This window comes from Physella acuta, unplaced genomic scaffold, assembly GCF_028476545.2.
Source record: "Physella acuta isolate Inbredline_101_S28 unplaced genomic scaffold, ASM2847654v3 ptg000654l, whole genome shotgun sequence".
NCBI classification, from domain to species: Eukaryota; Metazoa; Mollusca; class Gastropoda; family Physidae; genus Physella; species Physella acuta.
The window spans coordinates 6085-150263 of record NW_026732173.1 but is presented as its reverse complement, the minus strand read 5'-3'; the positions used below and the strand labels follow the sequence as shown (position 1 = coordinate 150263).

General features: G+C 38.9%; 2 protein-coding genes and 1 non-coding gene across 3 annotated transcripts; 2 read left to right on the top strand and 1 right to left on the bottom strand.

Annotated features, from left to right (window-relative positions):
• Positions 1–23598: 23598 nt before the first annotated feature.
• Positions 23599–25090, bottom strand: LOC131948633 (cytoplasmic tRNA 2-thiolation protein 1-like). Its single transcript, XM_059310244.1, has 2 exons — positions 23957–25090; positions 23599–23873 (listed from the first exon to the last, which is right to left on the bottom strand). Exons 1-2 carry the CDS (start codon positions 25059–25061, stop codon positions 23599–23601), a joined length of 1380 nt encoding a protein of 459 aa, XP_059166227.1. The 5' UTR covers positions 25062–25090.
• A 14628-nt stretch (positions 25091–39718) lies between these two features.
• Positions 39719–119723, top strand: LOC131948643 (aryl hydrocarbon receptor nuclear translocator). Its single transcript, XM_059310257.1, has 11 exons — positions 39719–40107; positions 60629–60700; positions 68710–68894; positions 101354–101430; positions 103824–103913; positions 104627–104735; positions 105440–105525; positions 106930–107129; positions 110113–110219; positions 112686–112833; positions 116826–119723. Exons 3-11 carry the CDS (start codon positions 68720–68722, stop codon positions 119023–119025), a joined length of 3192 nt encoding a protein of 1063 aa, XP_059166240.1. The 5' UTR covers positions 39719–40107; positions 60629–60700; positions 68710–68719; the 3' UTR covers positions 119026–119723.
• A 7966-nt stretch (positions 119724–127689) lies between these two features.
• On the top strand, positions 127690–127763 carry Trnat-agu (transfer RNA threonine (anticodon AGU)). The gene has a single exon. It is a non-coding gene; the product is annotated as a tRNA-Thr (tRNA).
• Positions 127764–144179: the final 16416 nt, after the last annotated feature.

The window sequence follows — 144179 nt, the reverse complement described above, 5'->3', positions numbered from 1 at the left end:
TTGAGGGGGGAAGGGTGCAAATCGAAAATTTGAAAGTTTGTCCCCGGGAAGGGTCGCTACGCCTCTGGAGGGGGGGGGGGGGTGACGCCATTAAGTGCTGCACCGGGTGATACCCGACCTCGCTACGCCACTGGCATAGACCTATTCTTTGAGATTTCTGTTAATCCTAGTACTGGCCTTGTTGTTGACGGGATTTCTTGTTGTAAGTTGTCAGATGTGGTTTGCATGGACACACATTTCAGATGTTTCAAGTACTCAATGTGTAAATGTACTGAAGTGTTTCATGTAAGGGGGGGGGAGGGATTTAAGCTTTTTCTCCCACTATACGTAACTTTATGGGATGGAGTGGCCTAGCGGTAGAGAGCTGGGCTGCTAACCCGTAAGTCTCGAGTTCGAATCCGGGTTCAAGTCAGTAGACCGTCCCAGAGTCCACCGCACTCTGATGCGTACCTAACTCACGTTCTTCATATGCCGAAGTCACAGAAACAAGTGAACTTCACTTGCCCTATAAACCGTCATGTTTGAAAAGGGAACTTTACATACGTAAGTTAACTTGAAAATGCTTCTAACTCTAGATTTGTCTGACGCAAGCAAGCTGAACCATGAGCCAATCTATAACCGATAGCAGCAATCGATAGTATTGATCGATTTCGTTATCGGTCGAGTGTATTATAAATAGAATGGTTTTATATTGTGTGATTGCGGTGATAGAGATCAGGTTAAACAGAGTTAAGGTTAAACAGCGGGTTTAACGCCATGATATAGATCAGATAAAACAGTGGGTTTAACGCTGTGATAGAGATCAGGTTAAACAACAGGTTTAACGCGATGTGTACATGCAAGACAGAGAGATATGATTTTGTTATTTTTTTTTAAACGGTTACATTCAATATTAGGACTCTTGATAAACATTTTACATGTGTGTACATTGGGTTAAACCCAAATATTTGTGAATCAAGTTAAAAGCAATTCTTAAATCACGGTCGACGCGCTGTTGGTAAATAAAGTTAAAAGCAGTGTATTTTTTTTTTTTGAAAATGGCGTTAAAACAAAGCTAGAGATTGGGTAACCTCTCCACCCCCCCCCCCTCTCCCATAAAAAAACGTGTAGCAGTTCACACGGTCGACTGTTTAACCCCGGGTCTAATCTTTCAGGGCATTTTTGTCCGGGGCCCCTTGGACAAATTGACACAGGGACCGTAACGGCACCTCGGCCGGCAGGGACGGTGGAGAAATTCGCACCTAGTTCATGCCGGAACGAGCCGGTCGCCGGCTGCGGACCTCTTCATCCTCGCACGCGCGGGCGACAACCGATCCGGCGACACACCTGCACGACTCACAGCACACCTTGACGTGTGTTTACCTGGTGCTTTAACCGTTGGAAGTGTGGGGTATGTGGTGGTGGTGGTGGGGTGGGGGAGATTACAACTTAGTTTGTTTTTTGATAATCATCGAGAAACAAAGATTTGTATTTTGAAGTGATATTCTTGTTAAAGAGGTACCAGTGTGGTTTTTTCCCCTCTTTTAACGTTAGAGTAAGGGGGGGGGGGGGGGTGCAATGTTCCCTCTAAGGACCCAGAGTGTGTGTGCAAAAACTATGTTGTGTGCGCGGTGCTAAAAATGACTTGGGCAACTTTATATGTATGTTTAGGCTTGCAATTAAGCAGAGTAATGAAGGCATGCATTTTGATATAAATTAATAGTATAATGTGTAGGACTAGTGAAACGTATGCAATTAAAAGAAGATACGAATCCCATCAAAATAAAATAAAATACACAACAGAAACTTTCAGAGTTATACTTAGACAACATGTTATATGGTCGACTTACTATGTTAGTGTAATGCAATCATATGTTAATAATGTTAATACCATAACGGTAATACAAATACAACAGTTTAACATGTTAACGATTTTAAAAAGCTGACTTGAAAACAAAATTAGCTAACCTTTCAGGGGCATTTATTGCAATTTCTCGCGTCTAACCTTGCCTTGCTTCCACATCTTATATGCTTTGTTTAAATCCACATCCTCTCCAGCATTTAGATATAATTTAATTCGCATTAGATTCTCCAAATGTGTGACTTCAAGTCTATTTCGTACTTTAATGCTGTTCATAAGACTAAAACCTCGCTCGCAATCAGCGCTGAATGCTTGAAAAGTACAGCATATGTTAATTAACTTTGCCAATGAGCTAAATTGTTCATCGTTTAAAGTAACTCCTGCGATTTCAGTTAGTGAATTTACTGAACCTGATTTGAGTTTTTCACTGATCTGAAATTTGAAGTCATTGTATTGCGTGATAAATGACTCTTCATTTGTTGTTTGTAACAAGTCTTTGCACTTAACGCACAGTTGTTTGATCTCTTTGACGCCAAACTCAAATGCACAATTTTTTTAAACCAGTATGATCAAAAGCTGACCAAAACTGCAGTTCATCTCCTGGAAACCTTACATTTAAATGATCGCAGACCGATCGTATAAACTGCGTGATTTGTCTTGTGTCGATTTCTACGTTTTCATTCAAAATTTTCTTGGCTTTATCATTCCAATATACATCTTCACTCAGGTATTGTGCTTCTAATTTGCGTATTTTAGAAATGCAAAATTGATGTGCTTCAATAGATGATAAATTACTTCGCTGCAACAACATTGATAGATTAGCTAATTCAGTTAATACATCATTAACGGTATATAGAGCAACTTGATACAGGGGACCTCTTAATGATCTCAAAACATAACAACAAACAGGATCATTGCAGTCTTGGACTTGTTCTTTACGGTAAGCAGCTAAAACATCAAGATTTCTAACCAAAGCACTGACAGCAAAGTGACGTGACAACCAACGAACTTCATGAATTGGTCGAAAAGAAATTACATCCATATCATGCATCTTGGCCAATTCTTCAAGTGCGCCCTTTTTAACCGAAGATCGACTAAATAAAATGTAAACTGCGTAAGAGAACCTCAATATTTTTAAACAAATTAACATCTTTCCAAGCATCAGAAAGTGCCAAGTCTTATCGATGAGCAACACAGTGCTGTTCAACAAGATGGGGGACCTTAGCCTTCAATAAAGCAGCTAATCCCTTCCTACGGCCTAACATAACCGATGCCCCGTCTGATGTTATCACTACCATGCGGTTCATTTCAAGTTGATGTTCAGTGTAGTACTGTGTTATTGCTGCCTCCAGAGCTGAGGTATCACATGCGGTAAGCTGAATTATTCCACCAAAAACGGTTTTGTAGAATAAATAATTGACTGGACGAAATTTAAAATAAAAGATCAGCATTTTATGTACTGTTATGTCAGTACTTTCATCAACTATAAGCGTGTGGAACGATGCTACTCGAAGTTCTGCCAACGGTCTGGTATAGAAACATACTTCACCATGTGGTTATGAATCAGTTGTACCGACAGCATCGAGGCGTTCATCCTAATGGCGAGAAGAACATTATCCATTAGGATTCGAACTTGATCCTCGTTTGAACGCTGGCGCTCATTTTGTTCAATTCGTTCTTCTCGCTCAGTGTTAGTTTCAACCAGCAGACGTTTGAGACCAGTCCCATTTGAGCGGGTGTACAAAATCGCAACATTTTCTTCGTGAACACGAGACAAATGACGTTTACAGTAGTCAATCTTCCATGATTCCCAACGCTTTCCTGTGACAAATTCGTTGTCTTTGTTGGTTTTGTTACAAGTACTAGCAGCACAGTCCAATCACTGAAGTCCACTTCAGTCCAATCTCATCTAAATATTCATAGATGCTTCCTAATTCAACTGAAACATTCTTAGAATCTGGCGTATCGGTTGTTACTTTAACTTTGAGCCATTCCAGTTTAAACGAATCTCTCGCTTTTTTTTGCTGCATTGTTTTACCGCTTGTTACACACATTTTTCTTTTCAACATTTTCAAAAAGCACTGAGTAGTAAACTTTTATTCCTTATTTACTAAACCAGTCTTTGAATACTGAAACAGTTCGATCCAGGTGCACGTAATAATCCCAAGAATTGGATATACAGTATATAAATCCTTAAACCAAACAGAGTAAAACACATCCACCTTAAGTAACCTAGAATTTGCATCTGACTTGAATAAACCATCATAGTATCAAGGAGGTGGGTGGGGTTGGGAGATGGGGAGGGCAGTGACAATAGAAAATAAAACCTTGCATGGTCAGCTACTAGCCACAATCCCTTTTACGGTCAGTTTTGGGGTAAACCATTAAATCAGGCAGAGGGAGTGTCACCCAGACATCACATCGGTACCCGCCCCGCTCAGTTGAGAGTTAAGTCATTAACTAGACCTGTGGTATGACAACCGAGGTCACCCCCTCCCCCAGGGGTCACAAGCTTTAAGTATCAGTTTGGTCGAGGCCCCAAAACACAAAAACTGTTCGTTTAACAAAACAGGTACTAAAAATGTCGCTTAATTCAATTTTTTTTAGTGAATCAGGCTTGCCCGACGTTCTGATAATCTGTGCGCGGCATCAGAAAATGTCTGCGCGGCACATTTGAAAGTGCTGCGCGGCCGCGCAGCCGCGCAGCTTAGAGGGAACACTGGGGGGGTGTCTAACATTTTTATCATTCTATGGACTCTTTCGCTAGCTCAAAGACACACAACTCTTCATAGAATTTGTAAAAAGATTCAGGAAGTTCAGATAGTGAACATGTTTTTAAAAATCTTTTTTTTCACACTACCTGTCTCGTCAGTCATTCATGGCAATTTGCTAAAGAAATTTTACCGACTTCAATCCAAACAAAATTATTTCAAAAAGTGGGTTGCTTATAAACTTTATTAAGGGTATTTAGTTACAAATGAATGTTAATAGTACCAGGTTTAGGTAGGATTGGAGTAACAGTGTATGTATGTACGTATGTAAGAGCAGATTAGATTAGACTGTGCTCCGTGTATGCTAATAATTTGAAGGTCTATTTATTTTTAGAAATGGGCCTTAAAATCTTTAATTTTATGACTTTTTAAATTTTATTATTATAGAAAGCAAATTAGTTTTATTTTCTTATTTACGGTGCATTTAAAATCTTATTAATCAAAAGGTTTTTATAGTTATTTTGTTTCAATTTAAAATATATGTTAATGTATAGTGAGCCAAGCTTTTTTCATAGTTATACAATTAGTTATGTATTATTAGTGTTAGGAAATAGGGTTCATTTCTTTTATTTTATTGTATACATAAAAGGTTTATTTATATTTAGTTTTTAATTTTTTATAAAAAAAATCTTAAGCTCCCTAGAATTGTGTTAAAAACTCCATTAGATTCTAACCGTGGGTAAATGAATTCCAGTTTAGAATCTCTTCTACAGAGAAAAAAAATTCACAGATTAATAGTTTTAAAAGGAGAAGATTCTGATCACTAATCACATTAGAACATTTTTAAAATGTTAGCCGTAATTATAATTATAAAGCTACGTTTTGGGTTAGTTTTATAGGTTGGTTTTTAACTGAAGGAATTGTGTGTGTGAGTGAAGGAGGGGGGGGGCTGTCTTATGATTGTGAAGATGTGTGAAATGTGTGTAATTTGGGGACAGAACAGGAGTGGGGAAAAGCAGTTGAACTGTATTGCTGCTATAGGCACTGGCGTAGCGAGGTCGGGTGTCACCCGGTGCGGCACTTAATGGTGTCACCCCCCAGTCGAATGAATCACTTAATGGAATTATCATTTTTCTCTATATATCTTGCTATTTTTTGCCTTGGTGTCACCCCCCCCCTAAATGGTGTCACCCGGTGCGTTCCGCACCCCCCCCCCCCCCCGCTACGCCTCTGGCTATAGGTATTAAATATTTTTAAATGTTTTAAAACATATTTTTAAAAAAAATATGGAGCTATTCGAGAAATAATGCGGAGTAAAAATAAATCCGATAAACACCATCAAAATATCTATATTTTCGCGAACAAGCGCACTATAAAAAAAATACGCACTAATCATGGAGTCCACGAAACGGTAGTGAACATAGCCGAGCCGTCGCGTCAATCACAGCTATATCAACAAACAAACAAACAAACAGCAGCCGACAAGAAAAAACAATGACGGCGGCCGGTGAAATTATCGTCTCGATACACAGCCATTGTTTACCTATTGTTTAGTTTTTTTAACCCTTTAATGTCGTTCACTCCTCAACTACACCCCCCTCCCCTGCTCTTAACCCTTCTCCCGTTTACACCTTATTATTTTATTTTTTTGTTCTATTAAAACAACGCTTGGTAACAGGAACGGACATCGCGTACACAGTGCGTACACACACACAGCGACCCCTAACGACAACACAAACACGGTGTGTACACCTTGGATGAGGGGGGGGGGGTGACGTGTCAACCAATCAGCGACCAGGGGTTCTGAGTCCCGACATGCACTCAAAGTCACGAACGCTAATTTGTAAACAAAAAAAAAGAAAAACATATTGGGTCAGATATTTTTTTTCTCGTTTCAACCAAAAATAAATAAATCTGGTCAGTTTTTTTTAAAGCTTTTAAAACCGAAATAAAGTTTGTTAGCAAAAATCTTCCCATCCCATTTTTCTTTAAAAAAAAATATTTTAAACTGTTTTTCTAGTTTCAACGTACGTTTAGACAGCTTAAATAAAAATAAACAATACACTGGCCCTAAATTTAACCAAAAATCTGACTCTAGTTCTCACTCTAACTCTACTGCTATCCCTAACACAACGGGTGTGCACGCATGCACACACACACATACACGCACATACACACACACAAATACACACACACACACAAACACACATACACATACACACACAAACACACAAACACACACACACCCACACACACACACACACACACACACACACACATATATATATATATATATATATATATATATATATATATATATATATATATATATATATATATATATATAATAAAACCACTACGAACCACTACGAACAGTATTGATTAGCACGCGTTAGAACCAAGACCAAAATATTATATTTGGCCAGATTATTTTCAACGTTCCAACCAAAAATAACCTGGCATGTTATTTCCTTAAGGACAGAGTTCCTGGTTTGCTGAGGAAGCCACAGATGTTGTTGTTTGGTGATCAACCTCAGCTCTTGTACTGTTTTCATGGTCCCTGGTGGCATAGGCTCAAGCCTTGGTACGGCTTCCATAGCCCCAGAGTACAAGTATCCAAGTCGATACTACACGTTGCTTGTTATTGATTCGTATCCGAAATCTTGAGATTGATTTTATGTAATCGTGGTCGGGTTGGTAAAGATCATGGTTGCTAAACCGAAAAGACCCGAGTTCAAACACCCGGGCGACAGCAACCCATCTAGAAGAGATATCTCAAAATCAAACAACTGCTGCCTTGTAGTTTGTTCTTGGTTGGACAAAGGCTATGAAAGCAAATTAAAAATAAACCGGGAGTGATCTCCCCTAAACTTTCTCGAATATTCTTATATAAAACAACAGGGGATGGTAACTGGGGATATAGTTATGATTTTTAATCCATTTTAAATACTTAAACTTTTAAAAATAGAATAGAATCTCATAAAAAAAAAACATTGCGCACCAAGCAAACGCCGAATAAAAACGCGTATAATAGTGCGCAATATTATTAGTACTTTAAAAATTTACATTAGTTTTTTGAGAAATCGGAAGTAGCGTAAATTACTACTTCCAGTCAACGGAAATTACTCAAAATTTAACAGAAGGTAGAGAATTAGATCTTTTACTTACATGTGAAATTTCATTTATCTATCTGAAATAGTACTCAAGTTATAGGCTTTTGAAAAATTCAAAGTAGGAAAAGTACCACTTCCGGTTATCGGAAATCGCTCAAAAGTTGATACGGATCTACGATTTTGATAAAATACTTATATATGAAATTTCATCAACCTAGCTGTAACGGTACTCAAGTTATCGTGTTTACACACGGACAGACAGACAGACAGACAGACACACACACACACAGACATACGGACAAGATTGCAAAATTATGTTTTTCCGTATCAGTGAGGTGTAAAACGTCGAGATTTGTAAAAATCTCGATTTTTTTTTTTTGCACGATTACAATACTTTCTCTATACTACGTATATACGAGAAAGTAAAAAAAAGAAATCGGAGTAAACAGCCTCTATGGCGCAATACCAGTTGAAACGAAGAAGAAAACAAAATTGGTAATGGACGTCAAAGACATCAATTTCAAATTTTTTAACTTACAAAAATATACTAATGAGATAATTAATTAAAACTTTAGCCGCCAGAAAAAAAATGTTTTCTAGTCTACGAGATATCCGTTCTAGACATTCAGAAATTTCCCTTACCTACTTAAACTGCTGCTCTGATTCGCTTTTTCTTTTCTCCACCTCTAAGTGGGGCAGATGGTCAATTACATCATCCTTCAAAACATTTTTTTCATTACCCCCCCCCCCCCCTTACCCCTTACACCATTTCTCCACCAACTATATCCAGTACTATCCCAGCCTTTTTCAATCTCTCTGCGTCGGGTGTTTTTTTTTTTGTTCTCCCTCTATTTCTTGATCTCTGTGGATTTCCATGCAATGTCTTGTCCTGTAGTAGATGCCGATTGTATTGATTTAGTTCGTGACTGATGTATTGCCCAGTGATCTTAAATTAGTCGAGTTTGTGGCCAAAATATCTGTCTTGTCGCCCTGAACTTGTCTGGTAAGTGGGCAACATATCCAGTTTACTGGCCAGAAATAGAGAGTGTATACATTTTGTTGTCTATTGTGCTCTGATATTCGATGATTCCATACAAGCTCAATATATATATATATATATATATATATATATATATATATATATATATATATATATATATATATATATATATATATATATATATATATATATATATATATATATCTGCGCTTCTGGATTAGGATCTAAATTAGGATGTATAATTAATTACAAATATTACGATAACTCTATTGGCGCAAACATGAAACATAAATGAGCATAACGAGCGGACCTTACGAGGCGGTAAGCACGCGCGTGCAACGCCACAAAAATAACCACTGGAGTCGTGAGTAGATATGGAAAACAATGGGGGTGGGGGAAGGGTGAGGGTACGGCTCCCTGGCGCCAGGCTCGTTTCCCACAGGACGGCTATCACGTGACCGCCTTCCGGTGATAGACGGCCGGTTGTCGGGGGATCTTGCGGAAATTTACGGCAAATACCGGTGTCATCTTGCACTTGTCCGTGACCACGTATTCGCCAACTGCCCCCCGGGGGGACGGGACAATTGGGAGCAGCTCGTTACTGGGAGGGTGGGAGTTTGAGCTTGAGTTTGAGCTTGGATAATTGGGCGATGGTTATTCTACGAGCCGGGCGCGGACGTTTAGCGAAAAGTAATTTGGCGCGACAATTGTTTTTTCAGGTCACTTGTCGTCGACCCCCCCCCCTCCCATACACACACCTCCCCCCCCCCACCTTACTTACCGACCACCTATGATATCTACACCGCCTTCCAAACACTCTGAGGAGATGACGTCGTGGATAGCGTCGCGTCGTTGTTTATAAATAAAGCTGCCGTGTAAATAAGCTATCGCCGTGCTTGTAAAATTGTACAAGTGATGTTATACTTGTGGGCAATACACAACAACATACATCCGATAACACGCGCTACATGTAACCACCCCCACCCCCACCCCCACTCCTCCCCCAAACAACCACTCTACCAGACTCTAACACACATATCATAATTAGTATTTAATGTTAAAAAGATTATAAACTGTTGGAAATGGATTAATGGATACATTGATTAAAAAACCAATAATTTAAAAATATTTAATTTTCTTATTCCTCGCTTTTTTTTTCCAATTCCTAGTTGAGCATATGATATTTATAACATCCTTCGATGCTTTTCTCTCTGTTGTTCAATTTCTCTCCAACTTTTTCCCAATAATATTCAAGTCTTTTTTTCAATTTCTTTAATCCAAGTACTTTTTTTTTTTGATTTCCCTCATTTTTCTTGATCTTTGTGAATTCCATTTCATAACTTGTCTGGTAAAACTTGTTGCTTGTTTCCTCACAAATGGCCTGCCCCTCTCCATCTATTCTTCCAAATTCCCTGTCCCACTGCAATTCGCCCTGTACTTCCCAAACAGTTGTGTTAAATTTAATTTTCCTAGGCATCCAATTAATGATTTCTTCTTCACATAAGAATATTAGTTGTAAACAAGACATTGAAACGTTGAATAAAGTACCAGTGCGCACACAAACACATCTTGGTGAAGGCATTTTGTCCCAATTAAGCGACCGATCCTAATAAGCATGTTAAAAAAATCTTTGTCCGGATTTTTTTTCTTCACATCCTGGTCAACAAAAAACATCTGCTCCAAATAAACCATGACTGTCTTGAGGAATTGTTATCGACTGTATCATAAATAAAATTCACGGGCGTTAGAAAATAAAACAAATACGAATACCCCATCAAGAAACCAATGTGTAGGCCTATATCACCTAAATTACAGTAGGTGGTAATTAAAAATAATTGTTATAGTACTAATGTGTATATAACATATCGAAATACATCAAGTAAACGAGTACTTACGTTCGTATTGCCTTTATAAAACTTGATATAAAATGTATATTACATATATATATATATATATATATATATATATATATATATATATATATATATATATATATATATATATATATATATATATATATATATATATATATATATATCTGTGGAACTAAGAGCTCTGTGGCAGATAAAAAATGTGACCCATATCATTATATCCTAGTAGAAATAACCATAATAGATTTGACTGAGTTTTTATCAACGCAGTAGGTAGATAACATTTCTAATAAGAATTGCCTTGCTCTTAGCTACTTATGGCTTTGTAATAACACTGTCATGTGTAATGGTGACGTTTCACCTACATGGTTGGTTTCCATTGCAGTCATGCATGGCTGACCAAAATAAGTTAATCATACAAGACTGGTCAAATGGTGGGGGGGGGGGGGGAGGGGGAGGTGACAGTATCTCGCCATAACTTGTTCTGGTACGATGGACGGTGCCAAAAAAACGGTGCCGTTGTCACGGTCTGATAAACAGGAGAAGATCCCGAGAGGGTTTTTAACCACGTCCATGGTTGACTGCCTCGGCTGGTTCAATGGCGTGGAACATTGGCCTAATTGGTGCCTCAATAACAGTGAATCTTCTTCTTCTCTATTAAAAAAATCCACTAACTATTAAAAACGTCAAATAAAACCTTGCTAAAAGTTTTCAAAAAATAATATTGCCGGTGTATAAATATGAAACAATAGAATACTGTTTTAACAACAAAAAAAACCTCACGAATCCTAGATCTACATTTCAAAAAGCAAATGAAGTACAAAACAAAAGGCTAAGACATTTTTTATACATTTTCTAAACATTCCAATATATATATATATATATATATATATATATATATATATATATATATATATATATATATATATATGTATATATATATATATATATATATATATATATATATATATATATATATATATATATATATATATGGTGTATATATATATATACACCATATATATATACACCATATATATATATATATATATATATATATATATATATATATATATATACACCATATATATATACACCATATATATATATATATATATGATTCTCTTCTCGGAGACGTTAGAAAACAAGCTGTAAGCGCGCCTTGCAGTCCCCTCTCTTCCTCTCTAGGAAGTCTGGTGAGCTGTGGTTCACGCTAAATGTTTTCAATCGTAGAGCCGGGTTTATCGTCCTTAACGACTTACAGATAGTGTTTTAATGCAAATATTTTCAGTGACAGTAGTAGTACTGTCGTATTCACAAATTATGAATTACTGAAAAGTAGAAAATAAAACAACTAAAAAACGGCGTACGATAGGACGCGGGTCGGCTAGTAATATATATTTGCGCATAAAACTCTAGAGCCGCATCTTGAATACAAGCGAGCCGCAGGTTGTCGACCCCTAAAATTTACATATGTAGACCTTTGTTTTACATAAAACAAACTATTTAATGGCACGATAGCTTTGCTCGAAACAGATAGTATTCAACTTTTATGTGATTTATTGTTTGCGTTGTCTATTATATTTATTGTTAAAACATCAATACATATTTCTTTGATCTAATTGCAATAAACTAATTTTACCATTAGTCCTATATTTATAAAGATCTATAACATTAATTGCTTTACACTTTTTTTCAAAAGCTACAAGTTTTATAACACCACGACATAATTTTCAACAAGAGAGTAATATATTTAAAAAATCCTATTATTTCCCTTTGTTTGCTAGGGTGGTTTCCCTTTAATCAATCCATCGCCTTTCTCTTGTAAAACAAAACAAAAAAATCTGGCCGGCTCAGTTCTCCGATGGTCCTTTGGGATAGCGGTGATCGTGACAGTATGAATAGACAACTGGTGGCCAGAAGAAAAAAATTATTGAAACACAAGCTTTCGACAACATTATGTGTCGGGCCCACAATGGCGTTTTGTGTTAGTCATTGCAATCTTTTTTTAATAATAATAATAAAAAAAATTGAACAGACTGAAAATGAAAGAAAAATATACGTGTATAGTAAAACATAGTTAGGGTCTGTTCAAGTTAGATTTTTAAGGACGTGTAGCTTAAATAAAAATACAAGATCGTTTAATATTGGAAATGAGATTCATATATCTGTAAAGTTGTAAAATATAAATTAATGTTATTATCGATTTAGCAAAAATACACACACACACACACACACACACACATATACATATATGTGACACTAACTTATCTTTAAAAATCAAAGATAGATAGTATCCGTTGCTCTAACATTATACATTTTGTTTGGAAATCAAATCTGAACTGGTTATTTCACACCCCACCCCCTCGCCCGTGAACAAGCATGTGACATAAGTAGTGAGGAAACATACCAGACATTTTTATTTTATCTATACGTCTGTGCAAACTGAGCTGTATATGTGTGTGTCTCTATGAGTTTTTGGCATGTTTTAAAATAAAAAATAAAAAACTATTAAAGTGTTACGTATAAACAAATAACAACAATTCAAGTATCGCTGTTAAAAAATTGAGATTAAAAAACATTTATTTTGTCGAATAATATGAAACCTTTAAAGCTGCTAAATTTGTTCACAAAGTTTTTTCTACGTTTAGAAACTAAAACAATGAATGTAATTTAAATTTGAAAGAACAATTACCTTTTGCTTGGCGTCCTAAATTTCAATATAGTTATTTGCAATATTTTGCGTCCATTGTTTGTTTTTTAAAAAAGGTGTGTATCCATTTAAAATTCCATTTAAAATTCCTACATTTATTCCAAGTGTAAATCTTTGTCACATGATGCTGACCATTGGTCTAAGATCTATTTTTATCTCTCTGAACTAGAACACTTGCTGTGTGCCCATTCGTCCAGAAAGTTCCAGACCAATATATATGCATGGCATTCCATTTATTCCAAAAACAAAAGTAATATTATAATAATTCGGAACTAGAAATTCCAGAACATTAAACAGAAACCACCAATCTGGATCGAAAAGTTGGAAAGATTTAAGCAGTAGTTAGGGGGGACCCATGCGTTGAACAAGGAACAAATTATTCGACACACACGTACGTGAGGTCGTGCTTTTGCTTGACCAGTCGAGGCTCGTGGTCCTGTGTTATGGTAATGGTGTGTTTCGTTCGTGTGCCGGAGCACGTTCGTGTGTCGGAGCACGTTCGTGTGCTGGGACGTGTTCGTGTGCAGGGGCACGTTCGTGTGCTGGGGCACGTTTGTGTGTAAGATGTGTAATGTGAGTCAGTGTGTTGCGATTTGCAATGCGATGTTTGTGTGGGTTTTCTGAATATTTGTCACGTGATTATGTTTATTCATTCTTGATTTTATGTGAATATAATTGTTGATGATAAAATAAACCGGGAGTGATCTCCCCTAAGCTTTCTCGAATATTCTTATATAACACTACAGGGTATGGCAACTCGGGATATAGACAATATTTTAAACCATTTTTAATTGATTAAACTTTTTGAAATAGAATAGAATCTAGTAGAAAAAAGAATTGCACACTAAGTGAGCGCCAAAAAATGTGCATAATAGTGCGGGATATTATTAGTACTTTATAAATTCAAATGCGTTTTTTTTTTAGAAATCGGAAATAGCGTAAATTAGTACTTCCGGTCAACGTTAATTACTAAAATTTTTATAGAAGGCAGAGAATTACTTTTACTTATGTGAAATTTCATTTATCTATCTGAAAAAGTACTCAAGTTATAAGCTTTTGAAAAATTCAAAGTAGAAAACGTTCCACTTCAGGTTATCGGAAATCGCTGAAAACTTGGTACGGATCTACGATTTTGATAAAATACTTATATTTGAAATTTCATTAATCTAGCTGTAACGGTTCTCAGGTTATCGTGTTTACAGACACACATCCACACATCCACACATTCACACATCCACACATCCACACATCCACACATACACATCCACATACACACACACACACACACAAACGTGCTGTAGAACGTCGAGATATTTTTTTTTTTGCACGATTCCAAGACTTTCTCTATACTTCGTATATACGAGAAAGTAAAAATAATGCTCGATAATTTGACAATGAGATTCGGCGTTTGAAGAGAAAATATGCCTATCAGGGCTGTATGCAGTCAGTGACGTCTACTGACTTGAACCCGGGATTCGAACTCGAGACTTTCGGGTTAACAGTTATATGCTCTACCATCCGACCACGAAATCCCACTACAGCATGATAAACGACTAGATTATTGCTTGTTGAAAATCAAGACACAAAGCCTGGGCAGCAATGTTAGAAGAGCATTGTGTCTTTCAAAACATCTCTCTAAATACAACTCATGAACACAAGGGAGTGGAATTACGTATACAATTAAATGTAAACAAACATAAATACCTATGCAATATATACATATTTATACATAACCATATTCACCCACATGTATATCCTAAGCACGTCTATGTAAACACGCATTAACACATACACATAGACGCTTCCACATAAAGACATAAAGAGATTTATACAACAGACAACTGTGTATTAACACATACGTAGACACTATATACACATAATACATAAACACTTTATGCACACATATACATTTACACATATATAGATGTATGTCGTTCATATTCAAAACAGAGATTGGGCTTCTTTAGTGCTTGACTCAATCTTAGGTTTAAATACGACATTTGCTTTTACTGAAATCGTAGTGCCGGTGAAGTGTTTCCATGGCGCCAATATGTAGATAAATAATTGTGAGTTAACTTTATTTCCAGTGGTTCTTTCAGGTGGGGGGGGGGGGGGAGGGAGAACTTGATATTTTCAGGGGGTTGTACTAAATTTTCCTACAGGGTGGGGGGGGGGGGGGCGGGGACGGACTGGTAAAAGTATATCTTTTCTATTTAAATTCCATTTCAATCCGGTGTGGGGGGGGGGGGAGGAGGAGCGGTAGACTTTCTTCGGAAGGGGGGGGGGGTGGAAGAGGTGCCCGGAAGAAACTCTAATTCACGAATTGACCAAACATCAAACTTAAAGAAAGCTCTATACTCTCTTTCTCTTCCCCCCCCCCTCTCTCTCTCTCTCTCTCTCTCTCTCTCGACTCTCGTGAAAAATTAATTTGTGACTAGAATTTTGAGAATTGTTAAAAATATTGTTTTGGGTTGAGGTGGGGTTGGGAGGGCTCTTAAGTAGACAGGTGGTGTATAACTGTATATAGACGTATTGATTGATGAATCAATACATAGAATACAGCCTTAGGAAGTAGGACAAAACGAAACCCAACTCACAACTTAATAGACACGTTCTGACAAAGTGTACAACTACACGAACTACACCACTAGCTATAAACTCTTCACAATATGAAAAACGAAAAAAAGACAAGAAAAAATCCCAAATGTATGAATGAGCTGTGTAGTACTGACCCGGACGTGACGTGTTGAATAGACAGACGAAAATGTTCAGGTTATGAATGCTAGTTTCTGAACACACTGACCTACATTTGTGTGGTTTGTTTTAATTAGTGTTAATTTTTAATTAGTAATTTGCTGTTTCTTTATAATACATTTCTTCCATTTCTTCCATTTACATTTCGATCATTTTGTTTTAAAACATTGCTTTTGAAAAACTAGTAAAAAGAAAACATTTAAATATATATAATTATGTACTAATAGGGGTCGGCGTGGTCGAGTCGGTAAAGCTCATGGTTGCTAAACCGAAAAGTCTCGAGTTCGAACCCCGGGCAGATGAGGCTCGTTAGCTGGGGACAACTCCAAAATTAAACAACTGCTGCCTTGTAGTTTGTTCTTGGTTCGACAAAGGCTATGGAAGCAAATCCAAAAATAAAAGCAGGCTGAAATCGGAGTCAATGGCCTCAATGGCGCATAACCAGTTGACACGTAACGCTTAATTGTGTTGGAGGCGTGGTCGAGTCGGCAAAAAGCTCATGGTTGATAAATTTGAACAAAGTCTCGAGTTCAAACGCACTGGCAGATAATTCTCGGTCCCCTTCAACACTAATAATTAAGAACGAAGAAGAAGAAGATGTAGGCCTACTAACAAGTAGAAAATAAGTAGGCCTACACCTCTATTTTTAATAACTATAAGAAACTTGTGGATCGCTAATTACATTTTTACTAATTTAATAAAGGTATTCATTTGATAATATAGCTAACATAAAAATCTCGAATTCGAACCCCGGGCTTGAGACCGTAAGACGTCCCTGAGTCCACCCAGCTCTAAAGGGTACCTGACTTACGTTAGGTAAACTAAAGAGGCAGGGCATAGCACAGGCCATACTATCCCTTTATATCCCGAGGTCAAAGAAACAGGTGAACTCTACTTCATCTTCCTAAAGGGTTACTTTTACTATAGAGCAAGTGAAGTAGAGTTCACATACATTTTTGTTTTTCTTACATGACAGAGTAAGCGGGAGTGTGAGCGGAGAAGATATTTTAACCATGACTGTTGTGTGGATATAGAGGACACCCCACCTACCCCCCCCCCCCCCCCCCCCCCACCACCACACACACACATCACTGAAAAGGTTTTAAGATCAATGCAAAAACATATTAATATAGTGTCAGAATAATGAAGCTTCACCTCTCTCTATTTTCTTCATTTCTCCGGGATTGGGTAGCTTTTTCCTTGAAAACGTATGGCGTTATTTTTTATCCCTCTGTCAAAATTGTTTAGTATGTATGTATGTATGTATGTATGTATGTATGTATGTATGTATGTATATATATATATATATATATATATATATATATATATATATATATATATATATATATAAACTACAAACACCGTTGGTAAATAAACGTTTTTAAATTGGGTAGTAGATCTACGTTTCACCATATTTTACAGGACTAAACATTCTTTAAGTATCCCTCGCCCCAAATCTTAGCACTCTCTGGAACCTAATCTCAACGATCAGTCTTCGCGTTCAAGATGGCGTGACCTCAACTTCCGATCCGGCCACCAATCTCTTGGATACGTCACAGAAAACGTCGAGTTGCTAGGCAACCACACAAGAAACAACACTCTTTTTTTTTGCGGGTAGTTTGTTTCTCGTTGCGGAGATTATTTTTTTCTTCTAGTGAGATAACATGATGGTTTTTATTGCTTGTTCGTCTCGCTGGAGTTATTGCGGGGAGGGATTTATTTTTTTTTATTTTTGCGGAGGGGAAAGAAGTCGCACAAACTGGTCCTAATTTACAGTGGGTTTTAATGGGCGTGTAGAAAATAAAATGAAGATCACAGCGGATAAACCACAGTTGTCACATATGTCTACTTTTGAGAAAAAATGAGATTTTGTGTTTGCTGTTCCATTGTGGAAAGATTTTAAAATCTTCAATATTGAGGGGATCGATGTTGTTTTACGCTTTCATATTGTTAAAGTGATAGATATACACTAGTACTACATGAATAGGTGTTAACTTAAAAGTTTCAAAAAGTGGACATCGGTGGTTTATCCCGTGTGGTCTTCAAATGAATTTGAGGAAATTAAAAGATAATACAGACAGTGGTGTTGCTAGGTTGATTGTCACCCGGTGCGGTTCGCACCCCCCGCCCCCGCCTCGTGACGCATCTGATTACAAGCCTTCTTTTGTGACAGGGTTTTGTCACAAACCTAATGAATAGTCAAGTACGCTGACAGGCTTCAGGTTAACCGGAGCATAGAGGGTGTCTGGAGTCTAAGACTTTGGACATGCCGTTTTTATAACATCACTTATAGGATACGCGACCTTTCAGAAACCATGGTCTTTGAGATGCTGTGTTTAGGATATAATGCGTTCGAAAGGACACAGGGCGTTTAGCACAAAAGGTTTTTAATACACAAAATGCCTCTAGGATACATAATCTCTATGATACCGGTATTTAAAGCACACGATACTTGGGGCACCTGGTCTTTAGGGCAGTTGGTTCTCAGGACACATGGTTTATACGACACATGGCTTTAGAATTCGCGATCTTTGGGACACACGTTATTTATGTAAAAAGTTATTCAGGACCCATGGTCTTTAGTAAACATAGAATTTAGGACACATCATCTTTAGGACACATCATCTTTAGGACACATCATCTTTAGGACACATCATCTTTAGGACACACTATCTTTAGCACACATCATCTTTAGGACACACTATCTTTAGGACACACAATCTTTAGGACACACATTCTTTAGGACACACATTCTTTAGGACACAAGATATATTAGACACCTTGTCTGTGGGGCATCAACACCAGAGGAGTGGAGCCGGCCAAAGACCACATTTTGGACACATTTTGTACAACACAATGGCCTTTAAGACACACAGCTTCTCTAAGAAACACCCCCCCCCCCCTCACCTTATGTCCAGGTATTGTGTCGAAACCGTTCCCTTCTTTAAGGTAAAAACTTGCAGCCGATGCAAATGTCCGCCATTTTTAATGAGCCGAACCTTATTCGTCCCCTGAAGTGTGTCCAATCATCACGAAAACCCTAGCTCATTAATTATGCATGTTCGAGTCACGGCAGCCGGCTCTGATTGCGACCGTGAAGTCCAAGTCACGAGAAGATGCAAATAGAAAAAAAGTTGACGATAAAAAAGATCTACTGAAAGTTGAGGGTTTTTAAAATATATAAGTCTGTTTACTAGAAACAAAACAAATAATTATCATGATTGCTGGCTACTGGCTAGGATGTTGTTTTTGTTTTTTTTTCTTTACCTATGTAGCGTTGTGATAAGAAAGTACATGTATTTTACATTCAGCTCCGAACTACTATGTTCCTCATCATCATCCATCGCCAACCAAAGATTTCCAGATAAATTCTGTCCTGTGCCATTTTCTCAACCTGACTCCTGATGTAGTCCATGTTTGTAAACTACTGTCTTGGCAGACAATATATACGCATACGATCTTCACGCTAACAATACATACACATATAACACTACACCTTTGTGTGGATAAGGCATTATAAATATTTCCACGTTTAATACGATTATTTTAGTCCCAAAGCCTGCTTCATCATCATCATTATCCGTTACACCTGCTGGATTATGGGCCGTTAACCCAAGATCAGCCAGAGTTCTCTGTATTGAGCCATTTTTCTCAACCAGACTGCTTTGCATCCGTCCCGTTAAATCCGGATCGGACCCCAACCATAGATAACCAAAGTAAATCGCACTTTTAGACCTTGCGGTCACTATGGCAGATGAACTATACATCATCTGTGCTAGTGACCGTCTGGACCGAAAGCGTATACTTAATCTGTTTTATGTGTCTTCAGTCGTATGCACAGAGCAGATGAACTCTTCTTCACTTGCCCCAAAGACCGTAAGGTTCAAAAAGGGAACTTTACTTTTTTTTTTTTTTATACCAGTAGATCTGAGTTTGAAACCTTGCATTTTCAACACAGTTTGTACTTTATATGCTGTTTATTTTAACATAATTATTTGCAGAATTTACACGTTTTATCCGTGTTTTATGTTTAAAAAAATATAATGGGGGTAGTGACCAAACGGTTTTGCGTAATACGTCCCTGAGTCGACTCAGCCTTAATCAGTACCTGACTCAACTTGGGGAAAATAAAAAAAAAATCTAGATCTTAAAGATCTTTTTGCCATTTATAAAAAAATAGTCTATTGAATAAAAATTCCAAAGTAGACTAAAATAAAAATCCACAATAAAATTCAGATGTGCAGTGCGTAGAATCAGTTTTCGGTACATTGATCACAGGGAAAGAAGGCCCAACAGGGCGCCAAACTTCAATTAAACCGGGGGACCAAACGGCCGAAGACGATCGTGGAACTCTGGTAGATCGAGTTTCCGCGTCCACTTTCCTCTTGTGCTCAAATTTGTTTCCGTCAGGTCCGAGTTGGATGTCGTAATTTGCATACAGTCGGACGGCCCAAACACGGGGGGGACGTGATCGGGCCGCAGTCAGTCCAATTTTCGGCAAAACGACAAACTTGCTCTGAGCAAACGGGGCAATAACTCTATTTGTTAGTGAAAAAAAAGGGGGGAGAAAAAAAAATGTAAAAAGAGAAAATAAACACGAGAAACTAATAAACGGGGTTTTTGGGGTTGAGGGCGTTAGGGAATATGGTGAGGGAGGGGTGGGGGTGGGGGGGAATGTGCCAGGGCCGTCAACAAAGTCATGTCAGAAGATTTGTTTTTTGAGAGCTGGCGAAGACTTGGGGGTAAGCTGTGGTGAGAAGCTGCGACCCACGTTTCGCACGGCGGCGCGAGTGGGCTGACAGCCCGCTAAACGGTCTGTTTGACTCGGGGAAAGGTTATGAGGTGTGGTAAAACCTGAGGGGGAGGGGTGGGGGGGGGGGGGTAGGCCCCAGGACGGCATGATGGAGAGGGGGGGGTGTATTACATAAGGATGAAATGGATGTGTGAAATAAATTTGAATTAGATTTTAAAATATTTTAATTTTTTTTAGTGTTATTACTTTAGTTTTGAATTTGCCGATAAAATGGTATCCATAATTAGATTTGATTTAAGGAATTAAACTTTTACATGATCACTGTAGGCCTATACATTATAATGTGCGGGTTGGAGGGGAAATATGAAGAGGGGAGGGGGGGAGTTGGTCAAGATGAATTTGATGACTCATTAGTATATTTTATTATTACATTATTTACGCCTTGATCTTGGCAAAAATAAAAATAAATAAAGTAAATACAGTGATAATCATTAGGTTCACTTTATATTGCTTTGATATGGTTTTTTCTGCTACAGAACTCTTAGTTCCACACACACACACACACACACACACACACATATATATATATATATATATATATATATATATATATATATATATATATATATATATATATATATATATATATATATATATATATATATATATATGTGTGTGTGTGTGTGTATATATATATATATATATATATATATATATATATATATATATATATATATATATATATATATATATATATATATATAGTAGTTGGATTTCCTGCCTCCCACCCTACCCATCTCAGTCCGGTATTCAGCATCATCTCTAGATAAAGGTGGGGGGTGGGACAGGTGAGTCCTGGTACAGGTATGCCATTGTTTCAAGGAGCGGCGTGACCCGTTGACCTGGGAATCCCCACAGGTGGAGAAATCTATTTTTAGTTTCTACCGGTAATTGAACGTTGTCCTTTTTTTTTTAGCGCAATTTCCATACTGGGGGATTGCGATTATTAACTGTCATTTCTGGATGGATGGATGGATGTGTGTTCGCAGCTTTAAGTCGTATCTCCTCCTCAACGAAGCAATATCGAGGACTAGTTCCAAAGCAATTATGTTAAGCAAGTTACGAGGACGATAGTGGGCCAAAAAAATTCCGGAGTTCCTTCCTGGATTTCCCAGAAAAGTCCAAAAACCTCAAAAAAATGCAGTTTTTGGCCCATATCTCGGCAACCAGACCACTTAGCGACTTGAAACATTTACCAATCGATTTCTGCCACAATTTAGAACAATATTGCCGAAGAAAGTTTTCAAAAATATCTTTTCGTTCGGTCACAAAATTTTTTTAAAAATTACATAAACACCTACAAACCGATCGTTCTCCTAGCTTGAACGCACCCCAGCATTATACGTCTCAAACTTGATCACTATCTATTTTTAGATAACATAAGGAAATTGCGCTTAAATTGTCACTAGACTTTTTATTAACTTGTTTTAAAAATTAAAATAGGTTTTTTTTTATTATTTTTTTTACATAATTCTTATTTTAATTTTAGGCTAAGCAATGGCACCAAAAACCTATTGTCACAAGTTTATACTTGTCACTTGATCATCGGAGGTTGGGAGGTTATCTTTGTCTGATTGTCTGCTGACAATGTCTTTCTGCTGACCCCTCTGACAGGAGCCATCTTGTATGAACTGGTACAACATCTAGTCTTGCTGGATGAACTGGTACAACATCTGGTCTTGCTGGATGAACTGGTACAACATCTAGTCTTGCTGGATGAACTGGTACAACATCTGGTCTTGCTGGATGAACTGGTACAACATCTGGTCTTGCTGGATGAACTGGTACAACATCTGGTCTTGCTGGATGAACTGGTACAACATCTGGTCTTGCTGGATGAACTGGTACAACATCTGGTCTTGCTGGATGAACTGGTACAACATCTGGTCTTGCTGGATGAACTGGTACAACATCTGGTCTTGCTGGATGGACTGGTACAACATCTAGTCTTGCTGGATGAACTGGTACAACATCTGGTCTTGCTGGATGAACTGGTACAACATCTGATCTTGCTGGATGAACTGGTACAACATCTGGTCTTGCTGGATGAACTGGTACAACATCTGGTCTTGCTGGATGGACTGGTACAACATCTGGTCTTGCTGGATGGACTGGTACAACACCTCGTCTTGCTGGATGAACTGGTACAACATCTAGTCTTGCTGGATGAACTGGTACAACAGCTGGTCTTGCTGGATGAACTGGTACAACATCTGGTCTTGCTGGATGAACTGGTACAACATCTGGTCTTGCTGGATGAACTGGTACAACATCTGGTCTTGCTGGATGAACTGGTACAACATCTGGTCTTGCTGGATGAACTGGTACAACATCTGGTCTTGCTGGATGAACTGGTACAACATCTGGTCTTGCTGGATGAACTGGTACAACATCTGGTCTTGCTGGATGAACTGGTACAACATCTGGTCTTGCTGGATGAACTGGTACAACATCTGGTCTTGCTGGATGAACTGGTACAACATCTGGTCTTGCTGGATGAACTGGTACAACATCTGGTCTTGCTGGATGAACTGGTACAACATCTGGTCTTGCTGGATGGACTGGTACAACATCTAGTCTTGCTGGATGAACTGGTACAACATCTGGTCTTGCTGGATGAACTGGTACAACATCTGATCTTGCTGGATGAACTGGTACAACATCTGGTCTTGCTGGATGAACTGGTACAACATCTGGTCTTGCTGGATGGACTGGTACAACATCTGGTCTTGCTGGATGGACTGGTACAACACCTCGTCTTGCTGGATGAACTGGTACAACATCTAGTCTTGCTGGATGAACTGGTACAACAGCTGGTCTTGCTGGATGAACTGGTACAACATCTGGTCTTGCTGGATGAACTGGTACAACATCTGGTCTTGCTGGATGAACTGGTACAACATCTGGTCTTGCTGGATGAACTGGTACAACATCTGGTCTTGCTGGATGAACTGGTACAACATCTGGTCTTGCTGGATGAACTGGTACAACATCTGGTCTTGCTGGATGAACTGGTACAACATCTGGTCTTGCTGGATGAACTGGTACAACATCTGGTCTTGCTGGATGAACTGGTACAATATCTGGTCTTGCTGGATGAACTGGTACAACATCTGGTCTTGCTGGATGAACTGGTACAACATCTGGTCTTGCTGGATGAACTGGTACAACATCTGGTCTTGCTGGATGAACTGGTACAACAGCTGGTCTTGCTGGATGAACTGATAGTACAATCAGTGCCTGAATTTTGTAGAGATAAACTCTTTGCCTGCTGTTCTAGTTCCTCTTTCCAGTTCCTCCTTTCTTTATGTATTTTTCCTATACCAAGCCTGGGTCTTCCCTTGTTCATACCTTCCAACATAACACAGGCTTTACACACTTCATTACTGGAGATGAAGTTGCACCTCTTGCAAATGGTTTGAACTGGCATCCGCACTTCTTTTTTCACACACAGACTTTCTCCACTGTAAAAAATATCAATAATTAAACTTGGCCTAATTTTTTCAAGGTCTTTTATGTAAGCTCGTGCAAATCCCCTGTAGGCATTTGGTGAGTAGATACACTCTGTAGAGAAGTAGTCAAGCTTCTTGAAGTAAGCATACATTACAATTTCTTTTTCATAAGTATATTTAAAAGGCTTGCATAGATAACCATCAGCGCCGGTCGTAATGCCTGTACACCTCCGCAGCCTAGCTATGTCTCCACGCAAGACATTCATAATGACTGTTTCCGCTATGTCATCAGCATTGTGCCCTGTAACAATTTTCGTGGCCCCCAGCTTCATTGCCCCCCTGTCCAAAGCCTGTCTCCTGAATACCCCACAGAATGTACAGTTATTTTTTAGGCCAATTTGTTGAACTATTGCATCCATGGTCCACCCATAAAGTTCCTCATAGGAAACAATGGTCAATGGCAGATCATACTGCTGCTGGTTCCTCTTCACAGTCTCTAGAGAATCATCCCTGTATCCAGTGATGCCTTCATCCACAGAGAGCAGAATCAGATTCAGGCCATATTTGTGACGTTCATTCAAGATTTTCATGGTGTGTGCCAGTACTGTTGAGTCTTTCCCACCTGAGGCACCAATGGCCACTGTATCACCTGGAGAGAAGAGGTTTGCATGCTGGATGGTGTGGTGGATTTCCTCCTCAAAGGCCCAAAAGAAACATTCCCTGCACAGTGCATCAGCTGTTTTAGGTCTCTTCAATATAGCATTTTTATCACATCCAGCACACTTTCTAGGCATTTTTAATAGTTTTTCTTTTTCTAATTTGATTTGATTTATCAAATACAGATGTTTCATAAGCAAAGCAGCCCTATGGAGACTGCCATCTTTATAAAGCCTTAAAAATTAAAATAAATTTAACACATTGTCGAACTCAACCTTTGACAAAAAACTCCAGAGTTAATTACCGACAGTTCATGAAATAAGTAATTTTAAATAACCTTTCTTGTGTTAGTAATTCTATTTTTCAAATGTTTTTACCAACTCAGATATAAATTTTAATTATTCTTTGCATCGAATTAACTATTATTATTTTTTTTAGTAAAACATGCAGCGCAAATAGACTTTAAATATAGTTTGAAATTTATGATAGTTATTAAAAAAATAAAAAATAAATATTGTTTATCAATCTAGAGTTTTCTCCCTTTACTTGTACTATGTATACTGTAAATCAGCTGTATACAATTTGTTGTTGTAAAAACTTAACTTTAAAAATATATAAAATATTAATTTTTATATTTTTTTTTTCAAATTACTGCAATAGATTTCTTATTTAAATTACGTATAATTCCCTCTCTTATTTGACCTCTGCCCTAATAACTCGAGCAATTAGCATTGGCACTGTAAAAATATCAACACTAACAAGGTCGTTGACGTCACCAAACTTCCTGCCCGCGACTACCCATTGGGCAACGACGTCATCTTGGTTGTCTGTTCTGCGCTCAGCCACGCACAAAAGATGACGTCACTCTCTGTTTGCAATCACAACACAAGCGCCCCCCCCCCCTCACCCCCACCCTCTTTTACCCGATTCACATACATGTTTCTGCTAAGACCCGGTTCGTTAAAAAGGACTGGCCGTGTTGTCTATTTGCTCACCCGAACCTTGTGAATGCGCATTGTATTTTCAACCCAAACCTTATCAATGCGCATTGTATTTTTACTACAGGGCCCTTGCAAACAGTGCCGGCGACCGGTTTTTTTTTCTCCTTCCCTTCGTTCCCGGTTTCCGGTTTACCGTTTAGGTAGACATGTTGTTTGCCGGAAAATTCCGGTCTTACCTTAGCGTCCAAGTTTGCCCATCGGTCATTAGAGAGCCGTGAAGTGGGTAATTGACCGACGGAGCGGGGCTAATCGGATTAACGGTTGTAATTTGCGGTCCGGCTTTGTGGCCTAAGATTTCTTTTGATCGCAGTAAGGCAAGGGTAGAGGGAGCTCGCGTCGAGGGAGGTATGGAGATAAGGCTAGGGTAATGATAATTGTGAGATGAGACGAGACGAGGGGAGGGGGGGGGTTATAATCTATAAGCTATGGTGCTTGGGATAATTAGATAAATCAGGTAAAGATAGTTAATTAATTAAAGTTGCGGTGGTGAATCGGACCCTAACGGTGTCCATTTGATCAAAGTTTAAAAAAAACACACCACTTTACGGTACTTCTGGGGGTGGGGTACTAAAAACAGATTTTGCAACAAATACTTTTTTGCAACTGTGTTGACTTTAAAATACTCTGAATATTGTATTATTGTATTTGCTTAGAGCAAATTTAAGTTTTTCAAGCAAAATTTGGGGGAGGGGGTCAAAGTAAACAAGTTTTAGGTACGCAGAAGAATTGCGATTACTAAAAAAAAAATTGCTTTAACACCAGTGCAAAGTAACTTTGCAGATTCGCAGTAGTCATGATAATAGACAGTCTGTCAAAAGAAAATTTTGATAACTTATAATTTGAATTTTTAGTAAAAAATTATAATGTATACATTTCTATCAAATAATTTTCTTTGAAAACAATTCGATAACTTTAAGAAATAAAAAATGAATTATAACCTAACCCTTTCACTACTTTATAAAATACATATATTTGCAATACAAAATTAACATCTGAAGTATTTCACATTGACTAGAACCCGGATTCGAACTCGAGAGACTTTCGGGTTAGCAGTCAAGGCCACACCGTGTCATAAAAAAAAATTAAATAACTCGAACTTATGTTTTATAAATACTTTTAAAAACTTACTGCATGAAACGTTATATTAAACTACTTTTAAGATATTGATTAATACATTTCAGGCTCTCTCCTGTATTGTTTATTACCTTAATATTTATGGCCGCCATAACGAAAAGTCGCTACGCGCATGCTCCAATGTGTTATTGTTCTATTTAACACAAATGAAAATCTTGCCTTGCGGTCAGCATCATTATTGAATGGTGTTATTGGGACAAAAATGTCATTGCAACGACGTATCCAGGAAAGTAAAATAAACCAGTAAAGTATCGACTTATTAAAAATTCACAACACAACGAAGGGTAAGGGTGGAGTTCTAATTAAAATATCGAATATCAAATTTACAATAAACTTGTTAAAAGTTTCTATTTCATATTTCCCTGTTAATGATCACAAGGGGCGATCACCTATACTCGGTGTGTCAACAAGGGCTACCATCGGGTTTTTTTTTTTCTCTCTGGCTGGTATCCGTACACCCTTCTCCTATAGCTCTATCGCAGTAACCTTAACCCAAACTAGGCCTGTACTGGATGAAAGAAATACATTCTCCCCCCCCCCCCCTCACACACACACCACTACTGAAGAACCGTCTTCTTTTTAACAGCTATTCACCGAAGTTTTGAAAAAAAAAAATCTTTTACGTTAACCCTTCTTAGTTTACAGCAAAGTCAACAAGACTGGCTAGTGAGAATATAGAAAAGTTCTGAAAATTTAGAACCATTTTGATCGTCCGCTTTCCCTTCAATACAAGCGAGTCAAACAGTCCCTCGTTTCCCCCCCCCCCCCCCCCCCCCCTCTTACTCCCCTCCATCCCCCGTCTTTCTTTCTCGATCGTGTGTACCTTTCCTTGAACGTTGGTTGAGACGTTGGTTGTGTCGAATAGGGGGGTGTCGGATGTCGGGCGGGGACAACGGGGGACACACGGAACCCGAGAGTGGGTCTCGGAGAGATACGGGGGGGGGGGGGGGGGGAGGGGCGGGGGGAGCGGTGTCTGGGACTTAGGAGACGGTCACTAGAGATATGATGTTGGGGTGGGGTGGGGTATTTGAGTCAGGATGAGAATCAAGGATAGTGAGTCGAGAGTAGAATAATGTAAATTCAGGGTACGAGTGATGAAATGGCGTCAAGGAATAGTCGGTCGCCAGAGATATGATGTTGGGGTGTGTGTGGGGGGGTGGGGGGGGGGGAGACGGTGTCTGGGACTTAGGGGTCGGTCACTAGAGATATGATGTTGGGATGTGAGGGGGGGGGGGGGAATCATTGAGTCAGAGAGTGAATCATGAAAGTGAGTCGAGAGTAGAATAATCTACTGTCAGGGTACAAGTGATACGATGGCGTCAGGGAATAGTTCAGGGAGGAATTCAGGGAATTAAGTCAGGGAATAAGTGAGGGAATTACGATAAAGAGGCAAATCATGGGGCAGTTGAGGGTATTGTCTCAACAGTACATCAGGCATTTGAGTGAATTTTTGCAGGGAGCTAAACATGAGGCTATTGAGGGTATTGCGTCAAAGAGCAAAACTTGGGGCAATAGAGTGGAATTGTCTCCAGGAGCAGTACATGAGGCAATTGGGGGAGTCTCGTCCCGGAATGATTTAGGGAGCAATTCAGTTAAAGAGGCAACGATGAATGTACCCATTTAAGGATTTACGTCTGGTAGAGATTCAAGGAACCGCTAGACAGAGAATGGCTCAAACAATTGCTTACAGAAGGCGTGGGGAGGGGGGGGGGGGAGGAGGGAATTCTCGGAACGGGGCTGGGGTTGAAGGGTGAGTTTGGTAAACGAGTTGAGGAACTAGACCAGGGAACTAGATCAGGGAACTGAGTGAGGAACGGCTGTAAGGAATTCTTGTCAGGGAACTGAGTCAAATAACTGTCAGGCAACTAGATCATGGAACTTAGTCAGGGAACTGTGTCAGGGAACTTAGGGTACATGGACCAAATCTACTGAGCGATATACTGCTTTTATGACATGTAGGTGAAAGGTCAAGTTAATGCCGGGGTATGAATTTGTGGGTCAAGGTTTTTTCTTCATTGAATGAAGGTCACAAAACCAACCTATCCTCTAGTAGTATTCAATTTACGCATAAAGTTTTGCGTTCAAACTTGTGTACCTTGTAATCTACCTCTACATATTTATTCAAGTACTACAATCGAAGTTTTGTATCTTGTAATCAACATATACATATTTATTTAAATGTCGAATTCAGACTTACAAAGGTTAATTAGGGGTCCATTTTTTTTTTATATAACCACGAGGTAGATTATCGTAAAGTATGTGCACGTTCGATTAGTTTGGTTGCGTTAATCCAGTGTCTCGCCATCTTCACATCAAGAGCCGCCTGCGGCTCTTTGAGCCATCATTTACGTTTATTTCCATAAAGTGAACGACATCCTTACTAAGAAAAAAAAAAGAAATAATTTTAAAAAATATTTTAATGCGATGTACAAATGAAGTATAGTTAAACATACCATTCCAAAAATGCCCTTTAAATATTAAGAGATTGGTGGATTTATTTTTTAAAAAAGTGGTTCATTTTGTAACATGGTCGTTTTTTTTTGTTTTTTTTTGCCATAATCAAAAGCATTGGGTGTCTTTTTTTCTCGATCTCCGCCTTACCAAATATCAATGATCTCCCCCCCCCCCCCCCCCCAACTCCGGGTCTGTCATCGCCTAGGTGAGATAATAGAGATATCTCACATTCCGCGCCTCGTTATCTCACAACGGCCGGCTGTCCGGCCCAGGTACGGCTCATCAGCGCCGGCTCCCGTCGGTGTGTTGGCTCAACGGATTGAACGATAGCCACATCTCGACCGTACGAGTCAACGTCGGACCAACACAGGGCTACCCTCCTAATACAAACACCGGGCTACCCCCCTAATACAAACACCGGGCTACCCCTAATGCAAATAGCAGGCTACCCCTGATACAGGCTACTGGCTAGTCTTCGGATGTCCATCGTTGAACAAATATAAGCTCGATGGTCCTTGGAGCAAATACTAGTATTCGGCGTATGTTAAGGTGGCGAAGTCAACGATATATAGGAAAGGTGGGCTGGGCTGGGGGGGGGGGGGGGGTGAAAAATACATTGGGGGAGGGAGGGAAAAATATATGGGGGGGAAGAGAAGGAGGACGGAGGGGGGGGGCTTAGATTTACCTGGACATGCTGTTGTGTTTGTGTTTAAACAAAAAAAAAAATGAAGCGAGAAAAAAAAACCTTGTTAAAAGCAAACTAGTCAGAGACAGGGCTGGTGGGTCGTGGACTGCTGTAATGGGATTCTCAGACCAACCGTCTTGGGGTTCCCCATCCCCCCCTCCCCCCCACTTTTCGCACCATTTCTGGGAATACCGACTGACAATGTACTATGAAAAAAAAATTAACCGCGGAGAAGAAAATGTCCCTCACCCCCCCCCCCCTTCCTTTAAAGCCCTTACATATTTTCGCATCCTTTCAATAGACGGGTGGGGGGGGGGGGGTGAAAAGATAGATCAGTTTTAAAATAAGGACATTTTTCTATGAAATACCGAGTAGTCCATTATCATACTATTTGAAAGTAAATTGTTAAGTTCTCCTTTCATACTGACGATCCATTGAGCAGGTACACATCAGAAGTGGGTGGACTCAGGGACGTCTCATTAGATTCCGGACTTAAATCCGGGTAATAGTCGACCGCTCTACCACCTGACCATCCGACCACGCCGTCCGTGTAATTAATAAGTAGTTGATTAAAAAAAATATTCTGACAATGTGTCGAAAACGTCGGTTAAAGAGTTTTTTTAATTTTATTTTTTTATTCTTGAGAAAAAAAATCAAAGCTATTCGACCGCTGGATAATTACAGCCTGTTGGTCAGTTGATCACTACTGTTACGAAGGATAAGTGGGTTCAGTGGCGTAGCGAGGTCGGGTGTCACCCGGTGCGGCACTTAATGGTGTCACACCCCCCCCCCCCCCCCCAAGAGGCGTAGCGACCCTTCCCGGGGACAAACTTTCAAATTTTCGATTTGCACCCACCCCCTTCAAATTTTCGATTTGCACCCCCCCCCTCTCAAATTTTTGATTTGCACCCCCCCCCCTCAAATTTTCGATTTGCACCCCCATCAAGTTTTTCTCAATATTTTTTTTTTGCTATTTTTTTGCCTTGGTGTCACCCCCCCCCCCCCCCAAATGGTGTCACCCGGTGCGGTCCGCACCCCCCGCCCCCGCCCCCGCCCCCCCCCCCCCTCGCTACGCCTCTGATTGGGTTGGGGTGAGAGAGGAGAGGGTACATACATGACATCACAAACGCTTAGAGGAAGTAGACTAATGTGACAATAATTAACATAACAAGTTATGTGGAGCAGCTTACAATTACAGGCCAACTTTAAAAAATTTTTAAGTGATTAGAATGATTAAAATTTGTAAATGCAATGAACTAAAGAAGACTGGTTTGGTCTTTTGTGCATGCAGTTATTTTGGTAATCGGAGAGGGTGTCGAAATTTGGACAAATGACCTTTTCAAGCATTCGAACGCAACAGCTAAAAAACCCAAATCGAAAAGTTTAATTTGCGCAAGTCTTAAAAGTTACACAAACATGTGGTATCCTAACTACTCGCCCTCATTGTTTTAGACAACGCCTCAAAACGGGGAAAATCCGAACTATTTTAAAGTGTTTATAAAAGACACATACTCTTCTGGGAAAATCCCGATTTTTAGAAAAAAAATCTTAAACTGTCATCACTCATAATGTTGATGACACGTAAATACAGTTTCCTGAAGGACGAAGGGACATTACACGTTCATTAATTGAATTCATTATACATTTTCTGAAAGAAAATAGCTTAATGTAACTCAATTTCAAGTCTGCATAACATTTTATATTTTATATTCAATTTAAATAGGTGTACTCTGCTTCACCACTTTAATGGACCACCAAATATGTTACGTGTTCGTGTTACCTTCTTATAGAGAAAAAAAAACAACGACAGCCATACATATAAACATTAAATGTAAAGACTTTCAGAGTTTCTTCCAGGCATCTCTTCGTAGGGTCGTATACCCTCCACCCCTCACCCCCGAAAAAAAAATAGAATTTATATGTAAAATAGCCTATATACTTCGACCAGTGTCCACTCCCTTTCAATCTGCTAGTTTCAAGTGCCCCCCCCCCCCCCACCCTCCCTACCCCAACGGAGATGAGAAATATATCGTAAGGAAACAATGGTTACATTATTGATTAGAGTTGATTGAACTCACGAAATATCCTACGGTTTTGATCCCAAGAACCGAACTCAACACCTTCCGCTTAGTAGTCTTGAGCTATACAGCTCAGCCGCTCCGTCCCTTTAATTTTAAATGTAATGTTAGTTGATGAAAAACAATGTCGGAAGAAAACACTAGTTACTTTACTCATTGGAGTTGATTGAAATTACGGATTAATTTTAAATGTAATGTTAGTTGATTAAAAAAAAACAGTTATAGAGTAAAACAGGATTTCCTTCGGGAAACTCTAAAGCTAGAGGTAATAGAACTTAATACAGCACTGCATGTATGTTCATCCCGTGTGTTCTAACACTTCTCATAAACTCTTCCTACTTTATTACAAAGCTATGTTGCTATAAAGTCACGATCTGGAGTAAGCAAGATGAGTTAGAGGGTATACCATCACCTCAATGCGCGTGATTGCTAATTTTAACAAGGAACCCCATGATACAATCAGGTCAGACAAATAAAAAATACAAACGATGGCGGTCATTAGTCATGAATGAGTAACCCAAGGGTCCTATCACGTGGCATCCAGTAGGTTCCAGAATCCCAGACTCACGACTCGACTGGACAGGAAGAACCGGGGGAGGACAAGGACACCCCACCCCCCTCTTCATGTTTCCCCACCCCACATTCCCTGAACACATACACCAAACCCCAAGTCGCCGGTCTTGTTTTCTCTGTTGCCGGCTTTTTGTCGCCGGCTTTTTGTAGCCGGCTGCTTGCCGCCTGAATATGAAATCATTTCTGGCGACCGTGAATTTTTAGATTTCTTCCCCCCATCAACCCAACCCCATCCCGCCATTAAAGAAACACAAAATGCTATCCGGAAGTCATGCCCACATAAAATGCACGTAGACAAGTAATTACCTTAATTTAGCAGTTGCAATTAAGTATGATGAATACTTCTCCACATTCTTCCCAACTTGAGTCAATGTTCTGAAACATGATGTTACACGTAAAGCAGGTTTTTAAAATGTGTGGAAAAAAAATAGTGTTCTTGTTAGCTATCTCTATTTCAGACACGTTACACTTCATTGAGGGACGGAGTGGTCTAGCGGTAGAGACCTGGACTGCTAACTTGTAAGTCCCTGAGTCCACCCAACTCTGATGGGTACCTAACTCACTTAGGGAAAGTAAAGACGGCTGGTCATAGTGCTGACCACACTATCTCTACATATGCCGAGGTCACAGAAACAAGTGAACTCTACTTCACTTGCTTTATAGACCGTCAGGTTTGAAAGGGAAACTTTACTTTTTACTTTTACACTTCATTGCCGCACATTTCTTGACTGTAGAAAGGGACGGCGTGGTCGATTGTTAGCCCGCTATGTGTGGTGCCATACGCGCGGGTTCAGTTCCCGAGCATGAGTCTGGTCATCCCTGAGTCAACTCAGCTCTGATGGGTACACAGTGTTTTTTCAAACGTTATTTTTTCTTAGGTGACCCTTGAAACTTCAGAGGGGTGAAGGGGGAGGGTGGACACTGATTGGAGTATATATTTTTAATATGAATTCTATTTGTTTGGAGAGGAGGGAGGAGGGAGGTGCCCTACCCCCTCTATGAGTGTACCTGACCGTAGTGTAGGAAAGTAAAGTCAAGAACCACGCAACTCCTTTACAACCGGAAGTCACGAAGGAGACTTTTCTCTCCCCTTCCCCTCCCTCCCCTCACCCCACCCCCGTTCACATCTTTATTGGACAATCAATCAACTCTAACCCTGTAGATTGTTTCATTTGAACGTGTTTAGATCTATACGTAATACGGCAAGATAAGAAAAAAGCCCTTGCGCAATCAAACCGAAAGCAATCAAGCTATGTTAGTGAAGGCGGCTGGACATAGTGCTGACCACACCATCCCTTCATATGCCTCGGTCAAGAAACATAATGAACTCTACTTCCACTGGATCGCTGTCAATAATATAGGAATATTTACTTTTTTAAACTTCAAGAACTTGTACTTTTAATTAGTCAAAATGTGTTTACCCCCCCCCCCCCCCCCAATCTTTAGACTAGCTATAGGTGATAGTTTTAAAGTTCATTTGAATAATTTAAACGTTAATTTTAAAGCTATAATTTAAAAAAAAATACTTTTGTGAGTTTCATCAACTGGTAGGTCTGTAATATATTTCACATGATTTGATGATCTCTAGGGACGAATATCTGGGGTATGTTCAACTAAAGAAAACGACTACAGAAGTGACATTAACCACACTTTGGGCTGCGTTCACGTTCGTATATGTAATCATCCCCCACATCGCTTGTTAATATTTCTACCAGATATCAGAATCACACACCCACACCCCCCCCCCCACACACACACACTCTGCCTGTCAGATGAACATCATGCCATCCTCCCCCACCCCCCACCCCTCCCCACGGCCTAGCCGGACCGACCGTCTTATCGTCCGGCTTTCCGCGTCGCTTGGAGACGCAAACATCCGACACCTGCAAGTGAGGGGGAGTGACAACAGGGATATCTCGTTATTGGCAGCTTGGCCGAGATAATTGTTTCACCAAACAGACGGATGGCCAATTAAAGAAAGTGTCACTACATTGATTCCTAAGGAAAAAAAGACCATTATGCATGCTCAGATTGCATTAACAAGAGTATGTTGTGATGAGGGCATATTAACTATATATATATATATATATATATATATATATATATATATATATATATATATATATATATATATATATATATATATATATATATATATGTGTGTGTGTGTGTGTGTGTGTGTGTTTAAAAATAAATGCGTATATGTATTTGTATTTTGTATATGTATTTGTGTGTAAATATATCATCTCGTCGTTTTCCCCGTTTGTGCCCAAGATGCATGAGGTAGATAAAGTAGAGTTAATCTATTTCACTGACCGCGACATACAAGGGGATAATGTAGTTAGCACTTTGCTTAGCCGCCTTTGTTTTCCTAAACTGAGTTAGGTGCCCATCAGGGACATTCTACTGATCTACAGACCACGTATATATATATATATATATATATATATATATATATATATATATATATATATATATATATATATATATATATATATATATATATATATATATATAAACAGGTGAGAGAGAAGAGCAATGAAGAGAACAAACTAGATGCGCCACCCTTATTCTCACTTAAACATGGGTGTTAGCAGCAACAGCTAACCTGTAATATTTGACAAACGAAACAAAGCAAATGGCCCTCGATACTCCTCGTACTATGACAATAAAAGTAGTTAACTCCAGCCTGCCCCTCGTAGCCCACTTCATGATTGTAGGTACTTGCGGTTATCCCCCTTGCCCCCTTGTCCCTGTCATAATGTACCATGTCCCTCCCACGTTCGGCCGGTTGCCGCCCCTAATGACTATAAAGCGAGGCTTATCACGCCTGATTAGCGGAGTGAGCGCCCCTTGTCAGGTCAAATCGCACGTGCATTTTCACGCTCACGAGCCACAAAGATACCCCGGGGGATCGAGGTGCTTCAAGGTTATGATATGGCGGTGATCGATCCCGGCAGTATCGATACCACAAGTTGTACTCTTTGCTGATTAGGCCTATATAAAAATATAATAGACTCCCCGATTACGTTAACGTTATTTATTTAACACTGACTGTGTTCGAAAAAAAAACGTTTTTTTATAGATATTTTGGATTATAAAATTTAAAATAATATTTAACTTTCTTATTTAAGTTTTTTCTCCACTTAGCTGTAGTACACATGAGAAGTAACGGAATATTACCAGTATCGATACCGAATATTCAGATAATAATGGAAGATTCGATGCCAGAATATCTGGAGTCCAAGAGTCCACGGGACCCTGAGCGGCCCTGTCTGGAGCCAAGAGCCGCTATGATTTAGATTGGGCTATCTGGCTAATTGTTTATTTACCGTGACGGCGGTGCTATTTATAGCTGTGGTGATTGGTGTGGAAATCTTTGGGGAGGGGGGGGGGGGGGTACAACGTCATAAGAAAATGTGCTGTTACGTGTAAACATAAATGATGTTGCTGTGTTTGGGGTTAGGTGAGGGGCGGGTACAGTAGAGAATTAGACTAGTTTTTTTTTTTTTTTTTTTGTTTTTTTTAAGGAAGAAAAAAATAATTAATTTCACTTTTCATTTTTATGCACCAGACATGTAATTTACATTGCCTCTTTGTTCTCAACAGTATTTGCCGACAGCTTTTATCATGGATTTGTGAGGACAGAATTACATTAGCAATAGTTTTTTTGTGTCATGTACGTTTATTCATTCGCAAAGGTTTATTTTAACTTCATACGAAAATCCAACTCCACTTAAAACACATCTGTGATGTTTAACGTTTACAGAAGCAGAAAAGAAAACACATTGCCACTGTTAATACTGTTATCAATCTGATTGCATACATCGCCGTTATGGTTTTGTACATTAAAGCATGACTTGACGTAATCCTCATTGCTCCATGTGGAACATAAGGCCTCAACCATACCCTTCCGTTTTGTCCGGCCCTCGGCTGTTGATTTTGCAGCCTCCCAAGACATCCCTGATATTAAAACAAGCTTCAAATGTTATTTTGTTTTTTGTTCTACGGTGGTAATGAAAAAAGCAACCGGTCAAACAAACAAAAAAACAATTAGTAAACTGATTGATAACCTATTATAAATCATTATCTACAATCACATGAAATATTTATTTCAGGTACTTTAAGCATTTCTCTGGCATTATTCTCCCCCCCCCCCCACCCCTCTCACTTCTTGGAGCACGTACCCTGCACGGATGAAAAAGAAACAAAATTGAATCCCACTCGAGGGAGTTTCAAATGCCCGACCCCATCGGGAAAAATGTCTGAAAGTAACCCTGGTCATGTCAAGAGCTGTATGCTATTGCTACATCAATGTATTAGATCTCTGATGGATTGTAGAGAGACGTGTTATCATTTTTGTAATGCTATTCATTTTATTTTAAGAAATATTTCTGTAGTGTTCTATATAAAAAAAAAAAAAAAAAAAAAAACAACTTTGCTAGCTGATTTAGAGCTAAGTTAAACAAAGTATTGAGAAAAAAAATTCTAGTTTCTTTGGCAAAATTACAAGTTTAGAATCAAGAGATATCATTAGGATATCGGCTCCATGCTAGTAACACAAAGCCAAACGTAGATCAAATAAGTTCCTGCATGAAATCTTAACACGGTCTAATACCACCTCGATCACGCAGCAACCACCAACACCACCACCGCCACCACCACCACCACCACCACCACCACCACCACCACCAAAAACCACCACCACCACCACCACCACCACCACCACCACCAACACCACTGCCACCCACAATCACATAGCGTACACCGCCACTTCATAAAGCCAGTTAATAGACTCCGGGTTAGTAGAGTTAATCTAGAATTATCTGCAGGCGTTAATTACACCTGGGGGAGGGGATGAAAGAAGGAGGGATTAGCTACGCTGGTGGGAGGGGGGTAAGTTGCTAGATGGGGGTCGTTTTATAACAGTTCACAACCGGGGGGGGGGGGGGAATAAGTTGCTAGATGTGGGTCGTTAACGAGCGAGGGGGGGGGGCAATAAAACGGATAAGTGAGTAATAGAATTAATTCATTTTAAAAGAATAGCTAATGAATTATCCTTGTTTGTACTCTCTAAGACTGAAAACCAGCGCTTAACATGCACTATTTGATTACCTTTATTAGAGAAACTCAGACATACTTTCGCCGCCATCTTTAACTGGCAAAGCAGCAACAGTGACTTCCGGTTTGATAAGTTATGAAGTCTAGGAACCTAATACGTCATTTAGTCATGTTTTCATAAACAATGTGTCACTAGTCAATGCATACCTTTAGTTAGGTCCGAGTTGTATGAATCAAGTTATTGTTTAGGCGCCTTTGAGGCCTAAAGCTAACCCTGCTTTAGAAATAATATATAAAAAACATTTTACGCCATTAATTGGACGGCGCGGTAGGGTGGTAGAGCGCTCGACTACTAACCAGACAGTCTCAAGTTTGGATCTGGACTCAAGCCTGTAGAACGTCCCTGAGTCCACTCAGGTCTAATGGGTGCCTGTCACACATTCGGTAAACAAACGCGTTGGGCATAGTGTTGACCACATCGCCTATTCATCTTTCCCATGGACTGTTAATTTCGAAGGTATACAAATCGGCATATAGCCGGACGTCTAAAAGCTTTTTTTTTCTCTTCTTCTGAATTATTATTATTTTTTTAACTGTGTTAATTGAACAGGAAACTATTCACATCTAGAGACTGGAGGCGATATTTTAACGTGGAGCATACGACACGCTTAGAGAGGGTTATGTCATTGTTAGACAGTTTCTTCCAGGCGGAGCCCCCACCCCTCCCCGAAGAAATTCTACTCCCCCCCCCCCCCATGAACGAAATGGAATTTATATAGAAAATATATACTTTAACCAGTGTCTGCCCCCCCCCCCCCCTCCTGGAAAATTTTGTCCGACCCCCGACCCCTGAAAATATCAAGCGCCCCCCCCCCTCATCCCGGAGAAAAAAGTCTGAAAGAAACACTGGGGTTAGGTTTAGAGTTAGACAAGTTTGATGACGTTGGGCACTGGCCGTCAATGTCTACAGAAAGGAGGAACACATAATAGACCTACATTCAGTTATTTTTTTAACTAAGATTTACCATCAACCAATGCTGGACAATAAAAAAGATTGGCAGTTTATGAAATGCCGGTTTGGGTTAGGATAAGGATCAGGTGTTTACCTTGCTCGGGTTTTGGGTTAAAGCTACAGTTAATTCCATGGTTAAGGTTAGAGTTAGAGTAGCAATACGAGCTAAAATCATTTTGACCCTGCACACGACTCTAGAAGTACCGATAAACCTCGTTTTAAACCTTAACGCAACCTCTCATATACATTATAAACCTAACCTTAACGAAACGTTTCTATGGAGATTATCAGGGAAACTACCAATAATTTATTTAGACTTTAGACGTATGTGTTTGTAGTCCGTTTTTTTCCCCGGTTGAAATCATTCTCCCATTTTGTTCAATCCCGTAGTTTGTATTTTAAGGCACAAGCGAAAGATAATTACTTCGACGCTTCGTAAAAAAACTCATTCGAAAACTCATGCCCCGACTAAATAAAAAAGAGAAAAACAACACACAAGAAAATGATTGTCGACTTTAAGCCCCGCCCCTTTTCACACCACACACTCACCGCTCGCAGTGACCGTTATCGACCGGTGAAGGGGAGCCGAAGGAGCGAATCGCCACCGCGCTTGTACCGTGTAGCGGCCGAGCTTTCGCCCCGCCCCTCGCTTTCTCCACCGTGTTGTATCTTCCCCCTCCCCCCTCGCCCTTTTCCCCTCAAACCCAGCCCTCGAATGCATCCTCGCGTTCGTGAAACGTGCCTTCGAATGTGATTTGCAGAAAAACGAAATCTTTGCACGGTTCATGACGCCTTTTTTCCCCGACGCCCGACGGGGAGTGATATCAACGGTCTAGGAAAAAGTGAAGGGGGGCGACTCTAAGACAGAGAAGGAAAAAACAAAAAAAAAAAAAAATACTCAGGTAGTGTTGTCGAAAAAATCCGTTTTCAGCAGGAATTATTCCCCCTTGGTGAGAGCACGAATAGGTTCTGCGCGAGTGACTAGTCGAGTTATTGTGCATTGAAAACACACTTCAGAAGCGATAGGGGAAAATACGGATTGGACATTTCGTCAGATTCGAAATTCGCTGGAATTTTTTTTTTTAAATTTGGACTTTCTGAAAACTGCACGAAGTTTATTTCTTATTGTGGTTGTGTTTGCTGTTCGCGGTGCAAGATGGAGTTGTGATTTCTTTTCTAACTGTGGTGATTATTAAATTTTTTTTAACAACATTTTTATTTTGTGCGCGACTTTGCTTTTACTTATTTAATTTAAAAATCTCAGTTTTATACAGATCTAAACTTGATTTTTTTGTTTTAATTAATTATTTTAAAAAGTCGGTTACCGCAATCTACTTTAACTAAACCGGCGCTTACTGTATTTGATCGATGCTTGACGTTATTATTTAGTTAAATTTAGAAATTCCTTCATTAAGTTGTAGACATTTTTAAAACTTATTAATTACCGTCTCTCGCGTAATACAGGCATTGCCTATAAAGGCACTTTAACGGTTTGGAATACAGTTAGAGTCAGTGTTAAGTTTAGCTTTACTTATACCTACTAGTGATGAGATTATTTTTGGAATATGCCTACTCAGGCTAGGGTTCTTATTATGATAATTCGGTTTATTTTATTGGTAGGTTATGATGTTTTGCTTTTGGCTGTCATACATTTCGGATAAGTTAGTACGGTTAATTATTACGCGCGGACAGTAAACTATTTTATCACTTGATTATTTTCAACAAGGAGAACTTTAATTACGAGTTATGTCAGTAGTTAATAAATGTACAATTCCCTTTTTTAACCGTATGTTTAGGTTTACGGTTAAACTTAAGGAATATAGCGCAACGATAAGTTTAGTTTTGAAAACGAATCCAAGTAACTTAAGAGTTGAATCGGGTCTACTTGTAGCTTGGGTCTAATTTAACACACACAAGTTACACACTTTTGGCCTGGTCTATTTGGGGCTTGGGTCTAATTTAACACACACAAAGTTACAGTTTGATTGGGTCTACTTTTGACGTGGTCTAATTTAACACACTCAAAGTTACAACATTTTGATTGGGTCTATTTGTGGTGTGGGTCTAATTTAGCACAAATTTAACACATACAAAGTTACTCCATTTTGTCTGGGTCTATTTGTGACTTGGGTCTAATTTTGATTGAGTCTACATTTGGCGTGGTCTAATTTAACACACTTAAAATATTTGCTCTTTTTAGAGTTACTTCAGTAACAAAACAAACATCTTACTTCAATACAGCATATAATCTATGAGTTACTCTAACAATCTATGAAAGGCAATGAGACATCCACTTCTTAAAACTTCCCTTCCCGTCAAATATATTTTAAAAGCTAACCAGTAACCCAGCTAGATCTACTTGTCTATACTCTAAACAGAACATTTTAACTTTTAGGTCCACTTAGCTAAAAAGCACACGAAATACACATTTTTAAAGAATACACACATTTATTTGTTCATGTTACTTAAGTCTGACTTTTTGGTATCTCCTTTTAAACAAGTTAGGATAATTTTGACTAGATCTACCACACACCCAGGCATCACACTAGAAACCCGACATTATCAAATTTTTACGCAAATAAAAAAAAACAAAAAAAAAAACATATTTCAACCGAACTTCGAGACTTGTTAAATTATTAATTAGTTAAATTCACAAATAAAACTAACGCAAACATTTTAATTTTTTTAACTAAGTAAAAAAATAACTATGTATTTGTAAAAACAATAATTTATTCACCAGACGTTAAGGTAATATACTTTTTAAAATGCATACTTTTGCGAAAACGATAGTAGTATCATGCGTTAAAAAATCATCAGTAAAACGTTAAGTAAAAGCTAGATAGAATATAAATATACAGGAATCTAGAAATTTATTTTTCATTCAGAAAAAAGAAGGGCTAAATTATGCCGTAATGGTGTACTTTCAAACTAGACGCGAATAACAGGAAACTTTGGATTAATTTCCGATTGCGATATTTAACAATTCCTAACACTAATTCTAGTAACTAACTAAAAAATGATCCTAGCGCTATAAATCTCAACATATTATAATCCGTCTTAAAATACAAATAGAACTGGTTAGTTTACTTCAACCAACTATAATCAAACTTTAAGTTCATACCTCAATACACCTATGAATTCACATTTTTAGTGCATACTTACATCAAATAAATTCAACTTTTAGTTCATACTTACAAAATCTGTAATCAAACTATTAGTTCATACTTTTGTTAAATCATCTGTTATTAAATTTTTAGTTCATACTTACATAATCTGTAATCAAACTTTAAGTTCACACTTACCTATGTAATCACATATTTAGTTCATACTTACATCAAATCAGTAGCGTAGCGAGGGGGGGGGGGGGGGCGGGGGGGGGGGGGAACACATGTCCCCGGGCGCCGAGCTTAGGGGGCGCCAAAATGGGTTGGAAAAAATAAATTGAAAGTTTGAGGGGGGTGCAAATTGAAAGTTTGAGGGGGGGGGGGGGGGTGCAAATCAAAATCTCGAGGGGGGGTGCAAATCGAAAGTTTGAGGGGGGGGGGGTGCAAATCAAAATATCGAGGGGGGGGGTGCAAATCGAAAAGTTTGTCCCCGGGCGCCGGGAAGGGTCGCTACGCCTCTGCATCAACTACAATTAAACTTGTTCATACTTACTTACACCTATATAATCACATTATATGGTTCATACTAACATTAGCTACAATTAAACATTTAGTTCATACTTACATAATCTGTAATTACACTTTTTGTTCATACTTACTTACACCTATGTAATCACATTTTAGTTCATACTTACACCATCTATAATTAAACTTTTAAGATGATACCCCAAAATCCTACCCTAAATCATGTCCTCATTATAAAACCAATACCGACACTACAATCTTTGATTCGCTGGACCTTAGCTAGACTTGGGCAAATTTCATGTCGTGTTTTTTAAATTAAATTGTTATCAGCTAAGATTTTAAAAGGTTTCAAATGAGTGGTATTGTGTAGGATTGTACGGGGTGGTGGGGTTGGTGTGGTTGTGTAAGGTTGTATGGAGTGGTGGGTGTTGGTTGGTGTATACTACCTGGGCAAAAGATGTTGATACAATTTGGAGTATTTATACCGTGCATCGGTCTGGTCTGTTTTATGCCGAAAATTAATTGTTTCGCTTCTGGCTATAACGATAACCAGAAAACAAAAAAAAAAAAAATGTTTTCAGGGAACAGGTAGAATACAGGAGTATTTCTAATATCTAGCTTGCGTTTTACCCAGCGTTCACCAAACGAGTAATTTTAAGTGTTACAGTAAAAATATTCATAGTTTTTGTTTTAAAAAATTCACGTTGATCACAAGCTTTAGCGCCAACCAGTAACTAAAATGATTTATTATTTTTGTAAACATTAAAACTATCCCACATTAAGAATACATAGTTTGTATTGTAAATAACACGATATATTATCTTGTTAAAATATAAATATGTACATAACTTGAAGAGATTTGGTTAATACCGTAGTTGTGGAAATAAGGGCGATGTAGGAGTGAGTTATTTTAGTTTTTAGTACCGATCGGATTAAAAGCTAAATATAATATATATAAACTATACAAACTATATAAAACTATAAAATAAATAATAAATTCTAAAACAATATTATTTATATCAAAATTTGTTAAGTGAACTAAATATTCGTTAAGTAGGCCCTATTTGTTTTTAAAAACTCTGATTCTGTAATTTCCCAGTTGTGAGTTGGGTATAGTTTTTTTGGATAGCGAAAACACATAAAAACATCACATTGAAGTTTAAGAATATGTAAATCACACAAAAAGACACTTATAAAAGAAAATAAAGATATATAATTAACAAATATCACATTGAAAATACACATAGGAAATACAATTAAACAACACATATAAACCTCATAGTCATATAGAGGAAACAAGACAAAACACAGAAAACACACTCACGAAGTACGTTAAAAATATAGGCCTACATAGGGTATCAAAGAAACGTATAAACTACAGATTGGAAATAAAACAAAGAACACATAAAAAACACATATGACATTAACAACAAAGGACGTCAACACACATAAAAACAAGTTAGGAAACACAAAAAAACAAACATATAAACTACACACACTTAAGAAATAAAAAATAAACTAAGTCAAAACACACATGACATATTTTTAAAAAAATACCAAGGCATAGAAAACACACTTTCAGAAACATACAGACCTCCCCCCCCCCCCCCCACACACACTCATACACAGTTATGACATAAACACAACAAAAAACATATAATCTACATACACTTAAGAAATAAAAAATAAACTAAGTCAAAACACATAAAATATTTTTTAAAAATACCAAGGCATAGAAAACACACTTTCAGACACATACAGACCCCCCCCCCCCCCCCCTCTCCCCCTCACCCCCCCCCCCCCCCCCCACACACTCATACACAGTAATGACATAAACACAACAAAAACATACAGAAACTACACACACTTATGAAATTAAACTAAACTAAGTCAAAACACACATAAAATATTTTTTTTTTAAATACGAAGGCATAAAAAACACACTCTCAGAAACATACAGACCTCCCCCCCCCCCCCCCCCCCCACAGTAATGACATCTACATTATGTGCACGTCCTCGTTTGACTTCTGATCGTCATAACCTTCAATGTGTTTCCCGACCCCTCGGGCCCGTAACCCGATAGGGACCCTAAGTGTCTGGGTACACTGCACCGTGAAATCCACCCCCCGGGCCTTGAAGGGTGGAGCCGGTGTGTTTAAACACAATTTTTCCTAGCGCAACTTGAGCGCAACACAGTCGGCTGTGTCATTGTCAATATGTCGTTCTGTGGTTCGAGGGCCCCACCAAGTTAGTGCATACAGCCATTAAGTTGGGGGTGGGGGAGGGTTGATGGGGGGGGGGTGAAATATTTGAAAGTAGAGTCGTTTTGATTTGTGGGGGCAAAATATATTTTGAATCAATATTTGATGTGGGTAGTTTAAACAAGAAGATCTAAATACATATTTAAAAATACACACATACACACCCACAATCGACACACACACACACACACACTCACACACACACACACACACACACATATATATATATATATATATATATATATATATATATATATAATATATATATATATATATATATATATATATATATATATATATATATATATATATATATATATATATATATATATACATGTACACACACACTCTCTCTCACACACATACACACGCATACATACATACATTTATCTTTAAACGGTATACCTAAAGTCGAACGTCAAGTCTACTGCCGCCAATATCAAATCACTGCAAATCCTTTCTGAACTTATAACGTGGTTTATTTTCTATTTACACGGTGGGCGTGGGAAGAGATTATAAAGGAACACATTGTTTGACCTTCCATTTAGAAAATAAAAGGCTACACATATGAAGCTATCTAGAGAGCTTCCAGAACCAAGAAATATGCAGCCAAGTTTGTTGTATCAACTTTATACTTATATGTCCTCCTCCTGCACCCCATCCACCGAAATCCCACCCCTGACACCCCACTTCCGACACCCATCCCCCGACACCCCACCTCACTTCACAATCTCTTCTGGTCTAAGTTGAGGTCTGACAATCTACTAGACAGAAAAATTTCGACTTACTATACCACTGAAGGCGTAATTGAATTGTTCACATAATCAACGCCTACAACACCAAACAACATACCAGACTTGTCTAGCTTATCATTTTATTATCAACCTTATTATTCCTAGTTTGTGTTTCAGAGATAATTTACTAATAAATTGTAACTAATTACCTGCTATTTTTTTGTACTATTAATTTCTAACTATAACATAACTGGCTGTAATGGTGTAATGGTGTAATTTATCCATATGTAAACAGTATCGGTTACGTTTTCCTGATGTAGTTTTTATTTTCTCCCTGAGTCGAAATTTGGATTTATAGCTAGAGCTAAAGCTAACGTTGAAGGGGACTCAGTTTGTGTCTATAACCAGAGTTTCTTCCAGGCATCTCTTCGGAGGGGCTCAGCCCCCCCCCCCTTCCCCCGAAGAGAGTCTACCGCCCCCCCCCCCCCCCCCAACGAAATAAAATTTATATAGAAAATATATACTTTTAACAGTGACCGACCCCCTTTCCGAAGAAAGTCTACCGCCCCCCTGAAAATTTCAATTGCCCCCCCCCCCCCCCCGGAGAAAAAAGTCTGGAAGAAACACTGTCTATAACTAAGATTAGTTTACCGTTTGGGTTAGAGCAATACATGCTTCAACATGGCCCTGTTGGTGATTACCTAAGCTCATAATTTTATGGATATATCATTTTCTTATTACTTTAAACATTTTAAAGTCTAGTATTTATTAAAAATGCGTTAAAAAGAAAACAAAATCATCTTAAATAACTTGTTATGGTTGAATTAATTTTTTTGGTCACCATCCATTCTATAGCAGATAAAAAAAAAACATTACTTTTAATTTTTAAATTGAAGCATTTTTAAATTTAATGATTAACAGGGTTTTTAAAAAAAATGTACTTGCTGTTTAGGCGAAACATAATATATGATGTTTTTTTTTTACGGATTAGGTTCTATTATGTATAGAAGATGCTGTCAGATTTACAAAACATAGGTGTATGAGGCTTAGTTGACCATAAAATATAAATTATAGATATCATAAATATGATTAGTTTGAAACGCCGTTTGAAGCAGTATTGACAGTAAAACATCATACAAGATCACGAGATATTGTTTTAACGCCGAAGTACTCAACGACACACTAACATGCGCATGTTTCAATCATTCGTTTAAATCAAAATTTGATATTTATTTCTTATTACGCTTTGTTTATGATCAAAACTTAGGGTTATGTACTGCTAATTTGTTTTTATACATTACGCTTGATTCTTAATTACATAAAACAACCAATACTTACATAGCAAAAGGTTTCATTCAGACATTTTTCTCTCGGGCGAGTGGAGGGGGGGGCTTGAAGCTTGGGGGAGGGTTGGAAGGCACGCATTTAAATTGGGGGGGGGGGGGGGGGCGCAGAACTGGTCATAGTATATATTTTTAAAAACAAATTAATTTTTTCCCCATTCCATTCGGGGGAGGGGGGTTGGGGTACACGGACGGACGGAGACACCCGACGAAATGCCTGAAAGAAACTCTGGTCTTCATATCAATAACATTTAAGAAAATTTCAACCGATTTTTGTCACTTGATATATTTGCGATAGAAAGAATACTTTTCTGGTTATATTGCACGATTTGGATAAAGACAAACTTTGAAGATTAACGACAATAAAACGCAATAAAATTAGGAAATAAATCTTGACTCTATAGAGTTTAAAAAAAAATAACCCCCAAAAGAGCTTGTCCTGTTGGTAAAGTGGCAACATCAAAGACGGGCATGTAAACTAAATGCAAATATTCTCGCCTTTGATTGTAATTTATTTTGTCAAACCTAACAATTTTTTTAAAAGTTGGATATAAACGATCTGGATTTACTAACTTGTAACGCGCTAATTTATTTTGTGAATCCTAACCATTTTTTTTTTAAAGTTGGTATAAACGATCGGGATTTATTTACTTGTAGAGCGATAATTTTTTTGTGTGAAACCTAACCATTTTTCAAAAGTTGGGTATAAACAATCATGATTTAAATATTGGGTATAAACAATCATGATTTAATAGATTGTAGAGCTATGGAAGATGTTGTGCGCTTTGATACACATTCTGTTGTTTTACGTTGATGTATGGGTATGCGTAGTGCGTTCTATGTAAACATTTATATAGGGTTAGTGAGCATATTACATTTTGCATAACACGGAGAGCAGGGGTGTGGTTTATTCTGTTATAATTCGTTATATAGGACAGGAGAGGTTTGTCATTGTGTTGTAATATGTTATATAGGGTACGGGTGGTAAATAGGTATGTAGTAATTCATAGAATTTACGACTGGAGTTTATATATGTTTACAAATGTCTTCGTAATCGTTTATTACTTACTGGTAGTTATCTTTATAAAGCCATGTAAGGCTGATTTTGAGAATAATAATACGCTTTTCGGGTAGTAGTAACAGGCTCGTATAAGTAGGCATCCGTAGCCTTGGTATCAGTTTAGATCTTAGTTTAGGCCAGTGATAATTATCGTATGGCTAGGGGTATGGTTAGAATATGGTCAATTTATTTTTAATGAATAATGATTATTCTTGGTCACGGGCTATAAAAATCAGGCATGTGGAATATGGTGGAGAAGTCTAAAAAAAACTAACGACCCCACCCCCCCCCCTTCCCGCCCCACAACTGCACCTCTATACTCAACCCCCCCCCTGCAATGTTCCCCTACAAATCCCTATACAACACTCCAATCCCATATTTCCTGAAACAATTCCTCCTATTAACCTCCCCCACCCCACCCTACAACTTTCAACAACACCCCCACCCCTTATTTCTACCGAGCGGTAGTTACACACATTATCTGGGACTAAAATTCATCGTTTTTCTCTCCGTCGCGCGTTGATTGTAAACAGTGTGTACGCACCCCCCCCACCCCCAACACCTCACACAATTGACTAATTTTCATTATCTCACCCCTCAGATCCCTCACCCACCTTTTAACACCCCCGCGTTTTACCCAAACATGCCCAAGTCTTAACACCAAACACTCCACGTCTTAAACCCGACCCCCGGGTCTTAAAAAAAAAATCCCCCCACCCATCTCTGAGAGAGTGACCATTTGGCGCACTTTACACCACGGCCCACATCTTGACCGCTACAGCAGCGAATCGGTCAGTTCCCGCAACACAAAACAACAGGCCCTAAACCTTTTCGTGTCTGTGTGGTGCTCTGTTTCACTGGTTGTTGGTTCTACGGATTTAGTCAATTGGGTGACCCCCGAAAAACAATACAGTCAATTATCGTGCGGGTTTTACAGCCTGGAGTAATTCTTGGTTCCAGTGGTAGCTAGTGTGTGAGGCTCACTGCCAGAGGGGGGAGAGGACGCTTCCAGATTTAGGTATGTACGGCATTTTATTCTCTGATACTTTTAGAACTGCTAGTAGCCAATCATTGTGAAGTACGCAATCCTAGATACGACCCGTCTTTTTTATGTTTATCTATCTATATCCGTCCCTCTATATCTAATCTCTATATATCAAATACCTCTATATCCAATATCTCTCTATCCAATACATCTATATCCAATCTCTCTATATCCAATACTTCTATATACCATCTCTCTCTATTCAATACCTATATATCCCATCTCTCTATATCCAATACCTCTATATCCAATCTCTCTCTAAACAATTCCTCTATAACCAATCTCTCTATATCCAATTCCTCCATATCCAATTGCTCTATATCCAATCCCTTTTCGTCTCGATACGACCCCCTTTTATCCCAACCCTCTGTATGCGATCCCTCCTCATCCAATCCTTCTCTACGCGACCCTTTCTTATCCGATTTCTCTACTTCTTAATCTACCCCACATGTGTGATACTAATTTTGTCAGATCCCTCCATCTTTTTCTGACCCCTCTCTTTATCCAGTCACTTGAAACTTCCGAGGGCTGGACGACGACAGACACTGGTCAAAGTGTATATTTTCTGTATAAAGAAATGCCTGAGAGAAACTCTTGATATGTTGTGAAATAACAAGATAAAGACATAAGATGCGAATTGCACCGGACTGCACTTTTTAATACAAATAAAAAATTTAAAAAAATTAAATAATATGAGAAGTATGAGAAAACTTTACTCATGTAAAAGGGGCGGAGGTTGATTAATCAACCAGCTTAATTAAACATTCATCCCTAGACTAGCTCAGTTTTAGTTTGTGAATAAAATTTAACTTCGTAATTTAACTTTACCTGCACAACCTGCACAACAATAGTTGAATAGAATTTGTTGTGTCTAGGCGACGTGAATGGACATCTTGATTGAATTAGTCTAGTTCAATACACGAGACGGCAATATTTGCTATAACATGCCATCAGATCTAGACCTAAGACTTCACAGCCAGCTAATGTTAACAAACAACAAACACATCAAACACAACACAACCGGCTAGTTTCTCCAAACACAACCGGCTAGTTTCTCCAAACACAACCGGCTAGTTTCTCCAAACACAACCGGCTAGTTTCTCCAAACACAACCGGCTAGTTTCTCCACACAACCGGCTAGTTTCTCCAAACACAACCGGCTAGTTTCTCCAAACACAACCGGCTAGTTTCTCCATCAAACACCACACAACCGGCTAGTTTCTCCAAACACAACCGGCTAGTTTCTCCATCAAACACCACACAACCGGCTAGTTTCTCCACCAAACACCACCAAACACCACACAACCGGCCTCCACCAAACACCACACAACCGGCTAGTTTCTCCACCAAACACCATCAAACACCACACAACCGGCCTCCAACAAACACCACACAACCGGCTAGTTTCTCCACCAAACACCACCAAACACCACCAAACACCACACAACCGGCCTCCAACAAACACCACACAACCGGCTAACCCTATTAGTCACAACAACGGTAATCTGCCAGATAAAGACGCCGTGAGATTGATAAGTGCCTGGTCCGTGAGAGACGGGATTTGTTACTAGTCCCCTCCATTGGCGGGACACTGCCCGACCCCCACGGGCTGATTGATGTGACTTAGTGCCGGGTACCACGTCAGTCAAGTCAGATCATAAACACGATCACACTGCTGATGTGACTTAACATTATGTACCACGCATTCATATATTGTCCTTCAAGACTAAAAACACCACACACATAAAATACACATGCTACACACTACATTTATAGCCTTAGAGCAGTAGGCCTAGTTCTTAACCTTTTTTGAGGTAGCGAACCACACTAGTTAAACATACGCATTCACCGTAATAGTTCTGTCGTCCACACTGACAACATCTCATTTTGAATCATAACCCCACCACATACCACGTCAATCCAATTAAATTATAACCCAATCACGCTGCTGCGTATGAAAAAAACAAGTTAATAAAAAGTCTAGTGACAATTTAAGCGCAATTTCCTTATGTTATCCATAACAATTTTTAATTTTTTGTGACCGAACGAAAGGATATTTTTTTGCGCTAAAAACCTACACGATGCTCAGTTTAAATTAAAACTATCATCCTAGGCCTACACGATGCTGAGTTTAAAAATTCTTAATTAATTTTTTGTGACCGAACGAAAGGATATTTTTGAAAACATTCTTCGGCAATATTGTTCTAAATTATGGCAGGAATCGATTGGTAAATGTTTCAAGTCGCTAAGTGGTCTGGTTGTCGAGATATGGGCCAAAAATTGCATTTTTTCGAGGTTTTTTGGCTTTTCCGGGAAATCCAGGAAGGAATTCCGGGAATTTTTTTGGCCCACAATCATCCTCGGAACTTGCTTATTATATTTGCTTTGGAACTAGTCCTCGATATTGCTTCGTTGAGGAGGAGATACGACTTAAAGCTGCGGACACACATCCATTCATTCATTCATTCATCCATCCAGAAATGACGAGTTAATAATCGCAATTGTCCAGTATGGAAAATACGCTAAAAACCACAATACTAATAATTACCATGATAGGATACTAGACGCCAATTATTTATTCGCATTATAATATAAATCGATCTTTGTTATTAATATACTCTAACATCAATATAAACTTAAACACAACTCTAAATTAGTCTTAACTCAACCACAATCCTAGCTCTGTCCTAACTAAACTATAATATAAGTATCCGTATGCAGATTTCTATGTTGCTCGTTTAGTTGTTTATTCCTTTGTGGCCCATGGGTAGCAGAGGGCAACAGCCACACCTCTTTACCGAACTCTGTTTTGGGCAGCTCTCTGTATACACGCCAATATAAGACCGGCCAGAGGCGTAGCGACGGGGGGGGGGGGGGTGTACATATGTCCCCGGGCGCCGACCCTAAAGGGCCCTAAAATAAGCTCATTTTAGCTGCTATTTTAAATTATAAATATAAAAAATACATGGGGGGGGGGCGCCAAATTGAAAGTTTGTCCACTAGCGCCGGGAGGGGTTGCTACGCCCCTGAGCCTGGCAGTCCTTCCCTCTTCTTTTACTGTTCTTCTTCAGGATTTTCTTAGCCGGTACTTTCATCTTCCTCTGGGGATTCCACCGAATTCTAGACTCCAACCAATATGCAGCCAGTACTGTTAAATTCTATTAGACTTCCGAAGCACTGGAACTATTCGGCAAGTCTAGCTCTTTACCATGTCTAGTTGACTCAAGTCAGAGGAGACCCACGTACTAATGGGCCTCTGACGTCTCACCACCACCATACATGATTGCAGTTTCACGTAATGGAATTCCCATTTTCAGCCTTTTCTCTTCGCTTTAACCCTACACACAAGCAAAGTAACATTTTTAATACAGTTCTTACGAGCGCCATTGCAATTCAATAGCTAGATTCTTCTTTTTTTTTCTACAATCAAGTTAATATTCTGTAAAAAAAAAATAAAAAAAATACCCTGTATATAAAAATGTATATTATTTTCACCACCTATTATCAGCGCCAGTGGTGTATTATTTGTATCGGGCCGCGGTCTCATTCCGGCCCGCTGTTGTCGCGGTACTTGGGTGGTCCGCAGCGGAGAGTTTTGCAGTTAGTTGTAGGGGACACACTCGCGAAACGGAACAGATTAAGTCAAGATGTTTTTTTGACTTGGGCTGAATAGACGCCATGGGCGAGGTCGGGGGGGGGGGGGGGGGGAGACGACGACAATAAACGCACAAGGCGATAGATTTGGCAGTGATTCGAAACTGGAGTATTCAAAGAGGGGGGTGGGGGTGGGGTGTAGGCATGATGGATTTTTTTCTTATCAATTTGCTTTGCGGAGGATAAGGACAAGATTTCGATGCTGTATAGTTAGATATGGTAACTGTTATATGTACGATATACCATTATGGTATTACATAACATTTTTGTAATCTGAGTCTTTTTTTAAACTGAACTAGATCTAATGTCCTTAATAATCGCGTAATAGCCTCACACTCTGTGACGTCATGTGAGTGTATGTGTGTGTGTGTGGGGGGGGGGGTATTCTATCCCCTCACCCACATATTCAAACATACAAAGACACGCGCAAACACCGACACACACCGACACACACACATCAAGGCCTATATCTACACACATATCACTCGTGTACACATACACGATCACCTTTTTGTAGATCGGTGAGTGTGTTGTGTATTTGTGTATGCGCGTTTCATCTCCCGTTTCAACTCAATCGCCGAAACATCACTACCATTAAAGCCACCGTTGTTAGACCAACATTAGCAGTAGCAGTTGGTATTTATTTACCTGACCTTTTAATCCTAACCAAACACTCGCGTTAAAACCTCGGGGGGTTTGAGAGTGTTTAATTTAACACGGCCGAGGTACATAAAAACCGTTGTCCTAATTTGAGAGTCAAATTGATGTTCAATATATGGGAGGGTGTGGATCGGTTAAGAAAAAAATGTCCGTGTGGGGGGGGGGGGGAGGTAAGTGGTTGTGGGGGTGTGGGGAGATAAACATACATCAAATAAAACAAGGGGCCGTGAGTCAACACGACTGGGTGTTGAACCCCCGGGACTTTCAACACCCCCCACCCCCTGGTGCCGCCATACGCGTGTTAGAATTCGCTACCTGAATCTAAGTACTGGTCACGTGATGCCCCCCCCCCCCCCCCCCCCCGCTGGAGCCACATGTGGTTGATGACACCCGCGTGGCATTAGCGGGCATCTCCGCTGCTGGACGTAACGGTCAGTCTACAAGTCGGGGGGGGGGGGGGGGGAGGGAGGAGGTAGGTAAAGGTTAGGGTTGGCAGTGACGGTAGGGGGTGGGGCGGGGTGGGGAAGGTCCAGTGTAGTTGAGATTGGGTTAGGTTTGTCAGGTTGAGAAATATTTCACGGTATCGACTAGGAGTTGGGGCGGAGGGTGGTAGTGGGGGTGGGGGGGTGGGGAGAGGGTATATTTTGCGTAGAAAGATATTATCTTCCCAATTTCCTTCGTGAGTGCTTCCACACTTTGACTGGTTTCCATTTCTAGGTCAATACAGGAGGAGATTTAAAGCTTAACTGTTCAGTTCTACATCAGCCTCAACATCCCTATACAATAGTTACAACACGTCACTTTTTTTTTGCGTTGAAAAAAAAAATCAAACAATAAAGTTCTCCCTTACAACACATCTGGTTCAACGACAAGGGAGGTAATTTGTGTTTCACCTCCCTTTTCAAAGGGCAGTAATCCAGTTAGGGCTTAGCCATGACACAACTAATGACACCTCATTACCTTTCGCACGGTGACGTCACGAGGCGTACATTTGACACTTTGGACGACTGTTATTTGTAACGTTTGCTGCTCCTTGAGTCATTCACTCGACGCCTGACTCCTGGGAACATGTTGAAGGCAGCAGGGAAGAGTCACATATTTAGCCATGATTGATGACAACAGAACTTGGCCAGGTTTCGCTGATAAAAAAAAAATAGAACTATGTAGCATATTTATTATTTACAATATGGGCATAATTATTGACAAATATTTGTACTATATTTTTTTAGCTATTCCCCTCCCCTTCTCCCCACTCTCAATGACTTACCAATAAATATATATCTATATTACATGTGGGGTTAAATTTTGATTTATTTCTAATGAATACCTCAGTATATAAGACATATTCAAAGATCTATATAACATGGGGGTTGACTTTTGATATATTCCTATAAAATGCTTTAGTATAAAAGACATACAGACATCTATATAACTTGCAGGGTTGACTTTTGATGTTTTCCAAATGAATACTTTTGTATATAAAACAGTTTACGGTATTTCCGTAGACTAAGTGCTAAATATATCGCTGTAGTAGAACCACTCGTGGGAGTAATAGTTACTATAGTTACATGGCGGTCTATACAACAGACGCAGTAAAGTTCATCTATAGTATTCTATACGGTCAGTGCCAAGCCTAGACAGTTAGGCTCACAGACCAGAGAATAGTTTGCAGATTCGAACCTAGGAACTGAACTCATGACTTCCTGTTTGGCAACCAACTCTACTACCCGACCACACGACCACCCGACCACACGACCACCCGACCACCCGACCACCCGACCACCCGACCACCCGACCACCCGACCACCCGACCACCCGGCCACCCGACCACCCGACCACCCGGCCAAACGGCCACCCGACCACCCGACCACCCGACCACCCCACCACACATCAACACAACTTAAAATACATAGGCCTATTCAAAGTGCATTTTAAAAAAATAATTGAGTATGTGTAGAAAGTTGCTGTTTAGTGTGTAGGCGGAAGTTAGAGGTCTAAGCACTGGCAAGGGCTTGGGAAAATTCAGTTGCCGACTTCAATACGCTTGCGCGAATTACAGTTGTAATTATGAGCCGGAAACTCGTCTAAAAGCGATATGTACGGCTAATTATTGTCCGTTATAGGAATGTCTGTGAATGTCAGAATTAGCTTTGTATGGAGTTGGTTGTTTAATTAGAGTCTAACTCAAAGCAAACAAGGAAGATTTAGGGTGATGGTGTGTAGCTTATGTGGGGATTTTTTTTATACGCTTGTGATTATGTGTGGTTGTATGTGCGTTTGGGTGAATGTGTATCAGTAACTATTTAATAATTTGTATTTTTGTATGTCAGCGTGCGTGTATAAGCGTATTTCTATTTTGAGTGCGTGTATGTTTGTGCATGCGTTGTACCGAAGCTTAGGTTATAATATAAAATACCGGAATATGAGAACAAATTGAATATATAAAAAAAAAACCATAAACCATATATGAAATATTTGTACTAGCAAATGTTGCCAACGCCTGCAGTGTCTTTTTTTAAGGAACCAAAGTTCAGTATAGGATAAACCATGCACAGTTGCATTGCTTCTATGTGCTGTTTTTTAAGTTGGACTGTTTTAGGTTCAATGACCTGAAATCCTTTAGGTGTAGAGGGGGTGGGGGGGGGGGGGGTGGATCTAAGGACGGGCGCACTATGCGCCCTACACTACAATCCCTCTACTAGTAATCTTTATTTGAACCGATTAATCTACTTCCAACTCTACAGCCAGTTTCTTAAAAAGGCAACAGACTTAACCATTTCATCTTCTTCTGCGTCTTTTATATAAAAAAAATTCAATTACATTATAACACCATTTCACTTATCATTGCGCCTTTTGTAAATGATTTCATTACTTCTTTATACAAGTCTTATCTTCACGGTAAATTTACACCCGTATTCAACGCATCCATCCCACCTGACCGCACACATCCCCCACACAAATACCCTCACCATTCTCTCCCACCCACAACACATCATCCTCAACGTGTCCCGTCCCGGGGTACCTCACCTTAGAACCGTCTCGCCCCCACGGGCGCAGATGCACGGTAAATTAACTCACCCTCGCCTCGGTAAGGCCGATTACGAACACGAGGCGCTATTTTTATCCCCGGTTAAACACATTATTCTTACCTGGGGATCGAAGGAATCAATCAGATTAACGTTCAATCGAGCTACGAATACAGGGATTAGCAGGATAGAGAGGTATTTATTACTATGTTTAAATTTTACAGTAGAACTCGTAAAAAACTGTTAACTTATTATTAATAATTATTGTTTTATTGTTAATCTTGGTGTAAGAAATTAAAAAAAAAAACAATAGAATCTACGTATGATATATAAAAATATAAACAAGTATTTGAACACTAATTCGTGATTCGTTTTAAGAGAAAAAAAAAAAAAAAAAAATACAACCCAACAAAACAACAACACATTACACAAAAAGCTGTTGCCTTGTTTTTGTTTGGTCGCGGTGTCTTGATATTAAAGTTAAACTGGTTCAGTTTCTCTCGATAGGAAGAAGAAGGAGGGGTGGGGGTGGCTCGACTTCTTTTCCATTCATTGTTATACTAAAGGTCATTTCCTCCAACTATAAGTAAATATTAAGCGCAAACATGTTATGCCCGTTGTCTTTGACTGAGGAAAACCTTTTCTAGATCTCTATTTTTATTTTCTTTTAATAACATTTTCCATCCAAAAGTTGTCTGATTTTAGTTTTCTATCCTTATTACGTCTCATATCTTCTAAAAGAGTTTAGAGACGTACCTTCAGTTTGAACTCTGAACTCTTCTCTAAGACTGATCTAAACGCATAAGCAGCACATATTAATGAAGGATGTGCATTTTGTATAGTGCCATTTTATTAACTACAATCGCAAAAAAAAATGCACATCTAATTCTATTTTATATTATTATAATTGTAAAATAATTGTTTCGTTTTTTATTTTATTTTTACACCGAACGGCAAATATCAGAGACACGTAGGTGTTTGTTGACTGCCTGTCACAATAAGTTCCATTACAGGTTGTATCTTAATTCCTTGAGTTCACCCAGCTGTAATGGGTACCTGACCCGAGACACGGATAACACAGCCTGTTTATTTATACGGTGTTCGCAACAATAAACAAACCCCACTTTATCTACACCATACCACTGCATACATAAAAGGGTAATTTCAATTTTCATGTGTAAATTAAACATAGTTTCTTTATAGTACATGAAAAAGTATAATGCATACCGTTTTTCTTATGGAATGCTAAAGAAACAATATTTGTTTCGTACGTGTTTGTGTGAGTTAGAAAAAGATAACAAAGAACAAACAAACATATAAAGAGGTATTAAAAGCATATTGTTGTATAAGCTTCAGCAACAATAAATTACTTCTTGAAAAAATGTTGTATACATCTTTAATACAAGCGATGCAGTAAACAACACGGAAAATTAGTGAGGTAATAAAAGGGGAAATAATTTTGAAATGTTTTATAAAATTGAGTTATTAATTCTAAACCTCATTTTATGGCAATGTAGTTACTTTCTTTAGGATTATCTATACACAAAAATTTTGAAATTTTAAAAATAAATACATTTTTAAAAATTAAACACGGCGACTGTTTTTAATGTCTATTTTAATATGAATTATTCGACCTAATAAACCTTTAGAAAATTTACTTCAGCTGTCAATTTAAAAACTGCTATTTCAAGTATTAGTATTTTAATAACTATCGACTACTCTGCTTTTTTATTAAATCACGAAAAATAAACTATTAAAAAAACCAAAACAAATAAAACTTTGAAAGAAAAAAATTTAATTTTTACAGTATGTGCAAAAAATCATATAAGGCGGGAGTAAATGAAAATCCCAGTATTGACGTGTCGTCTGCACAAGCTGGTAATGAACCCTCGCGACGCCTCGCGTATGTGCATTGTTCACGTGTTGATATGGGTACTCACTACGCTACGTATACCGCCCGTCATATTGATCTCCATATTTACTCATTGTTCACTGCGGGCGACCGGTCAGCCGGCTACCGGCCGGCCGTCACAACAAGCTGCTGGTAAGTGTGCCGGTTTGATTTCAATCCCCGCCGGTGATGGTAAAATGGTAGTCAGAGGTTTTAAAATATTGACTGTTTTTTTTTTGTTAGAATATTTTGCCAGTAGTTTTATAAATTTAGTCCGGTTTGTTTTAAAATATTAACCGGTAGTGTTATAATAGTAGCCGGTTTTTTAATATATTTCTTTTAAAATTGTAGCCGAAAGTGTTAAAAACTAAGATGCAGATGTTAGCTGGTAGAGTAAAAATATGCGCCGGCAGTGTTAAAATTAATAAAATACTAGCCGGTTGTTTTAACATATTCGTCTGTTGTACTGTATAATAGACAATCGTATTACTCCATAAACGAGCCATCAATATTTTTTTTTACCGGATATATGAAACTAAGATGCACCGGTCTTTGAATTATTGACATAGTTGCTAGTCGGAAGTACATTGAAGCCGAATATATCTATCAACAGTATAAAACTATCATTTAATACTACTTTAAACATTCGAATTAATTAGTATTTATTAGTCAGTTTTTAATTATACATTACTATTATTGCTAAATAATAATTTAATTATAAAGTAATAAAAGTTTTATTTCTATTTTTTAACTTGACATGCACAATTTAGTAATAACAGCCCATTAAGGTTTAAAAGGTTTCATTAAAATAAAAACTATTAGTCTATAGTGTATACACATTACACAAGTATGGATTCAGTATGTTTGGATAATTTGTAGTATTGTATTAGTAAGTACAGTTAAGATAGGTTAGTTTAGTCTATAGAAGTATGGACTAGTTCAATTCTATACAGGCTATTATTTAAAGAGATACCAATACCGGTTTTAGATTATTGAATGTCAGACACAAATATCAAATGCATTTTAATAGTATGAAAAAAAACATAAGGCAGTTTTTAAAAAAGTTTTTAATGACATAATATGTGATCAGTGTTTAGAAGAAAATATGCCGGTTGATTTAAAATGATAATTTTTTTTCCGGACGTGATTTTATTGGTAAATATGTAAGAAAATTTTGCGATATTTAATTACAATTCATAGTTTTTCGCTTTCCCAACTACATCGATATAGAGAGAAAGCAGATGTATTTAATTGCACTTTAAAAAAAAAGAATTTTTTATTTTTATATTAAAAAATATTGTTGACATATTATATTTATAAACTGTTGTGTTAAGTTCAAATGTTTACGTTTTAAAGTGAGTTAGGAATACACGCTGCGCCTGTTTTCAATGCGTTACACTTCGCTTTGTTTTGATAATGTCAATACGTGGATTAAACCAAACACCCCTACCATTCACAACTACCTAACCATTTAAGCTCATTGAAGCTCAGGGTTAGCGGGTGCAGATCAGCTTATGTAATGTTTAGGGCTATGGCTTTTTGTTTGTTTTGTAGATAGTGTACGTGAAATGTAATATTACTGGGAAAACTAAATGTAGTTTAATTTGATGTTAGCCTAGATTTCGCCCAAGGTTAGTTGAACGTGTAAGACTAATGTAGTTTTAGGTTCAGCCTAATGTTATTTGTAGGTTCAGCCTAATGTTATTTGTAGGTTCAGCCTAATGTTATTTGTAGGTTTAGCTTAATGTTAGATGCACGTTTAGCCTAATTTTAGATGTACTTTTAGCGAAATGTTATTTATAGGTTTAGCCTAATGTTAGATGTAGGTTTAGCGTAATGTTAGTAATTTTAATCTAAGAATGTATGCCTACTTTAAGTCTAATTTTAGGTTAATGTTTAGCCTACCGTTCGATATATGTTTAAACTAGTGATCATCATCTTCTTTCCCGTTCGTGCCCAAGTCGCTTGGGGCAGATGAAGAAGAGTTTACCTGTTTCATAGACCTCGGCATATGAAAGATTAGTGTGGTCAGCACTATACCCAGACGCTTTTGTTTTCCCTAACGTGAGCTACGTACCCATCAGAGCTGGGTGGACTCAGGGACATTCTACTGACTTGAACCCGGAATCGAACTCGACTTTCGGTTTAGCAGTAGCTCTCTACCGCCAGGCCACGCCGTCCCATAGACTAGTACATTTATTTTTATTATTATTAACTGAATTATTTATACGTTTTACCACGTGCCGCACACTTAACCTAACGTACATTTCGCCTAGTTTCATCTGTACGTTTAGCCTACTGTTATTAATTTAATTTAAATCAACAACGACAACGACAGCAACCACACAACAACATTTTTCTTACATGTTTATCATCATCTTTATTTATCTTCTCCCCCAACAGAGATTCTTCTGGTGTCTCGACAGACACAGGAAGTGACGACACATTCTCACACCGCTGGGAAAAACATGAGCGGTAAGATTATTTTTCAAATCCTTCTATTAATAAATGCAATATAGGGCCTACATTTAAAAATCATTCATAATCTTAGACATTAACTGTATCTATGAACTATAATTGTCAATACAATTATTTTAACACTATAGGTTAAGATTATTTGGACTTTTCTTTGTCTAAGATATATAAAGTTTCTGGTTCGGTTATGATAAGTGTTTGAAATATATTTAAAAATTCTACTTCCTCTATTGGTCTCGGGGAGAGTAGCAGAGTTAAGAAAACGAGGGTACGGCTAATCGACGAAATCCTCGTTTCCAAAGTTATTCAAAAGCCCGTTGATGTAACTGAGTACGCCAGTGCGTCAAGGATTATAACTAAATAATCTGAAAGCCTAAACTCTCATAATAATTGATTTAATGACGCTTGTCGTCTCGCGTGTTGACGTCATAATCACGTCATAGGGACGCGAGGTACGGCGTTCTAGCCCAGTGACGTCCGTCGCTTCACCGGACATGACGCGCCGGAGCGTGACGTAAGCAAATGGACGACGAGATCATTTCTAACTCGAGTACTTGTAGTACTCCGACAGGGGAGAGCATCGTCTATCGCCGGAGTTAGCGCCTTTCAGTCTTACGGTCTAGAGACTACTGACTCGGGACTCGTGCCTTGATGCGTATTACGTCATCGTCCAGTCAACACCTCCGTCACCGCGACCGTTACACGCGTCGATGACGTCATACAATCGTAACTCTACCTGAGCTGTCTAGAAGGTTGAGAAATATTTGTGGGTATTTGGAATGTACACGAGAAATGGTCTCAACACTTAGTTAAACTTTTGTAGGACGTATAATATTATTGGTCAACACATTGAGAATAGGCTGGACTAAGTTTAGTTTGCAACGGAACTAGTTAGATTTAGGGTTAGGTGGAGATTGTATTTCATGGAGGTTAACGTTACTGTGACGGTAAGACTGAGTTTAATGTTTAAGGTAAATTTAAGTTTAGACACCCCATCGGTTAGGGCTCGGTGGTTTAGGATTATTAGTTTTAACGGTATGATAATGTTTTTACTTTTAAAATAGGTTTGGCTTAGGTTCGGTGTTTTTTGTTTATTACAAATACTTAATTACGCCTAACAAAAGATTACCCTGTTACTGAATAAGCATTCACTGCTTTTACAATTTTACTAACGTGTGCAAAATAAAATATAACAAAATATTTAACACATTTTCGACGAAAAATTAAACTTTTATAAAATCATGCAACGTATTTTCTCCTATTGTTTTGTTATGAGCGCAGTGGTTACGACGTGTTCGATCAGAAAAAAAATCTACTTCCGGTATATCGTATCTACAACCAAGCCGCCATCTTGGAGCCGCTTGTCCTACCGTGTCGTCAGGCTCCCGTCTGCTCCTCCACAGGGCTCGTGCCCGGGGCCCGTCTCCCCATCTCTTCAGGGAGGGGGAGGGGGGTGATCTCTTCATGTTTGCTGAGCATGCATCAGCATATCATCTGAAGTATTGACCAGCCGTCTCTCCCTTTGGCCGCATACGATCATCAAGTTAGGTAACCAGAGCTAGGCCAGGGGGTGCCGGAGGAGGGAGGGGTAGGAGGGGGGGGGGGGGTCGGGTCGTGAGGCAAAGAAAAGATATTGGAGGGTATTTTTAGAATCTTCGATACATTTGTTCTGGATATGGATCGGATGAAGGTCGCAGTCACCGGGTTGTCGCCCATTTTCTATGATGGTCGCGCGATGATAATTGTGATGATGATGATTGTAATGTTCTAAAGAACAATGACATCAAGTAATTTTCCTAGTGCTACGCCTGCGACTGTTACCGCTTTCTATTATTAACTGCTTGTCTTAACTTTTACGATTGTTGTTGATGATGATAAAAGATATTAGAAGTTATTTGATATCATAATTACTTTTATCTACAATTTTCATTATCATTTTAGCGTGCAGTATTATTTTAATTACGTTTGTTGACGATATTGCAAATGTGTAAAAAGCATAATATAAAAATACTAATAAGTTCTTAGTTTTGTAGGCGCATAATCATACAACTAAAGTACACTATATGCGGTCTGTTATAGATTGCAAGTTATGCTCTTAATTAAGCGGATATTCCAAATTAACCGAACGGTTATTTTAAGCTCAACACAACCGGTTACTTAAACTTAACATAAGGAGTTCAATAAATAGCATAATTAGCAGGTGTTATAATTTATGTAATGTTAACTGGAAAATTATCTATTTATAACAGTAGAGATAGACCTGTTTATAGATCTTTAAAAGAAAGTTTTGACCTTTGTTGTACTAGAATGCTTTAATTTGTAATTTTAATATGGCGTTCAGATCTTTGACTAGACGTTTAGATAATTTTTATAATTAGGCAAGGATTATAAAAAAACAACCCATAGCAGTCAGATTGATATCTTAATTAATAATTCTAATTAACAAAGCGGCTAAATCATAGATTTAACAATTATTGTTTTAAGCTACATTATTAGCGGCCCACAAATAATTTTGCTAGTATGATCAGTTCTGTGTCACAATATCACGTTAATTTTTTAATAACAAATTGCAAATACAATTGCTAGTGATAATTGTATATGACAGTATAATATTTATGCACTCGTACTAGTCGATCAGATAGTGGACTATATTTTTTTTTACTACCAGCGAAAACCACTCGATCTATAACGGGATAGAAAGATGGACGGAGACAGCGGAGGAATACATAGCTTTAGAATGAAGACTCCCGGAGGGGCAAAGTTCCCCCCCCCCCCCCCCCATCTTCCCCCACGCGTACTCTCCAACTTTGGCGCGTTATTCCAATTTGCCGAGTTGAATGGCTATTGAGTTGGTGCCGTGCCGTGGGACCCCTCGGGCGACGAGCGTCTTTCGTGGAGGGCGTCGCCCTGTATGGGGCGCTCCGCTTGTGGGGAGGCGCGGCACCGAGAGGTCAACGTTTTGGGAGGTGGCGGAGGGCCCATTAGACTGACTCTGTGACTCTGACTCTCTAGTTATTTTTGTGACACGGAATTTAAAAAAAAAAAGCATTGTTATAGATTTGTCATGAATAATTGTTCAGCTTAAAAGGCGGGTAAAATTATGTTCGTTTCCTACACGTATTAGCCTCTCGTTTAGATCAAGATAGATACACGAAGAGCATTTTCTGATGTTCATTAATTTAATGACCATGCACTTAATGTACTGATTCTCTATACCAATACGTTGATTCCATTTTTAAGTAAGGTGTCACTCATAAACAACTTCACGAATTTTCGACGATTTATCAATGACCCCCCTCCCCTCCGTCACACATCGTTACAAAAAGCCAGACCGCACCCATAAAATGAGGTAACACCTCAGCCTACAACCACCTTCAAAACTGCAGTTGAAAAATTTTAATTTCTTTTTAAGTTATAGAATAAAGCTTAAAAACCTACACTTATTTTGCTTTCTTAAAGTATACAATCACTGACCCACTCAAAACCTCCAGTATACAATCACTGACGCACAACTCACAGAATACAATCACTTACCCACCCCACACCACAGTATACTAAATTGATTGTAGAAAAAAAAATCACAGGAAAAAAAAACACAGGAAAAAAAAACACAGAAAAAAAGTCACAGGAAAAAAAGTCACAGGAAAAAAAGTCACAGGAAAAAAAGTCACAAATATATATTTGCATGATATTTGTTAATACTTTTAAGTTTTATGTATTAAATATTTAGAGAGTGCAAATTAACTTAGGATTAATTAAATATAATGTAATGTGTGTAGGCTGTATAATTATAATTCATCTAAAAATATTTATTATGAAGTATGTAGATTGTAATTATGTTAAACTTGAGATTAATAGCATATAATAGAATGCTCTAAAGTCTACGGTTTTCATCGTGTTTTTTTTTTAAATACCAATATTAAATTACCGCGAAATGTTAAGTTCATCTGACTTGCTGCCCTCAACTCATGGCAACAATAGTTATGTTTAGTTCAACCACCTTTACTGCCCACATTTATCACGCTCATTACATAACAAAACTTAGGATCAAAACAGAAAGCCGACAAGGTTCAAAGGCTGTGATTGACGCATAACGTCAACAACACAAAATATGTGCGGACAATGCCTACTGAGGAGAGGCCGACCAGAGAATAGCCTACGGCAAAATTTACCTACATTTCTTTTATAATTAACTTTTCTACCGCGTATTTAACTAAATACGTAACAAAAGTTGAGATTGTTGTGTAAATTATCTTAGAGTATTTTTACTTACAATTGTTATAGGCCTATATCATAATGCTTTTAACGTCTATAAATAATTTATGCTATCAAAAAATACAACCCACAACAATAAACATACAAAATTTTACAATTCTTAACAAATTAATAAAAATATTTCTAAAAAGATTTTTGTGACTTTTTTTCTGTGACTTTATTTCTGTGACTTTTTTTTCCGATAAAATTTGTCCACTGTGACTTTTTTTCTGTGACTTTTTTTCCTAGCAAAAACTGTGACTTTTTTTCTGTGTTTTTTTTTCCTGTGACTTTTTTCCGTTTACCACTAAATTACCCACCTCACACCACCAGTATACAATCACTGACCCACCACAACAACTCCAGTATACAATCACTGACCCACCCCCCCACCTCTAGTATACAATCACTGACCCACCCCCACACCTCCAGTAATCACTGACCCACCCACACACTTCCAGTAATCACTGACACACCCCCACACCTCAAGTATACAATCACTTACCCACCCCCACACCTCCAGTAATCACTGACCCACCCCACACCTCCAGTAATTACTGACCCACCCCCACACCTCCAGTAATCACTGACCCACCCCCACACCTCCAGTATACAATCACTGACCTACCCACACCTCCCTTAATCACTGACCCACCCCCACACCTCCAGTAATCACTGACCCACCCCCACACCTCCAATAATCACTGACCCACCCCCACACCTCCAGTAATCACTGACACACCCCCACACCTCCAGTACACAATCACTAACCCACCCCCACACCTCCAGTAATCACTGACCCACCCCACACCTCCAGTAATCACTGACCCACCCCCACACCTCCAGTAATCACTGACCCACCCCCACACCTCCAGTATACAATCACTGACCTACCCACACCTCCATTAATCACTGACCTACCCACACCTCCAGTAATCACTGACCCACCCCCACACCTCCAGTAATCACTGACCCACACCCACACCTCCAGTAACCACTGACCCACCCCCACACCTCCAGTAATCACTGACCCACCCCCACACCTCCTGTAATCACTACCCACCCCCACACCTCCAATAATCACTGACCCACCCCCACACCTCCTGTAATCACTGACCCACCCCCACACCTCCAGTAATCACTGACCCACACCCACACCTCCAGTAACCACTGACCCACCCCCACACCTCCAGTAATCACTGACCCACCCCCACACCTCCTGTAATCACTACCCACCCCCACACCTCCAATAATCACTGACCCACCCCCACACCTCCTGTAATCACTGACCCACCCCACACCTCCTGTAATCACTACCCACCCCCACACCTCCAATAATCACTGACACACCCCCACACCTCCAGTAATCACTGACCCACCCCCACACCTCCTGTAATCACTACCCACCCCCACACCTCCAATAATCACTGACCCACCCCCACACCTCCTGTAATCACTGACCCACCCCCACACCTCCTGTAATCACTACCCACCCCCACACCTCCAATAATCACTGACCCACCCCCACACCTCCAATAATCACTGACCCACCCACACCTCCAGTAATTACTGACCCATCCCCACACCCCCAGCAATCACTGACCTACCCCCACACCTCCAGTAATCACTGACCTACCCCCACACCTCCAGTAATCACTGACCCACCCCACACCACCAGTAATCACTGACCTACCCCCACACCTCCAGTAATCACTGACCCACCCCCACATCTCCAGTAATCACTGACCCACCCCCACACCTCCAGTAATCACTGACCCACCCCACACCTCCAGTAATAATTAACCCACCCCCACAACTCCAATAATCACTGACCTACCCCCACACCTCCCGTATACAATCACTGACCCACCGCTACACCTCCAGTAAGCACTGACCTACCCCCACACCTCCAGTAATCATTAACCCGCCCCCACACCTCCAATAATCACTGACCCACCCCCACACCTCCTGTATACAATCACTGACCCACCGCCACACCTCCAGTAATCACTGACCCACCCCACACCTCCAGTAATCACTGACCTACCCCCACACCTCCAGTAATCACAGACCCACCCCCACACCTCCAGTAATCACTGACCAACCCCCACACCTCCTGTAATCACTGACCCACCCCCACACCTCCAGTAATCACTGACCCACCCCCACACCTCCAGTAATCACTGACACACCCCCACACCTCCAGTAATCACTGACCCACCCCCACACCTCCAATAATCACTCACCCACCCCCACACCTCCAATAATCACTGACCAACCTCCACACCTCCAGTAATCACAGACCCACCCCCACACCTCCAATAATCACTGACCCACCCCCACACCTCCAATAATCACTGAACCACCCCCCCCACCCACACCTCCAATAATCACTGACCCACCCCCACACCTCCAGTATCAATGACCCACCCCACACCTCCAGTAATCACTGACCCACCCCCACACCTCCAGTAATCAAGTAATCACTGACCCACCCCACACCTCCAGTAGGCCTAATCACTGACCCACCCCCACACCTCCAGTAATCACTGAACCACCCCCCCCCCCCCCACCCACACCTCCAGCAATCACTGACCCACCCCCACACCTCCAGTAATCACTGACCCACCCCCACACCTCCAATAATCACTGACCCACCCACACCTCCAGTAATTACTGACCCATCCCCACACCCCCAGCAATCACTGACCTACCCCCACACCTCCAGTAATCACTGACCTACCCCCACACCTCCAGTAATCACTGACCCACCCCACACCACCAGTAATCACTGACCTACCCCCACACCTCCAGTAATCACTGACCCACCCCCACATCTCCAGTAATCACTGACCCACCCCCACACCTCCAGTAATCACTGACCCACCCCACACCTCCAGTAATAATTAACCCACCCCCACACCTCCAATAATCACTGACCTACCCCCACACCTCCCGTATACAATCACTGACCCACCGCTACACCTCCAGTAAGCACTGACCTACCCCCACACCTCCAGTAATCATTAACCCGCCCCCACACCTCCAATAATCACTGACCCACCCCCACACCTCCTGTATACAATCACTGACCCACCGCCACACCTCCAGTAATCACTGACCCACCCCACACCTCCAGTAATCACTGACCTACCCCCACACCTCCAGTAATCACAGACCCACCCCCACACCTCCAGTAATCACTGACCAACCCCCACACCTCCTGTAATCACTGACCCACCCCCACACCTCCAGTAATCACTGACCCACCCCCACACCTCCAGTAATCACTGACACACCCCCACACCTCCAGTAATCACTGACCCACCCCCACACCTCCAATAATCACTCACCCACCCCCACACCTCCAATAATCACTGACCAACCTCCACACCTCCAGTAATCACAGACCCACCCCCACACCTCCAATAATCACTGACCCACCCCCACACCTCCAATAATCACTGAACCACCCCCCCACCCACACCTCCAATAATCACTGACCCACCCCCACACCTCCAGTATCAATGACCCACCCCACACCTCCAGTAATCACTGACCCACCCCCACACCTCCAGTAATCAAGTAATCACTGACCCACCCCACACCTCCAGTAGGCCTAATCACTGACCCACCCCCACACCTCCAGTAATCACTGAACCACCCCCCCCCCCCCCACCCACACCTCCAGCAATCACTGACCCACCCCCACACCTCCAGTAATCACTGACCCACCCCCACACCTCCGTCCACAGAGTCGAGGCAATGAAGGAGAAGTCTAAGAATGCCGCCAGGACGAGGCGAGAGAAAGAAAATGCCGAATTCTACGAGCTGGCCAAGATGCTGCCCCTGCCGTCGGCCATTACGTCACAGCTGGACAAAGCCTCCATAATCCGGCTCTCGACGAGTTATCTCAAAATGAGAGCTGTATTTCCTGACGGTGAGTGAAGTTTCATGTTTGGGTTCTCCCCCTTGATGTCTTTCGCTGAAAGGGAGATAATGTTTTGAAACACTTTTTTAAAACTTCTAGATCCGACCTCCACAATTTAAATAATTATTTCCTGTATTTTTTTTATACTAAGTTTTGTTTAACAAATAAATGAGCAGTACTTCTGAATTTTAGTCAGCTCCAAATATCACTTTTGAAGCAATAGTTAAATTCTTGCACAGAAAACCCATGATAATATTACTCGCAGCGGTATTAAATATACCCTGTAAGTCGAAATCATTTAATTTTCGTAAATTCGTGTTCCCTGTCAATTAAAAATAATTATAAACAAAAACAAAAATTATACTATCTATTCCTAACGGGTACATAAACAATTCCTAACTACTGATGTGCGTAATTAATCTGTTTACCTATGTTTAAAATAACTAAAAAAAAACCATTTAGGTACAATGGCGGATATTTTCTACGGTTGACATTGTAAACTGACTCACCAAAGCTACAAATGTCTTTTAAAAGGAATTGGAAAATAAAACTTGTCTAGTTCATAATTTTTGAAAATGTTTTTTTAAAAAAAAGATCATCACAATAGAGTAAAATAAAAACATTGTTTATTTTTTTTATTAATAAAGCAACAAAAACTAGACTTATTTATTCGCCAGTGTAAAAATCTTCAGATTTTTAAAACAAATAAAACAACAAAAGGACTACTATCACTATACACGCGTCTCAGTATCAATGCACCCCCCCCCCTTCTCACCCCACCAACCCAATTAGCATACGGGTCTCTTGATAATTATTCTCAGGTCCTCGCCCGGACACATGCAGGCTGTTCACCGTAAAGGGGCCGCAATCTGTCGTGCATTATGTGCTCATAATATGCTCTCCCCTTAGCCGGCGCTGAGACCATTTTTTCCAGCTACTTGACAATGCTCAGAAGATCATTAACCCTTCAGATACTGACTCCCGCTCTCCCCCGGTGAAGTGGGACTATTATAGCCCAGTATATTTTATCCGATTATTGGAGATTTAACAAATTCTAAGCTAATACTCTACCAAAATAAAAATCGTATTTAAAATTATAAAAAAATAAATAAAAAAAATAAATAAAAATGCTGTTTTTCGATTGGGGCGGTATATTTTCTAAAAATAAAATGTATAAATGTACACAAAAGGTCATTACTCATGTGCAATTTAAATAATTATTAAAATTTTAAAAAAAATCTACTTTTATAAAAATCACAAACATTTATTTGGTTAGGAAATTTTAGATTAAAGGATACTCATATTTGTCATACCCGATTTTCAATTATTGATTACCGACTAAACCCTGGCCCTTACATTATAGGATAAACACATGACACTTGAGTAATAAGATATTTGATAAACAATAATAGTGTGTCCGTTAAATTCTCAACCATTCGATACATTATACTGCTGCACATCAAGAGACCATCATTCTCTAGGACGTCTTTGACATCTTGCACACGATAATTCCGCTTGAAGCTACGGACAGATTCCTCACAGGGCCGGACAAACAACGGGGCCCAAGTCCAAACACTAATCTTTACTTCATTATGGGCATGCATCGCGGACATCGGGCGGTTTATTTAAATGGGAACTGTGTCAACTTGACCAGGTTTACCCCACCTCCCCCCTCCCCTCGCCCGTCGGACGCCAGGCACCCGGCCAGCCCGACAGACCCCCCCCCCCCCCCCGCCATCCCTCCACTCAAAACACACAAACCCAATGTTCGACTCTAGGCTTGAGACCAACATTTGAGGACATGGTTCTCCCCCCTTTTTTAAAAAAATGATAGCTTTGATTCCTTCATATCAATAGCTGCTTCAAATATGTCCTTAAACTACTTCACATAATATCCTATACCTATTTCACATAATGTCATATACCTACTTCACTTAATGTCTTATAACTGCTTCCATAATGTCCTATACCTACGTCTCGTAATGTCTTATAGCTACTTCCCATAATGTCCTATACCTACTTCATTTAATGTCATATAACTACTTCCCGTTACCCCCCTATACCTACTTAACATAATGTCCTATAAATACTTCAAATACTGTCCAATAACTATTTCACACTAAGTTTTTCCCCCATTTCTTTAAAGCTAGAAAAATACCAACTTCTTTTCTCCAACTAAACACGTCCACAAAATACCACAATTTCCCCCCACCTCATTCACCCATGTTCATATCATCATTTCCCAATACCTCTCTCCCTACACAAAGCGAAAAAAAAATCCACTTTGTGAAGGCAATCATACATGACTTTATATTCACTTTGTTCAAAGCGTTCAATTGTCGAATACATACTCGGAGTTATAAAACAGATGTTGAATGGATTAAGATGGAGGCAAAAAAAATAAAAAGGGAATTTTCTAATCGAAGTGTAAGTCGGCGAAGTTTGAGGAATGTATATGTGGGATGAAGAAATGTTAAGGGTAGTTCGATACTTGTAAAGATTGGGGGACTGCTGCGGCTTTTCTTGTTATTTCAGTTCAAGTCGACCTTATAAAGAACAGTAGCACTATCTAGAGTTTCTTTCAGATGTTTTTTTGGGAGAAGGGGGGGGGGAGGCACCGTGGACGAAATAGAATATATACAAAATATATACTTCAACCAGTGTCCGCCGTCCGCAACCCGAAAATTCGAAACTGAAGTCCGCAAGTTCCAAAATTTTCAAATCCTTCTCTCTCTCTCCCCCCCCCCCCCCCCCCCTCCCCACTCATGGAGAAATATGTCTGAAAGTAATAACGGTCCTGTCGTGAAATAATGGAAAATGAAGGAAAGGGTAAAATGTGAATGCAGCTGTTATTTGTGATTAAAAAAACAAACCATTTTTAATTATCTTTTTACATTAGGAACTTTTACGCATACATACATACAGACACAGACACACAGACACGCGCGCGCACACACACACATTAATATATATATATATATATATATATATATATATATATATATATATATATATATATATATATATATATATATATATATATCGTTGTTGGCAACTACATCATCAACTGAAGCTCAAGATTTAAAAATAGAGGAATGTACAATAAAGCCGTTCTTATCAAGAAATTTCTAAAAAGATAAATACAAAAAAACTTTCTATTTGATTACGTTTTATAGAGCAAACACGTTGGTAGAATTTTTTTTTTTTAGAAAGTGAGAATATCACATTACTATTGGAGTATCCGGCCCGTAGCATTCCGAAGCTTGAATCAGAACTTAGAAAAACCCGTTACAACAGGTACTAGCATAAAAGCAATAAGCTGTAGGGTTCTTAGTGGTCAGAACCACATTACATACCACTCGGAAAAGTCAGTTTTAGTGGATCAAATGTGACTTTCTTTTTTAGAACGAGTGTATTTGCGATAATACATATAAAATAGTAAATCTCAACTGGGGATATGTTGGACATTAGATTGGAATCCCCATGGGAAACAGAAAAAATAGTTAGGCCTAAACAAGCTTGGGTGAGATCAGTTGTCAGTGAAGTATAAGTAGTCTGAATGTCATGGACCCAACTTGGGAGGAATAGGGCTTGTAAGTCTACGGTCTCGAAATCTACTAGCTGTAGAGTACGTGAATGAGAAGTTGTGACCTACTTACAAGCCCTATAGCTTAAAGCGGAAACGATGGAGAGGTTGCGTCCCTAAAAAAAAAAAAAAGAAAAGACAAACTTGAAAATAAAACAATAGGCCTATAACTTAAATGGATTGTTTTATAAAATAATTAGAAAAGCAGGCTAGGTACTGTTTTGTCTGAGCTTTTTGTCAGAATAAGCGCAGTGAGAAATCTCGCCCGGCCATAGACGGACCTCGGGTGTGAAGTTTCGCTGAGGTGTTGGTCGAGCTGACAGCTGATTAGGATCTGTCCGCCCCATTAGCTCGCGGACAACATGACTGTCTTGTTCCTGGGCAAACAGTGGAGGGGATAGAGGTAGATAACCGGGGAACATTGGTTGGTGAGAGGGAACATTGGGAAGCAAGGTGGGAACATAGGTAGGTGGTGAGGGTATATTGGTAAGGGTGGGGGGGGGTATTTTTAGGGGAGAGGGAGAGTTGAGAGATGGTGAGGGGACTTTGGAAAGTTATAAGAAAATTCTGGTATCAGGTGTGGAAACATGAGTAGGTGGTGAGGGAACATTGGTAGGCCGCGAGGGAACAATGGTAGACAGACAGGGAACATTGGTAGACAGACAGGGAACATTGGTGGGTGGTGGGTAAAAGATGAGACAGTAGAAGGAACATAGGTAGGGCTGAGGGAATGTTTTACGTGTCAGGGAACATTGTATGAAAGGAACACGCAAAAGTGTTGAGGGTAAAGTGAGTTGGATGAGGGAACAATAGTAAATGGTGAGAAGTGAAAAATTCACTTTTAGGTGTTTTGAAAAAAAAACCCAGTACTAATGAGATGTTAAAACGTCCATTTTTTTTAAAAAAATGTGGACGAAGAGAACAATAAAAATAAATGACCCATGTTAAGTGTCTACACTCAGCTCTATAGGGTACAACAACTTAATTAAGCCGTATTCATATCCTTGAGACATTCTCCAGGAAATAGCCTCGCTCGCCTAGCCCCACCCTCGTCCAAGTATACCAAATAACAACAGAATGTATCAAGCAACACTATTCTATCGTGTCAGGCATATCCCCATCTCCCGGAAACTTTTTGTCCCACCACTCCATGTTAAACCCATTACAACACATCAACAACGCGCAAGCTTTTCTCACGTTTATTTTTACTTAACTCTAACACCCTTCACCACCACTCTTTACACGCCGGCACCTATTTCTACCGGGGTTCAAAACCTGCCGAGGATCTGGTTCGTCTGGCGTGGTGTGAGTAAGATAGGAGTCAGACCCCCCCCCACCCCCACCCCCACCCAACCCTAACCGTCACGAGTGTTTTCTTTACCGACCATCGACACAACCACTGCTTATGTTTCTGCTGAGTCGGATGCTACCTGAAACTCTATCGCCCGATTTCCGAGATCGCCCGATTTCCGAGTTACCCCCGAAGACAAAACCTCCAACTATATTAGTTATAAAAATAAATTATACGATGCATTCATCATTAACTTTTAAATCCGCGATCTTTTTTTTATATATAAAACATTCAAATATAGATTTTAAATTTTATTTTTATCTTAAAAAAAAAACCCTCCAACTTATCTTTGAAAATAGAGTCCATTCTTTCTGAAATAGACTCGCGTTTTTATAAAAAAAAGTTTAAAAAATCTGAGCAGATAAAATTTCAAGCTAAAAATGTTTGTTGGTGTTTCCGACGCGTGTGGCGGATGAGAGTGGTATTAAGGTTGGGGGGGGGGGGGTGGTAGAATTGGGACAGGAAGGTAAATAAACACGAAAACGAGGTACGTGGACATGCGCAGTTGTTTAAACTCGAGCGCCACCCACCTTGTCTTGGCCACAGTGCAGCTGTTGATTGCTTTGAGGAGATCATAAATCGATTTGCCTTTACACATTGTAGACCTACTTGGTTAATAGTGACTTGTTTCAAACCCATATTTCAAAAGATTTTTTTTTTCTTATGATACTCCTTTGATGAGAGTATACTTGCAAGGTAAATTTACGACTTGCTAAAAAATATCGTTGGAAATCTGTGCCAAAAAAAAAATAGAGCCCGATTTTATATTTAGCAGGTGTACAAAGAAAGTGACATTCAAGTGGTTTTACATTAGCCGGTCATTTTATTTATGTCAACATCCCCTTCCTTAATTCCGGTCCAGTATTAAAAAGAATATTTACACACACCCAATGCATTACGTATATCAAAACTATTCCCAATCCACATAAACAAGTGTGTTCCACATTGTAATCTCCCAGACTGTATACCTCATACACTTACAATACCTAGTATAAAAGACATACATTAGAATAATATTCCTGTCTACCCCCCCCCCCCCCCCCACTTCTTAAACATTCAAATTTGTCCAATCTCATTACCAACATCCGTAGAAATATAAGACACCCTCTCCCACCTTTCTAAAACACTAAACAAAACCTGCGACCCCCCTGACCCCTATTACACCCACCTATAAAATACCCTCCCCCACCCCTTCCCTTCTTCTTTACAATCACAACCAGCACGCGAACACAAAATAAAAATAAAAAACCGAAGACTTAAAACTATCAATTCTAAACGACAACATCCGCCTCACGTGGCCCACAAGGTGAGCTGCTGTTTTAGAACCCTTGTCTCAACAACCTCCTCCCACCTCCTCGCATTCTCCCCTCCCTCCCTCCCAGGTTTCTCCTTTCCAACCCCGGGCGTCGGAATAAATAAAGAAACGATTAAATTGCTAAATATAGCCTATCGCTTTCTAGACATAGAAGAAAAAAAAATAAACACAACTCAATTATCCCCCGTCCCCCGCCCACAACGCTTAAATTCTTAATTAGACCCTATCACGTGACTCTCTACAGGTGCCCCAAAGCATGACCAATACCAGTGAACCGTGAAATTGTAAATAAATTGGAAACTCGTGTAGCCCATCTGAGCAACACACACACACACGCACACGACTTTTCACCCTTAAAAGTGACCTTGGAATAATCAAGTTGCATTCAAGGCGAAGGTCGCGGATACTTGCAAAAAGTTAACTAGGCTGTTGGTTTCGACTGAAAAAGCTTACACTGTTGCAGCTAATTGATTGTGTGTACGTTGGTAATGAATCTTACAGCTGATGTAGTTCGTTAAAATAGATCACTTATGCCCCCCCCCCCCCCCCCCCAAAGCCCTACCAACGGCTTATACTTTAATAGATAATCTATGTGAAATATAAAAATATTGTTTGAATAAGTTTAATATTAAATAATAAATTTTAAAAAAATGTAGTACACATTTTTTTGCAAGTTTAGACACCTGCATTACTAAAAAGAGCAAATTCTGTATATTAGCTATTAACGTTAATTACTTCCCCTTTTTTAAATAAGGGATACAACCTTTAAATTTACTCACAAAAGATGCTAAAATATAAAGATAATAATAATAATAAAATACAAATAAAAGTTATTATTTTTTGTCTAAACGAAAAAAAATTTTCTATAAAATAAAACTCTTCGTGTGATTTTACATTGCTCGAATTAAAAAATAAAAAATAAAATAAATTTATAAATGAAAACCAAGAGCTTTTAAAAAAACATACATTGATTACTTTGAAGTATATATATGAATTGTTTAATACTTCCTGCATTTGTAAGCTTCCTTATTTGACACGAGAATAAAACATAATTCAAGAATGAAGAGTAATTAAATTGAAATCGCATTTTGCCTAACATTCTAAAATATATTCAGCTGGTAAAAAAAGCGTAGGCTACTGGTCGATCTATAATAAACTGAAGCTATGTAAATCATCAAATGTATAGTTATAAATACTTTTCAGATTTAAACTCAGCAGTGATATTTTTCTACTCCTCCCACCCCCAGCCCCTCATGTTACTGACCGATCCAGTGTTGATTCAGCGGAGATTTATAATGAAAATTCCGGCGTTTTCCTCAAGATTACTTTCCTATAGATCGTATTCTAATCGTGAGTTAGGTACCCATCAGAGTTGGGTGGACTCAGAGATGGTCTACTGACTTGAACCCGGATTCGAACGCGAGACTTACGGAATAACAGCCCAGCTCTCTACCGCTAGACCACTCCCACTATCTTTATTTGGGGAGGGGGGAGGGTGGGTAGTTCGAATCCGAGTTCTAGTTAGTATAACGTCCTGAGTCCACCCCCTTCCCCCTTATCACTGATAAGTACCTTACTCACGTTAGGGTAGGTAAAGGCGGTTCGGCCTGGTGCTGACGACACTATCCCTTCACATGCTCAAGTCGCAGAAACAGGTGAACTCTACTTCACTTGCCCCATGGGTCGACAGGTTCGAGAAGGGAACTTGACTTACTTTTACCACGCCACCATACAACTAAACAACATACGAAAACACCAACATAACACACAATCTAAAACTTTCTATTCGTACTAGCGTTGACATTTGAAACATACCTAGCTCGATTACTTTGTACTTCATACACTGAAAACTGGACCACGGTGCACCCATCTCCATTCCCGATAGATAAACTACTTTTGCACTATTTGTTTTTTGTTTTAAAAAAAGCAAAACGTGAAAAATATTTTTAAAATGCGTTTTACCTTCTCATTTATTTTACTTTTCAAAAAGATGCAAAAAAAGAAAAAGCCAAAAAAAAAAAAAAAGCCAAAAAAAAAAAAAAACCCACAAAACCCGATGAACAATCACACGACAATACATATTTGACTGTGTTTAGCTCAGCGGTAAAAAAAAAATCTGGCCACCGCTTAAGTACACACGTCTCCATTTCACGGATACCAAATTGGCGTTGGTCGACGGGAATAAGATAAATATGGCTTTGTTCTCGAACACAATAGGGAAGGATGTAGGTATCTCCAGGTGAATCTCATGTCAACTTCTCTATATCCTGAAATACGAATTCTGTATTCTGTATTCCCGAAATATACATTTTCTTTACACTTCCATATACCCTCCCCCCCCCCCCCTTCCGAAAAAAAATGTGTACCTGCAGTATAAAAAAGAGGTTCTCCTCTTCCTGTTACAAAAAGCATTTCTTTTTACAACTTAGACAAGGAAGAAAATACACTGCCGTTTTAAATCATTTGTAGTAGCGAACCATGGACATGACCCAAACAACTACAGCTCAATAGGACGCCAGTAACCACACCTTACTAGCCCGCGACAGCCGCGCATTCAACGGAAGCCACATACAACTCTAACGCTCTTTATTATACAGTCGCAGATCATATATTTATGCTGTAGCGGATCTTACGGATCTATTGATAGACGGACCTTTAATATTCATACAATGGCTGAACTTATATGTCGCGTAGATGAAAACGACACATTAATTCTCTATCGAGGAAATATCGCACATCCGATCCTCACCTTCTCTCTAACCAATTGCATCAAAACAATCACCCCAAACATGCCTTTGTAAGTCAATTAATCAATATATATTTACAATCTACACCATGCCGATTTTATTAACAACAAAAGACGCCATTAAAACCAATGTATTTAATTTCGGCTTTAGTAGATTTTCAACTGTATAACATTTTTCTTCAGGTACAGTATACGTTCACTAAATTTACTCAACACTGCTCCAAATTTATACGTTAAAATACATTTTAACAGTATTTCCGTGTATGGCGGATCAAATTTCCGGCTACCGGTCCGTCTGTTTATCCGCTCCTCCCTCTGTCAGTTCCCTGTCAAGATACAACCCCCTCCCCCACACCCTCCCATTCTCCGACGGCAGAGAGCACGTCCCCTGCCCGGCATGCCTCACAGAAAACACAACAAGGAACAAATTGAGCACTCAGATTTCTAACCTCGCCATTTCGAAAACAAATTACGGCTCAGCCCCGGAGGTGGAGTAACAAACGCGAATCAAAGACGTGTATTGTGCCAACGACTTGCCCGTATACACGATCAGACTGTCTCTGTAGGAAGTAGATCTAGAGTATTTTTAATTTTTAACTGATTCGTAAATGTATATAGAAGAAGAAAAATACTTATTTTATTTTTGGAATAACTGTTATGATTGATGCTATTAATATATATATATATATATATATATATATATATATATATATATATATATATATATATATATATATATATATGGTTGCATATTATGTAGGGTAATTCAGGCCTCAAACATCCTTCAAAAACACTTTTCGCCTAACACCCCCTGTTTACTACCCCCTCCCCCCCCCCCCCCCCCCACATGTGACGCCCTGTGATAAAGATCACATGATCCGTAGTTGGGCTTGTTCAATAATTTCGTGTTGTTTTTAGTTTTCACACCCCGCCACCACACGGCAGTATTAATTAGGCTCGTGTGTTGCTTATGGACCTCCAACCCCCATTCGAGTCAGCCTGCTGGATGCCGCCCCCCTCCATCTCCCCATCCCCCCACCCCCTGTTGTTGACATTCGTCCATGAAGCAAATACCTCACGTCGGAGTTGTAATGTTTGCCCCTGTGGAGTCTGGAGGTCAGGGCCGTCTCGATTCTCCATTGTAAAATATTCAGAGACTCTTCTGTTAAGGCTACTTATATCTTTTCAATTATATTTTAATTATTTTTCGTTACGCCCTTTTTACAAAAAAATATATTTATATATATCGAAAAGAAATCATTAAAAATGTAAACAGTGCAAAGGTTATCATCGCCGGTATCGTTTTGTTTTAAGTGAAGATATCGAGACAACGATACAAGTATCGACTATGACATCTGTGGTCCGCTCCAGTGTTTTAAACTATTTTCTTTTCATCATCGAGGTATCGATTCTTATATTTACACTTTGGTCGTTGTGGTATAGAGATCAAGGTTTAGTTCAATATCGGGGAGCGGGTGGCGGTGGGGGGGGGGGGGGGGGGTAGGAAGACGGAGGAAGTAGAGAGCATATCGATGAGAATTAGTTCGTAGCTAAACAAATTAAGCTGAAGATTAAGGCAATGAAAATATTGCATCAAAGAACGTCTTATGGTTTCTAGTTTTAAATAACCGGCTAAATCGGTTTATTTGAAAGAAAAGAGGGGTTAAAAACAAATAAGAAACGGTTACATAACTGGCACCAAATTATCTGATAAAGAGTTATTTTTAAAATACTGAAAGTAGTAGTATTTGAGTGGTTTTTTGTATAGAATGGTACAGAGGATGTTAATCTTTTTGAAAATACCGAACCCCACCAGTTTCATATGCGCATTAACTCAATCCTTCTTAAAAGTTCTATCGCCCGCACTGATACAATTATATGAGTCGGGTGTATGTATTCACCTCTGCCGAACCCCCGAGACTGACTCATCGAACCCCTGGGCTTCAAACGAACCGAGTTGAGAACCACTGGACTGGAATGGTTTATTATGAGTAGTATATTAGGTCGCTTTTGGGTCGTATTCTTGGCGGAGGAGGGAAGGGTGAGGAACAATGACATATAGCAAAATACTCGGGAGCAGGGAAGGGTGAAGGCGCAAAGACATATAGTAAAATACTCCCAGCCTGGCGCATCGCAGGGTGAGGAGCGAAGGGTGAAGGCGCAAAGACATATAGTAAAATACTACGCCAACTGGGGTTGGCGGAGGAGCTGCAGGGACAATGAGATATAGTAAAATACTCCCAGCCTGGGTGAGCCTGGCGCAGAGACTGGGTGAGGAGCGAAGGGTGAAGGCGCAAAGACATATAGTAAAATACTCCCCCACCCTAGGGTGGCGGAGGAGCGGAGGGTGGGTCACCTTTTGGTGACCTTGTGACGTAATCATTGACCTTGTGACGTCATCATTGACCTTGTGACGTAATCATTGACCTAGTTACGTAATTTTAATGCGTTTTTTAATGAGTTTTAATGAGTTTTTAAAATTTTAATTAATTTTTTAATTAGTTACGTAATTTAATTACTTTGTTTACTTTTTAATTAATTTTTATTGACCTAGTTACGTAATTGGATTTTAATGAGTTTGAATTTAATTTTGTAATTTTAATTAATTTTTATTAACGAGTTACGTAATTTGGTTATTTGTTTGATTTTAATTAATTTGATGTTAATTACTTTGTTTGTGTTTTGTTTGTTTATTTTTAATAAGTTTAATTAATTTGATTTTTTAATTAGTTTAATTTTTTTTTTTTTTTTTTTTTTTTTTTTAAATTTTATTTTATTTTATAATTAGTAATTATTTTAATTTTTATTAACTAGTTACGTAATTTGCTTTTAATTAGTTTGATTTTTACATTTTTTAAATTTGTTTATTTCTTTTCTTTGTTGTTTAATTTGTTGGTTTGTTTATTTACTTGTATGTATGTTTAATAGTAAACGGATAGGGGTGTTGGTGGATGAGAGGGGGAGTAATGATGGGGTTTGAGGGTAGGGGTGCGTTAGCGTGTACTTTGTGAATAACATACATTAACAACACCTGTTACTCGCTAATGGCACCCGGCACGTATCGATTCACTAGCAAAGTTTTTCTTTTTGTGAGGGACCGTACACTGTCCGAGTTAATTTTGGTCACACCCACTGGACCATCATCAACTTGATAGCCCACCTAATTAAATTTTTTGACACCCGTCATTGATTTATGTGGGTTCGCGAAGCGATCCCACCGGGAGGTATGGTAATTAACGCGAAGCCAGCGTTAAGTGTGGGAACATCTGTTACCACGTTAATCGATTTTACCGATCGCTTTGTTAGCTCCGCGAAGTACATAGGTCATTATGCAACAGCTGTTGTGCGACAGCTGGTGGTGTAATTAGGTTGAGCAACCGGACATTACCTTGTTGGTTTTCTAGTACGCGTATGCTACACGTATATACACATTCACACACACATACACTAAATTAGAACAAAAATCTTCTTATATTTTATTTGTTTATTAACGTTTTTCCAATTCATCAAAGGCTTTTAAAATTTGATTTTAATTTTTTAAATTTTAAAATTTGATTTTAATTTTTTAAATTTTTTAATTTTTTAAAATTATTATTTTTAAATTTTATTTTTAATTGTTGTTTACTTGTTGTTTAATTTAATTACTTTGTATAATTTATTTGTTTGAAATTCATTTTAATTAGTTTGCTTTTAATTTCTTTGTTGTACGCCGTTTGAAATAAAAGACTAACACTAGCGTGTACTAGAAAGTGTCATTGTGTATAACATCCATTTAACCACAGCTGTTACTTATTAGCGACAGCTTGTACTTATCGATCCGCCCGTGATCCTCCCCGGCGCTCCCCGTGGTTGCTTAATAGCGGGCTCACTGAAGCGATCACAACAGGTAATTAATCGAAGCCATTAAGTCCCTCTACGCGTTAAGTGTGGCGACAGCTGGTGCTGTAATTACTCACGGCTCTCGGCTTTTTTCATTAGACTACAGCTGTACATGAACTATGTTCACATATCGTACGCCCGGTCATTCTTTGAGCAAATTAAAAAATTTTGTTTCCACATGTCCTGCGAACCGTCCCTGGCTATGTATGAAAGATTAATGGTTGTAACTATTCGCTTATAGCGAGGGTCAGCGAAAACAAAAAATATATTTAAGGGTCGGAATTTTCTTTCAACCACCGTTAAGTCAGGTTTTGAGACGAAACGAAGTCTCGGTAGGTTCGTGTTTTTTAATGGGCGACAGGGCGACTTGGTGCGTTGGTACGTAGGTATGCGGGGTAGACATGTTTTTTACAAGTCTGGAAAAGTAATTACGTTTTTATGACCGTTCCGATTTTCTTTTGATCTGACCACCATTTGACCACACTGAGCCAGATAAATTTAACAATTGTCGCAGCGGGGTTTATTTTAAGTGCACCCCGTGCACGCTTGTTTACATTTTAAAAGACGTGTCGCGTGTCTTCCCCTTACGGCTTCCCTAATAGAGAAACGAGAGGAAAGACAACTGTTCTAAAATTAGAACAGCCTTGTCTACAGACACGAGTATCGTCCCTTGTAAAAAAATTCGCGTCAGAATCCTTAACTAAACAGTCAATTTCTTTAAAAAGTTAAAAAATAATTTAGGAAGACAAGGGTTAACAAAATATATATCTTAGTCTTGCAGCAGATTACCTTCCCATGTTCGCTTTAGTATTACAGTTTTCATCAATCTTCTTTTTGACTTGAACTTCTTTAATTTTTAAGAAAGTTAACTTATACATAATACATTACGGCTAATGACAATTTTTTTATTTTTACCACTCAATGTATTTTCTTTTTCTATATCTTACATTGTCATCTTAATTTTTGATCACCTTAGGTGGTGGTAAGGTGGTAAGGTGGTGGTAAGGTGGTGGTAAGGTGGTGGTAAATTTGCTTAAGGTGGTGGTAAGGTGGTAAGGTGGTGGTAAGGTTGTGGTAAGGTGGTGGTAAGGTGGTGGTAAATTTGCTTAAGATTATAAACTTCAAGTTTTAAAAAACAACAACGTTATAGTACGTCGTGTCAAATGACACACCGTTTAAAATGTCTGCATTTAAAGTTCACCAAAATAATGATGTATAAACTAAATATGATATGACGTTAGCATACATATCATTCAATCTAATCACTCTAAAGTACAAATCAATAATTTTTATTGATTAAGGGGCTGGGTGAGTTATTTTTATCACTATTCGCCCTTCCCCTTCCCTTTGTCCGCAACCCCTTCCCCCTTCTCCCATCCAACCTTGCGTCATCACACTAACCTCAATACCAACCGCTAGATAAACAGACCGTACTACTACCCACACTATACCTATTCCATTTAAGAGACAAAGGCTGTATGACAATCCTACAGACAAATATTTATTCAACTAATATCACAACCCCCTAGAAACCACTCCAACAGACTGGGATACATAACTTGTAGACACCACTCCTCGTTGAATATCTCTTGCACCCTACCTACATCGACAACTTTGTCCGCCGCCCTCGCCCCCGTCCCTAGTATGAACTCAGTTACCAACAATTTCAAAACATGCATGTTCCGAGTTCAAAACCAACCTTCACCGACACTAGTATGAACTCGGCCCCTAACACTTCCAAAACATGCCTGTACTAACTTTGAAACCACCCTCGGTGAAAACTTCACCGACCCTACTATGGACTCTACACCTAGCGATTCCAAAACATGCAAGTTCCGAGTTCAAAACCAACCTTCACCGACACTAGTATGAACTCAGTTACCAACAATTTCAAAACATGCATGTTCCGAGTTCAAAACCAACCTTCACCGACACTAGTATGAACTCGGCCCCTAACACTTCCAAAACATGCCTGTACTAACTTTGAAACCACCCTCGGTGAAAACTTCACCGACCCTACTATGGACTCTACACCTAGCGATTCCAAAACATGCAAGTTCCGAGTTCAAAACCAACCTTCACCGACACTAGTATGAACTCGGCTACCAACAATTCCAAAACATGCATGTTCCGAGTTCAAAACCAACCTTCACCGACACTAGTATGAACTCGGCTACCAACAATTCCCAAACATGCATGTACCATCGTTCCAACCTGCCTCAGTGCTAACAAAATTCCCCGACCCTAGTATGAACTCGACTGCCATCAATTCCTAAACATCCATGTACCAACTTTGTAACCTGCCTCGGTGAAAACTTCACCGACCTTAGTTTAACTCTCCCTAACATTTCCAATGATGCGTGTACGAACTTTGTAACCTGCCTCGGTGAAAACACCCCCGTCCCTAGTATGAACTCGGTTACCAACAATTTCAAAACATGTATGTTCCGAGTTCAAAACCAAGCTTCACCGACACTAGTATGAACTCGGCTACCAACAATTCCTAAACATGCATGTACCAACTTTGCAACCTGCCTCGGTGTTAACAAAAACTCCTCTGACCCTAGTATGGACTCTACACCTACCGATTCCAAAACATGCATGGTCCGAGTTCAAAACCAACCTTCACCGACACTAGTATGAACTCGGCTACCAACAATTCCTAAACATGCATGTACCAACTTTGCAACCTGCCTCGGTGAAAACATCTCCGACCCTAGTATGAACTCAACTGCCAACAATTCCAAAACATGCATGGTCTAGCTTCGAACCCTGCCTCGGTGAAAACATCACCGACTCGTGTATAAAATCTGTTCCAACCAACTCCAAACTTCCCTGGGCGCCCGAATAAAAATAACTCACCCAGCCCCTTAATCAATAAAAATTATTGATTTGTACTTTAGAGTGATTAGATTGAATGATATGTATGCTAACGTCATATCATATTTAGTTTATACATCATTATTTTGGTGAACTTTAAATGTAGACATTTTAAACGGTGTGTCATTTGACACGACGTACTATAACGTTGTTGTTTTTTAAAACTTGAAGTTTATAATCTTAAGCAAATTTACCACCACCTTACCACCACCTTACCACAACCTTACCACCACCTTACCACCTTACCACCACCTTAAGCAAATTTACCACCACCTTACCACCACCTTACCACCACCTTACCACCTTACCACCACCTAAGGTGATCAAAAATTAAGATGACAATGTAAGATATAGAAAAAGAAAATACATTGAGTGGTAAAAATAAAAAAATTGTCATTAGCCGTAATGTATTATGTATAAGTTAACTTTCTTAAAAATTAAAGAAGTTCAAGTCAAAAAGAAGATTGATGAAAACTGTAATACTAAAGCGAACATGGGAAGGTAATCTGCTGCAAGACTAAGATATATATTTTGTTAACCCTTGTCTTCCTAAATTATTTTTTAACTTTTTAAAGAAATTGACTGTTTAGTTAAGGATTCTGACGCGAATTTTTTCACAAGGGACGATACTCGTGTCTGTAGACAAGGCTGTTCTAATTTTAGAACAGTTGTCTTTCCTCTCGTTTCTCTATTAGGGAAGCCGTAAGGGGAAGACACGCGACACGTCTTTTAAAATGTAAACAAGCGTGCACGGGGTGCACTTAAAATAAACCCCGCTGCGACAATTGTTAAATTTATCTGGCTCAGTGTGGTCAAATGGTGGTCAGATCAAAAGAAAATCGGAACGGTCATAAAAACGTAATTACTTTTCCAGACTTGTAAAAAACATGTCTACCCCGCATACCTACGTACCAACGCACCAAGTCGCCCTGTCGCCCATTAAAAAACACGAACCTACCGAGACTTCGTTTCGTCTCAAAACCTGACTTAACGGTGGTTGAAAGAAAATTCCGACCCTTAAATATATTTTTTGTTTTCGCTGACCCTCGCTATAAGCGAATAGTTACAACCATTAATCTTTCATACATAGCCAGGGACGGTTCGCAGGACATGTGGAAACAAAATTTTTTAATTTGCTCAAAGAATGACCGGGCGTACGATATGTGAACATAGTTCATGTACAGCTGTAGTCTAATGAAAAAAGCCGAGAGCCGTGAGTAATTACAGCACCAGCTGTCGCCACACTTAACGCGTAGAGGGACTTAATGGCTTCGATTAATTACCTGTTGTGATCGCTTCAGTGAGCCCGCTATTAAGCAACCACGGGGAGCGCCGGGGAGGATCACGGGCGGATCGATAAGTACAAGCTGTCGCTAATAAGTAACAGCTGTGGTTAAATGGATGTTATACACAATGACACTTTCTAGTACACGCTAGTGTTAGTCTTTTATTTCAAACGGCGTACAACAAAGAAATTAAAAGCAAACTTATTAAAATGAATTTCAAACAAATAAATTATACAAAGTAATTAAATTAAACAACAAGTAAACAACAATTAAAAATAAAATTTAAAAATAATAATTTTAAAAAATTTAAAAATTTAAAAAATTAAAATCAAATTTTAAAATTTAAAAAATTAAAATCAAATTTTAAAAGCCTTTGATGAATTGGAAAAACGTTAATAAACAAATAAAATATAAGAAGATTTTTGTTCTAATTTAGTGTATGTGTGTGTGAATGTGTATATACGTGTAGCATACGCGTACTAGAAAACCAACAAGGTAATGTCCGGTTGCTCAACCTAATTACACCACCAGCTGTCGCACAACAGCTGTTGCATAATGACCTATGTACTTCGCGGAGCTAACAAAGCGATCGGTAAAATCGATTAACGTGGTAACAGATGTTCCCACACTTAACGCTGGCTTCGCGTTAATTACCATACCTCCCGGTGGGATCGCTTCGCGAACCCACATAAATCAATGACGGGTGTCAAAAAATTTAATTAGGTGGGCTATCAAGTTGATGATGGTCCAGTGGGTGTGACCAAAATTAACTCGGACAGTGTACGGTCCCTCACAAAAAGAAAAACTTTGCTAGTGAATCGATACGTGCCGGGTGCCATTAGCGAGTAACAGGTGTTGTTAATGTATGTTATTCACAAAGTACACGCTAACGCACCCCTACCCTCAAACCCCATCATTACTCCCCCTCTCATCCACCAACACCCCTATCCGTTTACTATTAAACATACATACAAGTAAATAAACAAACCAACAAATTAAACAACAAAGAAAAGAAATAAACAAATTTAAAAAATGTAAAAATCAAACTAATTAAAAGCAAATTACGTAACTAGTTAATAAAAATTAAAATAATTACTAATTATAAAATAAAATAAAATTTAAAAAAAAAAAAAAAAAAAAAAAAAAAAAAAAAAAAAAAAAATTAAACTAATTAAAAAATCAAATTAATTAAACTTATTAAAAATAAACAAACAAAACACAAACAAAGTAATTAACATCAAATTAATTAAAATCAAACAAATAACCAAATTACGTAACTCGTTAATAAAAATTAATTAAAATTACAAAATTAAATTCAAACTCATTAAAATCCAATTACGTAACTAGGTCAATAAAAATTAATTAAAAAGTAAACAAAGTAATTAAATTACGTAACTAATTAAAAAATTAATTAAAATTTTAAAAACTCATTAAAACTCATTAAAAAACGCATTAAAATTACGTAACTAGGTCAATGATTACGTCACAAGGTCAATGATGACGTCACAAGGTCAATGATTACGTCACAAGGTCACCAAAAGGTGACCCACCCTCCGCTCCTCCGCCACCCTAGGGTGGGGGAGTATTTTACTATATGTCTTTGCGCCTTCACCCTTCGCTCCTCACCCAGTCTCTGCGCCAGGCTCACCCAGGCTGGGAGTATTTTACTATATCTCATTGTCCCTGCAGCTCCTCCGCCAACCCCAGTTGGCGTAGTATTTTACTATATGTCTTTGCGCCTTCACCCTTCGCTCCTCACCCTGCGATGCGCCAGGCTGGGAGTATTTTACTATATGTCTTTGCGCCTTCACCCTTCCCTGCTCCCGAGTATTTTGCTATATGTCATTGTTCCTCACCCTTCCCTCCTCCGCCAAGAATACGACCCAAAAGCGACCTAATATACTACTATTATGACATTTACTATATTTCGTTGCGCAAAGTATTTAGTTAACTAGTTATGTACGTTAAAAGAAAATCTTTAAACCACATACTTTGGGGCCTACATTAATGTTCGTTTTCTTTGTCCAATCCAAGTATCGGATTATTGAACCTAATTACAAACAATCGAAAAATTGAATCAATATATTTGTTTTTAATTATATTGTAAAACCAAGTGAATTTTTATAAGGTTCGATTTGGGAAGAAAATATCAAAGTGAATCGATTTCCGGTTAGATATTTTGCTTGAGGTAAGGGTTAGACAAAATAATAAAAAAGAGAAATCTATATTGTTTCTTAAAAAAAAAAATTGGAGGCCTAGTTGTATTTGAGGTACAGGACGGGATGGCTTAGCGGTAGAGAGCTAGACTGCTAACCCGAAAGTCTCGCGTTTAAACCCCGATTCAAGTCTGTAGGACGTCACTGAGGCCACCCAGCCCTGATGGGTATCTGCCTCACGTTAGGGAAAACAAAGGCGGCTGGGCATAGTGCTGACCACACCACCACTTCATTGGCCGAGGTCTATGAAACAGATTAACTCTACTTCATCTGCCCCATGTGACCTGGGCACGAACGACAAAAGATGATGTTGATGTACGAGGTTGTATAGTAGAACGCTTAATTATCAACCGAATGAATGTTCGATTCTTAATGATATCGCCGGTATTGGTAATCTCAACCCGGTATTTGTATCGACTATCTCCAATGGGAAAAAAGAGATACTCTTACGTAGGGCGTCATAGAGTCTGCCCAGCTCTGATGGATACCTGGATCACGAAAAGGAAAAGTAAAATTAGCTGGGTATAATGCTGATCAGACTATCCCTTCATATGCGAAGGTGACTGAAATAGGTAAACTTTACATCACCTGTATTATGGATTTCTAGGATCGAAATGGTTCTTACTTACTTCATCTAGTCGCTGTCGGTTTCCCCATTACCCCCCCCCTCCCTCCCATAAGTACGGGTAGTAAATCCGGAAAGATATTTTTACACCTCATTTAAACTATACCCAAACCGTTTTGATTCTATTTTTAACAAGTATTTAAAAATAAAATGATGAACACATCTCACAAAGGAATCTACACGCGGTCTTATCACGTGGTATTGACATCACGACACGTCAGATGCTAAATTTAATACCCAGCGGCCGAGAAGAAAAAAAAAATGGGGCTCAGAGCTATCTGATTTGGCGGCCACTCCAGCTAAGTTCGCGTAGTGTGTCATGCCGTCAACAATGGGCAGTGTCGTAGATAAGCGGGAGAGCACTGCCTGCGTTAAGGGGGATAACTGGCAACACTCCTGATGACTTTAGCATGTTGGGGTTGCTAGGACCAACCCCTAGACAAGGGTTGTCTTTATTTGAGTTTAATGGTTGCCGGATATAGTTCTGTCACCTATGGTTTATCACAACAGATGGTGACGATGCGGTGGTATCTTCTACACCAGAGAATAGAATGAAACAGACCGTCAAATCTCGCAATCTACAATACATACAAATAAATAGTATAGACTTGTGGTTCTTAGCCTTTTTTGGAGTAACCGAACCCCGCCAGTTTCATATGCGCATTCACCAAGCCCTTCTTAATAGTTTTATCGTCCGCACTGGCATAATCTGATTGTGAATCATAGGAGTCGGGTGCAAGACGGCCTCACCGAACTCCTGGCGTTCGATCGAACCCAGTTTAAGAACCACTGGTATAAACTTAACTCCGCGAATTAAACCCATTAAACATAAACTTCAAGTGAATTATGCTTGAGGCGTTTTTATCAATGGCAGAATTTAATTGTGGTATATAAAAAAAATAATTTCGAGGTTCATTCACGCGTTCAATGACTACCTACGCCACCATTATCTTACAGCGACGGTACCGAGGTTAGTTGTATTCACGTACACACCATAAACTTTTACACCCCCTCCTCCCATACGTCACACTACCCACCCCCCCCCCCCCCCTTACATACGACCCCAATCTCCCTTCGCCAAACTCAGGTTTTAAAATGTAATCTGTTGAACATGCGTCGAAGCGCAGGTGTCTGACAAACACACACACACAACATTTGTTAGGGAGGAAGGGGGGGGGGGGAGTGAGGTGTTTGTAAGGTAAAAGGCCAGCTTGACTTTACACTGCTATCTCCCCCGGTGGGCAGCTATGCCAGGTATGCGGGCCACCAAAGTCATACACTTATTATTGTTATCAAGTATCGGAGCTTATCAATACAGGAGACGACGACCACGACGGAGAGAAGAGAGAAAAATATAAATGTTCACGTTCAGCCTTGTGTAGCAGGTCCACCAATGCTAGAGACATTCCTTAGGATAAAGCTGGACAAATAGAATTTGCATAATTGTTAGAATCGGTCAGCGAGCTTATACGCTTAAACGCTAATCCGATAATTCCTTATATATTAATTACAACGGACGAGAAGTGTTCAGTATGTGTATGTTGGACGGGTGTTTTATTTATGTTGTCATATGACATGATAAAGACATGATAAGACGGTTATGACAAGGTATGGCGGTTTTGACAAAGTATGACGGTTATGACAAAGCATGACAGTTATGACAAATTATGACAAATTATGACGGTTATGAACAGGTATAACCGTTACGACAATAATAAACCGGGAGTGATCTCCCCTAAACTTTCTCGAATATTCTTATATAAAATAACAGGGGATGGGAACTCGGGCTATAGACATGATTTTTAATCCATTTTAAATACTTAAAGTTTTAAAAATAGAATAAAATCTCGTAGACAAATTAATTGCACACCAAGTGAACGCGAAATAAAAAAGCGCATAATAGTGCGCAATATTATTATTACTTTTAAAATTCACATTAGTTTTTTGAGAAATCGGAAGTAGCGTAAAGTACTACTTCCAGTCAACGGAAATGACTCAAAATTTAATAGAAGGTAGAGAATTAGATCTTTTACTTACGTATGAAATTTCATTTATCTATCTGAAATAGTACTCAAGTTATAGGCTTTTGAAAAATTCAAAGTAGAAAAAGTACCACTTCCGGTTGTCGGAAATCGCTCAAAAGTTGATACGGATCTACGATTTTGATAAAATACTTATATATGAAATTTCATCAACCTAGCTGTAACGGTACTCAAGTTATCGTGTTTACACACGGACACACACACACACAGACACACACACACACAGACACACAGACATACGGACAAGATTGCAAAATTATGTTTTTCCGTATCAGTGAGATGCAAAACGTCGAGATTTGCAAAAATCTCGATTTTTTTTTTTTGCACGATTACAAGACTTTCTCTATACTTCGTATATACGAGAAAGTAAAAATGGCGCAAATGAGACAACTAGCAATCATTCTGTACCAAAACACACGCTATAATTCCCGTCATGTTCAACGCTAGCTTAAAGTGCATTGTCTGACTAATGGTTCTTGTGTCTACCCAATGTCTTATTTTTTGTACCAAGAAGTCTAGAACTGTTTACTTTTTATAAGCTTTTATTTAGCTTACACAATCTGTTTGTTTGTTGGTTTGTTTGGGGAATTTTGACAAATATGGTAACTCAATTTTGACTCATTGCTAATGCAGCTACGATTGTCTCCGATGATAATGCAAGAAAAATAATTTTAATACTTGAATTAAACATTATGTTAGTTAAAATCTAATTAAAAGAAGACTATATAAAATAAAATAAAAAGGGGAGATAAGTAGAATACATACTATCGATTAACAGATTAACTCATGTAATAGCATGCGATTTTTTAATGAATACCACACCTAAAAACGCGCACATAAAATAAACTTAAAATCATCATACACATGTTTAATAGCTTAATTTGAAATTAATTAAGACATTCATTACGCTTGTTGTAAGTAAAAAATTACGAATATTTAAATTAAGTGAGTTAAAAAAAACGCTGAAAAATATTTTCTACTGTATTTCTGTTGCGCTTTTCTTAAAAGTCCCCGTGTTTAACATTCCACGTTTCTAGGCAAGGAACCCCAGGAGAAAAAAATGGGGGACACGGGCGTCGCCCCTGCACACCTGCACAGTCAAGTGGCCCCCTCTCATAACACTTGACGTTTATGAGGACCCCGGACCAGGGTGAAAGAAAAAAACCTGTTCGTTGGGAGAGCCGAGCGGCCGTTTAGGGCGGCCGGAGGTGACGTGGAGATAACCCCTGCGACTTACTGTCCTTCACCTTGCTGCAGCGTTGAGCCGGCAGCTGATAGGGGGTGCGTGGAGTGGGGGCGATTGTCCACGGGACACCCCACGGGTGAAAACAGTTTAAAGTGTGAGGGTGTGGGAGGGGAAGGTCAAGCTTTGAGACTCGTTGGTCTTTGTAAGTGTGAAGTGGTACACGGGAACACGAGTAACATTGCACTGGGCTCCTAGATGGAACAAGCACTTAGTATAGTGTATATGTATACTCACTATCCATCTATCTCTATAGTTTCCTTACTATTACTATATATATATATATATATATATATATATATATATATATATATATATATATATATATATATATATATATATATATATATATATATATATATATATATATATATATATATATATATAGCGACATCTCAAAAACATTCTCTACAAAATCTTTCAGCATCAAGCGTGCATAAGATTAGTTATATTTACTTTAGACTTAACGTAAGACAAACATGGGCTACTATACGGTAAAATTTCATTGAAGAATCTGTCATATTTTTTACCACCCCCCCCCACCCCACCCCACACGCACACAAATTTGTAAGTCAAGGTCAACAAATGAGTTCCTGTATAACCTCATCTTATGCAGACCAATACATTCAAATGTCTTATTTACGATTTGTTAAAGTCAAAAGGTCACGTGGTTTGGGGCGTCGTTGATTGAGAAAGACCTCTGCGATGACACCTTTGAGGGGAAGAAGTAATTCTTGAGGGGTAGGTGGTGTCGAGAAAGAAAGGGGGGGGGGTGTGGATGGGGAGGGGTGGGGAATGTGGGAAAAGGTAGATACCTGCGTGGAATGTTTGTTGACAATATGACTGTCGTGTTTGCCTAGGATTTTACCCAGGTGTGAAACTTTTTAAAAAAAAAAAAAAAAAAAAAAGAAAGCGAATTGCCTGGTATGAATAAAAAAATGTCTGAGTGTTCAAGGTAAAAAAATTTTTTTTCTTAGTCGCTAACTTCACACAAGACCCTTAACGCTAGCAATAAATTAGTTAGCGAATTTTGACGTAAAAAAAATGAAAAGGGAAGTAACTAATTGTCGTGAAGCCAATATAGATGTTTAAAAAGAAGCATGCAGGTGTCCTATAGGACTTTCCCCTCTCCTAAGACTTGTTATCTCCTCGCCTTTCTTCTCCCTTCGCCTGACAAGTGGGTAGTTTATGTTTTTTTTTCTTTACTAGCAATCGCGCCCGGTTATAAACGAGCCTGTGAAAAAAAAAGTTTCTTTGTCAGCGTTGACATAATAATCTTATAACTTGAGCTAATGCGGACTAACCATCTGTGTTTATGCGTTTAATTTTTTGAGAAATATTTTTGTGAATGAAACAAAATTGTGATAGTGTTTAACCCATGTCATCTAGTGTTGACATTACCGGCAGTGCTTTAAGAAAGTTAGTCAGTTACGTCATAATAAGTGGAAAAACGGTGTGTGGTGGGAGGGTGGGGGGGGGGGGGGTGACGTTGATAAATCAACAGAGAGTGATTTGTGTTTACACAAAATATTTTAAAGTATTCAAACGGAAGTACAAAATGTGTCGTTAAGTTCAACTTAGACTAGGTATTAAGTGATACAACCTATTGAATTGAGTGCGGAGGCATTTCGTAGACAGTTCTGAATTTTATTTTTCGACGCCATTTTGATGCCCTTTGATCGACATTTCCTATTTGACGTTAAAGCATATGCCTCTTTTTTTTGACACATTGATGCTAGTTTCTCTATATTATATTCAGTGCTGTTTTTATCATACTTTTTTTCTCCGGGGGGGGGGGGGAGGGAGTAGGGGTGAAGGGGGCACTTCTTGAAATTTCCGGGGTGTGGGCGGTCTAAAATTTCCGGGGGGCGGGTATGGACACTGGTAAAATTATATATTTTCTAAATATTTTCTATTTTGTTCGGGGAGGGGGTAGAATTTTTAGTTTGGGGGTGGGGGCGGGGGTTGGGGGGCGCCTGGAAGAAACTGATTATATTTCCCCCCACTTTAAAAAAGTTTATATTTTAGCGAAAAAATGTCTACCTACTTCTTCACGACAATCTCGCGGCACGAGACCTCACAACGCGATTTGATACCGGCCACAGCTGGGGATATCGACGGCACACACCTCCCCCACTGCGGGCGCCCATTGTACGCCCGAGGTATGAATGTCTAAGCCGATTCTCACCCACGTTTGTAACTCCATCAAAGCGGTTTATTTTTAAATCGGTTAATTTTCCGTACAGAGGGGGAATTACTTTTTATAGACGGGAAATGGTGTTCGTATTTGTGTGGGCGAATTTTCTCGATATACATACATTCATATTGTGATATGTTTATATATATATATATATATATATATATATATATATATATATATATATATATATATATATATATATATATATATATATATATATATATATATATATATATATATACATATATATATATATATATATATATATATATTTAAAACAAAAAAGTTAAATATAAATTACCATGTTTATCATGTTTAAGCCACAAAAATGACTGAACATTGTTAGAATTTCTTAGAGTATTACTTGTGCAGCAAAGAATAGATGTTAATGGTGATTTTTGCAAATCGATTGGTAGGGCAATTTCGATTTGAAGGTTTAAAGTTAGTCTTTAAATTTCTGGTTTCAATGTTAATGTTGAGGATGGTTAGAATATTTTTTTGTGTATTTTGATTTAAATTAAAATGTATTTTAAAGACTGTTCGCATTTTGAAGTAATATTTTTTTTTCAACGTAATATATGACTGTTGATTGAAAGATAATTGGGGCGTTAGTATGAAAAACTGACAAGAATATTGATTGGTAGGCTAGTTTGAAAGAAAGTTTGAAGGCAAATCTTATATTAAATGAATGTTGTCAGACTAGTCTATTACTACATTCGTTTATTCAAATCAATATTTGAAAATCTATTTAAACGACGATTACATATTGATTCAGGTATTCAATCGAACGTTGTTTTAGAAACTTGATTTGAATGTTGATTCAAATGTTGACTTGTTTTGAGCATGTTGTTAACCAACACGCGAGCCATACGACGGGGGGCCCGGCGTGCGAGGGGGGCGCCCACCTGCGGGATGTCAATTGTAGGTGTCACACAAATCTGATAACTCCCCGCATTCCTCTGCCGTGTGGGTATCCAAGTGTTCGACTGTTTCGTCAAAATCTAAAATTTTACATGTGTGAGGAGGAGGGGGTGGGGGTAACCTGGCGGGGGTTGAAGGGTGGCAGGGGGCGGGGGGCGGGGTGAAGCTTGTGGTTTATTACGATATGTGTATTTATATATATATATATATATATATATATATATATATATATATATATATATATATATATATATAGGGCGTATGCACAAACATAATACACTACAAACGACACTGTAAGCCATTTACACATGTGTGTATTGTATGCTTTAAATACCTTTACAAACTTACTGACAATGGAACAGGTGAAGTAAAGTTCACCTGTTTCAGTGACCTCGGGATAGTGTGGTTAGTATTATCCCCAGTCGCATTTACTTTACCTAACTTGAGTCAGGTACCCGTCAGAGCTGAGTGGACTCAGGGACATCCGATGGACTCGAACTCGTGACTCCAAGACTTTCTTGTTAGCAGACAAACGCAAAAATATTTTTTTACGATGATTTTGATAGTTATTTAATAAAAACTTTTTGTTGTACTGAAGGTTGATTTATTATAATTAGTTATTTTAAGTACATTTTGTGATAACTATAAAAAAAAATTACGCGATGAAATTTACTGTACGGTAGTTATTTGAAGTCTATTGTGTTATTGTCATTAAAAATAGATTTTGTAGCAGTTATTTGAAGTTTCGCACATATTGTGTGGTAGTTTTTGAAGCGTTTTGTATTTAAGTTATTAAAAGTCAATTTTGTAGTAGTTATTTAAAGTTTCGCACATTTTGATATCAATATTATCGCGCTGTCCTTGGCGTGCAATGGATGGTGGGAGTGGGTTGGGGTTGGGGGGGGGGGGGGGGTGAGGAGGGGAGGGACTAAACTGCCAAAGGGAAATAAGCAGAGTTTTTGTTCTCCGGATTCACTAATTGTTCACTATTGGTCAAGTGCGCATGCGTCAGGAAAAAAAAACGGCCGCCTATGGCTATTCGGGTAATGAGAAGAAGAAATAAGTCAGTCTGGACATGCGCATTGAGATGGAAAATAGTGGGTGGTCATTAATTTCATTCCCGGATAGAGAGACAAACGGATAGAGAAAAAGACGGATAGAGAGACAAACGGATAGACAGAAAGACGGAGAGAGAGAAAACAGATAGAGAGACGAAAGGATAGAGAGAAAGACAGATAGAGAGACAAACGAATCCAGAGAAAAACTGGTTGAAGTAGAAGAATTAAATTGGTTTGTGGATTATCTAATTAAAAAAAAGGAACCCAAACCAGTTTTTATTTTTAGTGCTATGAGTTTAAAAAAAAAAAGCAAAACCAGCTGTTTTGGTTTTTATAGAATCAAATAAATTCACATACATGTATGTAATAGCTTAGAAATTTTAAATGCTTCAAAAATAAAGTAGCATATTTGAGCTTTTCACATTAATGTATAATTGGCAAACTGGAATTTTAATTTTTAATTTTTATTTTTGAAGTAAATGTTAAACATCATTAACATTACTAATGAATTTTTTTCTTCAATTTTCCTAACATGGATTTCAGTCGTCTACCTTTTAATCCACCAGAATTGTTTTTAAATGTTGTTTTAATTCTTCGCTAAAGAAAAAAAAAGTTTATTTCCCCCCTGCTAAACGCTTTCTTGTTTTAATTTTTCAAACAACTTTAATCAATATGTAAGACGGTGGTCAATACACACTAGCATTCGGCCCCGCGAATGTACACGGGGCCTGTCGTCTGCGTGTCAGCTTGAGGCCCCCATCTTTCCCGTGTTTACCCAGGCATTAGGTACTGGCCACAGCCTACGATGTTCCTCTACTTGGTCCGCTTCAGAGGCAATGAACACTAGGTTTAACTCCAACCTGGTGAAAACTTTTCGATTCCATCTCAATGTTTACCCGCGTCCCGTCCGTTATGTTTAGTTTACGGGGTGGGTGATGATTGAAATTTTTTTTTACTTCCCTCCCTTTGTTTGATTGAAAAAAAATTCGCTTCCCTCCCCTTTCTTTTTAAAAATATATTTGCATTATTCCCCCCTTTTTTTACTGCGGTAGTGTCTTTGAGTCCTGTGTCTGCATACGCGGGGAGATACAGTTACATGTAGAAATTAACAATTACCTTTTGTGGACTTAATAATCGCGAACGTCCAGATCAAGGGAGGGGAGGCCACTCTGGGTAAATGTACGTCGTTGTTAGCTGACGGTAACGGGAGTTACATCCCATGATTTTAGAAATCCATTAAACCGGGACGCGGGATGAGAAAAAAAAAGTGGAGCGGATAACTTGATACGTGGTTGCGTAAGCATTCTCTCTTTCTCTCTCTCTCTCTCTCTCTCTCTCTCTCTCTCTCTCTCTCTCTCTCTCTCTCTCTCTTTGCCTTATCATAGCAATACTACAGTAAAACGGTTCCCAGAAAGATGCGAAACAGAAAAAAAGCGCAACGGAAAAATGCGCAAAAAATGCACAACGGAAAAAAGCGCAATCAGAAAAAAGCGCACACAGAAAAAAGCGCAAACAGAAAAATGCGCAACGAAAAAAAAGCGCAAGCAGAAATTTACGCACACAGAAAAATGCGCATAGAGAAATTATAGCACAAAACCTATATGGACTAGATGCGCAGCTTTCTGGTTACGCAGCAAAACATTATCCGCATTACTTTACTACAAAGCAAGAAAACGACAAGTAATAACAAAACCGAAATGTGTTTAGTTAAAAATGTATAAATATATACACACCTACACATACATGTACACATACACGTGCTCACACATACGAACACGTATTGACACACATACACATACATACAGCACATACACACGTGATCATAGTTAATTACACATTTGATTCCATACAAATGAACGTTACACAAATAAATGAAAAGCAATTTTATTTTTAAGACCAGCTTTTAATAATACTAAAATCGCATTTGCTCCATTATTATCAGTAAATCTTTACTTACTATTTAAAGATTTGCATTTTATAACTTACTGTTTTTTCAACTGGGTTCTATTATAATTTTAAAGCTACTAATAAATTTCCGGAGAGATCCACTATTTCTGACTCTCATTTTACATAATTATCTACGAGTAAGTTATCTTCATTAATACTTTTTCCTCCCCACTTCTAAAACGTAAATTCACCGTTTGACAATTTTTTAAAAAGCTAAAAGTTTACTCTTTTTTCCGTTGATCTACTTTTTGTACGCGCGATTCCATCCCGACATCCGCGTTAAAAAGACATGACAACCGGGTACCGTTTACGGTTTCTGACGACCTTCTACAAACGAAGTCCCCCCCCCCCCCCCCCCCCCCCCCAAAAAAAAAATTTTTTTCGCACCGCGCGGCCAGCGGCGAGAGGCTGAACCGCGAACAAAAGGGACCGGGGTTCAAATCACACCGCGGGTAAATATGATCAGAGGTAAGGTGATACACGGTATCGGCTGCCCAGAAAGTGAGCGCGGAATTTTTTTTCTTCATCATAAGCGGATTGTTCAAACACGAAGAAGACAGCGGCTTCTTCGTTCGTTCTTTCGCCAAATAAAATAAGATTTGATTTTCCCGTTTTTTTTTCCTGCGCTTGCACCTCTCCGCACCGTGAAGTTTGTCGTTCTGTCTAACAAACAAGCCGTACATTTCATCGTCAAGGCTACGATTGTCTTGGTGTTCGGTTCTCGTGTTACACTACGTTATCGTTGGTCTCTTTTTTTTTTTACTGTAAGTAAGGAAGGTGGGGTGGGGAAAAATTATAGGGAGAGGGGAGGTGAAGGGTGTAGGGAGTAAGGTAATCGGGGAGCCTGTTGTGGGAGTTAAGAGTCGCAATCAAGAAATTGAGTTTTGTATAATTTTAAAACAAGTGGCTGAAACTACTGGCCTATGTTTCCCATAACTTGAATTCGTGTGTATGTGTGTGTGTGTGTGTCTTTATGTGTGTGTGTGTCGGTATGTATGTGTGTGTGAATATAATTTCCAACACGTCCTCTCCCTGACCTATCACACCCACCGGATCAGTAAAATGATGTTCAAATTTTCCTTAGTGCCTAAATTTTTTAAAACATTTTGGCCCTCCAAGTCAAATAAGTCAGAAAAATTGGAGTTGAAAAAAAATACAGCTTTATTTTCTTTACCCTTCTAAGTTTATATTACCGTTGATGTTATCCAGCGTCGAGATAGGTTTGAAAGTGACACAGGTGTGATGATTGGACAGGTAAATCTATCACATCACTTTCAATTGGCCGGGGACGCTACTCCCCTTACCGTTCTGATCACACGGAACTCGAGCATCCGGGCTGTTAACAGAAAATTCCAGCTAATTACAGGGGTGCCAACATTTAACTGGTGTAGGTAACTGAGATGCTTCGACAATTTTTTACGCTAGTTTTTTTTAACCCCCGGGAATTGATTATCTAGATACAACTTTTGTTACTAAGGGATTTTCTAGATACATATTTTGTTAGGTAGAGATAGAGAGTGACCTATCATTTAAGGAGATATATAAATTAAGTTACATCACAACGTAATCGACGTTCATTCGATGATAAAATCGTCCGTAAATGAGAAATTACATTCTGGGCATTAGAAGAATATCTGGATAAAACTGTTGATACAACAGAAAATAAGTTGAATTTGCTAATATTCTTTAAAGAAAAATCGTGATCTTTTCGTGTAAATATATATTTAATATTTGGATACTTTAGTTTTTATTATTTAAGTAGGCCTATAATGTTGATAAAAAGGGTAACTATAAATAGACAAAGAATACTATTCTCCTACATGTTTAGTCTTACACCATCTTTCTTACGAATATCTGTTCACCGTCCTGTATAAAAAATACCTTTACCCTCTCCCCCTTAAAGTTTAAACCCCTACCCTAAAAGATAAATGTCTGAAAGAAAACTCCGGCAAGCAAAGGGGCGTAACTCCCGCCACCTTGGCCCAACACGTGTGAAACACCGAACTTCCCATCACGAGTCAAGAATCAAGGGTTCCCAGGTGAAAGGGTTAGCGCCCCTAGATAACAAAATCACTTGCTAATTTGTTATCCAACTTTTTTTTACAAACCTCTTTTCCCCATTAAAAACAAAAAGACGAACGCGAAATTACCGTGGAAAAACAAATTCTAATTAATCGACATGGGGAGAGAGAGAGGATCAAACGCCTCATAAATACAGGTTTAACCCTCTGCTGTCCGACTCTCTTTTATTCTTCCTCTGTGATGCCCGTACGAGATAAGATAGTGATTAGGCTCTGATTACACCGCTTGCCTGCCCCCGTCCCCACCCCCACACCTCTTGAACAATGGAGGTGTATCCAGAGGAACAAAAGCAGATGTATCCAGGAGTATAAGGCGGCTGGATCACTGGATACATGTTGATACATAAGTGGTGCGTGCTGTAATAGATTATGAGAATATATATATATATATATATATATATATATATATATATATATATATATATATATATATATATATATGTATGTATATAGGAAAGCGGAAGAAACTTATCGTCGAATGTTTCGAATTCAGGTCTTTGTTATAGTAGTATGGGAGGGGTAGGCGAGTTTAGGAAGCTGCTGGGTAGAATTTATTGACGCTTCCTTAGAGAGCGAATCGAGATGAAAGAAGATAATTAATAATCTTCTCATTCCGGGGTTAAATTTGATTTTTGACATGTGGTTACCTTCGAGGTTCTTATGTACATCATTTACTTATACCCGCCCTTTCATCATGGCCCGCACCTAAAAGGTTCCCCGATTTTATACTGTAACAAGGCTCCACGATAATTACAATACTTGATGAAAGTGTATTGTAATTACTTTGATTGTAATTATAAAAACATAATGCTTTCTTATCACTTTCTGTCCAATGTTATTGCATACAATGTATTCAAAGCTTCAACTAATTGTTTTCCTCTGCTGACCACATCAAATTTAATTATCTTTTGTTTTTATTTAAAAAAACGTGTCTTGATTATGTTTCTAGAAAAGACCCTTCAAAAACAGGCCTTCCCTAGTTTCCTATTCAATTAAACCGTTTTATGATAAATATACCACACATATTATTTCATATTAACAAAGTAATATCAACTATGAATTCATACCTAAAAAACCTTTTTTTTTACATAGGTCTCGGTGATGCATGGGGTCAAAGACAACCCCCGAAAACCCCTTTGGAAAAGGAGCTGGGGTCACATTTGCTGCAGGTATGTAGGCCTACACAATTAACCCCCGTACACCACAGCTTATTGAAAAGATGACAAAATGGTCCGCTCATTTCCATCGCAATTTCTTTGGTAATTAAAAACAAGGATCTAGTTTCGCAGCACGTAACAAATAGATTGCTATTTACTTTTCAACATCTGCTATGTAACATCTGTCAGTGATTACATTTTTGGTATATTTACTGTAATTATTTTTCTTTGTGAACTATACCTTTTTTTTTACCTTATTGATAAGTACCAGCTTGCAAATATTTGTATTTGAAGTAGTAAACTTAAAATAACCAAAAATCTTTAGATTGGTTTACACATAATATATTTTTTTTTGTATTATGAAGTAATTGACATAGCAACACAACAGCAGATTTTGGGGGGAAAAATTAAATATAAATATACTATTGTATAACTGTTATTGTTGCGGTCGTCGATTCGGTTATTACTTATTTGGTTTTCTACTTCAGGTTGTCCCACCTCTGCGCAAAATCAAATACGCAACATTTAAAAACTGTTTTAAAATCCGAAATAGTATTAAAATGAGTGTAAAAATTATTTACTGTTAGATTATGAAAATAATAAATAGTAAAATATATTCTTTCATATTAAATTAAATAAAGTTAAACAGCTTACAAAAAAACTTCCCCAATAAAACAATAAAAAAAAAACAAAATTAAATAAAAGTCGAATAATTAATTGACATTAAGCTTTAAAACGAACTTATCCCCGATCCTGAAAATAAACTAGTCTCATCTCAACCCTTAATTAATCTATTTACATAAATACCATTTCAATCCGAGAGCTAACTGCGATGTCTGGGAGTTTCTGTAAAACGATCTCCAGATTTCAGACCACTAAAGACGTACCTCCCAACTCTCGCCCCCCCGCCCCCACACCCCTCCACCCCATCCCGCCCCGGTAGATCTAAGAACGAATTACCGGGACCCCAATCTCTATAATTTAACAGTCGCAAATAGAACCAGTCTATTGTAATCTCATGAATATAAAATAGATTTGTCTGGGGGAAAAGTGGGAGCGAAAGTTGTCTATTTGTTATCGTGGTCAGCCTATATGGAAAACCCAACTCACATTTTGTAAGGCTATTTTTTTTTTTTACATTTGCTCAAACGCCACGTACATTTTTTGTATATATTGGATTAAAAAAAAATAATCTAAATCCTTTTTAATGAACAAAAATTAAAAAGAAAAATGCTGAATACAAACTGGCAGTATCAGAGAGAGGCAGACATTGGGGGAAAAATCTGGCCAAATAAGCACGTTTTGGCAGCGAAAGTCGGCGCATGGTAATTTCGGCATCGAGTAACGTGTCCTATGGCTAGTCACGTCCTTCGCCGGCCGGTCCTTCTTCGATAAAACGTTAGATCTCCCCCCTCCATCCCTCCCCCCCCACTCCCCTCACTGCCTCTCCTCACCACAACATAGCCTCGTTTTGGAAGTCGCTTGATTTCTGGTTTCTCATTCGCCCGCCCCCCCCCCCCCCTATTTTTTCCCTTTCTGTAAACGAGCTTTTATTTATTTCATTAAATTATCTGAGGGTGTAATTTCCACGAAATCGCTTTATAAAAAAGTTTTGTTCTTCCGGAGCAAAATGCGCATGTATTATTTAACCCGTAATAAACACAATAATCAAAGAATATATTAATAGTCATTTATATCTCAAAATAAATAAATAAATAAATAAATCAACTGTAGCCTTACCTTTGTGTATCTGAAATAGTGTGTCAAAACTCTTAACCACTCTGAACCAAACCCTAATATTATGTCTAACCATAACCGGAGAGGATTAAACAAGCTCTCTCTCACACAAATAAGTCTGAGTTATATTCCATTCTAATGTGGACTGGTTTGGGTTAAGGATAGCTGCTTAACTGTTTAGATACAGAGCAAAAAATTGCATTACTACAAGAATTAACGAAGGAGTCTTCGCTCCAATACACATCATATCTTTTAGGGCATAAATTTAACTTCGCCCTTTATTGTCAATCTAATCTATCGTGAGTGTTACCAGTGGCGTAGCCAGGATCGTCTCAAGGGGGGGGGGGGGTTTTCCAATTTTTACCCGGGGACAAACTTTCGATTTGCACCCCCCCCCCCCTCAAACTTTCGATTTGCACCCCCCCTCATCAAACTTTCGATTTGTACCCCCCCCCCCCCTCAAACTTTCGATTTGCACCCCCCCCTCAAACTTTCGATTTACACCCCCCCTCATACTTTATATATCTATACCGAGGGGTCTATGGGGGGGGGTTATGACCCCCCCTAACCCCCCTGCCTACGCCACTGAGTGTTACCAATTCTATAATTGGTTTAAAAATAATTAATTTGTACGTGTTGTATGAACGGTTGGTCAATGATTGTTCCAGACGTTGGACGGGTTCATCTTTGTAGTGGCACCAGACGGGAAGATCATGTACATCTCAGAAACTGCCTCGGTTCATCTCGGTCTGTCTCAGGTAGATCAACATTTATCATCAGTTCAACATGCAACTAAGTTTCAAAATTCAAAATCTATTTAAAATGCAACCTTATTTCAAATTCAAAATGTATTAAACATGCAACTTCATTTCAACGTTCAACATCAATTCAACATACAACATAATTCAACATGCAACGACATTACAACATTGAACATTGATTAAACTTGCAACTTTATTTCAATATTCAACATCAATTCAACATGCACATTTATTTCAATAGCCAACATCAATACAACATGCTACTTCATTTCAATATTCAACATTTATTCAACTTGCGACTTCATTTCAATATTCAACATCAATTTAACATACAACATAATTCAACATGCAACTTCATTTCAACATCCAACATTAATAATACATGCAATTTTATTTCAATATTCAACATCAATTCAAAATGCACATTTATTTCAATTTCAACATTAATACAACATGCTACTTCATTTCAATATTCAAAATATTCAACGCCAATTCAACATTTAAGATAGGTTCCACTCCATGTTTTAATTTTAACTCTATTTTTCCTTACATTTGAATTTTCTCGTAGTGAATTAGACACCTGCATTTGGCTTCCATTTAAATGGAACCCCATGACATGCACTAAACTCATACTCCCTATATATTCACATTCAAAAACTCATACTTCATATATATTCACCTTCACAATTTGCACCTTTATACTTTGACAGGTGGAACTGACAGGTGGAAGTATATACGAGTACATCCACCCTGCAGATCATGACGAAATGTCTGCACTTCTGACGGTGCACCATCCTTACCACACCCACATTTTACAAGGTGACTAGCTTACAAACGTCTTCTTGGTTTGTGTGTACACTATAAGACTTGACAGAGAGTAAACTATCGAAACGCATTGGAAATAACGTAAAGCATAAGACAGGGGGAGGGGTTAATAAAGATACAAAGAACACAACAAACAGCAGCAATAATTGTTGATTTGTTTTTTTTTACATTTATATTTCGTATTTTATAAAACAAAAAAAAAACTTACAGAGTAGAATTAGTCCAGTCTAAACTTTATTTTTATTCTTGTTTAGTTTTTGTTTTTAGGATTTCGTATTTCATTAACCCTTAAAAGATTTATTGATACAAAAAATAATTCTTGTCTAGTATGTGTTTTTTAAATTTCTTGTTTCATTAACCCTTACCAGACATCTTGATACAAAAGTAAAATAATTATTGTCTAGTATTTGTTAAGATTTCTTGTTCCATTAACCCTTTACAAGACACATTGATACAAAAGAAAAATAATTCTTGTCTAGTATTTGTTTTTAAGATTTCTTATTTCATTAATCCTTTACCAGACATAGTGATACAAAATGAGGATTTCTTGTTCCATTAACCCTTTACCAGACATAGTGATACAAAATTAAGATTTCTTGTTTCATTAATAAAACCCTTACCTGAAATATTGATACACAAGAAAAATAATTATTGTCTAGTATTTGTTAAAATTTCTTGTTCCATTAACTCTTTACCAGACGTGGAGATAGAGCGCTCCTTTTTCCTGAGGATGAAATGTGTGCTGGCCAAACGCAACGCAGGGTTGACTTCCGGTGGTTACAAGGTACGTAAGGTCATAGGTCATTTCCTTCTCACACGACCATTACTGATACCATTCACAACTGTATTTCTGCTGTTATTCTCAATGCTTAGCAGTAAAAAAAAAAATTAAATAATTAAAACCTGGGATTTTTAAAAACATCAATTAAAAAATCTTTCTCATGGGAGTGGGGGGGGGGGGGGCACTTGAAATAGCATGAAAAAAAAACAACTGAAAATTACTTCTTAAGTTTAATTAATACAAAAATTACAGTGAACGTTTAAAAAACGAGTTAATCTGTTTTTTTCCCGATATATTTATAAAAAATAACTGTAAGATTAAAATCCCCGTAAGTCGAGATTACTGAGAAGATTATTTATTATTTAACTCTACTACCCAATCCCTGTCGTATTACTGACAAACTGCTATCTTTATAGATATAATAGTTTTCGACGTAAAATAAATGTGTTTTCTAGAATTTTTAAAAAAAAATTACTTAATTCCAACAAAGACCTCAGGTCGAAACGTCATGTTTGTGTATATTTATCAAGTTTCGTAAAAACATTATTTCTTTTTTTCAACACCCTAATGCCACAATGAAACAGCTACCAGCAATACACCATGAAATCCCCCAGATTTAAAATGTACTATCGGCTTATAACTACCTAATCCGCTAATCCGACATGAAAGGTGATTCCGTGATTAACTCTGTTGGATCAGAACGAGGTCTGGAGATTAACCCCGGTGCTACCCAGTCTGACACGGGCTTTGTTTCAGGCGCCCCTCTGGAGCCGGCGAGTTTCAGCTCTGAGGTCGCGGTGCTCCAGAGCTTAAGCCCACCTTCAGATAACTGCGGGAACCGGAGACTCCAGGACGGGTACAAGACAAGGGTTTTTTGGGGCCCCTACGACGGTGCAAAACGGTCTTCCGTAAAAACTGTGACCCGTTAAAATAACTATCTGATAAAAACGGAGCTCCATACTTTACCTCAAAACTGAATCAGAGATAAGAAACCGTGCATTTGAGGCATTTGAAATAAAATTATATAATTCGGGAATTTCCCCTCCTTTTGATGTTACATAAATTGATGCCAATTTAATTGCATTAGCGAAGATTGATCCTTATAAAGACACCTAAAATTACCTTTTCGTGCTTTTATAGAGGACATTAGAGCTTTGCGAATTCTCATTCGGAAAATTAAATTCTTTTTCTGGTAATTTCAATTACTTGTGTATTATCCATTTCAATTAATGCTCAAGAAATGCTCTAACTTTCAGATCTAACAAAAAATTGAAAAAAAAAAAAAACGTTACCTCTTACATTCAAAGTATAAATAAAATATGACAATTACTGAGATTGTAATGGATATTTTGAAAATACTTAATTAAATCTCAAATCATTATCCTAGTTGCACTTTCTCTTATCCAGGTCATCCACTGCAGCGGATATCTAAAAATCAAACAGTACACGATGGATATAGCCCCGTACGATGGATGCTACCAGAATGTTGGATTAGTAGCCGTGGGGCACTCCCTGCCCCCCTCAGCCATCACCGAGATAAAGATGTTCTCCAACATGTTCATGTTCCGTGCTTCGTTAGATCTGAAACTCATTTTTCTCGACGCCAGGTAATACACTTTCTTGTGTGTGTTGTTATACCAGTGTTCGATATGGACACAATAATGGAAACTTTAAAAAAAAAAATGGCGTCAGGCAAAGGCGTAGTTAGGAGAAGGCGGGTGGGGCGACTGCCCCGGGCGCCGACTCTATAGGTACGCCAAACGGGGTAGAATAACAATACAAAAAGCTTATCCTGAGCTGCATTACTGAATTATACACAGTCGAAATTAAGAAAAATAGACCGATACATGTCTTTACAGAGATATTAAACAACATCAATTGTATGACTCTAAAATACAAAGGGTAAGTGACTGGTAAAAAGCCAATGGGAATAACTATAGGCGATATAAATGATGATAGGGCGCCAAATCGATAGTTTCGCCCCGGGCGCCAGATTGGATTGCTACGCCTCTGGTGGTAGGCTAATGGGAGTAAATTAGAAACTAAAATAACTTGCTAATGACAACTTAAACTTATCTATAACCCAAACTAAGTTCTACCTTTACTATAACACTAATTATATCGCTTAATATGACAATCTTTACAATAATGTACACACCTATTTTGGAAGAGTCCATTGTTGGAGATTGGAAATAAGACTACTCCACTATAGTAGTGTGATTTACCTGTCTACGCTTAAATGAGCTAATGGCTAGTTTTTGTTATACTCCCAATGATTGGTCAATTTTTAGGACCAGGTACGAGCCAATAGTTAGGTTAGGGCAGAGGAGCGATTTAATCTGAGTAAGGTCAATTTTAGGCTAAGAAAAGTATAAGTAAAGAATCCTCCTTAGACATAGCGATCCATTGGGAAGATGAACTAGAGTTATGTTCTTAGCCTCGGCATATGAAGCGAATGTGTTGTCGACACTATGCCTTTACTTTCCCTAACGTGAGTTAGGTACCCATCAGACTTTCGGGTTAGCAGCCTCGCGCTCTACCGCTTAGGCCACGCCGTCCCAAAGTTATGGGATAGTTACACGTAAAAAAATAATTTCCGCAATAAAACAACTGCTGGCGAATATAAAATTTGGTTAGGATTAAGGTTAAATTTGTCTATTTGATATTTCTCGGTAAGGTATACTTATCGCTATAACAGCGCAGTTTAAGTCTAAGTTACATTACGTTTATCTGTCAATACACCGGGACTTCGCCCAGAGGCGTAGCGACCACTCCCGGCGTCCGGGTACAAACTTTCAATTTGGCGCCCCCCCCCCCCAATATATTTTTTATATTTCTAATTAAAAATAGCAGCTAAAATGAGCTTATTTTGGCGCCCTTAGAGTCGGCGCCCGGGGACATATGTACCCCCTGCCCCCCATCGCTACGCCTCTGAATTTGCCCGAGGTCCTCTCGATGTTAAACGACCCAATTCGCTCATCCTTCTGGAGTACCTTCTACTGCACCCACACGTCAACGAGCCAGACTTCACATAACGCAGCAATGGCCCGCCCGTGCGGACAATGACGATGGCCGCTGTGTACTCAGTACCTGTCCTTGTCCCCCCCCCCCCCCCCCCCCAGATCCCTTACCTCTACCTTTGTTTTGGTTTCTCGTATTTGCATTTGATCTTAGGCGGGGTCTGAATGGCCGACCTGCCGACCAATCAACAGCGTTTTCTCACAGATTTTCTCCGTTTCTCATTTGACCCGTACAGTGAACATCAGTCCCTAGGCTCATGGTCACCTGTGGGGTTTTTTTTAAGGAGGGGGGAGGGATGGGGATTAAGGCCTAGGGTGGTGAAAAGGATGCGTCGCTGTGTCAGCACAGCGTGTAGTGTGCTTAATATCAGATAATAGTTTTAAAACTTGATTTTTAAATAAAAACAAAGCAAGATTTGTAAAACCGCGTTGTGTACGTGTGTTGGGGGGAGGGGGGTGGGTGGACAATGGAGGTTGAAGGCGTAACGGTGCAAACCAAAAAGAGCTAATAAACAATGTTTATGATCTTAATTTCTATATATTTCTTCAAACATCAATCTTAGTTTAAGTCCATCTTTTAATCTATATATATAATTCTCTTCTTCGAGCCGTTAGAAAACAAGCTGCAAACGCTCTCCCTACCTCCCCACCCCTACATGGTTTTAGTGAGCTGTGTTCACTCTAAATGTTTACAAGCAGAGCCAACGATTTTAAACGTAGGGGGGGGGGGAGGAGGGGGGGAGGGAAGGAAGGGGGGGGGGGTTATGGTCCTTAACGAGCTACTTATACTGTTTTAAAGAAATATTTTCAGTGTCAGCGTTGGTACTGTCGAATTCACAAATTATGAATTATTGAAAATTAGAAACAACTAAATAGCGGCGTATGTTATGCCGCGGGCCGGCTCGTTTCTTTTATTTACAACCTCATGATTCTTATTTTAAAAATTAATGCTCGACAACACAGATACAAAATTTGTTTTAATTTAACATGCTTCGGGGTGTCTAACCGATTCTTATATTAATAGTTGTTAATCTATAGACAAAAATAATAGTCTAAATAAGAAACATGAAGTTGTAAATACAAGAACTACAACCAACGTGTCTCTGGTTACATTAGATAAAACATTGTAATTGATAAAAACGACACTAATTCGCTTTGTTGAGGTAGGACGCAAACTAAGCTGAACCTAACCTGAAATTTAAGTAAACAAAGATGGATGTATTTAAATGACAGTGTCTTTATTTAACTTCCAGATCATTTCGGTTAGCCGTACATCACTATATATAATTACAATTATTATTTCCGAGAGTTTCTTTTTACAAAGTATTGAAGGACAATAAATATATTTACTTTTTACTTTTTCATTTGTTGGTACGGTAAATCAAAGTGTGTTTATTTTAACCCCCACGCGTATTTTAATTAATTAACTTCCGTAAATTGTGTGTAGATTCTGACTTTTGGGAATCGTTTGTTATTTTGTTTCTATAAAAGAAAATAATAATCACTGATATTTGCAAACAGTTCAATTTTAGAATTAATGCAACCTCCTCCCTCCTCCCTCTGTCCCCAGGGTAGCAGCATTGACTGGATACGAACCCCAGGACCTGATTGAGAAAACACTGTACCATTACATCCACGCCTGTGATATTCTCCACATGAGATACGCTCACCACACATGTAAGTAGGAACTAAATTTAGGGGCGTCAAAGTTTGGTTTGTCACCGTTTTATGTGTGTTTTACATGTACATAAGCTCACCACACATGTAAGTAGGAACTAAATTTAGGGGCGTCAAAGTTTCTTCCAAAAAAAATTTTCATTTTAAAAACTCTGAATAAGATAATTTTTTTTACTTCGTAGTAGTATGGACTTGATCAATGATTAATTAATTATTAATCTAACCCAAAATTAGGTGTTTAAGCTCTAAGTCTAAACTTTACAAAAGCCCCGAGTTAAAAAAAAACAACTATTATACCACCATTATGTTTAATGTTTATTACGTAAAGCTCTGCCCATCTATTGTGCAGGGAAAGTAGAGTTAGCCTGAGGACTGATAAATAAAGAGCATTATTCGAGTTAACATGAAGGGACTACTGAGTGATACAACTATTTATGTTTTTTTTATAAATATTATCTATCTGTCTATCTGACCAACGGCTGTCCACTCTATCTGACAGAAGCATGTTCCCACTTTCCATCTGACTAGCGTCTGTCCACTCTATCTATCTAACCAACGTCCGTCAATTCTATCTATCTGACCAACGTCCGTCCACTCCATCTATCTATCTCACCAACGTCCGTCCACTCTATCTATCTGACCAACGTCCGTCCACTCCATCTATCTGTCTCACCAACGTCCATCCACTCTATCTATCTGACCACCGTCCGTCCAATCTATCTATCTGACCACCGTCCGTCCACTCTATCTATCTGAACACCGTCCGTCCAATCTATCTATCTGACCACCGTCCGTCCACTCTATCTATCTGACCACCGTCCGTCCACTCTATCTATCTGACCACCGTCCGTCCACTCTATCTATCTGACCACCGTCCGTCCACTCTATCTATCTGACCAACGTCCGTCCACTCTATCTGTCTGACCAACGTCCGTCCACTCTATCTATCTGACTACCGTCCGTCCACTCTATCTATCTGACTACCGTCCGTCCACTCTATCTATCTGACCACCGTCCGTCCAATCTATCTATCTGACCACCGTCCGTCCACTCTATCTATCTGACCACGGTACTTCCACTCTATCTGACCACCGTCCGTCCAATCTATCTATCTGACCACCGTCCGTCCACTCTATCTATCTGACCACGGTACTTCCACTCTATCTGACCAACGTCCGTCCACTCTATCTATCTGACTACCGTCCGTCCAATCTATCTATCTGACCACCGTCCGTCCACTCTATCTATCTGACCACCGTACTTCCACTCTATCTGACCACCGTACTTCCACTCTATCTATCTGACCAACGTCCGTCCACTCTATCTATCTGACCGAGGTCCGTCCACTCTATCTGCCTATCTGACCAACGTCCGTCCACTCTATCTGTCTATCTGACCACCGTCCGGCACTGACCAAACGATGACCACAAACACACTGGTCACATGCACCATTTGCATATCATCGCGTGACACTAATGACTTGACCCGGTGCTTGAGCCCAACCGTCGAATTCTAGACTGGATCTGTTTGCACTGGTCAGTGTATGGTCAGCGAGAGGTCGGCCAGTGGGAAACTGAGCAGGCGACCATGTTGACACACGGGGATCATTTCGACTTCCGCCTTGTCCGTCCGTCGGTGTATAGGGTGATGTGTCTGTTGTGCACACGGACATACGTCTATAACAAATGTGTGTTGCCGTGTGTAGACTTGGTTTTAGTTACCTTTGTTGTTTTACTTATCTAGTTACAATTATTGTTAGAAAATGAAGTAGGTTTATGCAGAATTAGAAATTTATCATTTGATAGATTATTGTCATTATTCTTTGTCCAAAAAAAAAATGAAATTCAATTTTTAATACATCTTTCCTATATTACTTAAAATGTGTATATATATATATATATATATATATATATATATATATATATATATATATATATATATATATATATATATATATATATATATATATATATATAAGAAGAAACTAACAGATCTAACCTAAAATGCGACACCTTCATTTAAAGCCATTATAAGATAAGATAATATAAGATAATAAATAGGCTTCTAATATAAGTAAGTTAGCACAACATATGCTGATATAAGATATGGGCAAGGTTTATATTTCCAAAACATTACGGAAAAGCACAGTTTACATTATGAAATTATCACTTACCATCACATAAGCTTTGTATCCATTTAGTCATGTAATACCTTTCAGTGTTCTCAGCTAATACGGTCTGATCAGTTTTTGTTATTTGTTTCTCTTAAGCCTTTATTACACGAAAAATGTTTATCTCAATTTCAATATTTGATCTTTTTTTTTTTAAATTGTAATTTTATAGCTGTTGTATTATTAGGAAGATCTCTAAAATATAAATTTGTTCGTCATTTCGTCAAAAAATTACGCATATAAATTTTATGTTTTTTTTTGTGTTAATATTTTTCGTTTTTTGTTTGTTACTTTAGTGTTGCTCAAAGGTCAGGTGACCACAAGGTATTACCGGTTCATGGCCAAGGACGGGGGGTGGGTCTGGATGCAGAGCTACGCCACCATCGTTCACAATAGTCGCTCCAGCAGACCACACTGTATTGTCAGTGTCAACTACGTGCTCAGGTTGGTGGGGTGTGTGGGGGTTGTGTGTGGGGGTAGTGTGTGGGGATAGTGTGTGGGGGTTGTGTGTGTGTGGGTGGGTCTGGATGCAGAGCTACGCCACCATCGTTCACAATAGTCGCTCCAGCAGACCACACTGTATTGTCAGTGTCAACTACGTGCTCATGTTGGTGTGGGTGTGTGGGGTGTTGTGTGTGGGAGTAGTGTGTGGGGATAGTGTGTGGGGGTTGTGTGTGTGTGGGTGGGTCTGGATGCAGAGCTACGCCACCATCGTCCACAACAGTCGCTCCAGCAGACCACACTGTATTGTCAGTGTCAACTACGTGCTCAGGTTGGTGGGGTAATGTGTGCGGGGGGGGGGGGGGGTAGTGTGTGAAGGACAGTGTGTGGGGGGATAGTGGGGGGGGGGGCTGTAGTATGATTATGGTAATGTTTGTGGGTAGTGTGTGTACAGGGTTAGAATGTGGGAATAGTTTGGTGATGGTAATGTGTGTGGGGGATAGTGTGGGGTAGTATGTTGAGGATAATTTGTGTGGGGATAGTGAGTGTAGAAGGATAGTTTGTGGGGAATAGTATAGTGGGTGTAATGTGTGCGGGTTGTGTGTAGCTGGATAGGGTGTACGGGATAGTGTTTGGTAGTATGGTGAGAGTGTGTGGGGGACAGTGTGGGAACTAGTATGCTAGTTGATGAATGTGGGTGTATAAAGTCAATTATAATTGGTATCGCTAAGTTTATAGTATATGTATTATTAAGAATAAACCGGGAGTGATCTCCCCTAAACTTTCTCGAATATCCTAATTTATAAAAGCCCAATGTGCGCACATCTCTCTCTCTCTCTCTCTCTTTCTCTGTCCGCAAAAAATTTTCGCCGGACATCACGTCAGAATCGGCAGCGGTATATGGAGAACTTTTTACGGACTTTTGTTGAAAATAATATGTTAGATGTTTTAAATGTATAACCACAATTTTACTTAAAGAAGAAAAATAAAAATTAAAGGCGTATTCGAATGTAGAGAAACAGTATTATTTATGCAACCGGAAAAGCATTAATATATGTGAAAAAGAACGCATAAAACTGTGACGTCACTATTGCTTATACATTAACTAATGACGTCATCTGCCGTGTTAAGAATGAAAAGAAATGAACTATTTCATTCAAATTTGATTTAGATCTACGTACACTATGAAATGTATACAATACAATTTTTCCGGCCTAAACTCATAAAATTTATTTTATGTATTTGGATTCTAGATCTAGAGATTCTAGATCTAGACTAAATCTAAATCTACGCAATAACTAGATCTCTAGACGTAGACGCTAAGATCTAGATTTAGACTCTAACTTCTCTAAAATCAATTCCAAAAATAAATTTCTATATTAGGACTAAACTATTTCAAGACTTATTTATTTTATACAAAATCTTTGTTTGGAACTGGCTAATTTGGGATAAAAAATTAATTTGAAAGAATAGGCATATTCGCGTTAGTTAAGATTTTAAAATACGTGTTTCATTCTCCGTATTTTATAAGGTGCCTAAATAGCGGAGATGTTAGTGTACATTAAACCACGCAGGTGGTGCGGGTTCGAGACACAGCAAGTCAACTTGGTTAATGTATTCTTTTTTATTATGCTCGGGCTAAATTTAAAAAAAAAATTCTTTTAGGAATCTAGATCTAGATCTAGATTGTCGGGTGTCCGATAGGGCACTTCCCGGCGCCGCAGGCGCTTCAAATTTGGCATGATCTTGCCTTGGTGCGACAGAACACGGGGGCCGGTTGGCCGAAAAGTCTACGATGTGGGGGTCAAAACTGACCTCGACTGACCGGTACCTTATATGAGCTATAAATCGAAAAAAAATGTCCACGGAGGAACCTCTTCATAACTCTTGAGGTCGTAGACCGACCTTCGGGCGAATTAATTAAGCATTCAAATTCTCAATGTTTTCGAAAGCCTAAGCGAAGCTGGGCAGCATGCCTAGTTCTTATATAAAACAACAGGGGATGGGAACTCGGGCTATAGACATGATTTTTAATCCATTTTAAATACTTAAAGTTTTAAAAATAGAATAAAATCTCGTAGACAAAAGAATTGCACACCGAGTGAACGTCAAATAAAAAAGTGCATAATAGTGCGCAATATTATTAGTACTTTAAAAATTTACATTAGTTTTTTGAGAAATCGGAAGTAGCGTAAATTAGTACGTCCAGTCAATGGAACTTACTCAAAATTTAACAGAAGGTAGAGAATTAGATCTTTTACTTACATGTGAAATTTTATTTATCTATCTGTAATAGTACTCAAGTTATAGGCTTTTGAAAAATTCAAAGTAGAAAAAGTACCACTTCCGGTTGTTGGAAATTGCTCAAAAGTTGATACGGATCTACGATTTTGATAAAATACTTAAATATGAAATTTCATCAACCTAGCTGTAACGGTACTCAAGTTATCGTGTTTACACACGGACAGACAGACAGACAGACACACAGACACACAGACATACGGACAGAATTGCAAAGCCCAGTTTTTCAGACTGGATTACGCATAAAACCTCTTAATTTTGATAAATCTGGATTGATAATTTTTGCCCGATTAAAATAAGTCCTCTATACTTCGGATGTGATGAAGGACTGAGGTGTAATACGGTGAAAATTGTTAAAATTTCAAGTGATTTTTGTGCACGATTACAATACTTTCTCTATACTTCGTATATACGAGAAAGTAAAAATGAACTTAAATCCATATTCTTCCGCCAATTACACAACTGTAGATAGTTAAAATTCTAAAACAATGTTTCTTCTTTGGACAATCCTTACACACATAATGCAACAATAACATTAATCTACTATAAACCACAATTAAACTTCATCGCTGAAAAAATAAGCGGAATCCTGGAACAAGGCCTCAAGTTGCGGACCATCTGTAAAGAGATATTTTTAAGTCCATTCTAAAACCCACACAGCCGTCACGTTTTGCCGACGACGACCCGTTTTCAATTTGAAGCTCCTGTTATCTCCCATGATTGAAGATCTGCCCCAGCTAGGCTTCAATAACACCGTCTACGCTCTCTACGTTTGCGCACCAAACCTCAAAGAAAAATGTTACGCACCAGTCTTCTCCGGGATTTCCCGGTTTTTCCGTCTTTTTTTTTTCTCGTTACATCCAATTACATTTGACCGGTTTTTGTAATTCATTAGAGCAGATCGAAGGACTTCCGGGGCAGACGGATCACCCACAATCCCTTTCGAGCTTCAGTCTATCTCGGGACGTCTCGCGAAAGCTCGTGAGATGGTGTAACTTTACATGTCGGGTGTTTGCATTCGTGCCCATGTTCGCTTTCGTTTAATAATTTCTCAAAGCAAAAGGAAGCGAGAGTGGGGTTCGGTTCGTGCGGCCGTGGGTCCCAGAGCCCCGGATTGAGCATGATTAATTTCAATTATGTCTGATTATAATAGTACATGTTGTGATGTGTGGTTGTTTTTAAAAGAAACATTATTTTAACACAATCCTTATTTCCCTCTGTCCAAGCCATATGCGCGTAAATTGAAAAGATATGAAAACTATATAAATTTAAGTGCTGGAACTATGGACAAAAAATGTGTCCAGACTTTCACTTGTTGGCATTATTTACGATGTTGTATGTTAGGGAGGTAAACGTGATAGACTGTCAACAATAAATGTCGTCATATTTTTAGGGATGACGAAAGGGTCGACATTCAAACATTTATAACGTAATGCTGTACCAATGGCTATGGTGTGTGGTGTGGGGGGGGGGGGGAGGGGGGTAACTTAAGAAATTGCGTAAAATGGATTTGGTATTTCTTAGAAATAAAAGTTATAAAAATGGGTTGATTTGATGTTTAAAGATTGTTATATTTGGAGGTGATGTGAGAAGGAGGGGCGGTTGAGGGGGGGGGGGGGGTTGGTTCTATAAATAAATGACCAATCTTATTCACGGAAAAGTGTTTACATTAAATTTTTTGTTTTGTTCCCCAGCGAGGTGCTCCAGAAAGACGCCCAGATACAAATTGAGCAGACGATGTCCTCTAAAGAACTCTCCCCATACTCGGCCATGAAGAACAGCAGCTCCACCACCAACTCCACCGGCAACGCCAGCGCCGGATCCGGCGGGAAAACCCGACCGGCAAGAAACAAATCCAGGCGGTCTCCCTACCCCCAGCTGTCCACGGAAACCCCAGAGTACGGCTCCGACTACTCCATGGAGAAGACGCCCCTGGAGTACCCGACCCCGGAAGTCCCGTCCGTCCCGATTCAGACGTACCCCAACATGATGTACCCCACCACCCCCGAGTCCATGAGCGTGGACAGGTACAGCGCTTTGTACTCCACGCCCTACCCCCACCCGGGTATGACGATGTACCGAGACGCGGCCTGTGTCTACTCACCTTACCAAGCCGCCGCCCACCAACGATACCTAGATAACCGCAGCCCGTACAGAACGTACGAAGAACGGTACTACCCGGCTCGCGATCCGGCAGCGTACCCCGGGTACCTGTCTTCAAACGCGGCCATCCAAAGCGCCGCGGCGGCGACGACGTCAAGACTAACTCACATGGGGGATTCTTGCCATGATCCGACCCAAACTGGATTAACCGGGGTGCAGTCTCAGTACGATTTCCGTACCGGAAATGATATTTCCGGAAATAACTCGGGTTTGATTGGAGCAGGGATGAGCTGTTCGAGAAGTAGTTCACGCGAGGCGCCGGCGTACAGTGTTCAGCATTATCCGGCGCCCTACAGCAACCGGTCGGAGTCGTCGGCGTCGGAGGTGGACGTGGGCAGCGAGGAGTTCACGGAGAAGCAGCGTCAGCAGAAGCAGAAACAGCACCAGCACGCCAAACAGCAGCACAGCGCGCAACAGCAGAAACAACAACAACAACAGTCGCAGCATGCGCTGGGGCAGATTTCCGACCCCACGAATAATTCTGGAACGAATTCGAACGGGGTCGGAGTAAATGGAGGGGTTGGGGGCGTGTTGGGTAAATTTGAACTGTCCAATCATAATAATGTTAAAGAGGACACGCACTCTAAATCATCAGATAATAATAGATCAATATCAACAGTCTCGCCCCCTCAAAGAGAGGCGTGTATACCGCAATCAGTAATTATTCGGCGCCAGTCTAATGTCTCGTCGACAGTGACGTCATCGGAACTAGCGCGGGGCATCGCGTCATCACCGGAGTATAAAAACAGCATGAAGGGAAGTAATAAACCCAGCGCCTCTCTTACTGGGAGTAGCCTCTCCTACATTCAGCAGACTCCCCCCTCCAACTCGGAGTCATCGTCGTCGTCGTCGTCGTCTTCCTCATCATCCTCCTCCTCGTCCACGTCGTCCACCGTGCACCACCACCAGCACCAAGGACACGCCCAGCCGCACCATCACCTGCAGCAGCAGCAGCAACAACAACACTACTGCGGCCCCAACCACCACAGCACGCCACTGCACGGCGCGCACCACAATCAAACCAACCACCCTGAGGTGAGAAAGACGCCCGGCGCCGCGGAAATCATCCCCCTTGCCACCTCCCTCTCGCACAACATGGAGTTGTCGATCCCCGGGGACACGGCGACCTCTGGCGTCGAAAAACTCTACGACATCACCTCCTCCACCGCGAACAACCACCCGAACGGTAAAAACTTCAGCATGTCTTCCCCGGAGGACGCGAACCCCACGAACAAATACTTCGACATGTCCTCCGTCACTTCCGGTAACAAACACTACGACATGACGTCACCGCCGAACCACAAACTCTACGACATGACGTCACCGCCGAGCAGCAAACTCTACGACATGACCTCGCCCACCGCCGCCAACAAACTCTACGAGATGTCCGCCGTGCATCACCCCACCAAAAACTTCTACGACATGTCCGCCGCCGTCGCCAACAACCCTACCAACAAATTCTACGACCTCTCCTCTTCCGGCGCCCCCTCCCCCAACAAGTACTACGACATGCGGATGATGCACGACAAAGCCCTCACCGCCACCGCCAACGACTACAACGCCTGCTTCAAATCAGCCTGTCCCTACGACAACTACGCCCAATCCAGCATGTACCAAACGGCTGCGCTACAATCCCAAAGACCATATCCCATCGTCCCCCAGGCCGGATACACCAGCGTCATAGTCGACCCCCAGCAATATCAGATCGCCAATGGATACGCTGTCCACTAGCAATCGCTCCCGAATGTACTACGATTACATAATACTGTGATGATGGTTCCCAGAAAGTTGGTATTAAAAGAAAATCCTCAAATAATTTATTCTTTATGAAACTCAACATATTCAGATACGCTGATCAATAAATTATTTCATAATACAAATCGTACACTTAATATATGGGTACACTTCATATAGTGATGGAGAATTTACAGCAACTTTTTAAACTGCTCAGTATTTCTTTTTTTTTTCAGCTTCAGAAATTATTGTATTGAACTTGTTTTTTGAGGAAAATGTTAAATTCAAATTTGTTTTATGTGAACATGATTTATTAATGTTGTTTTGGGAGAAAATAATAATGGGAGAAAATGATTTTGGGAAAAATGATTTTGGGAGAAAATGATTTTGGGAAAAAATGATTTTGGGGAAAATGATTTTGGGTGAAATAGATTGTATTGTTGTTGCTTTTGGAGAAATGATTGTCAAACTTGCTTCGGGAGATAAATTTGGAAACTCCTTGGGGATGTGAAATAAGATTAAGTGCAATTGATATGTTGTGAATCTTTAGCACCACGTACTGCTATATGTGGTTCTAGCTGTTGTGTGTGCGTGTTTTAAAAATGTAGAATAATGTAGAAACAGTTATATCTGAAGTTAGTTGACGTGTATGTGTGAGAGAGAGAGAGTATGTGTGTGTACATTAGCATATATATATATATATATATATATATATATATATATATATATATATATATATATATATATATATATGTATGTATGAGTGTGTGTTTGTGTATGTGCGTATGTGTGTGAGAGAGAAAGGGTTAGTGTGGTTTATGAGGACTTATATATGTTAAATAAAACCTATGAACGAGAAATAAAATATACCATGTTTAAAGTATTACAACACAGATTGTTGAACACAATCATTACCTTCTGTGAGACTTGTAGATTTGGGTGAATCTTCACTTCAGATACCTGTACTACATGTTAGTTTACTAAGTACCTGCACTGTCACTACTAAGTTAACGTTCCATGGCCGATTTATTTTTAAATACGTAGGCCAATTATTATGTATTGATGACTCACTTTTGATCGATTACTCAACCCGCCTAACACTAGAGTAGTATTTAGAAACGTCCTTAAGAACATCAACCACACAGAAAAAAAAGTATTATTACCTCTCCCCCCACTCCAATGCCAAAAAGTAAAACAATTGAAATGGTAGATCCACGAATGCTAAATCCTCACCTGCGCTTTTAGAAAAAAAAATTAATTCGGATGAAATAAATGAAAGTTATATAAAAAACCCAAAACTTTAATAAATACGAACACATTTTTTTTTCAAATCCATACGAAATAATAGTAAAATATAAGTTTAATGATGATAAAAATTAAAGTAATTAGATATATTTTGAATGGGAAAGGCCATTGAAGTAATACAGAGATCAATTTTTCAATGTATTTCAAGTCTGAAAAATCGTGTTTATAAAATTGACAACTTTGATAACAATGTTAACTTGCGAAAAATCCAACTGGTCTTTAGCATTATAGCTGCTAGGAGACTTTGAATGTTCAGCACTGCGCTGTTTATGGAAAAAGACTCATTAATTTGTAGTTGTCTCCCCCCTTTTTTTTTTTTGGGGGGGGGGGGGCTTTTATTGTTTCCGCCAAACTGGTTTTTTAGTATGGACATTGCAAGCTGAATATTTGATATGAAAATCAGAGCTGAATGGAAGGGAGTGAGACTGTGGTAGGTGAATTGGAGAGGCATAATAAAGTAGAAAATGCATTATTTTTCTCTGACACCTTAATGCAACCCACATATCAAGATTAGAGTTATCGGTTTTAGGTTGCAAAATAAATTAAATATACCGATACATCATGCCCTTACAAGTTGAGAGATTACATAAAAAATATGTCCATGAAAACTAAATCTGGAATTCCCCAAACAGATTGTCGATGAAATTTAATGCGTTGTGTAATTTATTTGGGGCCCTACAAAAGATCTTACTTAACTAATTAATTTAACCATAGGTAGTAATGAGCACAGTTGTGTAATTTATTTTCTCCCCAACGTGTAAAACAGACATTTTTATATTTATAATTTAGACCAGATTTCTGCTCCAGAACCGCGTTTACACTTGCGACTTGTATACTAAACATATCTAGAAAACAAACAAGAACATGTATACTTACTTATTGCGAAGTTATTTTTTTAGACATGTATAGTATACATGTCGCAAGTTTAAACCCGGTATAGTGGGTGAAAATTTAAAAAATCTATTTCATTCATGTGCATTGTATGTTTGTATTAATCACATGGTCATAGTTCTATTTTTTGTTATTTGTATACCTGTTAGGTATGCATAGCTGCTGTATTGAGATTTGAAAAACAAAAGCGTTGTCTGCCAAGATTTGAAAAACAAATATTAAAAATATTATTTTGTATTTTGTTTGTTAACTTAAGTGTTTGAAAAAGTATTATTATTACATTTTTATTAGGTTTTTTTTGTTACATTTCATTAAGAATTTAAAATCAATCATTTTAATGTAATTTTTTTAAAAGTGATGAATCTTCACCACGACAGGTAAAGTAGCGTGTATCCAAGGGGTGGGAAACGGAGAAAGGTAATGTGGCAAATAAGCAGTGAAAAAAATCTGATGGCTGGTGGAGTAGAGTTCGCCTGGATTTTTTGTGTAAAATATTGTGTAAAAGTAGACTTAATTAGTGGCCACAAAAGTAGACAATTAGTAGCAGCAAAAGTAGACAATAAATAGTAGCAAAAACCTGTTTACAAGTTACAGCAGGGTGGAGACCGGTTTGGCAAAACTATACTAGAACTAGACTTTACAGCAACAAAACTAGACTTAATAGTAGGAAAGATAGCTAAATTAGTTTAGTGACAGCAAAACCTAGACTTAATTAGTGACAGCAAAAACTAGACTTAATTAGTTGCAACAAAACTAGACTTAATTAGTATCAGCAAAACCAAGACTTAATTAGTATCAGCAAAACTAGACAAAGAGTCAACATATTTTTCAAGACCTTATGGTGTATGGAAGAGATTGGTGTGGGGGTGGGAGTGAGATGGATTATCTACAGGGCACAGCTAATGTTATTTTCCAACTAACTTCCTTCACATCCCCTTCACAAACAGTTTTAAAGACCGCGTATTCTCATTTATACAGAGTATGGTCGAGTCGCAAAATTGAGGAAGATGTCATTAAATTATCATTTTTCTCTAAAACTAAAATGGCTATTTAATTTCAATAGCGTAAAAACATAAGATATTTTTCTTATATATATATATAAATATAATGCAATGAATATACACTAGGGATTATTATTATTTCTATTGTGAATCTTTCGCTTCGAGACAAATCTTCATCACAATTGGCATCCAATGTCCAATGTTATTTATTGACGTGAATCACACAGTTCATTTCTTATGAGTGTTTTTATTGTCTTGCCTCCTCTCTCGTTCCATTTCCTTAGCCCGTAGACCGCAGCTAGTATATGGAATAGATCAAGTTACAAACTGGCAGTTATTGCTGAAACTTTCTGGAATCTCCAATCAAGTGCAAAGTTATCGCTAGGCGTAAAATTTCGTGGATCGAAAATTAAAAAAAAAAATGTCGCCTCCAGAGTTTTCTTAAAGCAGCCCACCCCCCGGGGCGATTGCAGCGACATATTGATATAATTATCTGCCCATGTCGTCAAAACACGAAAAGGCCATCAGAGTTATCTGCCGCTGAAAAGGCGGGCCCCTTGTGCGCAGGCGCAGCGGCTGTTAACCCGTCACTTCCGGAGACTTCAACTCCTTCCGGTTCGTTCTTCTATCAAACGTCCAATATGTCTTTCCCCCGGCCGACCCTCGGATTTTAGGGGTGTCACAAAAGTCGGGCAATTTTCCACCGCTTCACGTCAACAAAAAAAAAAAAAAAAAATCTCAGATATCGTTGAATGAACAGCTTAATTCGGGATTAATTACATCCACGGAGGTGATGTGTCATTAAACTTTAATCCAGTAAAAAATAAAATCTAAAACCAAAGTGTTTTTAAAAAAACAGCAAATCTGTTACAGAATAAAACTACTAAAGGGTGAAACTGATTTGTAATGGCCCAGAAGAAATGGGCAGTCGTTAGAAATAGTTTGGGGTGAAACGAATTAAATTTGACGGCAAATCTCGGAATAATTTTTTTTTATTTCCCTGATATGAGGAAACAAAATAGCGGTCTGTGGATTCTTAAAGTCACGATTCTAGTAAGAGCTATAACGTTAACATTTGTTATTGTTTTGTTTATGTTATATTATTCTTTAAAAAAATACTTTAAAGCAGTTGAAGCTTATAGCATAGTTCACATCAGAACTCCCCCCCCCCTTCCAACCCGAACGAAATGGAATTTATATAGAAAACATACTTGTCTACTGATGCGTAGCTACCTTTCCCGGCGCCCGGAGACAAACTTTCGATTTGCACCTCCCCCCCCCCCCCCCTCAGCCTGCTTTTCTTTCTTGGTTTACCCTCGTCCTGCAAAGAACGAACTACAATTTTGACTTCCTACTGAAGCACAATTCCTTACGGTAGCTTTTTCTTTAAAAAAATTAATACACTTTTTAATAAAAATCTGATAATCTAACAATGCAAAAGATTTTGATGTCAAATATATATTTCTGAATAGAACAGTGAGTTATGGTTAGGATTAGCGACGAAAAAAAACCCACAAAATGTTTTTTTTTTTTAAATTAATTAAACAAACAATACACGCATTAATCAGAAAACAAAATAAACACATTTTTTAATTTTCATATAACAAAATTAAAATACATTCCATGTTCAGGCAACTATGATGAAATATAGCTAAAATAAACGATTCGTTTTTGAATCAGTTGCCCGTTTAACTTTTTAAGAACACCATCCTAGCCGTGTGTTAATAAAACAATAATCATCACACACCAGTCAAACATCTCTGATTTGATCCGTCGAGTTTTGACAATTCCGAGATTACTTTAGTCGCATTTGTAAAAAAAAAAAAAAACATCAACGATAGATCGATGAACGTTTTTACCGAGGTATTGACCGGATAATACCCGGATAATTAGGCTCACGAGAAGGTCCGGATCCCAGAGACAAAGGCCCAAATCTCTTAAGAGTCCTTTATGCAAATTTCGGACTCCCGGCATGTCATCGAATCGGAAAGTCCCAATACACGCGCACTACTTCTAGCCAGGAGCATTCTGGGGGAAAAAAGATATTGTCACATCCGGCTGACGTCAAACCGGCCCCTCCTTATTGCTTCTATTAGCGAAAAACCGGCGCGCGGCGCGCAGTTTCGGGTGGTGCGTTTGGACCAGCACCGCGCAGCAGGAAGTCTCAGTATGCTAATGATCATGGGGTGTCATTAACCCCTGCGCGGCCATGATAAATCAATTAATTTGCATGACGCGAGCTCCGCAAACAAATCCTCATCAGGGCCCGCTCTGACCCCGTCTCGTTTTACAGTCGAACGCCTTGTTCATGCCGCGTTAGGCCGAGATTCTCATAATCCGGGAATGATTAAAACAAACCATCCTATAAATAAATAATTGGATTCATCAATGGCTTGAAATTACTTTGGATTGAGATATTTAAGCAGGACTATAATTCGTTGAAGATATGAATTTTATTTGGCGAATTTAAGGGATATAAATTCTAATTACAAAAAAAAAGAAAGTATATAAATACACACACACTTACACACACACACACACACATATATATATATATATATATATATATATATATATATATATATATATATATATATATATATATATATTGTGGATAACATATAAAAATATTCCTCTTAAGACCCAGCTATCCAATCCATTAGGCAGATGAAGTAGAGTTTATATGTTTCTTGAACTCGGTATTTGAAGGGATAGCGTGGTCAGCACTATGCCAAGCTGTCTTTACCTTCCATAACATGAGTTAGGTACCCATAAGAGCTGGGTTAACGCTCTACTGACTCGAATCCGGATTCGAGCTCGAGACTTTCCGGTTAGCAATCTAGCGCCCTACCGCTGGGCCACTAAATCACATGTGTAATATATATATATATATAATATATATATATATATATATATATATATATATATATATATATATATATATATATATATACATAAGTTGAAAATTATTTGAATTATAAATATTGTACGGCTTTTATATATTGTTATTGCCTTTCTTGTTAGAACTAACCTACACGTACCATATTCAACGTTAAAATAAAATGAGCAGAATGAATAATGTTGATAAAAATGTATTACACTTTTTTGTAGGATCAATCACCTCCCCCCCCCCCCCCCTTCACACCAGGTAAGTCGTCTAAGTTCGATCTCCAGTCAAACATGTCTACCTTTATGTCGAGCCTTCAATCAGTGGTCTGATTTTTGTTTCGATTGAGTTCACACCTGGAAAATCCCCTCCCGTACAAAGGTGAGATATCGGCGCCATCTGGTGTATGATTGGAGGTAGCTGCACTGTTACGGTGACACTAGAAAAGTATGGTAGACGGGATTAGCATTTGTTGCGTATTTTGTTGTATGCAGTCGGTTGACACGTTTTGTTTCGAAGTATGGTAGACAGGATTATCATTTGTTGCGTATTTTGTTATATGTCTTTGACACGTTTTGCTTAGTTTCGAAGTATGGTAGACGGGATTTTCATTTGTTGCGCATTTTATTGTCCGTCGGTTGATACGTTTTGTTTTGAAGTATGGTAGACGGGATTATCATTTGTTGCGCATTTCGATATAGCTCTTTTGTTGACTTATTTTTTATTTGTTGGTTTGAGTATGATAGGCAGTATTATAATTTGCTGGGTATTTAGTTATAGATCTATATTCACTGTTTTTTTTTAATTTGTTGGTTTGAAGTATTCTAGGCAGTATTAGTATTGGTTTAATTATTATTTTGTTATATGGATTTGATCAATTTTGGCTTATTTTATTGAGAAGCATATCTTTACGTTAAGGTTAGTGTTATCGAGAAGTATGTCAGTGGATTAAACAACGAAGCCAAAAACGATAGTTTAAGGTTAGGTTATTTCTGTGTTTGTTTCGACAAGTTCTAGTGTTCTATTAGCGCCCGATTTAGGATAAGAGTTAGTGTTTAAATGTGGGTATCCGTTTCAAGTGTTGATCTCAGCATCACTATTTAAACGAACAGCAAGCACTTTTAAGTCAATTTTTAAATACATTTTTTTAAATTCTTCTCGGTATATTTCATGCAGAAAAAAAGCTTAAATATGTTCTAAAACCCGATATTATTCTGTCTTTCCTTTACAAAAACAGCATTTCAAATAACGGGACGAACATGAGTTGGGCCGTTATAAGAGTGGTAATCTGATTTATGTTCCTCCCACTCTACCCTCCTGACTCCTTAACCCTTGCAATAATAAATCCAATTTATGACGTCGTCGCCGACAGTTCGCCTCCCCCCTCCCCCCAACCACAATCCGCGGCGGCGACAGTCATGTGAATAGTGTGGAAGGGTGGGGGGGGGGAGTTATAAGGGGCCACCCACAGCCAAGGTATAACGCGCTGTAGGACAATAGATCAACAGGACAATATCCCGTACTCGTTAGGACAATACATTATTGAAAGACGTCTCGGAAAAGTTGTCCCCCCTCCATTTTTCCTACCCCCCCCCCCCTCTTTTCCAGTGAAAGAGAAAGTCCACGTCTCGTAGAACCGGGGGGTAGTAGGTTGTTTGCGTTGGCTGGCCCCCGGGGCGATCCCCCCATTGTATTGGACGGTGCCACTGGCAGCACCGTGTTCAATGATCGTCTTTGATTGGTGCCTCAATGATCTACGGAGGCGCACCAACTGTAACATACGAGGTCTGATTTACGACAAGCTACGGCGCTTGGGAAATTCCCGGAAAAACAAAATTGTCAAAACAATAACAGGACGAGGGCGAGCGTTTTTTTTTAAGGTGAGAGGGGGAGGGGGGGGGGGAGAGTTGTCAATGGCTTTATGAAGGTGAGTTGTCACCCTTAGATATGTGTCGCTTGGGGAAATTTTGGACGGAAGGTGAAACAAGCTCGTTGAATCAGGTGGGAAAGTTGGTGGTTTCCTGTGAATGATTTATTTACGGGATTTAGTGAGCCTTTGTTTACAGTGCTTCTTGAGCATTGCTCCCACGCTCTCTTTTTACATACATATATATATATATATATATATATATATATATATATATATATATATATATATATATATGTGTGTGTGTGTGTGTGTGTGTGTGTGTGTTTTATCATGAGAAAAATTGGCGAATTTACAGAGTATAGAACGGTTATGGTGTTATTGAAGTATACAAATAGCTGATACAAGTTTACATAATTAGCCAATCGACATAATGTAGACCAACCTAATATGTAGGGCATACTGTTGAAACGAACATAACACGATTTTTTAAATCATATTGGTTTAGCCATGTTGACAATACTGTTATGTATAACCATTTTTCACTTAAAAAGGAATTGCTTTAAAAAAGATTTTAGATCGTCCCAGTAGCAATGTTACATTTTTGTACCAGCTTATACACGCGACTCGTTATAATCGATACCAAGATGTACAGCTGCTACTATGTGAGGGCTTTGCGTCAAAACTGCACCGCATTGAGAGATATCAATGGCTCCATAGCTCAGTTGGTTAGAGCGTCTGCCTAGTAAGCAGAAGGTCGAGGGTTCAACTCCCCCTGGAGCCTTCTTGTTTTAAATTTTTTTTTGTAATGATATGTTTTGACGATAACAATCCAAGGAGGTGATTGAAATAAAGGGGAGGGACAAGTTGAGTGGAGGGGGAAAGTTTGGGGGACGGGGATGGGGGTGAGTGTCCTGTCATAGTTACACCAGATCTACAGCAGTAGATGTCAGTAAATGACAGAAATGTCAGTAAATTACAGCAATGTCGGTAAATGACAGAAATGTCAGTAAATTACAGCAATGTCGGTAAATTACAGAAATGTCAGTAAATTACAGCAATGTAGGTAAATTACAGAAATGTCAGTAAATTACAGAAATGTCAGTAAATTACAGCAATGTCGGTAAATTACTGAAATGTCAGTAAATTACAGCAATGTCGGTAAATTACAGAAACGTCAGTAAGTTACAGCAATGTCGGTAAATTACAGAAATGTCAGTAAATTACAGCAATGTCGGTAAATTACTGAAATGTCAGTAAATTACAGCAATGTCGGTAAATTACAGAAATGTCAGTAAATTACAGCAATGTCGGTTAATTACAGAAATGTCAGTAAATTACAGAAATGTCAGTAAATTACAGAAATGTCAGTAAATTACAGAAATGTCAGTAAATTACAGAAATGTCAGCAGATGGGCGAGTAACAGACCGGTTAGATACGGGGGTAAGTGATGGCTAGTTGATGCCCGGATGTGTGTGGATGAGTAAATAATGTCCGGTTTATGTCCGAGTTATTGTAATTTACATAATTGAAGAACACAAATATACTACGGATTTAAATATGAAATAGATATTGTATAATGGTACGGAGTGGCCTGGCGCCAGAGCGCTAGACTGCTAACCAGAAAGTCTCGAGTTCGAATCTGGGTTTAAGCCAGTAGACCAAATGTTGCATAAAACAAATGACAAACTATACTAGTTCAAAGGTCAAGTATTAAACAAAACGATGACAATGAAAGAGTGCAAACATCGAATCTTACAAATCTGAGCAGCAACTTGAGAAGCGCATTCGATTTTTTAAATTTACGAGTTACAATCAGCACCCTACAGTGTTCCTCTAACAGTGTTTGTTGAAATTTTTTTTTTGGGGGGGGGGGGGGGAAGGCGGTCAACATTTTCCGTTTTCCGGGGGGGGGGGGCGGACACTGGTAAAAGGTATATATTTCCAATATAAATTCCATTGTGTTCGGGGGGATGCGGTAGACTTTCTTCGGGGCTGGGGGGGGGGGGGTGATTGCACCCCCCCCTCCCCGAATAGAGATGCCTAGAAGAAACTCTGTCCTCTAGTCTGTCAGTCTGCAAGAGGATTCGACAGAGAGACAGATGTACGTGTGTGTTTTACGTCACTCGTGACGTTACTCGGGCAATGTCCTGACCCCCCGGGGTCGGAGCTCAAGTATCCCCGGATGTGACCCTAAACACATTTCCAAAGTTCTTCAACGGCGAAGACAATTTTCTCAACACAGTTTTCAGCTTTGATGAAGCATCTGGCGTAATTTCCTTCCTGTTTATTTAAAATGTTAAAACCTGGCTATGCAGCACACAACGAACCGTGTTACGTGTTCAATCCTATCCCTAATCCTTTATTAATTAGTTATAGTTAATGATGCGATTTGCCTGTACGGCTTACATAAAAGTGAATAAAGTTATAACTTGTTTTAAAGTACCAAGAAAAATCATGCGCCTACGTAACAGAAGAAACACAATTTCTGAGTGTTCTTTAAAATGAACAGTATCAATTAATTCTAAGCCCGACATTCATATTTCCTTGAGCTAACATCTGGTACGCTTCAAACAAGGCTATAGTAGTCGTACGTTTTTTTTTCTTTATAAAATGCTGGTTTGTTTTCTTTTTATTTCTCTCTTCAGCATCTTCTTCATAGACTCGAGCAAACCCAAGTCGAAGACAAACGCTAAGCGACTAATGATCACCCATCACTTCTGATTTTCACCCCTCCCCTACCACCCTCCCTTCCCCCGGGGGTAACATCCTTGACATGTCGAGAGCCTGTTTAAGAGCCTCCTCAAGGAGGAAGAGCGTGTATCAGCTCCCGCTGCCACAATAGGCACCGGCACTCCGGTACCGGCTCTTTGACTGCGGCTCTCCGGTACCGGCTCTTTGACTGCGGCTCTCCGTAAGAACCGGTTCACTTTTGAAGAAGGCGAGCGCTGGCGCCTGAATGGAATAACCAAGTTATCAGCAGACTGTAAACACGCTAAAGAGCTATCGGACGGCGGAGGGGCCCGGGTCATCTGGACAGGGGCTAGTTTGTTCCTAGTGATGTCCCCTTTTGTTGCCGGGAGTGACCGGTCGAGTTGTCCGCCCCTTGTGGAGGATTATCAGTTTAATGAAGTTAAGACTTGTCAATATTTGTTGTAATTATACTTTGACTAATATACTTGTCATTTTTTTTCTCTAGTTAGCGCTAGAGCTGAATTAGTCACGTGCCGACTCACTTTAAACTCGCTCGATAACCGGTTTGTTTTAAATAGTTTTCACTGTAGCCGTCTCATTTTTATTTTACTAAACGACTAGTTTTTTTTTTCACCATTAGTATTGCTATCAACGAGAGTTGCCACTGCAGTTAAAATCACGGCTAATGAAGTCATCATTATAACATAACTCAAATGCACAACACAAAATTTATACTACGGATTTAACAATGAAATATATATCGTATGAGGGAACGGAGTTGTCTAGCGGTAGAGTGCTAGACTAATAAGCAAATTGTCTTGAGTTTGAATCCGGGTTCAAGTCAGTAGACTGTCCATGAGTCCGCCCAGCTCTGATGGGTTCCCAACTCTCTTTAGTGAAAGCAAAGGCTGCAGGGGGCATCGTACTGACCTTCACAGAATCATCACTTCACAGAAACATGCGAACTCTACTTCACTTGTCCAATGTACCGCCAGGTTCAAAAAGGGAACTTAGGAAAGATATTGTAACTTCGATTTTCAAAAATTGAGCGATATTGATCGGGGTGGATTTCAAATTTCTCCAGTGATCTAATCATAATTCTGAGGGCAATGCTGTAACATCCCCCCCCCCACTTTCATATATATTGTTAGAACCAATTTCACCGAATAAACCTTTGCATTGGTAATACATATAAGTTTCTATTTAGACAAACATCTTCTCTCTCTCTACTGAATGGCCATGTGGTAAGTAATCACTGTAAAGACAATAACACAGCATAAGTTATAGTTAAAAAAAATAGCATAAGGTATCGTGAGGAAAAATAATAACTCCATATAAAACAGTGTAACTGATAGTATGTTTGTGATTATTTTGAACATACCCGGCTAAAAAGTCTTGCCACTTGAAGCTAATGTGAACTGTAGATCAGGGATAGTTTTTACACGAAGTATTCACTGTGTATATTAGACCGAAGATATCTGTGATGTGTGTATGTTACCAAAACGAGAATACGATTCCTAAAATAATGTGAACAATGTTCCGTCTAAGGATAAAAAGCTAATGTGCTACGTGTGTATTGTGTGCGCGGTGTTCAAGAAGTCTCGTACAAGGATAGGCCTATAATATATTTTACAAAATAACTTCGCGGCAGCTGAAAACTACTGCGCGGCCGCGCAACCACGCAGCTTAGAGGCAGCATTGAATGTGAAGTTTTACTATTTTTCTCTATGAACTTGACCTTGAGTAAAATTTGCGAAGTATATTGCATATAGCATTATACTGATGCCGAGTGATTGTATTGTGGATTCGTTAAGGTAAATACATGCTTGAATTTTGCTTTTAAGTCTTGGTTGTCTAATATAGAACCAACTATTATCAAGCCTTAGTAGCCTAAACTTCTTTACCAGCATTATTATAGTTCAGCCATTTCGAGCTTATGTAAGGCTGATAAGTTCCCCAGCTTTAAAGGTAAAGATTTATAGCGATGACATCAGCGGGTTTTTAAAGTGTTTTTTTCTCGTCTTCTCGACTTTAACGAGTCCACTCAGCTTTGGTGAGTACCTGACTTACATTGGGGATAGTAAAGGCGGTTGGGGCATAGCGATGAACACACCATCCCTCTATATGTCGAAGTCAAGACACAAACTTCATCAGCTCAATAGATCGCTAGGTCGAAAGAGAAATATTTACTTTTTTTAACGCCACCAAATATGCTAAATTATATTAAACTAACATATTAAATTATGTGTTTCTTTAGCAAACTTCGATACAGAGGTTGGCATTTACTACAGATAATTATACACATTTTTTATTTCACCACAAAAAAACTCATCAATCAAAAAACACTAATAACTTATCGAACCACGATATCAAATACCGAGTTCGAAACCCTAGGGTCATAATCCTAACATTGACCTCCTCCCTCCCACCGTTTCATACACCACACCCCCACTTAAGAACATGCCCTTAATTGACCCGTGGTACCCCAATATTGACATGTTTCATATCTAAAAAGAATCGGCCATTAGGCATATAAGGCATCCGTTACTCGATCTATCAAATCCATCTTGCTGTCTTTCTGTATCTTGCCTGTTGATCTACAAATAGAGTTATCAGCCTTTGGTACCTGAATCCATCCTAAGACGAATTTTTTTTCTAAATATAGAAAAAGAGAAAAAAAATTCCCAGAAATTCTAGTACTAACGACGTTTTAAGAAGATCAGCCGATGGGCTGTGTGTTTGTTTTGGTCTCCTGGCGTTGGCGGTCGCAGGTAAAACAATCCGTTGATAATCAGCCGCTCCGACGGGACCGCCTGATCCTGCTAGCCAATCAATGACAGCTAAACAATGAGGATCATCGCGCCCGACCAATCAATGAAGCCCAAACAAAAGCGATCAGCAGATCCGACGCCCGTTAATGGCGACCTGTGGGCGGAAGTCTAGAGTGCCGGGAGCCATCTTGATTTCAGCTCTTCTGTCGGAGAGGCAGGGAAGTCTTGTGCGGTTTGAAGAATCATGTTGTCATGCGGTCGGGATAGAGCAGTCGGCATTCTATTAGCAGCGAACCTGAGGTCGGCATTCTATTAGTGTCGAACCTGAGGTCGGCATTCTATTAGCATCGAACCTGAGGTCGGCATTCTATTAGCATCGAACCTGAGGTTGGCATTCTATTAGCATTGAACCTGAGGTCGGCATTTTATTAGCATCGAACCTGAGGTCGGCATTCTATCAAGATTTAACCTGATCGACTTTCAATCAAGATTTAACCTGATCGACATTCTATAATGATTGAACCTGATTGAATTTCGATGAGGATTGAACCTGATCGATATTCAATCAAGATTCAACCTGATTGGCATTCTTTTATTATTGAACATGATTGACATTCAATCATCAAGATTGAACCCGACATCCAATTAGCCTTCTGGGCTTTTAGTCCCTTTTGTGTCTGTAGTCGGCATTCTATTAGTCTACCTAAAATTTATATTTTATAAAGATATTAATGTGTAAGATATCATTTTATTAATTTAGTATTTAGTTGTTTTAAATTCCTAACTTTAATTCCCGGGCATATTTTTATATTAATTAGATATGGGAATTTGTTTTGTTATACTGAGTAGAAGTTGGTATAGAGTATAGAGAAATATTATATGCCACTGCTTTTAATGACATTAATTCATTATCTTTTTAAAAAAATTTGCTATTTAAAATGATTGGTTGAATAAACTGACTCCACAGGCCAAACAGTTATTTTAGTTGAAGCTAGAAAATAGAAAAAAGATTTAACATATTGTGGTTTATACAGAGGGGGGGGGGGTGTTTGGATAAACCTATAATTAATATTATGATCGAAAGGAGAATATTGATATACTTCTTCTTCTTAATTCTAGTTGTTGGAAGAGATTCCCTCCAACACAACTAAGTAAACGTGTCAACATGTTATGCGCCATTGACTCCGATTTCACCCTGCTTTTCTTTTTGGATTTGCTTCCATAGCCTTTGTCCAACCAAGAATAAACTACAAGGCAGCAGTTTATTGATTTTGGAGTTGTCTCTCCTAGATGAGTAGCTGTCCCCAGATATCGAGCCTCTTTTGCTGGGGGTACAAACTCGAGACTTTTCAGTTTAGCTACCATAAGCTTTACCGACTCGACCACGCCATTATATAATGTACGAATTGGGACACGAATGTCATAATTAAGTGTCAATATTTACACTAACATTTCCCACGGTTAACAGTTCTTTCAATTTATATAAATTTCGATGGTCCTTTGAAATCGATATTCCATTTACATCAACACTACATGAAATCGAGATTCTCTAAGTTTCGATAGCATTTTGAAATCAATATTTTCATTAGCTTCACAACGTTTCTTTGAAGCAGTTTTTCTATTCGTTTCAACAGAAGTTGTGAAACGAATATTCCCTTAGTTTCAAAAGGACTTTGACATTAGAACTTTACCAGTTCACTTTGTTGTGTAAGTTTCAATGACACTTTGAAGCCATGTCTCCACACCCACATCATAGCTGTATTTTATTCGACTCAATATTCATCTAACAACACGACCCGTCTAGCTGTTTGTTACAAGATCTAATGACTGAGCATCATAACTCTTCGGTACTACCACACGCAAGTTCTATGTATAAGTATACGGAGGTCAAATAAACAAATGAATTGTGTCACAACTATATAAACAGTTTTTTTTTCTTTCAACCACAAAAAAAAAAAATAAGTACAAAAATATCGAAACAACTCTCTATATTTACACGAACCCTTATCCTAACCTTTACCAATACCAGCAGTATAGAACTCAATAATAATAAACAAAATAGTTGAAATACATATATACATACATATATATATATATATATATATATATATATATATATATATATATATATATATATATATATGTATATATATATATATATGTATATATATATATATATGTATATATGTATATATATATATGTATATATATATATATATATGTATATATGTATATATATATATGTATATATATATATATATGTATATATGTATATATATATATGTATATATATATATATATATATATATGTATGTATATATATATATATATATATATATATATGTGACGAGCGAACATTTATCCTGCCGACAACGCCAATTGTAACGAGCCAACAGTTACCATGCTCGCAACGCCACATGTAATGAGACCTAATTGCCTGTAGTGCCACGTGTTAACGAGTTTAACCACTCATTCTAGACAACATTGACCACAGTATAGATACTCAAGATGCAGGTTCGCTATTGATCCTTTATTACATGAATCAAGAAATGCTTCATAATAACACAATAAATCAACAGGAATGCTTCTCAATAATAGTCTGAATCAACTGACCCCTAACAGTCCTTCACTAGGCTTCATATAACTGAATCCACATGTCTATAATCCTTCTTAACACAATACGGCTAACCCGTTCTATAACCGACTTGACATAGTCACACAGACTGACTGATCTAAGCGAGCGATGAAAGAGGCAAGAGCCTCGAAACGGGAAGAGAGAGAGAACGAGTTCTGCCGTCCCCTCCTATTTATGCCTTGAAATCGTAGTCGTACTTGTCTCCATTTCCGTAATCGATACTTGTAATCGATGTATCCGAATACTAATGTCGCAGTTTCTGACGTACCGTCCGATTCACTAAAACATCTGCGTCCCATCCATCAAAGTCGACAGCTCGTCTGAAACTTCTCGTACCGTTTCCCAAAATAGCACGCGTTGGCTTTGAGATCGTCATCAGACCGATCCAATAAGCCACCTGTTATGGTTGCGTCAGATTTCATACTGCGTCGCGGCTTCTCGTTCGTTATCATTTGTAACTGGTAGTTAGGCCTACCCCAGTTACATCCACCCCTGCTTTTTTTTGTGTGTTTTAAACCACAAACAACGCCTGGCAGGTGCACTCCTCCAAAGTCAATCGCACAGTCGTAAAAAAAAAAAATTTATTGTTCCACTCACTGTCCACGACGTTCCATTCGTATACGATTGACAGTTATACCTATTTCACATATCAACTGTGTCTACATCATCTTCCTGAGACACAAAACAGTTCTAGAATTCACATCCACCCTTTCCATTTGGTGCCTTCACCAGTTCACTTCTATAGCTCTTTGAACAGTCTGTTTTCATACCAGCGCGACCATGAAAGAATTGATGGTTGCTGACAAAAAATTTCGTATTCCTTCTGTTCCTTAAACTTCTCCGCGGACCACTTATCTGATGGTCTACTGTCTCTCTGCTTCTGGAGGGACCGGGATCCTCATTGTTGCCGGTATCCTCCCCTTGCGTATCGCGGTTGTTCTGTTGATGGTGATATGGTTCCGGAATGGGTATGTGAATTTCCGTTATAACTTCCGGTTCCCTAATTGTCTTGGGTTTCTCTGTGTGTAACTGCTCTTCTTGCCTATTCCAATATTTCTTTAATTGAGCAATATTCGCCCACCGATCCGGTTTGGCGTGATCGATGGGTCTTATCTTAAAGGGGCCACCTGCTGCTTTAGGCATCTCCACGACTTGCCATATCTCCTGTCCCCAGAGATCGTGGATTTTGTTTCTGCCTAACGGGTGGCTACGCAGTAATACCCTGTCATTCAGTTTGAGTGGCGGGTCCTTCGTCTGTATCGGCGGTTCCCTTCGCCGAGATTCATGTTCTAGTCTTTCCTGTACTACCCTGTACATTGCTCTAATTCTTCTCATATGTTCATTCACATATTCCAGTGCGGTGTATGAGCCAGTCATACTCTCCCTTTTTCCTAAGAACAAATCAAGAGGGAGTCGAGCCTCTCGTCCGAACAGCAACATGTATGGCGTAAAGCCGGTTGTGGCATGGGGTGTGCAGTTGTATAGATATACCAACTCTGGGAGAAAATCAGGCCAACGTTTTTTCTGTTCAGGTTCTAGCGTACGCAGCAAATCATGCATGCTGCGGTTGAACCGTTCACACTGTCCGTTTCCCTTCGGATTAAATGTGGTTGTTCTAGATTTGTTGATCCCGTAGTGGCTGCACAGTTGGTTAATTACTTCTGACTCGAAAGCCCTTCCTTGGTCAGAGTGTAATTGTCTTGGTACGCCATATTTGATGAACCAATGTTCTATTAATACCTTTGCCACTGTTTTGGCAGTCTGATCTCGTGTGGGCACCGCCACAGTCCATTTGGTGAATACATCAGTCATTACCAACACATGTTCCGTCCCATCCGATGATTGCTCCAACGACGTAAAGTCCATCGCCACAATCTCTAGTGGTTTTGTCGCTAGTAGGTGTCCTGATGGCTGTCTCATTTTGACAACTGGCATTTTCGCATGCTGACACCTCACACAAGCCTCACAATGGCGTTTGACCTCCATTTCCATATTGGGCCAGTAACACCTTCGTCGTAATATTTTGTGCGTCCTGTCCTGACCCTGGTGTCCTGCCCTGTCATGTGCCAACCTTAGCACTTCTTCTCTTAACTGTCCAGGCACCACCACCTGGTGTATTGTCCCATCAATTTGGTCATGAATTCTCCGTATGAGAACACCATCCTCTATACTGAGACGGTCCCACTGACTCAGTATTTTCTTTGTTTCTCGACCAAATTGTTCTCTTTCCCTTCTTCCTGGGAATTTTTGTTCCTGGACGTATTTCAATAGCGGTTGTAAGCCACTATCCGTTCTCTGGGCATCTCTTATCTTTTTGTGATTAAGGCAATTAAAATCACTATTGTCCATATGTCCGGGTTCCGTGGATATGTGCTCCACCCCGGTCTGCCCGTTCTGCATCACTTGTACCCCATGAGGGATATCTGTTGACGCTCTGACCTCACATATTCCTGTCAGTGTTTCTTCCTCATCACCCGGTCTCTCGTAAGGATTCCTTGATAACACGTCAGCATTACCATTGGACTGCCCTGGGCGATATTTTCTCTCCAGGTCAAAGAGTGCCAATTCTGCTGCCCATCGCTGTTCGATGGATCCCAACTTTGCTGTAATTTGAAGTTCTTTTTCAATATCTGATAATTTTTCTAGTTTGCCAACACTGTTCTGTTGTCCACTATTTTTATTTACTTCTTCCGATAACAGACACTCTAAAGATGAACATTTCTCCTGTGCTTTTAATTTGCATGAACTTTTCCTATCCAGTTTCCTGGTTAGACTTTGAATTCCTTTATTAAGTCTACCAATTTTCTTCTTATCATCATTTTTCTCTACCAACAAATTGCTCACTTGAAACTTTTCAACATTCAAGTTCATTTCACAGTTCATTTTTTCCATTAGTTGTGTTTTGCCTTTCTTTTTCTCCTTACTGTGTTTCTTTGTCATTTTGTTTACTAAGTCATTACCTCGCCGCTCTGTAGCCTTGACCTGCCGTACAGAGGGCGATCGTTTCACCGGACAGTACCGTGCCATATGTCCGGGTTGTGAACAAGACAAACAAATTGGTCGACCGTCTGCCGTCCATTGGAGTGATGGCTTGGCAGGACGCGGCCGTACAACCCGTCCCTGTTTTGTCCCGTTCTTTTCCTGATTCTCCACTGTTGACCTGCTTTCCAACCTCTCCAAACGTTGGTCAACCTTCTCTAGGTGGGCCAACAGTTGAGCCATCATGGTCTCCATCGTGTCGGCCCCTGTGGGTGGGGATTGTCTCTGTTCAGGCACAGAGACTTTGTCCACCGAACAGTTCGATTGGTCCTCATCCTCGGACCTGCGGATCGCTGAGTTCCTGACCTGGAGGAAGGTCAACTGCGGGTCTCTGTGGACCTCCTCTTTCAACTCTCTCCTTAAGATCGGGGTTGCTAGCCCCTCGATGAAATGGTCCCTCAGTAGGCGTACATCAATGTCCGGTGATTTGCCCTTTACCAAATCAAAGGCCCTGTTCATCCTGTGTGAGTACTCCATCACACTCTCCGCCATTCTCTGCTTTAAGCCCACGAATCCCGATAGCAGTTGCACTCCCGACCGTCTCTCCCCAAAGGTCTCCATAATCAGATCTAGCACCTTATCTGGATCTGATTGGACGGTCCTATCGTGGCACTTAACCTCTGCCCTAACCGTTTCACCTATACTGCCCATCAGCAGTCTTAATCTTTCCTCTGGTGACATATGTCTCGAGGCCCAGGCCGCTTTGACCTCTTCACTGAACCTGTTGGTTAAAGTTGGATCTCCGTCCCCGTAGAATTTGTTAATATGGGACTCTCTGGGTAGGACCACTATATGGGTCTGCTTCTCGTCCAGAGTAGACATTTTCTTCCTTAAGTACTAAAAAAAAAAGAGTTCTTTCTTACCGTGTGTGTATGAAAAATTTTTCCTCGTTCCTCAATTTTCACAGTTCCTGAATGTCCGAATTCACACACACACTAAACACAGTTATGCACAAGGTTGACTATAGGTGCCTTAAACGGCAAGTCTAGTTGAATTCATCCTGATCGCAGCGCCAATTGTGACGAGCGAACATTTATCCTGCCGACAACGCCAATTGTAACGAGCCAACAGTTACCATGCTCGCAACGCCACATGTAATGAGACCTAATTGCCTGTAGTGCCACGTGTTAACGAGTTTAACCACTCATTCTAGACAACATTGACCACAGTATAGATACTCAAGATGCAGGTTCGCTATTGATCCTTTATTACATGAATCAAGAAATGCTTCATAATAACACAATAAATCAACAGGAATGCTTCTCAATAATAGTCTGAATCAACTGACCCCTAACAGTCCTTCACTAGGCTTCATATAACTGAATCCACATGTCTATAATCCTCCTTAACACAATACGGCTAACCCGTTCTATAACCGACTTGACATAGTCACACAGACTGACTGATCTAAGCGAGCGATGAAGGAGGCAAGAGCCTCGAAACGGGAAGAGAGAGGACGAGTTCTGCCGTCCCCTCCTATTTATGCCTTGAAATCGTAGTCGTACTTGTCTCCATTTCCGTAATCGATACTTGTAATCGATGTATCCGAATACTAATGTCGCAGTTTCTGACGTACCGTCCGATTCACTAAAACATCTGCGTCCCATCCATCAAAGTCGACAGCTCGTCTGAAACTTCTCGTACCGTTTCCCAAAATAGCACGCGTTGGCTTTGAGATCGTCATCAGACCGATCCAATAAGCCACCTGTTATGGTTGCGTCAGATTTCATACTGCGTCGCGGCTTCTCGTTCGTTATCATTTGTAACTGGTAGTTAGGCCTACCCCAGTTACATATATATATATATATATATATATATATATATATATATATATATATATATATATATATATATATATATATATATATATATATATAACCAAATTGCAATTGAAATAATGAATGCACCCAAACTTTGTTAAAACTTTGAGAATAAAATATCGTGAACATTATCCTAAGGGTATTTTATACAGCAGGTTGCACGCTTACGATTAGTACACTAGATCATATGATGACATTGTATACACACATCACACAATATCACTCAGTACTCTTGTCATTCGTTCATTCGAATGTAGCTCTCAATGTCCAAGTGGGACGTGTTCGTGGCTACATGGACTTTTACGAATACAGGCACCAAACAATGTCGATACAGCACTGTAATGCCGTGATGACCTTTATATGGGAGGTTGTGTAAATGACAACATGACATAGTTACACCAGATGACGTTTAGTGCTTTAATCACAACATAATATCCGCAGTGTTTCTTCCAGACTTTTTTCTCTCCAAAGAGATGCCTGGAAGAAACTCTGACCATTGCTAGCTTCTTGCTACACAGACTAATATGACGAAAAATAGAATTCAAGAGAAGTTAATCATTTATGTATACGTTACCAAATGTTATAAGGAATAGTGCTATAAAAGGGAATTCCCTTTTTGCGTTATATTCTCCAAACATTCTGTTAAACTTTCGATAATGTGTCTATCATTATTTTTAATCATTTTATAGGAAGATATTCTGTAATCTTTTTTATATACATATAGACCTACTTAGATATTTTAAATTAATATACCGGGAGTGATCTCCCCTAAACTTTCTCGAATATTGTTATATAACACTACGGGGGATGGCAACTCGGGATATAGACATGATTTTAAATCCATTTTAATTACTTAAACTTTTTACAATAGAACAAAATCTCTTAGAAAAAAGAATTGCGCACCAAGTGAACGTCAAACCATATGTGTATAATAGTGCGGAATAATATTAGTACTAGTGATTCATATGCGTTTTTTGAGATATCTGAAAAAGCGTATATTACTATTTCCGATCAACGGAAATGACTCAAATTTTGAAAGAAGGCAAAGAATTAGATCTTTTACTTATTTTTAAAATTTCGTAAATCTAGCTGAAACAGTACCAAGGTTATAGGCTATTGAAAAACTAAAAGTAGAATAAGTCCCACTTCCGTTAATCGGAAATCGCTGACACGTTGATACAGAACTACAAATTTGATATCATATATATATATATATAATTTCATCAACCTAGTTGTAACGGTACTCAAGTTATCGTGTTCACAGACACTCACATACCCACGCAGACATAAGGACAATTGCAAAACTATGTTTTTCCGACAAGGCGAGGTTTAAAACGTCTAGATTTGTAAATAAAAAAATCGATTTTTTTCTCACACGAATACAATACTTCCTCTATATTTCGTTATACGAGAAAGAAAAAAGTTCCAAATAGATCAAGAGAAATTATTAGAGGTTTTAATTTTTAAATGTACTTATAAAACTAAATGTATAATAAAGTTGAAGTTTTCTATATAAAATAAATTCAAACTTTTGTTTTAAAAAGTTAACGCCTTAAAAAAATCAGGCAAGTGATTAATTATAGGCACTTAATATTTGTGCCATATTTGTAATAAGCAATGATCCGCATTTTTTGTTCTGTAGCTACTAAGTTTTAAAATGTTTCACTATGTTTGGAAAGTTGTTAAGGGTTGTATCCCTTGTTCACTTTGGTTATAAAATGATCCTAATATATAAATCCCGACGTTCGCACATCTCTCTCTCTCTCTCTCTCTCTCTCTCTCTCTCTCTCTGTCCGCAAAATATTTTCGCCGGACATCACGTCAGAATCGGCAGCGATATATGAAGAACTTTTTACGGACTTTTGTTGAAAATAATATGTTAGATGTTTTAAATGTATAACCACAATTTTAGTTAAAGAAGAAAAATAAAAATTAAAGGCGTATTCGAATGTAGAGAAACAGTATTATTTATGCAACCGGAAAAGCATTAATATATGTGAAAAAGAACGCATAAAACTGTGACGTCACTATTGCTTATACATTAACTAATGACGTCATCTGCCGTGTTTAGAATGAAAAGAAATGAACTATTTCATTCAAATTTGATTTAGATCTACGTACACAATGAAATGTATACAATACAATTTTTCCGGCCTAAACTCATAAAATTTATTTTATGTATTTGGATTCTAGATCTAGAGATTCTAGATCTAGACTAAATCTAAATCTAAATCCACGCAATAACTAGATCTAGACGTAGACGCTAAGATTTAGATTTAGACTCTAACTTCTCTAAAATCAATTCCAAAAATAAATTTCTATATTAGGACTAAACTATTTCAAGACTTATTTATTTTATACAAAATCTTTGTTATGAACTGGCTAATTTGGGATAAAAAATTAATTTGAAAGAATAGGCATATTCGCGTAAGTTAAGATTTTAAAATACGTGTTTCATTCTCCGTATTTTATAAGGTGCCCAAATAGCGGAGATGTTAGTGTACATTAAACCACGCAGGTGGTGCGGGTTCGAGACACAGCAAGTCAACTTGGTTAATGTATTTTTTTTTACTATGCTCGGGCTAAACTTAAAAAAAAATTCTTTTAGGAATCTAGCTCTAGATCTAGATTGTCGGGTGTCCGATAGGGCACTTCCCGGCGCCGCAGGCGCTTCAAATTTGGCATGATCTTGCCTTGGTGCGACAGAACACGGGGGTCGGTTGGCCGAAAAGTCTACGATGTGGGGGTCAAAACTGACCTCGACTGACCGGTACCTTATATGAGCTATAAATCGAAAAAAAATGTCCACGGAGGAACCTCTTCATAACTCTTGAGGTCGTAGACCGACCTTCGGGCGAATTAATTAAGCATTCAAATTCTCAATGTTTTCGAAAGCATAAGCGAAGCTGGGCAGCATGCCTAGTAATTAACTAGTACGGTTTGATATTACATGAACAACAATTCTGTTTTTCTATGTTGTAAAAAATTATTCTATTAATTATTGAATAATATAATAAAATAGGAATTAGCTAGCGCGATTGGATATTAAAAGTACAATGTACAATAATTCTGTTTTTTAATATTATGATGTGTTATATTATTTTATTTATTACTCAATATCACAATTATATACTTGGAAAAATACTTAAATCTGCAAATTTTTAATTTGCATTTTTCTGTTGAAATTTTGGCTTAAGCATTTGTGCACAAAAATAGATATTGAATATTTCAAGTAGACAACTAGGCAGAGGCGTAGCGACCCTTCCCGGCGCCCGGGGACAAACTTTCAATTTGGCGCCCCCCTCGGGAGCAAATTTTGAATTTGCACCCCACCCCCCCCCCCCTCAAACTTTCGATTTGCAATCCCCCCTCAACTTTTCGATTTGCACCCCCCCCCCCCGCCCTCAAACTGCAAAAATGCAACTAAAATGACATTTTAATTTGTTTTTACAACCCAATTTGGCGCCCCCTAAGGTCGGCGCCCGGGGACACATGTCTGCAACTAGGCGTACTTATTTTCAATAGTAATAGTTACATTTAGAATGTATTGTGTTTAACAGCATAATATAATTTGAGGGTTTTTAGTATTTATGTGAGGCAGATATCATTGCGATTTTAACAACGTTTATTTAAAATAGAATTATTTCAATCGACGCAGACACGCAGGTAAGGGATGTAACAAATATATTGTTATTGATATCTGAAGATTAAAATGTTATCCCTCTTAAATATCTATATATATAATTCTCTTCAGGGAGACGCTAGAAAACAAGCTGTAAGCGCGCTTAGCAGTCCCATCTCTTCCTCTCTAGGCATATCTCTATTACCCCCCCCATACCCATATGGTCTGGTGAGCTGTGGTTCACGCTGTTTACAAGCGTAGAGACGGGTTTAGTGACGGCTATTAGGGGCAGATAATTTAGTTTGAAACGATTTTAAACTTAGGGGAGGTAACTAAGAGGTGGCTGCTTTCACGAGGAGGGGGGTGGGGGTTGGGGAGAGGAGGGTTTTAGTGTTTTAAAGCAAATATATTTTCAGTGGCAGCATTAGTAGGCCTACTGTCGAATTCACAAATTATGAATTACTGAAAAGTAGAAAAAACAACAACTAAATAGCGGCGTATGATACGCCGCGGGTCGGCACGTTATAAATAGGAAGGTATGTATACATTTATATATTCTTATTTATTTACCCACGCAGACGCAGACACAGACACACAGACACACACACACACACACAC

Excerpts from the sequence above, each read along its gene's own strand:
- LOC131948633 (XM_059310244.1), bottom strand. The coding sequence starts at position 25,061 with ATGCCTAGAAAGTGTGCTGGATGTGATAAAAATGCTATATTGAAGAGA. Across the intron at positions 23,874-23,956 it reads TTCATCCAGCAAGACCAGAT|ACCAGATGTTGTACCAGTTC; the intron begins GTTGTACCAGTT and ends TCATCCAGCAAG.
- LOC131948643 (XM_059310257.1), top strand. The coding sequence starts at position 68,720 with ATGAAGGAGAAGTCTAAGAATGCCGCCAGGACGAGGCGAGAGAAAGAA. Across the intron at positions 68,895-101,353 it reads GAGAGCTGTATTTCCTGACG|GTCTCGGTGATGCATGGGGT; the intron begins GTGAGTGAAGTT and ends TTTTTTACATAG. Across the intron at positions 112,834-116,825 it reads AGTGTCAACTACGTGCTCAG|CGAGGTGCTCCAGAAAGACG; the intron begins GTTGGTGGGGTG and ends TTTGTTCCCCAG.